The 124,956-nt window shown below is 40.0% G+C and overlaps 4 protein-coding genes across 8 annotated transcripts; 1 reads left to right on the top strand and 3 right to left on the bottom strand.

The window, feature by feature from the left end:
• Nucleotides 1–6,023: 6,023 nt before the first annotated feature.
• On the top strand, nucleotides 6,024–28,183 carry Ift46 (intraflagellar transport 46). 3 transcript variants are annotated; one of them, XM_077797741.1, is made up of 14 exons: nucleotides 6,024–6,164; nucleotides 6,814–6,910; nucleotides 7,412–7,469; nucleotides 11,054–11,133; nucleotides 13,610–13,762; nucleotides 14,440–14,576; nucleotides 16,037–16,111; nucleotides 16,284–16,377; nucleotides 16,807–16,935; nucleotides 19,856–19,977; nucleotides 20,530–20,596; nucleotides 26,961–27,021; nucleotides 27,311–27,396; nucleotides 27,845–28,183. In XM_077797741.1, the coding sequence occupies exons 4-14, from the start codon at nucleotides 11,089–11,091 to the stop codon at nucleotides 27,941–27,943; spliced, it is 1,068 nt and encodes a 355-aa protein (XP_077653867.1). In that variant the 5' UTR covers nucleotides 6,024–6,164; nucleotides 6,814–6,910; nucleotides 7,412–7,469; nucleotides 11,054–11,088; the 3' UTR covers nucleotides 27,944–28,183. The 3 variants fall into 3 exon arrangements, with proteins under 3 accessions (XP_077653867.1, XP_026252112.1, XP_026252113.1); XM_026396327.1 differs by lacking the exon at nucleotides 7,412–7,469; XM_026396328.1 differs by lacking the exons at nucleotides 7,412–7,469; nucleotides 13,610–13,762.
• A 1,653-nt stretch (nucleotides 28,184–29,836) lies between these two features.
• On the bottom strand, nucleotides 29,837–34,179 carry Tmem25 (transmembrane protein 25). 2 transcript variants are annotated; one of them, XM_026396392.2, is made up of 10 exons: nucleotides 34,164–34,179; nucleotides 33,541–33,632; nucleotides 32,979–33,290; nucleotides 32,309–32,599; nucleotides 31,968–32,099; nucleotides 31,700–31,730; nucleotides 31,442–31,542; nucleotides 31,245–31,331; nucleotides 31,045–31,125; nucleotides 29,837–30,970 (listed from the first exon to the last, which is right to left on the bottom strand). In XM_026396392.2, exons 2-9 carry the CDS (start codon nucleotides 33,608–33,610, stop codon nucleotides 31,052–31,054), a joined length of 1,098 nt encoding a protein of 365 aa, XP_026252177.1. In that variant the 5' UTR covers nucleotides 33,611–33,632; nucleotides 34,164–34,179; the 3' UTR covers nucleotides 29,837–30,970; nucleotides 31,045–31,051. The 2 variants fall into 2 exon arrangements, with proteins under 2 accessions (XP_026252177.1, XP_026252178.1); XM_026396393.2 differs by lacking the exon at nucleotides 31,968–32,099.
• Nucleotides 34,180–34,274: 95 nt separating this feature from the next.
• Ttc36 (tetratricopeptide repeat domain 36) lies at nucleotides 34,275–38,241 on the bottom strand. Its single transcript, XM_026396390.2, has 3 exons — nucleotides 38,085–38,241; nucleotides 36,964–37,152; nucleotides 34,275–34,718 (listed from the first exon to the last, which is right to left on the bottom strand). Exons 1-3 carry the CDS (start codon nucleotides 38,200–38,202, stop codon nucleotides 34,456–34,458), a joined length of 570 nt encoding a protein of 189 aa, XP_026252175.1. The 5' UTR covers nucleotides 38,203–38,241; the 3' UTR covers nucleotides 34,275–34,455.
• A 1,454-nt stretch (nucleotides 38,242–39,695) lies between these two features.
• Nucleotides 39,696–124,288, bottom strand: Kmt2a (lysine methyltransferase 2A). Of its 2 annotated transcripts, none has more exons than XM_077796933.1 (37): nucleotides 123,671–124,288; nucleotides 121,523–121,621; nucleotides 94,354–94,423; nucleotides 87,724–90,374; nucleotides 86,138–86,315; nucleotides 84,769–85,003; nucleotides 83,041–83,105; nucleotides 82,178–82,555; nucleotides 81,798–81,871; nucleotides 81,090–81,221; nucleotides 80,364–80,477; nucleotides 76,807–76,953; nucleotides 76,294–76,389; nucleotides 75,776–75,896; nucleotides 74,394–74,516; nucleotides 73,784–73,968; nucleotides 72,571–72,744; nucleotides 71,736–71,846; nucleotides 71,193–71,266; nucleotides 70,022–70,215; nucleotides 69,590–69,696; nucleotides 68,144–68,281; nucleotides 66,873–67,031; nucleotides 65,998–66,115; nucleotides 65,807–65,885; nucleotides 64,286–64,446; nucleotides 63,903–64,088; nucleotides 59,300–63,545; nucleotides 58,010–58,090; nucleotides 57,111–57,172; nucleotides 55,815–55,985; nucleotides 53,228–53,302; nucleotides 46,302–46,480; nucleotides 46,046–46,149; nucleotides 45,204–45,287; nucleotides 44,627–44,756; nucleotides 39,696–43,801 (listed from the first exon to the last, which is right to left on the bottom strand). In XM_077796933.1, exons 1-37 carry the CDS (start codon nucleotides 124,100–124,102, stop codon nucleotides 43,526–43,528), a joined length of 12,009 nt encoding a protein of 4,002 aa, XP_077653059.1. In that variant the 5' UTR covers nucleotides 124,103–124,288; the 3' UTR covers nucleotides 39,696–43,525. The 2 variants fall into 2 exon arrangements, with proteins under 2 accessions (XP_077653059.1, XP_077653061.1); XM_077796935.1 differs by having other exon boundaries at nucleotides 74,403–74,516.
• Nucleotides 124,289–124,956: the final 668 nt, after the last annotated feature.

Below are 124,956 nucleotides of genomic sequence, written 5' to 3'. Positions count from 1 at the left end.
AATGTTTAGCAGCGGGGGACTTGGTGGTACAAGTCTCTAATGCCAGCGGCTCCTGTTGGTTGAGGGAGGAGGACTGCAAATTCGAGGCCAACCTCAGCAATTTAGCGAGGTCCTAAGCAATTTAGCCAGACTCTGTCTTTAAAAAAAATAAAAAGGGCTAGGGGAGCTGCTCAGTGGTTAATACCTCTAGGTTCAAACCCAGGCACACCCCTCCGCCCTCCAAAAAAAATGCAAATCAATACATGGCGAGAGGTCCTGGAGTTGTGTGTAGTTAAGCGCTTGCCTAGCATGTATGAGGCACTGAATTTGATTATCAGCACCATATAAATTTAAAAAGTCTATCAAAATATATATATTAAAAGGTCTAACTAAAATATATATATTAAAAAATACATGGTGAACCACACCCACTAGGATGGCTATAGTAAGTTTTGGAAAAAATGCAGAAAATTTAGAACCTTCATAAGTTGCTAGTGGGAATGTAAAATAATGCAGCCACTTTTAAATTTTTTTGGTTTTGGTTTTGGTACTGGGGATTGAACTCAAAGGCACTTGACTACTGAGCTACATCTCCAGCTCTATTTTGTATTTTATTTAGAGAGGTCTGAGGCTGGTTTTGAACTCTCAATCCTCCTGTCTCAGCCTCCAGAGCCGCTGGATTATAGGCAAGCTTCACAGCATCGGGTTTGAAGCCACTTTAGAACAGTCCTGCAGTTTCTCAGAAAGTCACCACACAATCAGCAAATATATTGGTACTACATACTGAAGATAATTATAATCCAGCACAAAAACGTGTACTCTAATATTCATAGCAACATTATTCATAGTAGCCAAAAAGCAGAAACCATCCAAACAAATCCATTCATAAACAGATGGACAAAATGTAGTATGGCACTGAAATTGAATATTGTTGTTATCCATAAAAAAAGGAATAAAGGCTGGGTGCAGTGGCATATGTCTGTAATCCCAGCTAATCAGGAGGCTGAGGCAAGAGCATGGTAAGTTCAAGTGGAGCCTGAGTAACTTAGCAAAAGCCTGTCTTAAAAAAAAAAAAAAAGGAGGGCTGGGGATGTGGCTCCCCTGGCATGCATGCGGCCCGGGTTCGATCCTCAGCACCACATACAAACAAAGATGTTGTGTCCGCCGAAAACTAAAATAAATAAATATTAAAAAAAAAAAAAAAAAAGGAGGGAGGGTGGCTAGGGAAATAGCCCAGCCTTGGGTTTGTCTCTAGTGCCACAAACAAACAAAAACTATGTGCGAAAGCAGGGTAGTTATTTGTGCTTATGCCCGTTTTGCATGTGAGTAAAATGATGACAAGTGTGATTTACCCAAAGTTTCTAAACCAGAACTCAAAGCTAGTCTTCTGATTCTTTCTGAAGTTCTCTCAGGACAAATTTCAGGTTTTACAGAACATAATTGATTCAGTAGTTCTTACCTTTATCATTTTATCCCATATCCCTATGGGTTTGACCCTACAATACTCATCCATATTAAACCTACATGTCTGCAGTGAAGGATATCAGCAAATTTTGGGGGTACTTATTTTATGTCAATTCTTTATATATATTATCTATAATCCTTTACAACAATCCAGATAAAGACACTGAAGATCAAAGAAGTTAAACACTTGCCCAAATTTACACAGACAGTAAGTGGTAAAGCCAGGATTCAAATCAAGCTGTTTTATTATAACACATTGCCTCTTTTTATTTGTGTATTCCTTAATACTTATGGCACACGTAAAAGTTACCAGACATTAATTTCTTTACAGATTATCTAGGAATAAGTGAGATAATAAGAATTCTCTAAGGTAGGTACCATTATTATCTTCATTTCACCTCTGAGCAAATCAAGGTACAAAGGAAAAATTCTACCAAAGTTCTCATGGCTAGATAATTTTCAAATGATGTCAGAATCCCAACTTCAGAACCTGTACCCTTAGACACTGTATTATAGACTTCCCACTCTTATTCATTTAAATTCCATCTCCAATGGAATGATGACATATTTTAAAACTCTGCATCTCTGGAAGGATTTATGTCAACTTGTATTTTAATTTTTGTTATAAAACACACTTTTTCTTTTTTTTGGTACAAGGGATTGAATTCAGTAATGCTCAACCACTGAGCCACAGCCACAGCCCTTTTTATTTTTTTATTTTGAGACAGGGTCTTGCTAAGTTGCTGAGGCTGGCTTTGAACTTGTAATCATCCTGCCTCAGCCTCCTGAGCCACTGGGATTACAGGCATGAACCACCACACCTGGTCAAAACTTACATATTTTAAGAAAAATAAACAAATTCTTTTTTTATTTTTGAGGTGCTGGGGATTGAACCCAAGGCCTTGTGCATATGAGGCAAGCACTCTGCCAACTGAACTATATCCCCAGCCCACAAATTCTTGTCTTTAAAAAAGTAAAATCCGGGGGCTGGGATTGTGGCTCAGCAAGTAGAGTGCTTACCTAGCACATGCGAGGCCCTGGGTTCAGGGCCTCTCTCTCTCTCTCTCTCTCTCTCTCTCTATATATATATATATATATATATATATACATACATACATACATACACATACATACACATACATACATATATATTTTATTAGGGGGAATAACACATAACAAATAGAAAAAAAATTTGTAGGTGTGTGTGTGTGTGTGTGTGTGTGTGTGTGTGTGTGTGTGTTGTGTGTGGTGCTGGGACTGAACTCAGGACCTCAAACACACCAAGCAAGTGCTCTACCACTGAAATACATCCTCAATCCTGCAGTTCCATTTTATTTATTTATTTATATATCTATTTATTTATTTTTAGAGAGAGGGAGAGAGAGAGACAGAGAGAAAAATTTTAATATTTATTTTTTAGTTTTCAGCGGACACAACATCTTTGTTTGTATGTGGTGCTGAGGCATGCCAGGCAAGTGCGCTACCGCTTGAGCCACATTCCCAGCCCCCCATTTTATTTTTTTAATTAATTTTTTAAAATATATTTTTTAGTTGTCAATGGACCTTTATTTATATGTGGTGCTAAGAATTAAACCCAGTGCCTCACACATGCTAGGCAAGCACTCTTCCACTGAGCCACAACCCCAGCCCCTACAGTTCCATTTTAAACTAGAAGTCTCAGAAGAGGTGACTTTCAATAGCAAAGAAATGGAATTGGGGCTGGGGTTGTGGCTCAGTGGTAGAGCTATTGCCTAGCACATGTGAGGCACTAGGTTCAATCCTTAGTACCACATAAAAATAAATAAATAAAGGTATTGTGTCCATCTACAACAAACAAACAAATAAATAAATAAATGGAATCAACCTGTGTCCATTAACCAGTAAACGTATAAAGTAAAATGAAGTATATACGATTTTTTTCCCCGTACAGGGGATTTAACCTAGGGGCAGTTAATTACTGAGTCACGTAAAAAAGCCTTTTTTAATTTTTAAGTTTTGTTTTTGAGACTTAGAGTCTTGCTAAATTGCTGACACTGACCTTAAACTTTCGATCCTCCTACCTTATCATTCTGAATGCTGGGGTTATAGACCTGCACCAAGATGCAGGGCAAAATGTGGTACGTATATACAGAGGACTGGGGATGTAGATCAGTGGTAGAGTATTTCCCTAGCATGTGCAAGGCCTTGGGCTCAATTTCTGGTACCTCCCCCCCCCACCCCACCCCCGCAACACACTGCCATAAAAAAGATGAAATTCTGTCATTTGCTATAACATGGATGAAACCGGAGAACATTCTGTTAAGTGAAAAATCCAGGCGCAGAAAGACAAAGACCACTTAATCTCACATATATTTGGAATCTAAAAATATTGACTTCATACAAGTTGAGAGTAGAATAGTTGTTAACAGAGGCTGAGAATAATAGGAGGGAGAAAGCAAGTGGGAAATATTGGTCAATGGGTACTAAACTATACCTTGCAGAACTGAATTTTGGTAGAATCATTACAGATAACAATAATGTGCTATGTGCTGTATACTCCAAAAAAGCTAGAAGAAAGGATTTTGAATGTTTTCAAAACAAAGAAATGATAAATGAGGAGAAAGATAAATGAGGAGACCTTGATTTGAAATTACACAATGTATATATGTATGGAAACATCACCTGGTGCTCCAGAAATATGTACAATTTTTAGGCACCAATTAAAAAATTAAATGTGGTGCATGCCCGTAATCCCAGGGGTTTGTGAAGCTGAGATAGGAGGATCTCAAATTTAAGGCCAGCCTCAGCAATTTAATGAGGCCCTAAGCAAGTTAGTGAGACCCTGTTTCAAAATAAAATATAAAAATGGCTGGGGATAAGGTTCAGTGATTAAACACCCCTAGGTTGAATTCCTGCCATCCCTCCAACCCCTTGCAAAAAAATTAAGACTCTCTCTTCCCTTTCTTAGTTATTAGGGATTGAACTCACCACTGAACTACACTCTCCACCTGCCTGTATTGTTCTTTTGAGTACAGGGGTTGAACCCAGGGGTGTTTTACCACTGAGTTATATCCCTAGTCTTTTTAATTTTTTAAATTAAATTTAATTTATTTATTGTATCAGGGATTGAACTTGGGGCACATAACCACTGAGCCACATCCCCAGCCCTTTCAATTTTTTTTATTTTAGAGACAGGGTCTTACTGAGTTGCTTAGGGCCTCACTAAATTGCTGAGGCTGGCATTGAAGGTGCCATCCTTCTGCTTCAGTCCACTGGGATTACAGGTATGTGCCACCAAGCCTGGCCCAGCCCTTTTTATTTTGAGACTGGGTCTAGCTAAATTGTTGTGCCTGCCCTTGAAATTGGGATCTTTCTGCTTCAGCCTCCATAGTAGTTGAGATTGTAGATGTGTGCCACCTCACTCTATCCAAAAAGCACTTTTAAAGTTACTTATTATGCAATAATAAAGTAAAAAAAATAAATAAAAATTAACAAACACAATCAGATCCTGCCTTAAACTCATATGAATTTTTAGTAAATAAAAATATGTGGCCCCGCCCAGCGCGGTGGTAATCCCAGCGGCTCTGGAGGCTGAGGCAAGAGGATCGCGAGTTCAAAACTAGTCTCAGCAAAAGCGAGGTGCTAAGCAACTCAGTGAGACTCTGTCTCTGAATAAAATATAAAATAGGACTGGGGATGTGGCTCAGGGGTCAAGTGCTCCTGAGTTCAATCCCTGGTACCTCCAAAAACAAAACAAAACAAAACAAAAAAGGGCTGGGATGTGGCTCAGTGGTTAAGCATCCCTGAGTTCAATCCGCGGCACCAAAAACAAAACAAACAAATAAACAAACAACACCAGGATACGGTTAAGTTTGAATCTCAGATAAAGGAGGAATAATTTGTTAGTGTAAGTATGCCTCTGTAATGGGACACCGTGGAACCAAGGAGTATAAAATAACATAAAAGCCATAAAAGTACCTTAAGGGGTTGGGATTGTGGCTCAGAGGAAGAGCGCTTGCCTTGTATGTGTGAGGCACTGGGTTTGATCCTCAGCACCACATAAAAAATAAAATTAAGATATTGTATCCACCTATAACTAAAAAATAAATATTAAAAAAAAGAACCTTAAAAGTGGAGGGGCTGGGAATGTGTAGCTCAATGGTAGAGCACTTGCTTAGCACGGGTGAGGTACTGGGTTTGATCTTTAGCACCGGGGGGAAAAATGTTTGGAATAACTGGAAAGTATGTCTAAATTCTGATTAGACAGATCTAGGATAAAACGCATTCCTCAGGATCCTTGCTCTTAAACAGGGAAAAACATAATGATTTTCAATTGGAGGGCTGAAATTAATAAACCAGCTCTGCAACATATGGCCGCTAGGTGGCGCAACAGAAGCATTTGCTGAAACCATAGACAATCAGGAGAGTTGGCCGCCCAAAACGCCCAGAGAGGCTTCATTTGGGCTCTTTGATCTCCTTCCTGCGAATAGAGATCCTACGCTGGAAGAGGCGTAAGTGCGGGTGAATGGGAGAGATCTCACGATAGTAGGACCAAGTCTCGCGGTTTTTTCTTTCTTTCTTTCTTTCTTTTTTTTTTTTTTTCCATTTTACCTAGCGACTGAGAACAGGCCGGTTGCTCCTAGTAGAATCCTTGAAGTGGCCTGTTGTGAGATTGGAGTGAGACCCCAGTCCTAGGCTGGGGTTCTTTCCATATAGAGGAGACGGATTCAGAAGGGCTCCAGGTAATTCGTACTCACCCCAGCGGAAAGGAAACTACCTTCCTCCCTCCCAACAGGACGCCTCTTGCCATCTCTATGACAACTCTTCTTCCCCTTCCCCACCCCACTACCAACTGTCCTGTTTCTTTTACTCCTCACGAAACTTAAGTGGAATTTTATCTGCAAAACGAGTGAAGATGGAGGTGACGCTTTTGGATTACTCAGTGGGACCCATAGAGAGACTGGAGTTGACCCTCTCTTCGGGACACCGCCCCCACCCTCAGCCCGGTCCCAGAGGTGACCACCAGACAGAATTGTTTCTAGAACCTCTATAACCTCCCCTGAGAAAACCCAACAGCTTTTGGAAAAATGACCGAACCTGGGAAGAAAGCCGCTGTCTGCCTTTGCATGTACATCTAACAGCTTTGCGGGAGCTGCTAGAGAAGTCATTTCCCTCCAAGATTCCCTCGGTCCTCAGCCAGCCTGCTGGCAGTTCCTACACAAGGGCTACAGCAGAATGGCTGAATTGTTTGAACTGGGGCCAAGCAGTCTTAAGGAAAGTTTGGGATGGGGTCGAAGGTTTTATGTAGAATTGGTGTCTTGGGTGAGGAGGAGGAAACCATGATGGTTTGGAAGGCATTTCCTGGCAGTAATCATATCTCCTTTTGCTTAGACCAAGATTGTTGAGAATCAGGCATATGATGAACGTATAGAGGTTAACGACCCCGAAGAGGTTGCAAGTATTTGTACTCCAGCCCCAGGGCAGCAAGGTAAGAGAAGAATGAAGAGGAAAGAAGAGAAATGGTTGTTAAAACAAATAGCAGGATGGATTTCATGTTTGTCTCAAGTTCCTGATTTGTAATAGCAAATTTTGACTTTCAGAGTCAGTTACTTCATTTGCCTTTGTTTCTGTTTTCTAACTAGTTAAGGAGGGAGAAATCACAGCTTGTTAATTGCAGGATCTTCCTTAACCCAACCCTACTTCATGTTAGTACTCAGCTTATGGTCTGATCTAAAGCATTTGCTATTTGTGATGCTAGACATCAAACTCAGGCCTCCTGCATTCTAGACAAGCAGTCTACTACTGAGCTCTAGTCCCTGTTGTAGCTGTTGTTTTAACTTTTCAAAACTGTTTTTTACACTGCTTCTGCCCTTAATCAGCAACCCTAGCCAAAATATCAACAGAATAGTTTTAGATGATTTGACACCATTCATTTATTCAACAAACATTTTTCTTTTTTTAAAGATCGGAGTCTCACTATGTTTTTCAGGCTGGTGTTGAACTCCTGGGCTTAAATGGATCCTCCTGCCTCAGCCACCCAAATACAGGTGCATACCACCACATCTGGATCTGGCTCAACAAAGTTTTTTTTTTGTGCATTATAATTTTACATAATAATGGGGGCTGGGGATGTGGCTCAGCGGTAGCGCGCTCGCCTGGCATGCGTGCGGCCCGGGTTCGATCCTCAGCACCACATACCAACAAAGATGTTGTGTCCGTCAATAACTAAAAATTAAATAAATAAATATAAAAAAAGAAAAAAAAATTTTACATAATAATGGGATTAATAAACATTTTTGAATGCCTACTCTATGTCATGCCAACCTTATGCCTGGCACTGGATATACAGTGTTAAACAAAAGACACATTGTCCCTCCATCCTTCTGCTTGTACTCATGGGAGAAAGATGACAAATGAATTAATAAATAAACATGGCTACAAATGTGATAAGTGCATTGATGGAGGCAAATTGCTGTTAAGGAAAATAATGGTGAGGAAGGAGATCTTTTTTTGGTACCAGGGATTGAACCCAGGGATGCTTAACCACTGAGCCACATCCCCAGCCTTTTTGTGTTTGCTTATTTGTTTGTTTTTGTGGTGCTGGGGATTGAACCCAGGTCCTTGTGCATGGGAAACAAGCACTGTATCAACTGAGCTATATCTCCAGCCCATTCCAGCCCTTAATTTTTTTTTTTAAGTTGTGGATGGACACACTACCTTTATATATATATATGAATAATTTTTTTTTCCAAATGTGCTGAGGATTGAACCTAGTGCCCCACTTAGGCAAGTGCGCTACCACTTGGAGCTACACCCCAGCCCCCTTTTTTAAAAATTTGAGACAGCATCTCACTAACTTGTAGTCCTCCTGTCTCAGCCTCCTGAGTTGCTGGGACTCCAGATATATACAACTACACCTGTCAAGGGAATGTATTTTTGATAGGGTAGTCAGGGAAGATAAAAGGAGAAGAGTCCATTATATGGGAGAGGAAAGTGGCATATGGTTAGATTAGAGAGGTAGGCAGGAGACAAAACAAGTAAACTTTTTTTTTTTAAAACATTTTTTAGTTATAGGTAAAAACAATACCTTTATTTTATTTTTATGTAGTGCTGAGGATTGAACCCAGTTCCTCACGTATGCTAGGCAAGTGCTCTTCCTCTGAGTCACAACCCCAGCCCAAACTTTCTTTTTTTAATAAAATTTTCTTAGTTGTAGATGCTACAATGCCTTTATTTTATTTATTTATTTTTATGTGGTGCTGAGGACCAAACCCAGTGCCTCACACATGGTGCCTCTATGACTGAGCCACAATCCCAGGCCAAAACAAAACAAGCACCCTTTAGCAGCTATGTTGCTTTTTTGTTTGTTTGTTTGTTTTGGAGTTTTGTTTTTTTTTCATTTTTTGGTACCGGGTATTGAACTCATGGGCACTTAACATAGAGCCGCATCCACAGTAATTTTATATTTTATTTAGAGACAGTCTGAAGTTACTTAGGGCCTTGCTGCTGAGGCTGGCTTTGATCCTCCTGCCGCAGCCTCTCACGCCCCTGGGATTACAGGCATGGGCCACCATGGCTTATGTTACTGTTTTTAAAATTTATTTATTTTTTGGTACCAAGGATTAAAGTCAGGGGCACTCAACCAATGAGCCACATCCCCAGCCCTATTTTGTATTCTATTTAGAGAAAGGGTCTCACTGAGTTGCTTAGTGCCTCGCTCTTGCTGAGGCTGGCTTTGAATTGGTGATCCTCCTGCCTCAGCCTCCCAAGCCACTGGGTTTATAGGCGAGCGCCACTACACCCAGCCCGTTTAATCTTTTTTTTATTTTTTAGTTTTCGGTGGACACAACATCTTTGTTTGTTTGTGGTGCTGTGGATCAAACCCGGGCTGCATGCATGCCAGGCGAGCGCGCTACCGCTTGAGCCACATCCCCAGCCCCCCTTTAATCTTTTTAAGTATAAAGTTAATGGCATTAAGTGCTTTCACAATGTTGGGTAACTGTCACTACTGCCTATTTCTCCAGAACTTTTTCATCATGCCAACCTATTGAACAGTAACTCCTGATGCCTTTCTTCTGAGTCCCTGGTCCACTATTCACTTTGTTTCTACAATTTACCTATTCTGCATACTTCATAAGTGCAATCATATTGTATTTGTCCTTTCATGACTTCTTTCTTTCTTTTCGTTTTCTCTTTTTCAGTACTGGGGATTGAACCCCATCCCCAGCCCTTTTGTTTTATTTTGAGGCAGGTGTCACCATGTTGCCCAGTCTGACCTCGAGCTTACAATCTTCCTGCTTTACACTCCCAAGTAGCTGGAAGTAGAGTGTGGGCCACCATACCAGGCCTGTGGCTGACTTATTTCACGTAGTAAAATGTTTCAAGGTTCATTCATGCTGTAGTGTGTCTCAGAACTTCATTCCTTTTTATGGCTGAATCATATTCTGTTGTATGGATATGCTACACTTTGTTTATCTGTTCATCTCTTAATGGATACTAGGGTTGTTTTTACCTTTATGCTGTTGAGAATACTGCTGCTATGTACAGAGGTGTACAAGTGTCTGTTTGAGTCTCTTTTTCAGTTATACTGAATATGTATCTAGTCACCAGGTTTTTGACTTGAACATCTTTATACTCTTGCCAGCTGTGGAAATTATAACTTCCTTTCAGTTGGCTAATTTAGTAAGCCAAAAAATGGTGTTTAATTTGCATTTACTGGGCTGGGGATGTGGCTCAAGCAGTAGCGTGCTCACCTGGCATGTGTGCAGCCCGGGTTCGATCCTCGGCACCACATAACAAAGATGTTGTGTCTGCCGAAAACTAAAAAATAAATATTAAAATTCTCTCTCTCTCTCTCTCTCTCTCTTAAAAAAAATAATAATTTGCATTTACTTGATTTAGAGTCATCTAACAAGTTTTCATGCCAGTTTATACCTTATATCTGATTATACTTTAATTGTTAAGAATATTTTTATTACTGTTACAGATACTGATTCAGATTCAAATTTATAACTATCCATTATTTGCCAGGCTCTAGTTTATTTCCTTCTGTGTAAGGTTTATCACTTGATCCTTGCAACAGTCCTGGGTAAGAAATATTACTGACCATACTTAGAGATGGGAATAATGAGATTGAGAGAGATTAAGGCATTTTGTCCAAGTGAGAGAGTTTTCTATCATATCCAGTCTTCTGAATTAATCCATCACTCTTCTCACTTTCTAATCACTTACCTCATTTTGCCAATGAAAAAACTAATAATAATAATATGCTATAATATGATAGTGACCATATTATACTAATTTACTTATTTATTTTTAACCTTTATTTATTTATTTTTTATGTGGTGCTGAGGATTGAACCCAGTGCCTCACACTGAGCTCCAGCCCCAACCCTATTATACTAATTTAATAAAATTATATTGTAGAGTGGAAGATAATCATTTAGTATAACATCTAACCCAATCCTTTAAGTACAGTAATGTTTAGTAAATATAATTTGAATTGAATTGATACAGCCATTCTTAAAAATCCTGTCCATAGAATAGTTAAAGCATAAAATATTATAAACTAAAACTATTGGTTTTTAAAAATCATTTAAATAGTAACCTAAAATGGAAATTTTTCTTCTAAGGACTTCCTCATTCTGGCTGTCTTCCTAACAAGACTATGGCTGATAACAGCAGTGATGAGTACGAAGAGGAAAATAACAAGGTGCAGTATATCCCACAGCTTCTTGTAGAATTTCTGCTTTAGGTTTTTAATAGATTATTTGAAATGATATCAGCTCAATAATGAACATTTCCTGAATGCTCAATGCCAGTGATTGGGTACGTTTGTACTCATGGAGGAAATTCCAGGAGCAAAGAGCCTTGAGATTTTGACTTCAGCAGAAATAAATGCTTCTTTTTTTGGGGGGGGGAGTACTGGGGATCAAACCCAGGGGCACTTAACCACTGAGCCACATCCCCAGCCCTTCTATATATTTTATTTAGAGACAGGGTCTCACTGAGTTGCTTAGGGCCTTGCTAAATTGCTGAGGCTGGCTTTGAACTCTTAATCCTCCTGCCTCAGCCTCCCAAGCCACTGGGATTACAGGCATGCACCACCATGCCTGGCTTTTCTTTTTCTTTTTGAGGTCCTGGAAATGGAACCCAGGGCCTTGTATATGGTAGGCAAGTGCTCCAACACTGAACTACATCCCTGACCTAAGCCTATCATTACAGATGACTTTTTGGTGAAAATTTGCTATAAAGTCTGCCAGTGCTTCACAAACTTTACTTATCCTAAGAATCAACTGGTATACTTACTTTTAAAAATGTAGATTCCCAGTCCCTATTCAGAATCTCAAAAGCCAAAGCCTGAGAATTTATATTTAATAAGTAGTTCATGTAATTCTCATGTTAAATTAAGAATTATTGGTCTATGAATTTTTTCATCATCAACACTTGTGATATTGCAAATATTTTGTGAAAGAGATTTTAATTTTGAGGTCTTAAGAAACAGATGACCCTATTTTCCTATCAACCTAGGAAATCACCCTGTTTCTGAAAGAAAGTTGGAAAGATACCTCTATCTCTATCCAGGGAGAAGTTGCACGTGTAACAACCTTTTTTTTTGAATCAGGGATTGAACCCATGGACTCTTAACACTGAGTCATATCCTCAGTCCTTTTCTTATTTTTTATTTTGAGACAGGGTCTCACTAAGTTGCTTATGGCCTTGCTGAGTTGCTGAGGCTGGCTTTGAACTTAGATCTTTCTGCTTCAGCCTCCCAAGCCACTGGGATTACTGATGTGTACCTTAACACCTGGCCAATGGTCATATTTTAATTGTCCTTTAAGAAAAGGAACTATCAAAAGTCAATTAAAAAATTTAAAAAAGCTGTCATTTATTTTTAAAAAATTAAAATTTTTTTTGCTATGTTCACAAAAATCTATTTTAAAGTTTTATGAAAAGTAAATATGTATATGGTATATGTATGTCTTATTTGTGTATAGAGAGACTGGAAGTATATATATATATATACACATACATATATATCATATTTCTATTCCCATCATTTTTTAAAATACCAGTTTGGTAACTGATTTTTTTTCATGATACTTTTTTTTATTAGTTGCTCGAGACAATACAATGATCTTGGCATATCATACATTTGATTCAAATCAATTAAAAAGTTTTAAAAAAAGAAAAGGAATTATAGAAATTCAGGTGAAGAATATTTGAGGTAATATAGGAAGCTGTAAATATATAGGCTGACTTTATAAAAAGACTAAAAAGTAACATTTTAAGGTAGTCTTTCTCCATGACTAGGTACACTGTTTTAGCATCTTATATACATGATAATCTCTTAGGCATTTGATCATAAAAAAATCCTCCCCTATTATCTTAAGGATTTTGTAAAGCACAACTTTCAAGAAGCAGACAAAGAAAATAGAAAAGTTTTCTTTAATTGACCTCCAAATTTGGTATATCCGCCCTCAATTGTTCTAGTCTACATGCCTTAGTCAGTATTTAAGCCTCATTTATCTTTCCAGTTTAGTATGTACCCAGCATCAGCAAAAAAACATCTACTTTTGAGTAATCTTTTTTTGGGGAGAGGCAGGTACTACAGATTGAACCCAGGGGCTCTTTATCATTGAGCTACATTCTCAGTCCTTTTTATTTTCTATTTTGAGACAGGTCTCATTAAGTTGATCAGGCTAATCTCAAACTTGTATGCCTCTTGCCTTAGCCTGCCAACTCACTGGGATTACAGGCATGCACCATCATGCCTGGCTTGAATGATCTTTAAATCAACAATTAATACTCTTAAAAATTCCCTTTGCCAAACCTGCTTCCTCTGACCAAGGATAATTTTGGCAAATGTTATTCTAGAAGATTCTTATCAATTATATACCAATAGTCATTGAATGAATTCTGCAACTGTGTATTATTATCTGTCGTAAATATTACAGATAAGTTAGAGTATATTTTTATCTATGTATAATAAATCTGTTATTTGTAGAGGAATATGTGACTGAAAACAGTTTTTGGTGTCTTGGAATGTGCCACAGTTTTATGTGCCAACAACTGCTTTACAATAAATGAAATATTTTTAAAAACTGGAATCAGTATAAGCCATATAGCATATGGAAACCAAGCTTTCAAAATATACTTTTAAAGGGGGCCAATTGGTCATCCTTCAGGTCCTAAGGGAGGGAATGCCACAGGCTCCAGGCCACAGAGGCAAAGACATGGACCCCATCCCAACTGCCCCTGCAAGTCCCAAGCGCCACCAGACCCCTTCTCATGGACTTGAGAGGGTGGGTTGGTACATAGACAGCCAGAAGCTCAGAAAGGTAGGTTATATTGCCAAGAGCAAAAGATCCCTTATCCTGAGATGGAATATATAGTCATTGTACTTAACTTATAGGGGAAGGGAAGGGAAATATGGCTAGGTCAAATACCCCATGAAGAGAAATATCACTGAGCAAAAGTGGAAAATGCATAGTCTCTGAAATTGCTGGTCAGAATTCAGGCTCAGGGTTGATTATGAAATTTCTTTTTTTGATAGTTTCAAGCAGATTACTCTGAGCAGTCTTGCAAATTAAATGCTAGATTTCCTTGTGATCTTTGTGAGTATTAAAACCCTCTAGTGTGTCTTCCCTGTTTCATCTTCCCCCATTTTTTCCTTCAATAATTATTTAGAGTTGTCATCCTCTTCTTGGAAAGTCCCTAAATTTTAGGGTTGAAGCTCTTTGAATAAAGTTTATCAGACCTCTCAGGATCTCCTAAGTAATAAGTATAATTTGGATAGAACTTGTACCCCAGTTGTAGAAAGTGGGGACTCAGTTTGTAGCTAACCAGGAGAAATAGACTCTGATACCCCTTCTGGAAGTACCACCTTCCCTTTCTGGGGACTAGGTGCCAGGTGTTTGGGGGTGGGGGGGTATAGGCTAGAGCACTTTTAGAACTAGGCCTCTGAGTCATATTTCTCTTTATATGAACCTTTCTCTGTCTACCTGCCCTATCCCAGGAGAAAAAGAAGACCTCACAGTTGACACCTCAGCGGGGCTTTAGTGAAAATGACGATGATGATGATGATGACGACTCATCTGAAACTGATTCTGATGATGATGATGATGATGAAGAGCATGGAGCCCCTTTGGAAGGGTGAGGAAAGGCCTATCGCTAAGGACACCCATGCCAAGGAGGAAGCATCTCCTTTAAGATACTGGGCTGGGAGGACATCATTGAGAAGTGAAATTGCAGCATCTCTCTCTCTTTTTTTGGTAGTAGGGATTGAATCCAGAGACTCTTTACCACTAGGCTACATCCCAAGTCCTTTTTGTTTTTTATTTTGAGATAGATCTTGCTAAGCTACTTTGTCAATGTTCATTACATTCATTACATTTTATTTAATTACAATTAATGTTATGTGTTCTACTGTTTTTTTAATATGTATATTTTTATGTATTAATAGAAATACTTTTAAATAACTGTGCAATATTCAATTTGACATAATTAACCATCTCCCAAATGATGGATATTTTATTTGTCCCAATCTTTTGCTTAGTAGTAACACTACTAAAAATAAATAAATAAATAAAGTAACACAGCTAAAAACATTTCTGAGCTGGATACAGTGGCACATACCTGCAATTCCAGTGACTCAGGTGCTAAGGTAGGAGGATTGAAAGTTTAAGGTCAGCCTTGGCAATTCAGCAAGACCTTGTCTCAAAATAAAAATATAAAAAGGGCTGGAAACATAGCTCAGTGGTAGAGGACCCCTAGGTTCAATTCCTAGTACTGCATAAACAAAAACAAACATAAAAATACCCCTTGTTTTTTAGTGCAAACTATTTTATATGTCAGAAATTAATATTTTAGGGGGTTGGAGGTATAGCTTAGTGTTGGTATGCATGAGTCTATGTTAATCCCCAGCACCAGCAAGGAAGAAAATCTTGTTTTACCCTTCAACTTTTCTCATTATCTCTTTTTTTTTTTTTTTAAAGAGAGAGAGAGAGAGAGTGTGTGTGTGTGTGTGAGAGAGAGAGAGAGAGAGAGAGAGAGAGAGAGAGAGAGAATTTTTTTAATATTTATTTTTTTTTAGTTTTCGGCAGACACAACATCCCTGTTTGTATGTGGTGCTGAGGATCGAACCCGGGCTGCACACATGCCAGGCGAGCGTGCCACCGCTTGAGCCACATCCCCAGCCCCTCTCATTATCTCTTTCATATAAAAAAGGGAAAGTGACTAGGGATACAGTTCAGGAGGAGAGTGCTTGTCTAGCATGTGTGAGGCCCTGGGTTCAATCCCCAGTACTGCCAATAAATAAATAAATAAATTTAAAAAATAAATAAAAAGGGAAAACAATATGCTACATTTTAACATAAAAAATTATGCTTTAGATTTTCTCCAGTTTTGTCCTTCAGCATCAAAAACAATTAAGAGCTATTTATAACTGACTTTAAAGTTGCCTTGCAAGCCACCAGGAAAGGCACATGTGGGTGGGGCAGAAGCTAGGTTCAGGGTCACGTCTTTGTGGTCACAGGAACACACATGTTGACCCAGGGTTCTGCCATCTCTGCTCTTCTTGGGCATCCTAAAATGAGGTGTTTTCCTTTCCCCAGGGCCTATGATCCTGCAGATTATGAGCATTTGCCAGTTTCCGCTGAGATTAAGGAACTCTTCCAGTACATCAATAGGTGAGAATGAGAACCTTCCAATGAAGCACACTCTACTACCTTGTCCCTGAACCTTTTCATTCTCTATCCAGTCTGAAACAAGACCAGTTTCCTTGGATTTTTTTTTCAAAAGCCTGAATAGCAAGGAAACATTCTCTACCTGCCTTCACCTTCCCTTGGCAATATCTTTTAGGTACACACCTCAGTTGATTGACCTGGACCACAAACTGAAACCTTTCATTCCTGATTTTATCCCAGCTGTCGGGGATATCGATGCATTCTTAAAGGTACAGTCAGTGTGTCCTAAAAATGACTTATTAGATGTTAGTTCTGATTCCTGTCTTCTAATAATTCTGCTAATTCTTTTACTACCATAATATATGTCATTTCATTGCCATTCTTTACCTTGTTCTGTTCTCCAAGTACTTATTGTTGCTAAGTAATACTTTATCATCTCATTATATATTAAAACACTCTCCTGTATTTGCCTTCTAATTGTTCATGAATCCAGCTTTGTATTTAAGTTCTCAAAGACCATGTTTTTTTTTTCTAGACAATATTCAGTATGATATGATAAACAAGCATGCTTTTTAATACTATAAATAATAATGAATTACAAGACTACTTCCTTTTCAGCTTATTGAAAACAGAAGGTATGGTTTTCTATGGTCCTCACTTTTGTTTTCCTTCTACTTTCCTACCTTTTCCTTAACCAGGTACCACGTCCTGATGGAAAGCCTGACAACCTTGGTTTGTTGGTATTGGATGAACCTTCTACAAAGCAGTCAGATCCTACCGTCCTCTCACTCTGGTTAACAGAGAATTCCAAGCAGCACAACATCACAGTAAGAAACTGGCCTTGGGGCTGGGCTCAGTGGTAGAGTGCTTGCCTAGCATGTGTGAGGCACTGGGTTCAATCCTCAGCAGCACATAAAAATAAAAAAAATAAAGGTCCATCAACAACTGAAAAAACTGGCCTCTTAACAGGGCTCAGCTGGAGAGGGTGGGCCAAGAGTAGAAGCCTTGCCAGCATTTGTATAATTGACTTTACCACCTATTAAAAGGGATGGGTGTGACATTAATCCAGCCCCCTCCCCAACTTTTTTATGGTACTGGGAATTGAACCCAGGGTCTCAATGCTTGTAGGTAAGCCTCTACTTGAGCTACATCTCCAGCCCTTTTAAAAACCGTATTTTGAGACAAGGCTTGCTCTAAGTTGCCCAGGCTGGCCTCAAACTCGTTGTTCTCCTATCTTAGCCTCCCAAGTAGCTGGGATTACAAGTGTGTTCTACCACACCAAGCCAGCTCCATTTTGTAAAATGAGTTTTATTGAAATATAATTCCATGCCGAAAAATTCACCCTTTTAAATTATAAAATTCATTGGTTTTTAGAATATTTACAGAGTTGTACAACTTTTGTCACTTTTTTTTTTTTTAGAGCGAGAGAGAGAAAGAGAGAATTTTTTAATATTTATTTTTTAGTTTTCGGTGGACACAACATCTTTGTTTGTATGTGGTGCTGAGGATCGAACCTGGGCTGCACGCATGCCAGGCGAGCGCGCTACCACTTGAGCCACATCCCCAGCCCACTATTGTCACTTTTTATGCCTAGATAATATTCCTCTGTCTGCATATACATTTTATATATATGATTGTTTCCACTATTTTTTTTTTTTTAATTGAACTCTGGGGTACTTGACCACTGAGCCACATCCCCAGCCCTATTTGATATTTTATTTAGAGACAGGGTCTCATTGAGTTGCTTAGCACCTTGCCATTCATTGCTGAAGCTGACTTTGAACTCATAATTCTCCTGTCTCAGCCTCTAGGATTACAGGCATGTGCCACTGCAGCTGGCCTGATTGTTTCCACTTTTATTAATAATATTGCTATGAACATTTGCATACAGGTGTTTTTGATGTTGATTTTGATTTTTCTTTTTATGATCTGGGGATTGAACCCAGGGCCTTGTGTATATTAGGTAAGTAGCACTCTACCACTGAGCTACATCTACAGCCCTTTTTATTTTATTTTGAGAGAGGGGTCTCACTAAGTTGCCCAGGCTGAACCTATGATCCTCCTACCTTAACCTCCCATGTAGCTGGGATTATAGGTGTATGCCACTATGCCTGCCTTCATATACAAATGTTTGCTTGAGCATCTATTATTATTTCTCTTGAAAATATATGTGGAAATGGAATTGCACAGCCATTCCAAGTGCTGTGTCACTGAGCTATCCCCACTGAGCTATATTTAACATTTTGGGGAACCATCAAACAGTTTTCCAGAGTGGCAGCACCAGTTTACAATCCCACCAGCAATAAATGAGAGTTTCAGTTTCTCCACATCCTCACCAATATTTGCTATTGTCTGCTTTTTAAATTCTAGCTTTCTTAGTAGATGTGAAATGGCATTTACTGTGGTCAGCCCTATTGACCTGCCCCCCCCCCAATGGCTCTAGAAAATTTTTTTTTTAATATTTATTTTTTAGTTGCAGGTGGACTCAATATCTTTATTTTATTTTTATGTGGTGCTGGGGATCGAACCCAGTGCTTCATGCATGCTAGGCAAACACTCTACTACTGAGCCACACCCCAACTTGGCTTTAGAAAATTTAATTAGGGTTTTTGTTTCAGTCAGCTTTCTGTCACTGTAGATAATTTTTTATAACTATATTTTGATTTTTATATAGTGCTTAGGAACTATATGTGTGAACCCAGGGCCTCACACATGCTAGGCAAGCATTCTACCACTAAGCCACAACCCCAACCCACTATAGATAATTTATGAAGAGAAAAGATTCTGTTTGGCTCACAGTTTTGGAGGGTTCGGTCCATGATCGACCCTATTTTTTTTTTTTTTTTTAATAATTTTGTTAAGAGAGAGAGAGAGAATTTTAATATTTATTTTTTAGTTTTCGGCAGATACAACATCTTTGTTGGTATGTGGTGCTGAGGATCGAACCCGGGCCACACGCATGCCAGGCGAGCGTGCTACCACTTAAGCCACATCCCCAGCCCTGACCCTATTGTTTTTGATCTGTGGTGAAGTAGTAAATTATGGCAGAAGTGCCTGGTGGAGCAAAACTGTTCCCTTTCTTTTTTTGCGGAGAATACCAGGATTGAACTCAGGGGCACTTGATTACCAAGTCACATCCCCAGCCCTATTTTTGTATTTTATTTAGAGACAGGGTCTCACCAAGTTGCCCAGGCTGAACTTATGATCCTCCTGCCTCAGCCTCCCGAGCAGCTGGGATTATAGGCCTGTGCCACCACTCCTGGATAAAACTGTTACCCGTCTGATGGCCAGAAAGAAAAAAGAAAAAAGAAGAGACTGAGGTCCCATGATCCCCCTTGGGGCACACTCCCAATGACCTAAAGAATTCACAATTAGGCACCAACTCTTGACCTTTCCACTATCTCCCAATAGCACCATCCTGGGAGCAAGTCTTTACCACTTGGCCCTTTAGAGGACACTTAAGATCCAAACTCTGGTGGTTTCCTTACCCTGCATTTGGCTGCTGTCAGTCCTCTCTTTTCATCAGCTATCTCACATGTACAATAGCAACAGATATGAGGAGCTAGTGAAAAAAAACTTAATTTTAATTAATTTATTTATTGTAGTACTAGGGATAGAACCCAGAGCCTCACACATGCTAGGAACGTGCTCTACCACTGAGCTACATCCTAGACTAATCCAGTCTATACAAAACAAGAAAGCTACCTTAATATTTATTTTCAGTCAGCTGTCTCTTTATTTTTCTAGCAACATATGAAAGTAAAGAGCCTAGAAGATGCAGAAAAGAATCCCAAAGCCATTGACACATGGATTGAGAGCATCTCTGAGTTACACCGTTCTAAGCCCCCTGCGACTGTGCACTACACCAGGTAAGACAGCATGTTTCTCACCACAGTAACCCATAGTAACTTTCACCACCTATGAACCATTACTTGTGAGGAGAGGCTTAAAGTCTAGGGACAAATTTGATTAACCTGAGATCCTGAAAAAAAAAGTACACTTTCACTATATTTTTTAGAAATTGAGAAGTTGTCAGTTGCTGGCTCAGATTTGCAAGACAAGGGTCTTGCAAAATTGACCAGGCTTGTCTCAAATTTATGATCCTTCTTCCTCAGCCTCCTGAGTAGCTGGGATTGCAGGCATGTGCCATTATGCCTGGATTTACTATATTTTTTAAAAATTGCTAAGTTCATAATAAAGTTTATATACATAAAGGCATAAAGATTGATAGTTCTCTGTTATCATTACTTAGCCAGTTCCTCCAACCCCAAGCCCTGGGTAAATTTGGTTTGCTCAATCTAGGTTTTCTTGAAATCCTAATATGCCAGATTGAGGATCTCTCCTTTACCCTAAAATATATTGATCCAAATGCTGCTGTCATTTGCCTGTGTTTCCTTTTCATATTTAATCTGTACCTTTAGGCCCATGCCCGATATTGACACATTAATGCAGGAGTGGTCCCCAGAGTTTGAAGAACTTTTGGGCAAGGTGAGTATAAAATATCATGAGGTAAGAGAGTGTGACATTCATTCTAGGGCCCAGTGTTTTCTGTATTCCTGTACTACCATTATTATCATTGACTTTTTTCTTTTGGGTCACTGGTGATTGAACTGAGGGGCACTTGACCACTGAGCCACATGCCCAGTCCTATTTTGTATTTTGTTTAGAGACAGGGTCTTATTGAGTTGCTTAGTGCCTCACTTTTACTGAGGCTGGCTTTGAACTCGTGATCCTGCCTCAGCCTCCCGAGTTGCAGGGTTGTGCCACCATGCCCAGCTCATTGACTTTTTAATTGAAGTTTAATACGCAATCACAAGTGTACATGTATTCTAAGTGTTAATCCATTTTTAACTTGGGTAACCAGCACATTGCATTAGTGAACGAAACATTGTCATCCTCAGAGCCTCTGTGCTCCCAGTTTCTGAGGTAACCAGAGTCTTGTTTTTGACTTTCTCTGAATTTAAAAGTACTTTTTTGTGCCTTCTTTTTTTATTATAAGAGATGCATTCATATTGTTTTGTGTGGTGGTTCATTTGTTCTTGTTAACTGTAGTGTGTTCTACCATTTATCACATATATGTATATGACAGTTTATCCATTCTGTAATAGGTATTTGGGTAGTCTCTAGATATTTTGGTCATTAAATAGTGCTATTATGGGAGGAAGGATAGCATCTTCAACAAATGGTGCTGGGAAAACTGGAAATCCATTTGCATCAAAATGAAACTGAATCCCTTTCTCTCGCCATGCACAAAAGTTAACTCAAAATGGATCAAGGAGCTTGATATCAAATCAGAGACACGGCGTCTGATAGAAGAAAAAGTTGGCTATGATCTACATACCGTGGGGTCGGGCTCCAAATTCCTCAATAGGACACCCATAGCGCAAGAGTTAACAACTAGAATTAACAAATGGGACTTACTCAAACTAAAAAGTTTTTTCTCAGCAAAAGAAACAATAAGAGAGGTAAATAGGGAGCCTACATCCTGGGAACAAATCTTTTTTTTTTTTTTTTTTTTAAATTTTATTTTAAAGAGAGAGTGAGAGAGGGAAGAGAGAGAGAGAGAGAGAGAGAGAGAGAGAGAGAGAATTTTTAATATTTATTTTTTAGTTCTCGGCGGACACATCTTTGTTGGTATGTGGTGCTGAGGATCGAACCCGGGCTGCACGCATGCTAGGCGAGCGTGCTACCGCTTGAGCCACATCCCCAGCCCCCCTGGGAACAAATCTTTACTCCTCACACTTCAGATAGAGCCCTAATATCCAGAGTATACAAAGAACTCAAAAAATTAGACAAAAAGACAACAAATAACCCAATCAACAAATGGGCCAAGGACCTGAACAGACACTTCTCAGAGGAGGACATACAATCAATCAATAAGTACATGAAAAAATGCTCACCATCGCTAGCAGTCAGAGAAATGCAAATCAAAACCACCCTAAGATACCATCTCACTCCAGTAAGATTGGCAGCCATTAGGAAGTCCAATAACAACAAGTGCTGGAGAGGATGTGGGGAAAAGGGTACACTTGTTCATTGCTGGTGGGACTGCAAATTGGTGCAGCCAATGTGGAAAGCAGTATGGAGATTTCTTGGAAAGCTGGGAATGGAACCACCATTTGACCCAGCTATTCCCCTTCTCAGTCTATTCCCCAAAGACCTAATAAGAGCATGCTCCAGGGACACTGCTACATCAATGTTCATAGCAGCACAATTCACGATAGCAAGATTGTGGAACCAATCTAGATGCCCTTCAATAGATGAATGGATAAAAAAATGTGGTATTTATACACAATGGAGTATTACTCTGCATTAAGAAATGACAAAATCATAGAATTTGGAGGGAAATGGATGGCATTAGAGCAGATTATGCTAAGTGAAGCTAGCCAATCCTTAAAAAACAAATGCCAAATGACTTCTTTGATATAAGGGGAGTAACTAAGGACAGAGTAGGGACGAAGAGCAGGAGAAGAAGGTTAACATTAATAGGGATGAGAGGGGGGAGGGAAAGGGAGAGAGAAGGGAAATTGCATGGAAAGGGAAGGTGATCCTCAGGGTTATACAAAATTTCATACAAGAGGAAGTGAGGGGTAAGGGAAGAATAATACAAGTGGAAGAATGTTTTACAGTAGAGGGGGTTGAGAGAGAAGAGGGGAGGGGTGGGGAGGGGAGGGGGGATAGTAGAGGTTAGGATAGAGAGCAGAATTCATCAGACACTAGAATGGCAATATGTAAATCAATGGAAATGTAATTGATGTAACTGATGTGATTCAGCAATCTGTATACGGGGTAAAAATGGGAGTTCATAACCCTTTTGAATCAAACTGTGAAATATGATATATCAAGTTAGATGTAATGTTTTGAACTACCAACAATAAAAAAAAAAAGAAAAAAAAAGTGCTATTATGAACATTCTTATGTAACACATACTTTGGGGAACATATGTACCTCCTGCATTATTATTTTAGGTTCCACCTCCACAGGAGCGTTTATGATATTCTAAGAAGCTGTATCCTATTTAGAATTACCCAAATTTTTTTTCCCCCAAGTGCTGGAGATTGAACCCAGGGCTTTGAGTTTGCTAGGCAAGTACTTTACACTGAGCTACATCCCTAGTATTTAAAAAAATACCCAAGAATCAACTTAAGAAGAAACTGTTAAGACCTTTTTGAAAACAATAAAATTTTAATAGAGGACATAATGAGATCTGAATGATGGAGGATTCAATCTTATAGAGCTGCCAATTCACCCCAATTTCCTATATAAGCATAGTGTCAATTCTAATTCCATTAGAATTTTGTTGTTGTTTGTTTGTTTGGTACTGTGACTTGAACCCAAGGCCTCCTGCATGGTAGGCAAGTGCTATACCACTGAGCAACATTCCCAATCCTTTTAAAAATTTGAGACAAGACCAGGTGTGCTGGTGCATGCTTATAATCTCAGCAACTAGGGAGGCTGAGATAGGAGGATTGCAGTTTCAAGGCTAGTGTCAGCAACTTAGTGAGGCCCTAAGCAATTTAATAAGACCCTCTCCCAAAATAAAAATGAAAAGTGCTGGGGAATGTAGCTCTGTGGTAAAGTATCTCTGGGTTAAATCCCTCACACCAATAAAACAAAACTCTTCATTGAGATAGAGAGGCCAGCACTGTGGCACATGACTATAATCCCAGCAACTCAGAAGTCTGTATTAGGAGGATTGCAAGTTCAAGGCCAGCCTCAGCAACTTAGTGTGAAACCTTGTCTCAAAATGAAAATTTAAAAAAGGGCTGGGGATATCTCAGTGACAAAGCACGCCTGGGTTCAATCTTCAGTACAAATAAAATAAAATAAAATAAAATTTGGAGACAAGGGTCTTGCAAAATTGACCAGGCTTGTCTCAAATTTATGATCCTTCTTCCTCCGCCTCCCGAGTAGCTGGGATTGCAGGCATGTGCCATTATGCCAGGATTTACTATATTTTTAAAAAATTGCAAAGTTCATAATAAAGTTTATATACAGGAATAGGTTTTTAAGACAAATTATGAAAATTTTAGAAAAAAAAATTATGGAGAATTTGCCCTGTCAGAAACCAGAACATATTATAAAATTATAGTACATAAGAAAATCAAGGATTGGATGTTTTCTTTGATATGCAGAAGATAGGGGGGGAAAGAATATTAAAAAAACAAAGGGCTGGGGCTGTTAGCTCAGTGGTAAAGCACTTGCCTCACACATGTGAGGCACTGAGTTCGATCCTCAGCACCACATAAAAATAAATAAATAAATAAAGATATTGTGTCCATCTACAACTAAAAATATTTAAAAAAAAAAAGGTGGGGGAGATCTCATGGATACAATAGAGGATAAGGATCGAGAGGGATGGAGAAGGTGAGGGCAAGGGAAAGTCTTGGGGAATGAAACATCAAGTTATGCTGTGTCTTTGTATAACGCAATGAATCATATATGTAAGGCACTAATTAAAATAATAATAGAAAGGAGATCAATAGAGTAAGTAGGTCAGGGGAGGAAAAGGCAAAATACTGGGGAATGAGATTGATCAAATTATGTTATGTACTTGTATAAATATGACAATGTATCCCACTACTATGTGTAACTATAATGTACTAATGAAAATAAATGAATATAAAAAAATTATAGTAAATCAAATAGAAAGTTACTGGAATAGGAATAGACAGGTCAGTGGCACCTATTAATCCAGAAACAAACCCATGTATATATGGGAGTTTCATATAGAAGTTTTTGTTTGTTTTATATTTTGTAGCTCAAGGGATTTTGAACTTATGGCCTCACACATGCTAGGCAGGTGTTCTTATACTGAGCCACACCCCCAGCCCTTGATCAGGGAATTAAATAGCTAGATTGTAGTACCTCCATTCAGCGAAATACTATGCAATGGAATATTATTTGGTGTTCTTTGCTCTGATATGAATAAATAACAATGTATGTATAAGTGGGTGTGTGGGTGGTAGTGGGGATTAAACCCAGAAGCCTTCTACCATTTAGCCATTCACCTAATCCTTTTTATTTTATTTTGAAACAGGGTCTCACTAAAATTGCTGAGGCAGCCTTTGAATTTGTGGTCCTGTCTCCCAAATTGCTGGGTTTACAGGCAAGCACTACCAGGCCTGGCAACAATGATAAATTGTTAAATGAAAAAAGCAATTGCAGTTGAGCATGGTGGCATATGCTGTAATCCCAGCAGCTCAGGAGGCTGAGGCAGGAGGATCACGAGTTCAAAGCCAGCCTCAGCAAAAGTGAGGTGTTAAGCAACTCAGTGAGACCCTGTCTCTAAATAAAACACAAAATAGGGCTGGGGATGTGGCTCAGTGGTCAAGAAGTGCCCCTGAGTTCAATCCCCTATACCCTCTCCATCAAAAAAGCAAATTACAGAACTGTGTACACTCTTAATTATTTTATAAAAAAGTTTTAAGAAGCTAATGGTTTTTAAATTGATAAGCTGGGTACTGAGGCTTATGCCTATAATCCCAGAGACTTGGGAGGCTAAGGTGGGAAAATAAAAAATCTGAGGCCAGCTTCAGCAATTTAGTGAGGTCTAAGCAATTTAGCAAGACTCTATCTCAAACTAAAATATTAAAAAGAGGGCTCAGGGGCTGGGGTTGTGGCTCAGCGGTAGAGCGCTTGCCTCGAACATGTGAGGCCCTGGGTTCAATCCTCAGCACCACATAAAAATAAATAAAATAAGGTATTGTGTTCAACTACAACTAAAAAAAAAAAAAAAAAAAAAAAGGGCTCAAGATGTAGTGCAGCTGGTAGAGCCTCCCTGGATTCAATCCCCAATACCAAAAAAAAAAAAAAATTTTTTTTAAGTAAACTTACAACTTATTTAAATCAAAGCCTATCACCTGAGTGAAATGATATTTCCATTTTCTCTGTTCCCATGATGTCCCAGGACCTTTAGGCATTACAATACCAAGTCATTAAGTACTTGGGTCATAAACCTGGGACCAGTTTCTTCTTGAATCCAAAATATATTTTTGTGGGCAGTATATTTTGCCCACAAAATCTTTTGGCCCTTCTTGTTTTCTTTTCTTTCTTTCTTTTTTTTTTTTAATATTTTTTAGCTGGACACAATACCTTTATTTTATTTATTTCATTTTATGTCGTACTGAGGATCAAACCCAGGGCCTCGCATGTGCTAGGCCAGCGCTCTCCCGCTGAGCCACAACCCCAGCCCCCTTCTTGTTTTTTTAATATTTATTTTTTAGTTGCAGTTGGACACAATACCTTTATTTATTTATTTTTATGTAGTGCTGAGGATCGAACCCAGGGTCTCGAATGTGCGAGGTGAAGCCCCTAGGCCCTTCTTTGGTAGTAAATTCCATTCCGATGATTGGGGGTGGGAGTGGGGGAGATGTTGTTTTAGTTTGCTAGGGCTACTGAACAAAGCACCATAGAGTGGGTGGCTTAAGCAACAGAAATTTATTTTCTCTCAGTTCTGGAGGCTGGATGTCCAAGGTCAAATCAGCAGCACTGATTTCTTCTAGAGCCTCTCTCCTGGATCATCTACTCTTTGTGGCTTCACATAGTCTTCCCTCTGCCAGAGTCAGTGTCAGTGTCCTGATCTCTTCTTGTAAGGACACTAGTCTTACTGCATTAATGACCTCATTTTTACTCAGTAAAGATTGCATCTCCAAACAGTTACATTCTGAGATGCAGAATGAGGGTTTGTTACATTCTGTGGATTAGGACCTCAACATAGGAATTTGGGGGAACCCAAATTGAGCTATAATTCATGTTTTATGCTAGGAGCTCTTTTCCTTCAGAGAGTGGCTCTTTTGGGCCCACTTACACTTTAGCTTTTTTATTGTGGTCTGTCCCACACCTCTTCCAGGTGAGCTTGCCCACGGCAGAGATCGACTGTAGCCTGGCTGAGTACATTGACATGATCTGCGGTAAGGTTCTCTCTCCTTTCCCAGCCCCTCCTCTGGGTAGCTACATCCTAGGCCTTCTTCAGAAGGGCTTGCTGACTCTGGGAAGATGGCATCTTGACTTACAGCCTTCACTTGTGCAGAGTGGCAGCTTCTAGGGGTGTTCAGGCCTATGAGACTACTTGTTGGGTATTTAATCCACAATCATAGTAATATATCCCATGTGGGAAGGGGTTGGCTATCCTAAACAGAAATGCCCCCTAAGTCCCAGAGTTTGTTTGGTTCTGTTCCTGGGAGTTCTTCTTTGTTTCAGCCATCCTAGACATCCCTGTCTATAAGAGTCGGATTCAGTCCCTCCACCTACTCTTCTCTCTCTACTCGGAATTCAAGAACTCACAGGTGAGATGAGGATCGGGGACTGGACTCAAGCTGTAGTGTGGGGTCTCTGCCAGCCTGGCCTGCTGCAGTTGTTTCCTGTGGCAGTGGGGGAGTTATTATCTTCATGAGTAAGAGCTGCAGAGAAGGCAGAGGATGGGGAAGTATCAGAGATGGGAATCTCCATGGAACTTGGTGTGGATCTGTGGAGGATATCCGTGCTTCAGGAGAACCAGTGGCCCAATGAATAGAAGCAGGAAAGAAGTTAAAAAAGGGTGTGGGGGGGTCACTTTTGAAGGAAGTGGGCAAATTTCTAGCTATTTTTCAAAGATAGCACAAGGTATCTGTTTGTAAGCAGAACTGGAAGAAGATTAGAAGCTTAAAGGGTTCTAAAAGAGGTTAGTTCTTGTGAGAAAATATAGCAACTAGCGTATTCCAAATACTTAACATTCTCTCTCCCCTTTCTTCATAGCATTTTAAAGCTCTTGCTGAAGGCAAGAAAGCATTTACTCCTCCGTCCAACTGCATCTCCCAAGCTGGAGATGTAGCAGAGACACTAACCTTCAACTAAGGAGAGAGGCCTGTCAGCCACCTGCTCTGCCAGAGAGCACTTCACACATTTGCTCTGTCTCAAATTGCCTTCCCAGGAGAGTTACCACTGTGGGGATTTGAGTTAGAAAATTGAATTTCTGAGATTTCCCCAAAATAAAAGCTGGGAATAAAGATTAAAAGGTGTTCTTTTGGGGCTAGGGATGAAATTCTTTCTTTTATTCTTAAAGGTAGTTGGCAATGATTTTACAAATAAAATGCTCTGTCGGTTTTGATATAATTCATATTTTTGTTTTTTATCCATGGTTCCTGTTTCATTTCTTCTGTTGCCCTTATTATTTCCTAAGTGACTAGAATAATGTTGAGGGCTTTAGCCCTCAAGTCTCTCCTCTCTGATCCTCCTTTAACCTGTTCCTTTTTCTTCCCAAGGCAGGCCACAGAAACTGAATTTCTCTTACCTAAGGCAGATTATGGAAATGTAGTCTTAAAAGCTTTGACCTACCTTGGCTGATGGTAGATGTTAAAACATCCATTTCCGAAGATTCTGCCACTTACAAGGAAGGAAGGAATACTAAAGAATCTGAAGACAAGCCCTGCTAGGTTTTCCCACCCAGTTTGTTTGCACTGGGTGGCCACCCAATTTTTTTTTTTTTTTTTAATGAACCAGGAATTGAATCTATGGGCACTCAATCACTCAGCCACATCCCCATCCCCATCCCCTTTATTTTCTGTTTTTTTTTTTTTAAAGAGAGAGGGGGGGGGGGCACAGAGAGAGAGAGAGAGAGAATTTTAACATTTTATTTTATTTTTTCTTAGTTCTCGGCGGACACAACATCTTTGTTGGTATGTGGTGCTGCTGAGGATCGAACCCGGGCCGCACGCATGCTAGGCGAGCGCGCTACCGCTTGAGCCACATCCTCAGCCCCTTTATTTTCTGTTTTGAGACAGGGTCTCGCTAAGTTGCTTAGGGCCTCACTTAATTGTTGAGGCTGGTGTCAAATCTGTGATCCTCCTGCTTCAGCCTCCAGAGTCATTGGGATTACAGGTGTGTGCCACAGCACCTGCATGATCCTACCCTTTTTGTCTAAATCACTTCCAGCACAATTGTCTATGTTTCACGCATGCCAATGCAATGAAGTCTCCATAAAAACCCAAAAGGACAGGGTTGAGAAAGCTTCCAAATATTGGAACAAATGGAAATTCCTGGAAGGTAGCATGCCTGGAGAGGGCATGGAAGCTCTGCATCCCTTCCCTCACCCTTCACCCTACACCTCTCTTCGTCTATATCCTTTGATATGAACTCAAATGCTCCATTAGGGTGGGTTTTTTTTTTAATCTATCTATATTTATTTATTTATTTTTATGTGGTGCTGAGAATCAAACCCAGTGCCTCACGCATGCCAGGTGAGCGCGCTACCACTTGAGCCACATCCCCAGCCTTTCCATTAGGTTTTTAAGGAATAACCAGATGTCCCTGTTAGAGCTGAGACTCAGCACTCATAAATTCAGTCATTTCTCTTACTCATGATTTTTATGTTCTATAATGTCACTGCAAACACTGAATTAGCAGATTCCGATCCATTGTTCCTGATACATACAAAGGTGCATGCTGTATTTTCTCTACTGTGTGACTTAAAGACTTCATTTAAGGGCTAGGGGAAAGGCTAGGTGGTAGAGCACTTGCTTGGCATGCACAAAGCCCTGAGTTCCATCCCCAGCACTACAAAAAAAGTTGTTTTTCTTTTTTTTTTTTTTTTTTTCTATTTAAAAACATGTTTGACGAGCTGGAAATGTAGCTGAGGAGTGGAGTACTTTCCTAGCATGTGCAAAAGTTCTGGGTTCCATCCCCAATGCCACCAAAGTAGGGAAAAAAAAAGTCAAATGAAATAAATAGAGACATTCATTCAGTCAAGTTTATTGAATTTTACTGTGTGCCAAGCACAGTCCTAGGCAGTAACATGAGAAAAATCACAAAACAAGATAGTAACAAGGGAAAAATATATTCTGCATCTTGGTAATTTCTGGTTATTTCCATGTTGCTTTTCAAAGCTTTCTTGGAATATTTGGGGATATGTGGTCTACCCCTAAAGCTTCTGTGCCCACTGTGACCATCTCCTAAACAACAGAGGTTGGGCGGGATCAGTGAATTCCTTCTGATGGAGCAGCCAGGGGTTGGTCACAGCTGGGATCCCACTGGTGGGGGAGGTTTACGCTGAGAGAAAACTGTCAATCCTGAGGGCTCAGGACACTCACAGTGAATAACAGGAAGGCCAACTTTTGGGAAGCCAAGAGGGCTTTGGGGCCCTCTCTTGCCCCCTCCCCGAGGGGTGTTCTTAAAGTGCTAACACTGTAAAAAATGATGCATAGCTTCTTGCTATTCTGGGCACCACCACATTTGCTATCCTGGGGACCACTCTCTTCCTTCCCGACTTGTGCTAATACCTGGCACTACACCACTGGAAGCCAGGCCAATGGGGAAGTCTAATGCCCATTGAAGAGGGTCCAGTGTATAACCTGTGATGCCCAAGAGGAGGTGGGGCAAAGGAACAGAGAAGGGCAGAGATGTATGCAGCAAAAGGGACTAATTTGTCCTTGGCCAGGGCCCCTGGGCCAGGGGTTGGCTCTTGTGCAAAGGGCAGTTTGGTTCTAAGCAGCAGGCAGGGTACGAGATGTTCCTGAGGGAACAGAGCTGCATAGCACAGAAAGGACATCCAGGACATGCAGGGCCTCCCCCATGCCTACTGTACAAGGTGCTAAGGAGTACTGATACGGGGCATGTAGCCACGCTTGGATTCTGGGTGATACCTGAACACACACGGCCGGAGCGCCACTTGCTAAGGCCCAGTCATCACGTGTAGGCACTCAACCTGAGTTGACACAGGGGCTTAGTTCTGGCTGGCAGTCTTGCCAATGATACCTGTGCTCCATGGGTCAGATCCCAGTGAAGCATATCATGTGCATGAACAACAGGGGACCCCAGGGAGGAGACCCAGCAAGTGGCAGCTGCATGGCCTCTTCATGCTAGCAGTATAGCCAGGTAGAGGATGACCTGGAAGAGGAGCAGGGGGTTAGGGTGCTCAGGGTGTCCAGAAGCTGGGGTGGGGTGGGGCACTCCCATCTCACCCTTAGCTCAGAGCCAGATTTCATCACTGCTCACGCTGGACACTCTATAGATGTAGCTCAGCATTGGGAGGCGGATGAAGCCTGTGGGGTCAAAGATGCCCAGAGGACTCAGTTCTGGATGGCCCTTGGCACTCAGTGGTCATTGGCATAGTATAGGGCTTGACTAAAGAAGAGGAAAATAGCAGGCCCTTCCCCAGTACCTCTGCTGGTGAGGAGGCCACCAGGCTCAGGGTCCAGAAGCTCTGGCCGGCTGCTGTTGCGAGCGATTGGCTGATCTGCTTGTTTCCCTGTTTAAGAACAAAGGGGGTCGTGCCCAGGATGAGGGGTATGCTTCATGGAACCTAACCCCTCTTTCAAAGCACTTCTGAAGATAAAGCAGGGTCACTCCTGGATGTACCTCTGGAATCTGTAGTGAGGTCATTGAGCTGAAGGTTGGATGGGAGGGACATGTTCTCCCGTGGCAGGCGCACATTGTTGAGTTTCAAGTTGTTGGAATCACTACAGGATGTACAAAGGCTGAGACATGTGCTGTTGTCAGCAGCCACTGGCTCCTGCTTTGAGGCCCATTCCAGGCCTCCTAAGAACTCCAGGTCCCCACCAGTCCCCAGCCTATATTTAGGTTCAGCCCATTCAATCCAGTCCCATGAAGAGTTACCTAGAAATCAGAGATGGGCGCCGGGAGGGGCCTGTGGAGAAAGAAACTTCACTGATTCTCAGTGTACTCACCCTTGTTGGGTTCTGCCCTTTCACCTCTAATCCTCAGAAAAGTGATTTCAATGCCTAACTTTGGCCCCGAGACCAGAGTGCTCTGCCACTTGCCAGAGATGATCTGTTCTGCCCAGCTCCACCTGCTGGCTGTCCCTGGTGCTCACCCCCCAACCTCCTGCCATTCCTCCAGCCACCCTCTGCCCCACTGCTCCTACCTTTGGTCTTCTTCTCTTTCCTGCAGACAAGGCAGGCCACCAAGGTGCTAAATCCTACTAGGGTGCCCAGGGCAAGCCCTCCAGCCACAACGATGCCCAGCAGTGGCACTTCCACCCGGGTGGCCAGGAGTCCTGCAGGTTGTCCATTGGTTAGATTCCAAATGGGTAGCACCCCCAACCTTGAGACACCATAAACTGAACTATTCTGTCTTCCTTACCCAAGATGGCTGGGACAATTCATTCATAGCACCCACCCAAAGGGCAATAAGTCCTCCCATTTCTGAACCATGATCCCCGTGCCCACCTGAAGCTTTGCTGGGTCAGTTGTTAGCAAAGCTCACCTGGGGCCGGAAGCGAGGCACTGGTGACACCCACATCATTGGTGGCCACCACTGAGAGGTTATGTGCCAGGCTGCGGAGTTGCAGCTGAACAGTATGGTTGGTGAGCCAGGGATAGTTCTGAGCATCCAGCACCAAGAAGTCAGAGGTGTTGACAGTTATTGGCCCATCCTGGTCGATCCAGGTGACATTGGCAGGTGGGTTGGCACGCACCAGGGCAAAGAGGACAACCAGGAGGCCTGGACCTTGAGCTTCCTGGTACTTGGCTCCAACCTGGGCAATCTCCGGTTTAACTAGTGCAAAGCAGAGAACAGTACGCTCTCACCACAGCCCTTCATATTCTGGCCCTTTGTTCTTGAATCCAGATAGGAGCCAGAGGCCTGAACCTCTCTTTAGCCAAGGCACTGAGAAACAGGATGGCCAGGCCTATGCTTGAATCCTGGCCCTGCCTCTTACAACTTTTATAACTGTGGGCAAACTGCTTAACCACTTTGTGCTTCAGTTTTCCCATTTGTAAAATGGTAATACAAATCCCTATAGGATTGCTGTGAGGATAAAGTGAGTTGATATTTGCAAAATGACAAGTGTTTGTTAAAAGTCCTGTGGAACAGCTTCCCCATGGCTGTTGGGGGACCAGAAACCTTTCTTCTTGCCCACCCCAGGGACACTCACATTGCACATTGAGGATGACAGAGGCGTTGGCTGACCGGCCACTGCCTGGGTCCTGTAGGGAGCAATTCAGCTCATGCTGGGCCCGCTGAGCAGTGACAGTAAAGGTGCTAGTGCCTCCAGAGAAGGCCTCCCCGCCCACACTCAGCAGTCTTGAGGTGCTGGCTTCCTGAAGCTGTCCATCCAGGTACCAAGCCAACTGGGGAGTGCCAAGTCCCCCTGACACCCGGCAGGTGAAGGCATGGCGTTCATTCTCCCGAAGTGCCCGTTCAGCCCAGGTCTGACCATCAATTTGTGGCGCCAACTCCCCCCAACCTGGAACACAGCAGGCAGCCTCTGGTTTTGTGCTGTGACTAGGATGAGGTTCCCTAGCTGAGGGGCAACAGGCCAAAAAAACAGGGCACCTCGTTTCTCTCATTAGGGACTGGCTGGACCTAGGATGGGTCAGTGGGAGGGGGGCACCTGGCTCTGGAGTGGGTACCCAAATGTTAGATGCAGGCAAGGAGGGGAGGGATGGGGCTCTGATTTCCGGAAGTGCTTGGCCAAGGAATAAACAGGGATGTACCTGAGCTCAGAAGGGTTGGCAGGAGCAGCAGTGTGTGCGGGAGGGTAGCTGGGCCCTGAGGCAGCCTCATGGTGGCCGGGCCTGGGCCCAGGCTGCTGAGAGAAGGGGGCAGGCCTGGTGTCAGCCAGGTAAAAGCAGACAGGCCTAGCAATTCTTTCAGGAATTTACTCTCCCAAACCAAAAAGGCCCATGCACGCAAACATGAATGTAGACTGGTTCTCGGTGGCCAAGGCGCGGCACCTTCAGCAAAGCCCAAAGGCACATACCTGGATACCCTGCGAGCGCAGAATCCAGCACTGAACTGCCAGAGACAAACAGCATACATCCGCAAATACAGAGAAGCAAAAATCAAGCGTGCAGCCGCACCATACGTATATGCGCGCGCAACACACACACACACACACACACACACACACACACACACACACACACACTCTGAGTCTACATATGCCCCTCCCCCAAAGGGATCGCCCTTCTCCCGACCCAGTCCTCTCCTGCCGCGTTCCTCCTCCCATCTCTCGTCCTATACCCCTTTCCCCATTCCGATTGATTGCTCAGGTGGACTCGGATCCCGGAGGCCGAGATCGCTGAAGCATCCTTCCCCCGCCTCTCAGGCAGCTCACCTGGTTCCCTCCCGAGTGCAGCCAGAGCAACTGCTCAGGTCTGCAGAGCACCGCTGTCTGCTGAGAGGGCGGGGCCTGCGCCAGGCAGAGCCAATCAATGCCCGACCTCGGGCAGGTGGGCGGCCGTCCTTTCAATGCTCGGCACGCGCTCAGGGCCAGTGAGGGGTCCATCTCAGTGCCGGCTCCCCTTACGTGGGTGCGTGGGTAGGACGCAGAAGCAGAAGCAGGTGCAGTGGGTGAGGCTCCGCAGCTTTATTGATTCAGGCCCCCTCCCGTCCCCGGACTGACGAGTTCAGCGCCCGTTGCGGGGACTGCGCAGCTGCCCCATCATGTCGGCCAGCATGCGGTTGCACAGCGCGGCGTACGGGTTGAGCAGCACAAGCTGGCGCCGCGCGAAGGGACTGCCCAGCCGTGCCGCCTGCTCGAAGTCCCTACGGGCGTCGTCGTCTCGGCCCTGCAGCCGCGCCAGGAGCCCTCGCTGCACGAAGCCTTGGCGGGCGGCGCGACCCCGGCCGCCACTCAGCGCCAGGACGCGGTCCAGGTCCGCCTGGGCACCTGCGGTTGGGTGAGCAGGGGTTATTGGCGCGGCCTGGCAGCTGGCGCGCGAGCCCCCGCCCACCTGCTGTAGCGCGGTTGGGAGAAAAAAACCGGGGATCAACACTGAGGTTGGGCAAATGTCTGAGCTGATTGGAGGGGATTGTTGTTCCTATTACGCAGATGAAGCCTGGAAGGACTGAGAAGACTTGTCCTGGACTGTACCACCACTTAGGGGAAGAGCTGGTACGAAGTTCATGTTTTGCTTTATAATTATTATTTTCCACCATAGTTACACCGAAACATGAGTAGAGGTCTTTGCTCACCATATTAGTGAATCTGTCCTATTGACTCCGCAAATAGTGGGTCGTTCATTTCACATATAAGTTACAAAACATTTACTGCGTGTGTCACTGACTCTAAATCCCAGAGTTTAAAAAACGTCATTAGCTGCACAACTGTTTCTTAGGCTTTTCCTTTTGTTGGCTTTTTTTTCTTCTCTTTTCCATTGCACACTTCAGAACAGCTGCTCCCAGGGTTGGGGATGTAGCTCAGTGGTAGAGTACTTTTCCTAGCATGTTCAAAGCTTTGGTTCTAGCCCCAGTACCACAAAACTATTACAACAAAACAATCAGTTTCTTGCTTCTTTATTTCCATGTTTTGATTATCTCTATGATCTTCATTTTTGTACTTAATTTATTTGGAAGGAAGTCATGGAGCCAGAGCTATCCTGCAGTGTTTTTGTTAATATTCACATAAAATACTTGGATTGAACACTAAAAGGGGGGCTATTGGGGAATTCTCCATTGTTCCCAGAATGTAGTCCAAATTCTCAAACCTGGTATTCCTGACCCTAGGAACTCCTCCACCACCACTAGTCCTAAGAATCACTAAGCTCCTTGCTAGGCTTCTGTGGTTTCCACCTTTGCATCAGCCTGACTTCTGGTCCCTAACATGACCCCTTCTGTCCCATTGTTCCCACTCTGGCTGGAGTGACTGAAAGCAGCTGATTTGATCTAGTCGCCACCAACAATCCTACAGTGAAACCCATGTTTTCAAGACTCAGTCCTATGAGGGCTGGTCAGACACTCCCAACCCACTTCCTGCTCCAGACAGCCTGGAGATTTGAAATTCCCCAGAGGGAACCTATGCATGCCTTCAGGGCCCCTACAGACAGTAACCTTTTCTGAAGCCTTCCCACTTGCCCAGGTAACTCCCACAACTCCCACTCATTCTTCAAAACTTTGGTTGGAGAACAGGTCCCATGCTGACCCTTCTTGAATTTGCCGTGCCAGTAACCTGATTACACATCTGCTGTGCCTGCTGGAGTGAGCTCCTGAGGAGCAGTATCATGCAGGGTTAAGAACCCACCAATGGCACAGTGGTACATATCTGTAATCCCAGTGTCTTGGGAGGCAGAGGCAGGAGAATCGTGAGTTCAAAGCCAGCCTCAGCAAAAGCTGGGCACTAAGCAATTCAGTGAGACCCTGTCTCTAAGTAAAATACAAAATAGGGCTGGGGATGTGGCTCAGTGGTTGAGTGCCCCTGAGATCAATCCCTGGTACCCCCCCACACACACACAAAAAGTACCTATCACCTGGATTAAGTCCCAGCTCTGCCACTTCCTGGCTAGGGAATACTGGGCGAGTTAATCTCTGCATGCTTTAGTTTCATTTTGAAAATGGGGATAATAGTACATATCTTACTATAACCTATGTGTGAAGTGTTTAATGCCTAGCTGTAGTAACTACTCTATAAATGTTAGCTCTTAATAGCACATCTTTTTCTTCTTTTTATAGTACTGGAAATTGAACTGAGGGTCTTCCATATGCTAGGCAAGCACTCTACAACTGAATAATATCCTCAGACGTTTTAAATTTTAATTTTGACACGGGGCTCTCTAAATTGCAGAGTCTGACCTCAGACTTGTGATCCTCTTACCTCTGCCTACTGAGTAGCTGGGATTACAGGTATACAGCGATGCACAGACCCAAATAGTGCATCTTTATGTTCTCAACACAGCCTAGGGTCACACAGTAGGCTCTCATTAAATGTTCCTTAAATTAATGAATGGAATGCAATCTCTTCTTTCACAATGGCCTTGAGATTATAGGGCCCATACCACATCTCTGGCTTTTTAGGTAAGAACACAAGCTCCAGAAGGATTTGGTGACTCCTGGTCCTTGTTCCCCCATCAACAACCAATTCATTTGTCTGTGCTCTTCAGGGGCCCCTTCTGCAGAGGCTCCTGGGCATTACCCCTCACCTGCCGTATCTCCCTGGAGCCTCCGGGCCTGGGCACGATTGTTGTAGGCTGAGGCTCTCTCAGGCAGCAGGCAGATGGCTTGGCCAAACCTTTCCAGGGCTGTGCTGAGGTCCCCAGCCTCTGCTGCTATCACTCCCTGAAGCTCTAGGGCCTTCGATTGCTCCAGCTGTGCTCCAGGGAAAACTCCATCTGTGCCAGGGAAGAAGCCAGGTGGGGATACAGGATCGATGTGCAGTTGAGAACAACAACAAAAAGCCTCTCAGAATTCGGAATCTGGAGACCTGAGCCAGAAATGATTGGGTGTGTGTCACAGCAGGAGTAATTTCAGTGTTTGTGGCAGGTGGAGCTGAGGTCACCAAGTCTGGAGTAAGCAATAAGTTTCAGAGGGATCTGGGAAAGGGACCTCAGATGGCTACCCATGGCCAAGAGAATGATGACCAAACTCCTTTACCTGTAGGTCAGTAACTAGTCATAGTCCCTGAGTTGCAGAGCTTGAATTTGAACCCTGGTTCTTCTGGCTCTTCAGTCTGTCCTCAGCTCTGCTTTACTGCCTCCTACTCAAAGCCTGTCAGGACATTACCAGATGGTGAAAATACTCTAATTTTTACCATGAAGTTTCAGTAAGGCTTAGGCTTCTTTCTCTAGAAATAAGACCAGTTCTCCACTAGGGACCAGTGAGGATGCACTCCCTCAGCAGAAGAGTTAGCTAGTAAGAACATTTAACAAGTGCTTGTTGGAATCATGAAACTCAACCCCTACCCACAGCCCTACTTCTGCCCTCCATTCCATGGAGGATGACATTGTTATAGCAAAGATTTGAGAGTTTAATATCACTCAAGACTATTAAGCCTGGATATGGAAAGAAGTAAGTGGTAAGTTCAGGGGTGTGAGGGGTAATGGACTTGAGAAACCTTGGCCTTCTTCTCTTGACAGAGTTTCTGTTGCCAACCCTACTTCTTGGGACACTAAGGATCAGTCAGCTTCTGATTTGAATCTCAAACCATAATCCAAGGAGTGGAACAAGCAGCCCCACATCATCACTTCCCTCTCTCATCATGGGAAGGGGGGTGGGGGCAGTGGGCCAGCTTATGTGAAGTGTCACACACCAAGGTCAAACTCACCTTCATCTGCTTCTTCCTTGTCTGCTTCCTCTCCCAGGTCAAACCCAAAAACATCTCCAAATGGGGTATCAGGGTTGAAGATGGCCTGCAACACAGCCTGATCATTTGGAGTCCCCATGGTGCTCAATGCCTAAGTTCTAAAAGGTGACTCAGGATAAGAGGGAAGAAGGAATGAGGGCTGAGCCTCTAGCAGGCAGTTTATATAAAAGGGGAGGCTCTGCCTGGGGACCACCCCCATGAGGAATGTCTCTCATTCCTTAGCTTTGATGTGTCAGCTCACCCCCCTTGGCCTGGGGTTATCGACCCCTGGCATGGCAGAATGTGTATAATTATTTCTCAACTGAACCTAGCCTCCAACACAGAATAAACAAATCTAGTTCCAGCCTTAAGGTGGAATGGAGCAAAGAGAAAGTGCTGAAATGTTTTTATTTTATTATATTCACAGTATCTTAGAAGTCTTGTTTGACCTCCCCTGGATAAAAGAGGGGGGATATGTAGAAAGTAAAGAACTATTCCCTTGTCCTCTTGACTCCTTGCTCATATCCAGAATGTTAAATTAGGTCCTGAACATACATCATTGCTAAGGGAATAAAATCCTGCAGTTAGAGAACCAGTGTGTGTGGGACCTGAAGGTGGCTATGGGGAACAATTCAGTGATTCCATCTTAAAACATAGCCCTGTGGAAGGTACTCTGTGATCAGGTCACAGTCCACACCTCTCCCCCTTTCTCCACCCATCAAGGCCAAAAGGAAGTTCAACTATGTGCAGCAATAAACTTGACATGTTTATTAATTAAACTATCACTTAAATAAAAAAAAGTGCATAGAAAATAAACATGTTTAAAAACTCCTTTTTTTTTTACAACTATGTACACTTTTTTACTTTTACATTCAGTCTTTCGTAGAGAGCTTTCAGCATTATTATTTTTTGAACTATTAAAGTATTTTCCTTCATCCCTGTCACAGGGAGTTAACACTGATGGACTTTAGACACATTTTCCTTTTTTTTTTTTTTTTTTCTATTTTTCTCTAACCAGAAGCTTGGAAGAACACAAGGAAAAAAAAAAAAAGAAACAAAACAAAAGATCTGTTATACATGATAAAGTTGTCAAGAAATGTCTTATTTCTAGAAAAGAAGCTTGTCATCTGTTGAGCTCTTGAAACAATTATTCAACTACCTGTATTTACTAAAGAGACTGTTAAAAGTTCAATAAAAGAAACACCACAAGTCTATTTTCTTGGTTGAAAGACAGAACTAGAGTACCTCGGAACAAGATACCAGGAAAGCACAGAACACAATTTTCCCCTAAATGCAGGTGGTAACCCCAACATTCATAACCAAAAATAGAGAAACAAGGAGCACAGGTGCTGACTGGCAACGTTCATGGGCAGGAAAATCCAGGTGACACCATTTCTGCATCGCTCTGATCCTAGGAATGGCCTGTTTTATCGTCCCTTTGTGGTTTGGGGTTCCCCATTAGAGAATCAGAGGAACGCTGGCCTGATGTTTTCCTGCCACTACTAGCAACTGCAACACAATCCTTATCTATAGTGTTAAGAGAATTAAAAGCCATGGACTGAACTAGGCTTTGTTACATGGTGCATTACTATATTAGTTCCTATATATATCATATTTATATTTATTTGAAAACCAAAACAAACAAAAAGGTTGCAAGTTTTTCAGAGTGTGAGACTTGACTGGTATTCATGATTCGGCACAAAACCATCTGCTCAATAACCTTGTATTGCTTTAAATGAAGGAAATGAAACAAAATTACACCCAGCCCTTTGCAATGACCCGCTTTTCCTTAAAAACAAAAGCAACTTAGTTTATATGAAAAAGAATCCCAAATCAAACTTAAAGTTAACATCTGACAAGGTTTTCACCTTTAGTATTTTCAGATATTTGATTGAACAAGTCAGTCCTTTAGAAAGATACATTCATTAAAAGTGTGTGTGTGTATGTGTGTGTGTTGTATTTTTTTTTCTTTTTTTTTTTTTTAAACTCAAGATGGCTGCATGGCGCTCACTGCATTGGCCGGGGGACGGGGGAGACGGGGGCGTTGACAAAGGAAAGCAGGGTGGTGGGCTGGGTCCTGGCAAAAGGAGTCTGGATGAAAACATATAGTGCCAGGGCTTCCCCTTAATTCTTGTTACTGGTCTAAAAACAGAAAGAGGGGTTGTGTTGGACATGGTGGGTATCAACAGAGGGAGCCAAGGGACCAGGTTCCGGCCAAAGGGTCAGTGCCATGCAGCTATTCTGGTTACACAGTTGTTACTGGCCACCAGGAAATGCAGCCACAACAGGTTCTAGCAGCAAAGCGTTGAGTGAGCTGGCTCTCACTGAGAACTGACCAGGTTTGCAGCTGTTATTCCTTAGGGATCTGAGGTGCCCCTTGGGGGATTCTTGGGAATGACCCACCACAATTCCTCAATCTGCATTTCTGTGCGAAAATTCCCTTGGTCACTTTCTAAACAAACTCACGACATGTTTTGGAGATAGAAATGCCGTTTTGCCTCATTCCCTCCCACAGGGAAACCTTAGCTTATCCTCCAAGTTGCTGGCAGGTATGCTGACATTTTGGCAATGGACTCAAGGCTGAGCTGTTAAGAGGGATTTCTCATTTCTGTGGTTGACGGTTGGGGGTGGAAAAGCAAGGCAAACCATCTGCAGCTGGCAGGAGAAGGAAAGGTGTAGGTTCCTCCCCTGACCTCAGGGTTTGGGATTATAGAAAGAGGAGGAGGAGGGGGCTCACAGTACAGCATGGCCTAGCAGGGCAGTAACTAGGTCTATTTAGCTGAGTTTCCCCCACCCTCAGACTGGCCTTTGGGTCTTTCTCAAGGTGAATTCATGACCCATCAGTGCATTATTCATTTCAGTAACAAATGCAGCTTAAGGTTTTTTTTTTTTTTTCTTAAAAACAAAACTAGGAATACAAGGATTTACAAAAAAACCTCACACAGTGCAATAATAAAGGAAACCAGACACTAGTGGAACCCCTCGGGCCACTGCATCTTGTTCATGGGCAAAAGGAGGAAGGGAGGTGAGGTCTGGGTAGAGTGCTTTTCCCCAGTCCCCTGCTGGCACTTCTCCACGATGACAAGAAATTCTGCCATCCTGGCCACAGTGCTGGGCTCCCCTGCATGACAGTGGAATAGTGACAATGTTCCAGCAAAGCCACCAGACAAAGTTCTTAAGGTCACAGAAGGAAAGGGAGCCCAGGATGGAAGGCACAGCAGAGCCATGAGTCCTGGGGCAGAGAGTGCTGGGCTGAGTCGTATTGCTTTGCTAGACTTAACAGAGGAATGGGCTTCTTGTGGCAAGAAAAGGGTGCCCCAGCCTCAACTTGGACTGCACTACTCTGAAACCTTGTGGCAGGGGCAGAGAAAAATCTGCTTTATCGTGAGTGGTCAGACTGTGCTTCAGTTTCAACGGGCTGCCCCAAAAGAGGGCACAAGGGAATCAATGGGTTCTTTGCAGATATGAGGACTTGGTGGGCAGAGGGAAAGGAAAGGAGGTGATCTATGAGGCAGATGGTGATTAAGAATGTCAAGGTGCATTCAACTTGTTAGTTGCTAACTCTGAAGTAGTAAAGATGAGGGAAACGCAAAAGAGCACTGCCTTTCACTACTCTGGGGCCAGTGCCAGAGACAGAGGGACAGTGTGGGAAAGAAGAGAAGAAACTGGTGTGTTAACATATTACAGTAGCCTTTTGAGGAGCTTCAGTATGGAAGGAGGGGAGTGGCTTAATGGAGCTGGGTGACCTTCCTTCTCCATTATGTCAAAGAGCAGACCCAGGGAACATTACGTCAACAGGGCACAAACAAGCTACACATGAAACAACAAAAAGTACACCTTCCAGGGGGAAGTTGGGCAGGAAAAAAACCAGACTTTGTGTACAGCTGAATATTTTCTCTAACTTCATCCTATGAAAATAAAAAATTATTAAAAACCGATCTTCTTTTAAATTAGGATAATACCGCAGTTTAAAAAATAGCCTTGTCATAAGTGCTTCTCCCTATGAAGTGCTTCTCATAGAAAAATATACAAAATATATTTACATTTATAAAACCTTAAATAGTAAACTGTAAACAGAACAGAGTAAAATCCAATGACTTAATTTAACAGGTTCAGGACTGTCTTGGGGGAAGAAAGAGGAGAAACATTTGATGCTATTTTGATGACATCCTAAGGAGTAATCAGGGCAGTAGTGTCATTTAATTTACTTCATCCATGGATTGCGCACAGGTGGCAGAGGTCCCTCAACACAAGGTGGTCTAGTCCCCAAGTTTTGGGCCTGGAAATCTGATTAGTGTTCTGCCGTCAACTGGTCGCTGACCATTTAGAAATTAAGTCTTCCTATGTCTTAACAAGGGGAAAACAAAGTAACCACGCCCTAGGAATGGGGCCCAGGGGTTGTCCTGGTTGTGACACTCTGGTTGTTGCATGATCAAATCCTATTTAAATAACCTTTATCCTCTTCTAAAAAATCATGCTACATATATTTCTTTAAAACTCTCAGAGGAGCTTTATGAAAACTTCTCCAAATTCTGTCTGGTTATGGCCAATGGCTCCTGTCCACTTCCCCACCTGGAGTGCTTACAGGCTCAGGGAACTTTTTGTAGGCACATCCTACGCCCAACAGGGAGTGTCCTTGAGCAGGGAGTCAATCTCCCCTACCACCCAGAAAGAAATGGAAAGCAGTGGGATGAAGGACAGGGAAAGGGAAGAAAGTAGAGTGAAGAGAGGGAATGGAAGAGGGAAGCCGCTCCTACTGTCAAGAAAGGTAATTGGCTGAGATAAGGCTCACTGGGGTAACACTCCCACTCAAAGCCCACAGGCTCAATGTTTGGTAATTAATTGGCACAACCTCAAGACAGCCTTTTGACACCAGAGGTGCTAGGAATCTTGTCTCCCAACTGGAAGTGAACTCTTAAGTGGGAAGATAGTAGGGAAAAATCACCAGACCTTCTCTATTTGTTCAACAGACGGCCACACTTGGGGCCTGATGAGCAAACTATTAGGTATCCAACCAGCCCTGCATCTGGGGTCTTGCCTGACCCCTCACTTATAGTGCTTGGGAAAGGGCCAAGACAGGGATGACAACTTGTTCTCTGAGATGCTCAGGCCTCATCTACCATATAACTAACCCTCTATAGGCTCCTTCCAGATAAATCTCCTAGGGAACCTGTTTCCCACTTTTAATAGCAAACAGGGGGCCCTAGGAAAAAGCCAATCAAGGATCTTCAAGACCTCCTCTCTTCCCCAGGACTACGATCACATAATGATGTGAATATGGGACATAAGGGTGTGAAGCCATCATGGAGGCCCCTCAATTGTGCCGGCTCAATCCTGGAGCTCCTAGATGCTGGAAAAGGCCTTAGCATTGCTTTGGATGGCCCTGGGTCCTAAGACTCCAGCACAGGGGGAGGAGAGCAGCTTTAATTTAGGAACTTCCGGCACTTCTTGGCGCCACAGTTGCAGGGCAGCTTGTTGCTCGCATCCTCAATGGGGAACTTATAGTCATAAGTGAGTTCCTCTCCACGGTAGATTTTACGCATGGCAAAGATGACAATGTGCTTCTGCCCATCAATGTTGATGACCCGAGAGTAGCAGTTAGGCTCACATGAGTGGTTGATGAAGCGTGCAGCATTTCCATGCATGGTGGCATCTACCACCTCTGAGTCATCAATTCGGAACATGTAGCAACCAATGCCCTATACACACAGGAGAAAGAAGAATTTGTTATTTATTTTTGGTGCTAGGATTGAACTCAAAGCTTTGCATATGTTAGGCAAGCACTCTTCCTACTGAGCTACATTCCCCGTCCTTTTCTTTATTTTTGCAGTATTGTGAATTGAACCCAGGGGTGCTCTATTACTGAGCAACACCCCCACCCCGCCTTTTAATTTTATTTTGAGACACAGTCTAAGTTGCTGATGCTGGCCTGGAACTTGCAATCCTCCTGCCTTAGCCACAGCCACTGATGAGCAGGTTTTTTACTAACTTATCCAGATTTCTCTCTGTTCATACCCTTCAATACTTCTAGGAGGGGTTCCCAGACTACAGGCACTAGACTAGAGGTTTCTTAATGTCTTCACAGGAAAGATAAACCTAAACTTATGTAGCTATGTACTCTCCCACCCCCAGTACAGGAGATTGAACCCAGGAGCTACTGAGCTACATCCTTGGGACTTTTTATTTTGGGAAGGTCTTGTTAAATTGCCCTAGCTGCCCTCAAACTTGCACTCCTCCTGCTCAGCTTCCTAATTTGCTGAGATTACAGGGGTATGCACTGTGTCACCCTACCTATGTGCTTTTAATCCTGGGATACACTCAGACAAATCTTCAGAGAGAATCTCTGTGTACTAATCCTTAAAGTGGATTCTGAACTTTTATAGGGCCCATTATAAGTTTCAGAGATTTAAAATGCTTTTTAAAAAAGTTTTTGAACTGATAGAATACAGAATTCCTTATGGGACAGTTGATAGTCCCTTCCTACAATAAAAGAAAGAACTAAGAGAGTACTCTGGGAGCCTCACCTTGCTATCATAATACTTCTCCCGCTTGTCAGTCTGGATGGAGCGGATGACGTTGCCAGCATACTCAATGACCATCTCTCCAGCATCTATGTTTCTCTTGCAGAAAAGCCCCCGGCCATGGATGGGAGACCTAGGACAGAAGGTGAAACAAAGAGCAGGCACAGAGCTTCAAGTAAGGTTAAGTGAATGAACAAACCATTGGGAACTCTAGACCTATTAGTTCTGCAGGAAAGACAGACACCTGAGAGAGAGAGAGAGAGAGAGAGAGAGAGAGAGAGAGAGAGAGAGAGAGAGAAAGAAAGATTTGGATCCCACCTGATTTACGTATTAGCTATACCAATGGATGGGCAAAGATTAAAAATTTCTCCATTCTGTATCCCACTAGAAGTAGTAGCAGTCTAATTATGTCAAGTTCCTTGTTCAACACAAGGAGTGCCAGGTCCCAGGATATCAGGTTTAGTTAAAAATATCTATAAAAACCTTGCTGAGTGAAGAAGGTAAGTCCAGCATTTGATCCTCTTTATTTTAGAAAACTTTTATTAGTTTTCTGTAATTATTTCTAGGATTTTAGCCATACCTGTAGACACCAACTGCTTCCTTAGATGTCTTTTTTAAGTGCCGGAAACGCATAGGCATTGGCAGGTCCATGCTAGTTGCCCTCCTATAAAAGACAAGGCATAATTCTAATGAATTCTCTTCAGGAAATGTTTTTTGTCTTGAATCAAAGTATCCTAGAGAATATGAATATACTGGTTGATCAATGCCAAGCATAATAAACTCCTAATAAAATGTACTCCTCCCCTTTCAGTACTAGGGATCAAACCCAGGGGTGCTTTACCACTGAGTCACATCCCCAACCCTTTCTATTTCTTGTTTTGAGGCAGGGTCTCACCAAATTGCTGAGGCTGGCCTGGAACTTGCAATCTTCCTGCCTCAGCCTCCTGAGACACTAGGATTACATGCCTGGCTGAGGCACATTTTTAATATATACAACAGTATTTTCTGACCATGATGACTATGGTGAGACATCTAAAACTGATATCATAGACTATAAAGTAAATATGCTTCTTACAAAAAAAAAAAAAAGAGGGCTGGGATTGTGGCTCAGCAGTAGAGCACTCGCCTAGCATGTGCAAGGCCCTGGGTTCGATCCTCAGCACCACATAAAAATAAATAAATAAAATAAAGATATTGTGTCCAACTAAAAAATAAATATTTTTAAAAATAAAAAAAGAAAGAAAATATGCACCTTATAATTATTAAGTTTCTTCTAACTTATATTCCTCTCTTTACTAGCTTGTTACTATTACTGCTTCAGTCTTCTTCAATGTAGCCAGGAAACTTGTGATTCATGAAAAACAGTGCCCTGAAACACTTAGGTAAAAGGAAAGAAGGGTACCCTCTCCATGTAAGACTTACCGAGCTGACTTTAGCTGTACCTCTTCCTCTTCCTCATCGTTTGGGTTGTATTCAGGTGGCTGTCGATGTTTAGAAGCCAGGAAGTTAAACATGTCAAATGCTGACTTCCTGGAGTCAAAAGATCCAAACATATTTAGAGAAATGCTTTAATAAAGTAGTATGTAAGACAGTGGTATCATCACTGGAAATCTCAGAGTGCATGGGGAAATAATTGTATCATTAGATAACTCCAAACTGTTTCCACAAAAAAAGAAACTTGCCTCAGGTGGACTTCAGCCCTGGCTGAGCCATGAGGGTTTAAGGGGGGTTCATTGGCCTCCTCAGGTTTGTGGAAACGGAATTTATAATTCCGACAGTGCTTGGCACCAGATAGCTGTTCAATCAGGAATACAACTGCATCGTGGAGAATCCCCAGCATCCTCAAACCGTTAACACCTGTAGAACAAAAGGCACCTAGATGGTGAGGCATGCAGCCAACAGGAAACTGCATAGAACTAATGAAATGCCCTGTGTAGAGAGAAACTCTGCCAGAGTATGCTCGAGAAATCAGCATTAGATAGCTGTTAAAATAATGCTGGTACAGATCTATCAATACTGAAAACATTCATGATAGATGGCTAAGGGAAAAAGTATGCCACCAAACTGAACTGTTTTCTATATGCTCTATACACAGAAATGCGACATGCATTATACTGTTTCATGCTCATAATAGCCACCCAAGTCAGGAGTTACTAGCTGCTGCTGCTGCTATTTTCTGATACTAGGGATTGAACCCAGGGCATTGTGCATAACGGACAAGTACTCTACCATTGAGCTATACCCCCAGCTCATTACTAACTTTATGTTAAGGGGAGTAGACCTAGTCTCAGAATTTAATACACCCAAGATCAAAGAGCTAGTGTGTGAAGATTTAAACCTTAGATTGTATAACTCCAAATACAATTCCATTTTTATTTATAAGCAATGGAGTACATAGGTTCTGTAAGCTGATATGTACACAGGTATCTCAATAATTTTTTTAATATTTTTTAATTTATTTTTTAGTTTTCGGCAGACACAACATCTTTGTTTGTATGTGGCGCTGAGGATTGAACCCGGGCCGCAGGCGTGCCAGGCGAGCGTGCTACCACTTGAGCCACATCCCCAGCCCTCTCAATAATTTTTGAAAGGAACATTAGCCACATCCCGAACAGCACAGAGCTTTTCTGTGATGTATAGTGAATGCAGGGAGTAACACACTTAATAGCTTCTTTGTTTTTTGCTCAGTTTCAGATATGTGCACAAACCACACAAGGTGAAAAATGTAAAGCTTTAGTAGAAAGTATTGTGGAAACTCTTAGAGGGAACAGTCTATAGTCAAATACCACATAACAATGCTTCAGTCAACAACAGACAAAATTTATTTTGTAGTTGTACATGGACAGAATGCCTTTATTTTATTTGTTTATTTTTATGTAGTGCTGACGATCAAACCCAAAGCCTCACACGAGTTAGGCAAGTGCTCTGCCACTGCACCCCAGCCCTCAAAACAACACATTTGATGGCAAATATGATGGTGGTCTCCTGACATTACATTGGAGCTGAAACATTTCTACCCCCCAATGACAAAGCAGCTAACATAACAACCATCATAGTGCCATGTTCCATGTCTGTGGTGATGCAAATCTCCACAAACCTACTGCACTGCTTGTCACATAAAAGTATAGCATATACAATTAAGTACAGTACAGAATACTTGATAATGATAATAAATGACGATTACTGGTCTATGCATTTACTCTCCTATACTTTTTAGTGTTATTTTGGACTGGATTCCTTCTTATAAAGAAAAAAAAAAGTTAATTTTAAAACAGCCTCGGGCAGCCCCCTCAGAAGGCATTCCAGAAGGTCTTGCTCTCATAAAAAAAGGATAGCTTCATGTGTTACTGCCCTTAAGTATTTCCAGTAGGACAAGATGTGAAAGTGGAAAACAGCCTGCGGTGATGTGTTTATATAGTTTTTTTTTTGGTGGTGCTGGGTGGGGATTGAACCCAGGGCCTTGTGTATGCGAGGCAAGCACTCTACCAACTAAGCTATATCCCCAGGCCCTAGTCTTTTTTTTTTTTTTTTAATATTTGTTTTTCAATTGTAGTTGGACACAATACTTTTATTTTATTTATTTCTATGAGGTACTGAGGATCGAACCCAGGGCCTCGCACATGCTAGGCGAGTGCTCCACCCCTGTGCCACAACCCCACCCTATATAGTTTTTTTAACACAAAACCTTTTAAAATAGAAAAAAATTAAAGAATAAGGATATGGAGAAAAATATTTTTAATACAGCTGTATAACATGTATTAAGCTCTAAAAGTTAAAGTTAAAAAAGTTACAGCAATATGGGGGAGATGACAAGAAAAAAATTACAGTTAAGATAAGGTTATTTATTATAGAAGATAAATACTTTTTATCTCCATTTTTTAATGTTGGGGATTGAACTCAAGGCCTCACACATGTTAAGTATAATGTATTCTATAAGTGTAATTAAGCTTCACCCCTTGCTCAAGAAAAAATAATTAAAAATATTATTCAATGGGGATGTGGCTCAAGCGGTAGCACGCTCGCCTGCCATGCATGCGGCCCAGGTTCGATCCTCAGCACCACATACAAACAAAGATGTTGTGTCCGCCGAAAACTAAAAAATAAATATTAAAAAATTTTCTCTCTCTCATTCTCTCTCCCTTTTTTTTTTTAAAAAAAGGTTTTAAAAATAAATAAATTTAGTATAGACTAAGTTACAGATTTTATAAAGTCTACAATTATATCGTAAGCTTTTACATGCACTCACTACTCAAACTATTGTATCAATCAATCCTGATGCTTTGGACTTTTTGTAATGCAAGATGATAATGGTCAAAAAAGGACAAAGAGGTGACTCTGAGCAGAAACTTGAAGGATTAATAGGAGTTTGTCAAGCACAAAAGAGAAATTGGGGAAGACAAGAGATGAAGGAGAGCAGGCCATTCCTGGTGGGGGAACTGCATGATGCGCTAATGTGAAAACATGTAATGTACATAGTAATAATTATTAGGGTACACAGGTTAAAAATTCAGCTTTCTCAGCCGTGAGCCCTGAGATTCTGATCCACATTTTCAGACCACACATTAAGACACACTGATGGATCAAAACAGAGGACCCTGAATGGTGAGGAAAGTGGTAAGAGCTTAGGCCGAACAGATGGTGCAGGCTGAGCAGGATCTTATCATGCGAGGATTCAAACTGGAAACCTCAGGAGAGCAGGGCCAATCTACTTCTACACAGAATTATATCCTTAGTGCTCACCATGGTGCTGGGCACATCAGATATTCAATACCTATTTATTAACAACAAATACTTAAGAGATGAAGATTTTGGGGCTGAGGTTGTGGCTCAGTGGTAGAGCACTTGCTTCAGATGTGTAAAGCACTGAGCGCGATTCTTAGCACCACATATAAACAAATGAATAAAATAAAGGTCCATCAACAACTAAGAGACAGAGAGAGAGAGAGAGAGAGAGAGAGATGAAAATTTTGTTCTACAACCAGTATATTTGTAAACAGTAAGAGGATTTTGAGATTCCTCTGATGACAACAAATACTATACAGAAGGAGAAAAGGGAGTCTGAGGCACTAGTTATAAGGTATCTTAACATTACAGGTGAGAAAATATTGGGGAAGAAAAAACAGATGGGAATGATGAAGAAAATAAGGATGTCAGAATTGAATGGAGTTGTCTGAGCTGAGCTCTGGGGAATGGTGGAACAGCAGAAGGATTGAATCACAGATACAATGTGAGAACATGGGAACTGCTGAAAAAGCCCAGGGAATATGCAGAGTGAGAAGAAGCAGCCGGGCACCCAGGAAAATCCTAACTTTTTCTTAACTCTTTGCCATCTGTTTTTTAAAAAAATTAAATGTAATTGAGCTAGTTTTTAAAAAATTTATAAGTAAGGGCTGGGGATTTAGCTCAGTTGGTAGAGTGCTTGCCTTGCATGCACAAGGCCCTGGGTTCAATCCCCAGCAAAACAAACACGCGCGCGCACGCGCACACACACACACACACACACACACACACACACACACAATAATATTGGAGGGCTGTGGTTGTAGCTCAGTTGTAGAGCACCTGCATAGCATATTTGAGGCACTGGGTTCGATCCTCAGCACCACATAAAAATAAATAAATAAAAACAAAGGTACTCTGTCCATATACAACTAAAAAATATATTTATAAAAAATAATCATGGAAATAAAGTGAAACAGTACAAAGAAGTAGAGTTGCCTATTCTAATTCTCCAGGTCTCACTTCTCAGAGGCAACCATTGTTACATATATAATTTAAAAGTCTGTATCAGATTTAAAAGACTATGACCATATGAGATACACACTGTTATCAACATGCCTTTTTAATCAGATTACTTTAGACTTGTTTCTAAATTCCCGTATTGAGGAGTATTTGAGTTGCTTCCAGTTTGGCTCATTGTGGTTTTTATTTTACCTCCTTTTTAAAGCTGAAATAGTTTCTCATTAATACTAGGCTTCAAATGATGTAACCTAAAATTTTTTAGTACTTTTGTTTGAAGTGAACATGAAGGATTTTAATTAATCTAACACAGAAACCATCCATTGACTTTTTTTTTTTTTCCCCAATATTTATCTCTATCCCTCCTATCTTCTTTCAAATTGGTCCTGGGAAGGTAGGTGAAAAGGTATTTAAAAGAATTTTTTTGCTGGGTATGGTAGCACACACCTATGATCCCAACTACTCCAGAGGCTGAGGCAATGAGGAATTCAAATCCAAGACTAGCCTAGACAACTTAGTGAGATCCTATCTCAGAATAAAAATGGATTGGGGGTGTAGCTTTGTAGTAGAACACTTCTGGGTTCAATCCCAGTATCACACACACAAAAATCTTTAAAAAAGAAGTATTACCTATGATACTTTAGTTTTTTCTTTTAACAAGGAAGAGAGGGTAAGTATTTCAAATACATATTACAAAATATTAATATTTGTTAATTTTAGATGGCAGGTACTATTATTACACAGCCTGTGTATTTTCTTGTTTTAATCTTTGTGTGTGTTTTTTTTTTTTTTTCCTTTCCTTTTGCAGTGCCAGGGATCAAATCCAGTATTGCTTTGCACATACTTGGCAAATGCTCTACCACTGAGCTAATCTTCAGTCTTCAGGATTTTTTAAAAGTCAAAGACCAGGGGCAGTGGCACATGCACGTATTTCCAGCAACTCAGGAGGCTGAGACAGAAGGATTACAAGTCTGAGGTCAGCCTCAGCAAGGTAGTGAAACTCTGTCTCAAAATTTTTAAAAAATAATAATAATAAAAAGGGGATATAAGTCAGTGGTAAAGTGCTCTTAGATTCACTCCTCAGTACCAAAAAAAGAAAAAAGAATCTAATAGGTGACTTATCTCCCACAAAATACAAATGGCCAATAACATGAGAAGATAATCTCACTTAATTTTTAAATGCATATTAAAATATGATTCCATCTTGATTAACAAAGATTCAGAATTTGGAAATAGTATAGATAAGAACGGAGAAGGTAGGGCTAAGTGAGGTGGCACACGCCTGTAATCCCAGCTGCTGGGGAGACAGAGGCAGGAGGATCCCGAGTTTAAAGCCAGCCCCAGCAAAGATGACGGTGCTAAGCAACTCAGTGAGACCCTGTCTCTAAACAGAATAAAAAATAAGACTGGGGATATGGCTCAGTGGTCGAGCGCCACTGAGTTCAATCCCCTGTTCAAAAAAAAAAAAAAAAAAATCCACAATGAGTTGGGGATGTAGTTTACTGGTAGAGAACTTGTCTAGCATGCTTAAAGCTCTGGGTTCAATCCCTAGCACCCCCGCCACACACATACACACACATCATGAGGTACTATTTTAAATTAACTAGAATATCTAAAATATAAAAAACAGACAATATCAAGTTTTGACAAGGATATGGAGAAACTGGAACCTTTGTATACTGCTGGGAACATGAAATGGTGTAGCTACTTTGGGAAAAAAGAATTCTGCAGTCCTTTAAAAAGTTAAGGAGAGTTGTCATATAAACCAGCAATGCCATTTCTAGGTACAGACCCAAGAGAAATAAAAACAGATTTGTACAAAAACTTGTATGTCAATAATCATTAGCAAGAATAAGAAAGTAAAACAACAAACAACCCCAAATATCCATCAACTGATGAATGGATAAGCAAAGTATATTCACACAATGGAATATTATTTGGTAATAAAAGGAGTGGATTACAACCAGAGTAATGAAAAATTGTGCTCCATATGTGTACTATGCTTGAAATGCATTCAGGCTGGAGTTGTGGCTCAGCAGCCGAACGCTCATCTAGCACATGTGAGGCCCTGGGTTCAATCCTTAGCACCACATAAAAATAAATAAAATAAAGGTATTGTGTCCAACTACAACTAAAAAAAAAAAAAAAAAAAATTAAAAAAAGAAAAAAATTTTTAAAAGGTGGTGGTGAAATGAGCTGAGGATATAGATCTATTGGTAGAGTGTTTGTCTTACAGGCACAAGGCCCTGGGTTCAATCCCCAGCACCACACTTAAAAAAAAGAAAGAAAGAAATAGGAGTGGAATATGAATGCAATGCTACAGCAGGCAGGAATATCTCTCTCTCTCTCTCTATATATATATATATATCTCTATCTCTCTCTCTCTCTCTCTTTCGGCGTTTTTTTTTTTTTGTGATAGGGGTCAAACCCAGGCCTTCACAAATGCTAATCCCATGCTCTACACTGAGTTATACTCCCAGCTCAAGAAGGAGCCTTGAAAGCATTATGTGAAGTGAAAAGCCAGTCACAAATATATGATTTCCATTTATATGAAAAGGTCTAGAACATGGTGTCAGGGGAAAGAGATGGGGAATTGACTAATAATGAGCAGGGGTTCCTTTCAGTGACTATGAAAATATTCTGGAGTTATAAGGCAATGATGGTTGAGCAATTCTGTGAATACATAAAAACCACCAAATTATATATTTTAAATGGATGATATGTGAATTATATCTCAAAGCTGTGAAAAATACTTTTTTAAAAAAAGTGTTTTTTTTTTTATTAATAGAATCAATTCTATGGCTGAGACTAATAAGTTGACAGAATATTCTGAGGGAGGAGTAAAATAATTGCTCTAGTCATTACCTGCAAATGAGAGCTGCTTCAGGCGGGCATTTGATCGAGCTTCCTGGACTTTATCTGTCAGTGATTTCCAGGCATCTAAAAGAAATTAAAAGAAAACTGTAGGCTACAAGATATTCATGTCAACATCTCTTAATACTAACAGTATGCACAGGCATTATACTTAGAATCCCTACAGTTGGAGCACATACCCTGTTCATACCCTGTGTTTTGTTGTTTTCTTATGGTTTTAATCAATTGGGTGCATGGGGAAGTAGCTGGGAAGTTACAATAGCCATCTGTGTTCCCTTCTTAGGTCACAGAAGCAGTCAGGAGATTTCTGCCCTGAGTCCCTAAAGCATTCGCATTCCCTGGTGGAAGATTGGGTGCTACACCTAAACATTTGAAATTAATTGTATTCTGTGACCCTAACCCAAATAGTGAAAAGATGCAACCAGGAATGTGGGTAGTTCATAACCTTAGTTCCTTAAAATTAAGGTCTGGGACTAGAAAACCTTTATAATTACTTTGATTTCTTTTTATTTATTTATTTGTTTGTTAATTCCTTCAACTTTTAACTTAAGATTCTATAACCTTTTGGCTAGGCAAGTGCTCTACCACTGAGCTACAACCCCAGCACTGTACTTCTATAGACCTGCCATTCTACAATTATTTCTCATGTAGAACTCATACTTTTGGCTGGGCATGATGGCACATGCTGTAATCCCAGAAGTTTGGGAGGATGAGGCAGGAGAATTGAGAGATTAAAGCCAGGCTCAGTAATACAGTGAGGCCCTAAGCAACTCAGTGAGACACTTGCTCTAAATATAACATTAAAAAAAGGGCTGGGGAGCTGGGGATGTGGCTCAAGCGGTAATACGCTCGCTTGGCATGCGCGGGGTGCTGGGTTTGATCCTCAGCACCACATAAAAATTAAAATAAAGATGTTGTGTCCACCAAAAACTGAAAAATAAATATTAAAAATTTCTCTCTCTCTTAAAAAAAAAAAGGGCTGGGGATGTGTCTCAGTGGTTAAGGCCCCTCTACATTAAAAGTACTAGAGAATTTCAAAGGAAAGATCACTGTTGAGTAACTTAGGGTTATCCAAAAACCCATTGAGATTAATAGGAGACTAAGTTTAAGTAATAGAAATTAGGTTAGGCAAATAAGAATGGGGAGTAGTTTAATCCCCCATACACTCCCAAAAAAGAAGAGCTCACACTTTCTCATACTTTCAAACTAGCTTTTTTTTTTTTCTCCTTACCTTATTATTATTTGTACTTGGGATTAAACCCAAGGGTACTTTACCACTGGGCACATTTCCCATTCCTTTTTATTTATTTTTTAGAATTTTGAGACAGGGTCTTGCTAAGTTGCTGAAGCTGGCCTTTAATTTGTGATTCTCCTGCCTCAGTCTCCCCAATCACTAGGATTACAGGCATGTGCCATCACACCTGCTCAGAAGAAACATCTTTTGGGGGAGGTAAGGGGTACCAGGGATTGAACTCAGGGGCACTCAACCACTGAGCCACATCCCCAGCCCTGTTTTGTATTTTATTTAGAGACAGGGTCTCACTGAGTTGCTAGTACTTCGCTTTTACTGAACCTGGCTTTGAACTTGTGATTCTTCCTGCCTCAGCCTCCGGAGCCACTGGGATTACAGGTGAGTGCCAATGAGCCCGGCTTAGAAAAGTCATCTTTGGCTTTGTCCTCTCTACTCCTTATTATCTAAGCAGTCACAAAATGTGTCCATTCTTTCTTTTCCTACATGGGTTTTATTACTTGGCATTTCTATTGTAGTAATACTCTCATGAATGACTTCTTGCCTCCCAATGTCTCCAGTTCAATCTATCTTGTATGGAGCTACACATTAAACTTTTTGAAACTCTGCCTTTATTTTACTCCCCCAAAACTGCAAAGGTCTCAGGGCTTGGCAGTGCAGGTCCTCCAAAACTTGTGACAAATTCACCTTCTCAATTTTTCTTTCACTATTACCTGACATGAATTTCAATGTCAACTTCTCATCTGATACCACTCTAAACTATCATGTGTGATTACATCTATCTTTGTTTACATCCCTTCTTCAAAAGCCCTCCTCCCCATTCCTGTTTGCCTAACCCAATTTCTATTATCTTCTTAAACTCAATCTCCTATTAATCTCCATGGGTTCTTGGATAACCCTAAGTTACTCAGAGTGATCTTTCTTTCCTTTGAGATTCTCTAGTACTTATAACCTAGAGAACATTCCCTACTCTTTCACCTATATACCAGGGATGCCAATATGAATAAGAAAGTAAAATCCTTTATGTTAATTAAATCATAAAAATGAAAACTTTTACAAAGTAAGGCTTAAGCTAAGAGAGAGGAACATATAAAATTTAAAATGAGCAAGTGGTAATGATATGTATTCTGTATCATTAACTTCTCACATGAATTACGGATATTTCTCTTAAGACAAATTTCTAAAGGACAAAGAAAATATATAATGCTTCTTAGTTTCCTTCATAAAATCTGGCACAATCTGGCACACCTCAATGACATAATACACATAAGAACAGAGATAGCTGAAACAGGGCCTCTGTTGCTGGGTCTACCTAATTTAACTACTCACCTTCAATACTTTCTGCACAGATTTGAAAGCCATCATCACTTGAAATTTCAAAAACTAGTCCTTTCTTGGGCTTTTTCTCAGCTATGCTTTCCTTCCGCTTTTGTTCTTGCTGGAGCCAAAGCATCAGTGGAGAGCTGAAATTACTTTCTTCTTCTTCTACTGCTTTAGGTTCTATGAGGAGGCAAATGGGAACCAAAGTGGTTGCAATGACAAATGCTTACTGAACACTGATTCTGCAGAGCACAAGCACTATCTCTAAGCTAACAACATGTCATTGTTGGTATTACTACTCCCATTCACAGATAAAAAACAGAGGCTCAAAGAGCTTGCCCTCCATCATAGCTAGAAAGTGATTACAACTGTTTTATTGTTTTGTTTTCAACGTAAAGTCTTGTAGTTTCTACAGTAGTTTCTGGTTTGACAGACAATCTGTTTTCCCATAAGTAATTGTTCTCGGTAGAGTCAAGGCTAAAAAAATAAAATAATGGTTAATATGTGAAGTACTTACTATGTCTCAGATTCTCTTTCAAAAACTTCACAGATGAACTCACATAAACCTTATAACAACCCAGCAAAGTAAGTGTTATTATAATCTCCAATTTAAAGGTAAGAAAACTGAGGCAGAGAAAGGAGAATAACAAGCTAATAAGTTCACAGAGCTACTGGGTGGCCAAGCAGGGATTCTAACTCATTTGGCTCCAAAGTCCTCATTCTCAGTCCCCACCCTCCCTTGCCCTCCTCCATCAATAGATGTGTCAGCCCCCTTGCAACATCAGCAAATTATAAGGATGTGACAATAAATCTCATGCCTGGGCCCGTTCTCCACCTTGTTCTCTTCTGAAGACAAGAACCCTCTATCCAGAAGAGAGCTCTCTATGGAACAGGGAAAGGCCTTATATTCATGGCTTCTGATCTTGAATGCAGGGCCCAGTTGTTTCCTGACCGAAATTTGTTATAAAAGATGAAAAGTGCTAGGATATGTACCTGGTGGTGGAACCAAAATCCATCTAATAAAATGGTTCTTGGTTTCCTATAGCAACACCTAAGGGATAAAGTCAGATTATCTCTAGCTATTTAAATTTCATTGTTAAAGCCAGTAGAGCAGAAGAGATTTTACAGGCAATGTTTTGTGTCCCTTAGCTGACAGATGATCACAGATTATGTAGTGGAAGAATGCTAGAAGACAGGTGCTGACTTTCTGTCTAACTTCAACCAATCACTTAACTGCTTGAAGCTTAGTAGGTAATTTTAATACTCCTAGCTTAAAATTGTGATTCTAACCAATTAGTCACATACCTGTACTTTCTTGCTCATTTGCTGGATTTTGGGTTACTGGAATCTCTGGAATAGCTGCTTGTCTAAATGAAAATAAAACCAGATGTAAGATACAACACCAGCTAGGAATACATACTGCCCTTGTTCTTGAACATCATTCAGTTGTTAGTTATACAAAACTTGCTAAATGACCACCACCACCACCACCATACTACTGAATGGCCCACAAAATAAAACTGTCTTTGATGAGATTCCTTTCCAAATACTGACATTAGGTATTTGCTTTTGAAGTTGTGAAATGTGCTCTTAAAATTCTTCTCATATGGTTAGTTTTAGGAAAAAATGAAAGGACACTTGTCAGAAGCTATTCTACAGTTACTCAAATAAGCTAGCTGGTTTAACTAAAAGTAAGCTGCATGAACTAGTAAACCATCAATTTTCACTTTGTAAAATTAATAGATCTTTAAACAATCCAAATGTGTATCAATATATATTAAATAAAGAAGTTAAATACATCATTATAGATCCACAAAATAGTACTGAAGGCAGCCACTAAAAAAGTGACTTTTACTAGCACAGAAAGATATATAGAAAACAATCCCGTAAATTAAAAAACAAAACAAGTAAAAGATAGTAGCTATGCTGTTATTCCTTTTATATATAAAAAAATACATATTCACATAAAACTAAACCATATATTATTACCAACAGCTACCTTTAGGGAATAGATTGAGAAGGGGTGGGCAGAACAAATAGCAAACTATTATCCAAATGATTCTATGCCCTGATTTTTATAAGCTTTTATTAATTCCATTAAGCAAAAATGACAACAAAACCAAAGCCTATGAAAATAGGGAGGAACTATTTTTTAAATGACAAAGTTGAGGTATTAATTTTAGAGAATTAATTTTTAAGCTTACCCTGCAGGCTGCCCACATTCCTTTTGTGAAGACTGTTCCACATTAGCTGTATCCTGCTGCTCAGCCTCTGTTCCTGGAGTCCTGGAGTAGAGAAGAAAAGTATTTGTATTTTTGCATGAAACTATAGGTACATATGTTTCAAATTAAATGTGGAGGCCAGTCTAAAGAAATAACTCTATCAAGAGCTGATAAAATTTGTGAGCCAACAATAAATACTTATGGTTGTAAAGGTTAGAATAATGGTTATCTGGAAGGGTACTGACCAAGAGATGGCACAAGGGGCCTTCTGGGGCACTAAAAGTGTTCTATATCTTGATCTGAGTGGTGGTGACATAAGTGTATACATATGTAAAAATTCACTTGTAGGCCAGATGCAGTGGTGCATGCCTGCAATCCCAGTGGCTTGGGAGGCTGATGTAGAAGGATCCTGAGTTCAAAGCCAGCCTCAGCAAATTAGCAAGTCCCTATGTAACTTAGTGAGATTCTATCTCAAAATAAAATATCAAAAAGGGGCTGAGTATGTAGCTCAGTGGCTTGAATGGCCCTGGTTCAATCCGTGGTACCAAAAAATAAAATAAAAATCGCTTGTTGGGGTAAGGTTGTAGCTCAGTGGTAGAGTGCTTGCCTAGCCCATGTGAGGACCTCGGTCCAATCCTCAGCACCATATAAAGATAAATAAATAAAGGTATTGTATCCATCTATAACTAAAATATATACATATATATATATTAAAAAATCACTTGTATATTTTTAAAAAATTTTTAAAATATTTATTTTTAAAAAGTTTTTTGGTGGACACATCTTTATTTTATTTTTATGTGGTGCTGAGGATCGAACCTAGCGCCCTGGGCATGCCAGGCAAACACGCTACCACTTGAGCCACATCCCCAGCCCCACTTGTATATTTTATATCAGGACATTTTAAAAAAGGACTCTGAGGGTACATCAGGCGCCTTTGCCCACCAGTTAGGAATAAGCATTTTCTAGTATCTGTAAAAACTCGGCAAAAAAGAAACAGGAGCAAACAGCAACACCGTTTGAAATCAGAACAAAGTATATTTACAGATAGAGTTCTGTCCAAGAGTCAAACTGTTCACTTGTGGAGCTAAATTTTGCTCTATTAATCACCACAGGTAATTAAAAAAAAAAAAAATCAAAGTTAATACCTAGAAAACCCAACTAATGCAACTTACTTCCAAAAGTCCCTCCCCAAAGACTACTACTTCAACAGCCCCTAATCCAGAGCATAAAATCCTGCAGACACAACAGAGACAATACTGCATGGCTCACCCTATGACTGAGGTCAGGGATGCTGTGTTGGCTTCTTGGTCTGGAATGTGTGCTTCAGAAGAACTGGTCCTCAAATGGGAAACTTTGTGCTTCTTGCCATTCCCTTTATCCAGGGGCAGCTGAATCCGTTTGATTTTTGGTTTGGGTTTAGTGGGGGCCGGCACTGAGGGGCTCCCTGACTGCTGTCCAGAGGATGGAGAGCCCCCTGGAGAGGCTGAGCTGGCTTGCATGGCTGAGGGTAAAGCCTTGTTCTGCTCTAGCCCCACATTATTAGGAGCATCTACTGTCTGGGTGAAGTTGGATACCTGGGTCCCAGAAGCAGAATCAAGGTCACGCTGGGAAGAAAGGATCCCGGCTTTGCTGGCCAGGAGCTGGTTCACGTGCTGAAGCTGATAATGTTCTTCTGCCTCGCCAGCTGGTGATGGAGCTGTCAAGCCCGCAGTCTGAGAAGAGGGGAGCACACAGATGCTAGATGCTGCAGTCATTGCAGCAGTAGAGGGAGTCTGTGATGTCGCCATTTGTGGAAACATTCCTGAACTTGGTGGTAGAGCCACAGGCTGTTCCTGAATGCCCAGGCTCTGCTGGCTGGCTTTGATTAGAAGATTGCTTATTGAGCCAATATCTGGAGTACCAAGCAACCTCGGGTTAGTTAAGGTGACATGTCCTGGAACTGATGCACTACTTGTAGGAGTTGTTGTAGTTTGCATGGATACCACATTCAAGACGGAGGAACTGGATGCCAAGCCAGACACAGGCCCTGATGTGAGGTGGCTAGTGTCTTGGCTTATTGTTGATGTGCCCACTGCTGTGGCAGCAGTTCCTCCCACACTCTGTGGTGGTAACAGGGGTGCCTGTTCAAAATACATGATGCCAGATTTAGATCTTTTTATGATGTTGGGGACAGTTCGATGAGATGAAGTATTAAGTGACCCCAAATCTAATAGATTGGGATGATTTGAAAGCTGGGAGGGTGTGAAGTTAATCAATGTCATATTAGAAACCACATCAGAGGGGGCAATGTTTGAAGGGGTACTAGAGGGAGCAAGTTTTTTCTTTCGGGTATGTAGACGAGATATGGGTCTTTTCTTGAGTCCAGAGGAAGGAGTGGCTACTGTGGTATTGAGGTCTGTCCTCTGGCTGGCTTCTGAAACCAAAAGCTGGGGATCTGGAGGAGGCTGAACCCCAATAAGTAGACCTGAAGGAGGACTGCTGATGTTGGGTGGGAAACTACTTTGAGTAGCTGCAGGGAAGGAATGTAAGTGCTGGTGATGAGGCATGGGGAGCAATCCTTTGCTAGCAGGAGGGAACAGAGGTTGAGAAGTTGGCAAGCTTGGATTTAGTCCTGTGGTTAGGGTGAGGCCACCTCCCATGGGTCCCAATACTGAAGTATTTGTCTCCATCACACTGGGTGTAGAACTAACAGAAGAGGTCAACTGGATTTTTTGGGTCACTCCATTTGGAAGAGTTTGGAGAACATAAAGTGGCTGCATGTTCTGGTTAACAACAATGAGTTTCTCAGTGGCTGGTTTCAGGTGGGGTGGAGTGGTCTGGACAGCTGCATTAGAAATCTGAGATGGGCCGGGACTATCAGTAGAATTGGGCACATACTTCTGGTTCTGGATGGGAACAGTAGGGGAAACAGGTACCTGAAGGCCAGGGGTGCTACTATTTCGAGTTAAATCTTGACTGTTGCCGTGACCTTGCTCCACTGAACCACAAGGAGGGCTGGAGATGTGGTCTGCATCCATGTGTCCTTGGATAAAGTGATCAGGAGTCATGTGGCCTTCAGGAGTAGGATCTACTCCTGGACTCAGCAGTGCTGAGTCACCTTCAGTGGGGGCTACAGATTTCTCTGTGATGGTTACTCGCTTCTCTCCTGAGTCTGAGATGACAGCCAGTCTACCGGGATTCTGGCTAGGGACCGTAGGACTTCGGGTGGTCAGGACAGAGAGATCAGATGGCAGCTCTAGAGGCAACTCAAACTGCTCCTCTGCTGAGATAGAGGAAGAGACACTACTGTCCACAGGCTCTGTTGTGGGCAGCTGCTGAGAAAATACCTCAAAAAGACCCATGTCCTTTTCCCGGTTACTATCAAGACCCAAACCTTCACCAAGATTCAGGAGTTCTGAGGAAGATGACTCTGGGCTTTCACCCAAAGCCTGCATGGATGGAGTGTTCTTCAGTACAAAGTCCATAATGTCTGAAGGCAGGATATTCCCACAGTCATCACTGTTGTTATTGTCTGAATCTGATTTCAGAAGCTCAGTATTGTAGGTGTCCAGTAAATTTTTGTCTGAGGGGGTACTTGTGTGGACCCTGCGGCTTGACTCCAATGAGCTGAGCTGAGCTTCTAAGGAATCCTGTCCCTGTGTTTTAACTCTGCTTACTGAATGACAGTTATCCATCTTTGGCTCATTTTTGTGGCCAACAGAACTCTTAATGACATGTTCTTTTTCTCCAGCATCTTCAGGTCGATCAATCTTTAAGTTTTCTGTTCCATTTTCTTTACTACTTCTTTTTGGAATCTGGCTGCTCTTCCTTGTTGTTGCTGTGACACTGGTATCACTCTCTGTCCCATCATCAACACCATCCAACTGTGAAATTTTTGGAAGATCGCATTGCTCCTCTTCCCGAAATAAATTATGGGATGCCAGCCGTTCTTCTCCACCTGAAGAAATGACTGTTCTTGTGAAGTTGTAGTAATACAAGTCGTCCTCATCTGAAGTGCTCAAGTCATCGGCCCCATCCACTTGCCCTTCAGCTGATCTCTTGCCTCGCTTCTTCCCGGTGGAGCTGCTGTAGAATGGAATATCTTCTTCGCCATAGGATCTGACTCCATAGAGTGGGGTTAGCCCAAAGAACATGTTAGAACGTGCACGGGCGCTGCGACGGGGATATCTCCTCTTAAAAGAGCCGTCCTCCTGAGCTTTGGGGCCATCTGGAAGCATTAAGTTTCTGTCCTGTACCGGAAGATTCTGATAGTTGTTACTTTGAGAATCTTGGGATGAGACATTATTGGGGCTTGGTTGAGCCACTGGCCCATCTCCTGAACTTTCGGAAACTGAAACTGGTTCTGTTGGTGATGCTGACTCTATTTGCAAAGGGGAGGCAGGACCACTTTCTTTCAGTGCATTTTTGGACTGATTTTCACTTTCCATTTTTAAAGGTGTCAATGTCACTTTGACTGTGCGTTTCCGGGGTGCTTGTAATTCCTTGGCAGGTCCTTCTACTTGCATGGATGGAACTTTGGGGACTCCTGAAACAGAAAGGACTTTATCTCCAATCTTATCAGAAGAAACATTATTACATGGCCGTTGCCCCAGAAATTCAGAAGTTAAAACCTCATCCACATATTCTGGCTTTAGGTTTCCTTCCTCACCAGTTGTCACCTGTCCAGGTTCCAAAAAAGATTTACTGGCATGCTTTTCTTTGAAAGTTTCTTTACAAGACTTTTTCCCCTTTTGTCTCCTGTCTCTGGAACTAGATGCCACATGTTCACTGATAATGGATGATCTGTTGCTCACTCCAGAAAGCTTTAAGGTTTTGATTTCAGTATCTTCATCTGGAGAAGGATTAGTCAGTTGGGTAGAATCTGTGTGTTGGTCTCGATCATTCCTTTGTCCTCTCAAATGGAGTTGGGGGAAGGAGAGGGCCTCTTTAGAAGAAAATGGCACTGAAGAAGGTTCAGCAAAATTGCTGATTTTACTAGCATTTAATTCTCCAGAAGCTGTGTTATGAACCTGTGGAGCTAATTTAGGAATTCCAGGGTAAGCCAGGTTATGTGCAGATCCCTCTGAACTCTTGGAACTCAGCATTTTGATTTTTTCTCCCTTTAAAGAGGAGCCCTTGGATGTCACATCTGAAGCACCAGAATGCTTCATTTCTGAAGATGAAGATCCATCCAAGTGACTGGTTTTAGAGCCTACAGTGACTACTGTCCTTTGCAAACTTGAAGATGTGGGAGTGCTGTGCCCTACGGTAGCACTTGAATTCAGTGGCCCTAAGTTATGATCAACTGCTTTGGCACTTGACTCAGGATCTGTAGGGGTCCCGATGGTGGAGGCTGAGGAAACACTATTCCTGGAGTAACTATTCCCAGTTCTCATTGGAGACATTATCCGGAGCTTAGACCGCTGGGGTGACAAGGAAGAAGTACTGTGTCGCCTGGAGCCAATGCTTCGCAGTCCAGAGGAGAGTAAAGGATCGCCTACTGTGACTATTTCATGAGTAGTTGGGGTAGGACTTCCTGAACAAAAGAGAAAAAGTAAGAAATTCTATTACAGACAGAACAAATATGTGGAAGTCACTGGTTTTAATGACTTGGCTACATCTAACTATAGGTAATTGAAAATCTCTTTTTAGGGGCTGAGGCTGTAGTTCAGTGGTAAAGTGCTTGCCTCGCATGTGTGAGGCACTGGGTTCAATCCTTAGCACCACATAAAAATAAATAAGGATACTGTGTGTTCATCTACAACTAAATAAATATTTTTTTTAAAAAAATCTCTTTTCTGTAGCAAAAGTCACCAAGATAAGGTTGCCTAAAAGAATTACAAATTCGTCTTTGGGCTGACCCTGGGTCAAGTAGGTCATTAAAATTCTTTACCTGCAGAAGGCAATGGCCGACAGCCAGGGGATCTCTGTGTAGGAGAGTAACTGGGTGTTCGAATCCTAGGGACCTTTGAGATGACATGATAATAACAGGAGCTAGAGGTTTGTGAATGAGGAGGTCGGTCTGGTGATGGAGGACTTAGAATTTCAGCTGTACTTTGACTCTCTTTAGATGAACTTTCTGTGGTAGAAAATAAAAACTCTTAAATGAAAAAGATTAAAATAAAATATCAAACAAATGAGACAATAAAAAGCAAGCTATTTGGTAAATGTCAAGCTAGAAACAAAGGAGACCTCCCATATAAATGGCTTTTCTTTCATCTTTCAGTCTCAGTACATACTCCCCAAACTCAAGTCCTGTTTCAACTAAAAACTAACCTGAAATTGATGATGGACTGTGGGCAATGGTCCGATTTTCATCGTGTTCAACAGTGCTGTTGATATCTGGCTCTACAACTGGAGGACGGCATTCCACTATCTTGCACGTGTACACACAGCGCTTGCGAGCATCTGTGGTGCTCCAGTACACCCGGGAACACCTGGCAAACAGATAGGGAAAAATCACAAATGAGAGAACAGAAACAGAAACTGACATTGTCAAACCTCTCCTCATCCTGGGTTCCCTGTCTTGATTTAGAGAATTTACCTTTATTTCATGGGTTCTTGGTATAGATTCCACTGATAATGGATGATCTATTGCTCACTCCAGAAAGCTTTAAGGTTTTGACAAGTTTTTGAAGTTCTTACTATTTCTTAGCCTCTCAGGAAATAGCACAAGATCTTTTTTAAATTAAATTGTAAGCAGGCACATAAAATAGTAAAATATCCTAAACTCAGAAAAAGGAAAATAGCACTACTACTAAAAATAGTTATTAACCTCCACAATGTATACAAAGTGAGGTCCTAAAGTAAAGAACAAACCAGAGATGTTTCCTTTTGGAGAAACACAAGACAAAGGAAATATAATTGCTTCAAATCTGCTGAATGTCTGTACAATGAGCTGCCAACTACATGTCAAGTATAGTTTGTGTTATCAGAATTAAAACGCAGAATAAATTGAAGTATATACTGCAAAATGAGACTCCAATAAGGGAGAGGTAGAAGGGTAATTCTGAATTTATACTGTCAGCTTGTAGGATACTTAAACTACCTATTTCATATAACAGATATAAGTTCTGTCTGGAGAATTCGATGATTATAATGGGGACTTAAATTTTAGAAAGATCTATAAAATATAAAACCAGGGAGGCTGCAATTCAGTGGAAGAATATTCATCTAGTATGTGCAGGCCCTGTGCTGAATCGCTGAACCCGCAGCACTGTAAAAGAAAGCGGGGGTTGGGGGTGGGGGGGATTGGGACAGGATATGAGGTGCTTGATCTGTGAAAAGATCTGGATTTTTGAATCCAAGACTGGGATTTAGAGGAATCTTGAAGAGACTGACCTGTGTTTTCTATTTAGGTTTTATTTGGAAATTATTCTAAAATTATATCAATAACACTTTGCTTCTTACAGGATTTACCTGACTTGAAGGGTTAGTCCTAATCTACAAGCTAATGAACTAGGGAACTAGGAAAAAAAGTAAATTTTTTTTTTTTATTGGTTGTTCACAACATTACACAGCTCTTGACATATCATATTTCATACATTAGATTCAAGTGGGTTATGAACTCCAAATTTTTACCCCAAATGCAGATTGCAGAATCACGTCGGTTACACATCTACAATTTTACATGATGCCCTATTAGTAACTGTTGTATTCTGCTACCTTTCCTATAAAAAGTAAATTTTTTACAGCAATTAAAACTAGCTAACAAGCAATGCCTCTACATTTAATGATCTGTATGTACATAGCTTCAGAGTGCTCAAGTTGTAAGGGTTGCTTCCTCTCTTTACTCACTGATATCCAATAGGAAAGAGCTTGTCTTCACAGTCAGAAAGATCATTCAGAATTCCTAAGCAGTCAATCGTCATTGAGCCTGACCAAGAAAAGAACTGATTAGAAGTCATAATGGGAGGGATCATTTTATAACTGAGGACTAGAAAGTGCCCCAATGACAACACAGTCCTCCCAATAACCCAGGTCCATACCAATCATCATGTGGATATTTTCTGGTTCTAAACCATTGAGGAACTTCCTTCTCAAGCTGATTCCTTCAAAGTCCACAAATACTCTTCTAAAAACTTCAAATCCATTCTCAGGAACCACCTTAAATAAAAACCCAAGATTGCTGTTAATAGATCGTCTCTTTACACATTATATTCATGGTACTGGCTCTCTCTGAGCATCTCAAAATCACCTTTCAATCTTACTAGAAGCACCTCTTTATTTTTCATAAATAGGTGACCCTTGGAATGCCTAGTAGGAAAGCAAAACTGAATTTGCCATTTTGCTAATTTTTTTTTAGTATTTTTTCCTAAATTCCTGAAGAATCCAAAAAGCTACTAAATAAGCCATAAAAAGATGTGGAAGAAACTTAAAGGTATATTGTGAATTGGAATAAACTGGTCTGAAAAAACTACATACTATAGCATTCCAACTATATAGGAAGCTCTGGAAATGGCAAATTCATGGAGATAGTAAAAAGATCAGTGGTTGCCAAGGGTTGGGGGTATTGACAGGCAGAACACATTCTAGGGCAGTAAAAACATTTGCTTGATATTATAGTGGTGAATACCTGTTATCATACATTTGCCTAAACCCATAGAATGTACACTACCAAGAGTGAACCCAAGTATAAAGTACAGTCGCTGAGTGGTAATGATGTATTGATAGAGGTTCATCAATTGCAACAAATAGACAACTCTGGAGGGGGACACAATTAATGAGGGAGGCTGCATATTGTGTAGAGGCAGGGAGTATATAGGAAATCTCTGTACCTTCTGCTTAATTTTGCAGTGAACCTAACACTGCTTTAAATAAATAAAGTCAAACATATACATAAAAGCAACTAAAGCTATCTCACCTCGCCTTTGATCAAATCCCGATGTCGTTGGCAATACACTTTTTTATCATCCAGGAAGACACAGTTCTTGGCTCGGGAACACATGAAATGATAGTTGCTGGTGCAGGATGTAAGACAGCAACCCACAGTGGCTCCTGGCTTTTGGCAGAATTCACATCGCTTAAAAAAAAAAAAAAAAACAGAAAAAACAGAGCCCTATTCAGACTTTCAGATGTTTTAAATGTTTGTCATCTTCTCTATAGAATCATCCCATTCTCGCTTTCCTAAAACTAATTTTGTTGAAGGGTAATCCGTTGAACTCCAGAAAAATCCTGAGGATCAGACTAGCTTCCTCAAATCCTCGCTCTATGACTATCCATACCATACAGCCTTTTAGCTATACATTTAAACACTACAACTGGATTTAGGATTAGATCTAAAACATAGTTTTTCTAGGATTAATTACTGATTTACAAGACATGAAACTCTTAAAAATCAATCCTGAAAACATCTCAAAGCAACTCTGTTTTAAAAAGGTTTTACTAGTCAGAAACATAATGGTTCTTCAGTTACTAGACTGACATAACAAACTTATCAAATGACTCCAAGGTTTTCTTCAACTGGCCCTGTATGTTACCACCTTATTTTATTATTCAATCTGGACTCCTCCAGGAAGGACTTTCTGTTTATACTCACCACACAATTTACTACTGCTTCTTTGCAAGTGCTATTGTTTGTTGGACAGCTTGTTTTATAATCCTTCATTTTCTCCCCTCCTTCAAAACAGAGCTTTTAAATTTTTCTCCTGCTATTTCTGATTACTCTCAACTGCAACTGATCACTTCCCATATCTCTTCTTCATGTATTTATATGAATTTATTCTGTGGAACCTCAGAATATTGACTCAACTGAGGCCTCAGAGATCTCATTCAGTCTAAATCCCCTAACACATTGATACTTTTCTCACATATTTGAATTGTCTCCCAAATTAGGTAATACTTTGTTTTGTATTGCTTTTGTATCCCTCTTCCAAAGATCAGAATAGCAATCTGTCTATAATGTATGTCAATACTTGTTGGCTAACTACTCTGAGGACAGAGTAGTTAGCCAACAAGTTATTTTTCTATAGATTGGAAATTTTTATAAATCTAGAGAATATAAAAATGAGCAATGTGGTAAGTTTATATAGATATGCATTGACTTCTTTAAAACCATATTTATTTACCCACAGAAAGAACACCTAGAAATTGAAAGGACATCTCTTTCATAAAATTTACACATTAAGTTCTTACCAGCTGCTTGCCTCTGATCACAGCCATATGCACATTCTTTAGTGACCCATCATCATCTTCAAACACTTCCGCTGACCACAAAGCACAATTTACATGTGTCCATTCATTTTGGCCAATGTATAGCAAACGGCCAGCATCCTATGAAATAAAGAAATCTTTTTTTCTTAATGAATAAATTGTTGGGCTGAGGTTGTGGCTCAGTGGTACAGTGCTTGCCTCACACATGTGAGGCACTAGGTTCGATTCTCAGCACCACATATAAATAAATGAATAGAATACAGGTCCACAAACATCTAAAAAAAATTCTAAAAAAAATAAAGGTCCATCAACAACTAAAATATAATATTAAAAAAAAAGAATAAATTGTCAAAGGAGGCTTTCCTTGATATTAGCTTTACTTCAGAGAAAATTAACTCAAGAAAACAAATTTAATTCTGTAACTTAGGAATGTACACAAAAATCACAATTCAGCTTTCAATGTTTCTGTTTTCTACTTCCCTCTTTCCTAGCTTAGTTTTTCTATAGATTGGAAATTTTTATAAATCTAGAGAATATAAAAATGAGCAATGTGGTAAGTTTATACAAATATGCATTGACTTCTTTAAAACCATATTTCAAAATCAATTCTCTCAGACTGTATTAAATAAATACTTTTTGAAAAAAATGAAAGCTTAGCCAGGTGCAGTGGCACACGCCTGTAATCCCAGGGGCCTGGGAGGCTGAGACAAAAGGATCACAAGTTAAAGTCCACCGCCCGCCCCCCCGCCCCCAAATACAAGGACTAAGGATGTAGCTCAGTGGGTAAATTGTCTCTGGGTTAAATCCCTTGCCCTGCTTGCCCAAATTGAAAGCTTACTATGTGCCAAGCATTAAATGAAGGCTTTGCATACATTATTTCATTTGATCCTTACAACCACCCTGAGATAAGCATTATCATCTGCATTTTAAAGCTGTAACTAAGGGTCAGAAATTACACCACTGGCTAAGGTCAAAGGGTAGGTGGTAAAGCACAGAAGAGAACCTAGGCTGCCGTCACAGATGGAGCTCTTAACCACTCTGCTGGCTTACATTAAACTAAACAAGCTATATAAAATGTAACTTATATTTTATTGACTTTCGTGAAATTTTTGAGAAACTTCTAATAGAAAATACTGGACATCAGGGCTAGGGATGGAGTTCAGGGGTAGAACGCTTGCTACCATGTGTGAGGCCCTAGGTTCCATCCCAATACCACAAAAAATGAAATAAAATTACTTGACATACTAATTTAAGGCAAATCAATTAATTTAGCTTTGAATCAACTAAATCAATTGTTTAAAATAATTTAAGAGCCACTTTTAAGGAAACATTCATTAAACAGTACTCAGTCAACAAGTGTTGACACAAAGGATAAATCATCCATGTGAAGTGCTTGTTAACTAGGATCTCTGGTCCCAAAATACTTACATTAGCACTGTCATCACCGTACATTAAACATAATGCACACTGTCTATTATCTTCTATGCCTGGGGGTGGGTTCAGCTCTGGACTGTCTTCTCGGCTCCTGTCAGTACCTTGGAACCCAGAAGACATTCAGTTAAAATTAGCAGTACTATTTCTGATTTCCAGTTAAAATAGTGTATAAAAAAATACTTTGGGGAAAAGTATTCAAAGTTATGCTATTTCAGCATCTACATAATACTCAAGTATTTTTACTTTAAGGTCTTGTTAACATCTCAAGTAAGCAAAAACAATGATGCTATTACATTTAAGGATGACCTGAAAATTTCTTTTTGATATCCAAGCATATTAAAATTTTTTTTCAAGTATGTTAAATTTAGATTCACAATGTCAATTATTTGCATCTAGCAAAAAATGGATAACTCTTTGGTGCCTTACTCAAAATTGGTGGAGTAGGAGGATGTAGAGGAGTTGGTGAGTCTGGTTCTCCAGGCCCTTTGGGTTTGGGAGCTGGAATGATTTTCTTCATTAAAGGAGGCTGCTCAGTGTGGCTGTTTTCCTCTCGCTCCTGCCACTGAGCATAATTATGGTCAAGTGAAGGTGGAAGCACTGCGTTTGGTAACATCCCACTGCTGAAAATAATTGATTCAACAAGTATTTATTGAACTCCTACAATATACCTAAAACCATACAAAATCAAATTCTTGATATCATCAGGTCTTGGACCCATGTTTGAGCTATTTACAAAATGTAAGAATAAGTCACAGAATTGGAAAACTGCCAAAATACACAGAACTTTAATTTTAATATCATAATCTCAATATATGACTCTTGCCTAAACTTCTAGAAATAATTGATAACCCTTTCAAATATCAAAAGCAGGCTGGAGTTTTGGAGCTGTAGCTCGGTGGCAGAGCACTTGCCTAGCATGTGTGAGGCACTGGGTTTGATTCTCAGCACCACACTAAATAAATAAATAAATAAATAAAGGCATGCTATTTGTTTACAACTACAAAAGAAAAAAAAAAAGCAGGCTGGTGACGTAGCTCAGTGGTAGATTGCTTGCCTAACGTGCGAGTCCTTGGGTTTCATCCCCAGTACTGTCCTCCCCAAATCAAAAGAATTTACTGGAATAAAATTAAAGGTTAAATATGAAGAATCAAGAGTAGTACACAGCATCGTTTAAACTAAGTAAAACAGAACCCAATTATAACAACTATGCAGCTGTATCACATATGTTTTGTCCCTATGCCACAAATTAAACAAAATTCCCTAAAACCTAACAAATATGGAAGTGAAAAAAGAGGCAATAGCCTACAATGAACTAAAATGCTGGCTCCAAAACCAGCACTAAAAAGGCATCTCAACAGATTCATTTTTTTTAAATTTTATTTTTTTAGTTGTAGATACACACAATACCTTTGTTTTATTTTTATTTATTTTTATGTGACGCTGAGAATGGAACCCAGTGCCTCACACAAGCCAGACAAGCAAGTGCTCTACTGCTGAGCCACAACCCTAGCCCTTCAACGGATTCATTTTTAATATTAAAACTTCCTAGAACTCTGATTTCTAGTTGACAAGAAAGTACAGTACTTAATTAACTTACTTGCTTGACACTTTATTTGGCTCCCAAAACCTTGACTTTTTGACGCTGAACCATGGAAAAACTCGTTCCATTTGCTAAAAGAAAAACAATGTAAATATGTTACCATTCATTTGGAAACCACAAAAAAACTGACAATTTCACACCAACATCACTGTTAACATTGAAAATAATTTCAGGGGGCTGGGGATGTGGCTCAAGCGGTAGCACGCTCGCCTGGCATGCGTGCGGCCCGGGTTCGATCCTCAGCACCACATACCAACAAAGATGTTGTGTCCGCCGAGAACTAAAAAATAAATATTAAAAATTCTCTCTCTCTCTCTTCTCTCACTCTCTCTTTAAAAAAAAAAGAAAATAATTTCAGGCTACCAAGGCAAAGAACTATCCACTCAGGCAACTTCCTCCCAAAGAAGCAGAGGAACAAATAAAATTAAAAGGTGTTTTGTACATGTGGCAAAGCAAACAGTAAAGAGAATAGGTCCATTATATTCATGGAGCAATTAGTCATAGGTAAGCAATAAAAACAGAACTATTAATATCATTTACCCGAATAAAGAAGGACTTGACCATGCTGTTGGCTTTTTTAATCTCTGGCTGCCCTCCATCTGAATTAATGGCTGCTTGAATGATCTTCACAATATCATCACTGAACTCCAACTGTATACAAAAATAAAACATTAATTATTCATAAAACAGCAAACTCTCAAAATCACTTCCTCTTCCAGCACAGAGATCCAACAGAAAACTCACACCCTATTTTAATAATATAGTGTCACTCCTCTTTGACTGAGGCCTGTGGGATTCACTTCACAACTAACTTAAAGCAATCAAGAGATGCAAGGCTAATAAGGCAAGAATGTAAACAAATTAGCTCTATCATGGTAAGTTACCTAGACAGGCTCACAATTTTTTATTTGGAACAAAATGAGTATAGAATTGAAGAGCAAATACAGACCATGAGATAACAAATGATAAATTCCTATACATTCTTAAAATCATAAAATTAAGATAATCTATCTACACTTGAATATCATAAAGACACATTATTCAGATTTGAGCTCAAAAGAGAACACATTAACCTCACATTAGCATTTTTCACATAAATAGTTCTTAGCACTTCCTCTCATAAAAATAATTTTCAGAGAACTCAGTTGAAAGCCAAATAAAAAATAACATTTTAAGATATCACCATATAATAACCCTTCTTTTGAATCACACGGCTAAAATAGCTCATATACTTTTAGGTTATTTAAAGCCAGATGACATTTCTAAATATAATACAAATAATTTTTAAAATTTATTTATACAAGCATCATTCCACAAAGATCTAAGAAAACTAAATTGGCACTTGAAACACTGGTGGTTTGCTGTGGAGACATACCACAGATGTGTAGCTCCCCTGGTCCATTTTCCTCTTGACTCCCTCTAGATCTAAAGGCTGTTGATCATCCTGCTTGCTGACCTCAGTAAGAACTGGGGGATCAGGTCCTTCTGGAGAGCTGCGAGAAGGTATACTCTCCTCTGTCTCAGGGTTTAAGTCTGGAGGCTTCGCAGCCTGTTGCCAGAAAACAGATGTTTCTTTAACCTAACTCTTAAAATGAGGCATCCATGCACATTCTATTAAAGTTAATAAAGATGGTAATGAATAATTCATATTACAAAAAGAGAACACAAAAAGAACCAAAGATTTCTCAAAAGTGAAAATGATTTCTGAGAAGTTAAAATAAGCCTATTACCTAATAGCTTAGTTAGGCTAGCTTAGGAGTTTTCCTTGATAATTTTCAAACCTAGTATAAAAAATTGAAACTGTGGGCTGGGGTTGTAGCTCAGTGGCTGCAACTTGCCTAGCATATGTGAAGCACTGGGTTCGATCCTTAGCCCCACATTAAAAAAAAAAAAAAAATTAAATAAAGGCATGCTGTCCATCTACAACTATAAACAATTTTGAAATTGAAACTATGTCTATAATTCCTTTGGAATATGACATGGATAATTCATTTTCTTACTCAAAAACAACAAAAAAGGAGCTTTATGGTGAAACATCAGCCTCACTTTGAGTTAAAGTTATTCTTTCAAAATTATACCTTTTCCAATGACTGACTACTTTATAGATACATAGTTCACAACTTGGACAAAAAGCAGAAATTTTCAAGTGGATTACTATGACTGCCTCCCAATATTGCTCTTGCCTCTAGGCTTAAACCTCTCTTAATCCTTCTTCTCTACTCCAGTGGAGAATTTTTTTTTTCCCCTCTAAAAAACAACTTTACTCTTGGGTAAAGTTCTTCACTGGCTCCCCATTATTAACAGAGTAAAAAATTTAAATTTCTTATTATAGTAGCAACGCCTTTGAAGATACAGTCCCTTTCTACTTCCTATTATACAGAAGAACTTATCCTAAAACTTTTCCCTAATGGTTATCACCAAAACAAGTAACTATAAAACTAAACGAAGAACAAAGCAAAACAAGAAAAAAAATCCTTTCTATTGTTAGGTAATATAAATATAATACAAATAATTTTAAAAATTTATTTATTTAGGTAAAAACCATGTAAGAACAAGCTTTCAGAAAACAAAATGCAACTTCAGTCTACCTGCCGGTAGCGTAGCAAATGGCTGGTAGTCCGTGAATTCAACAAGGCTGTCAGAACTTGCTTCAGAGAAATCTGTAGCTCTTTTTCAAGAGCCAGTCGCCACTCAGCAGGATGCCGCTCAGTACAGTTGACACAAGTGTAGGCCACACTTTCCGGCAAATTAGATAGAATCTCATACATCTCATCTAGGAAAACAAAAAACTACAATAAGGAGGTCCTCTGAAGAGCAAGAGAGGGAGAGAAGGTAAACTATGCCACTGACCTTACTATAAAGCTGTATGTTAGAAACCCACCTAAGAGGCTACAATACTGTAGGACATTGTACACATTGATCTCCCAAAGGGACATTATTAATTAATACTAATCCAGGATTTGGTTATTCGAGAACCAATAGGTTATGGTACCCACAAAGGACAACAAAGAAGTAAAGGGATGTGTTCAGAAGAAGTGAGCACAAACAATACAATGCTACTTATTCTAAAGACTAAACAATAACTTCTTTTTAAAGAACTTTAAATAGCACTACCACAATTTTAGGTTTATAGTGCTCTGGGGGCTATAAATGTAGCAGTACCAAGGGAGAAAGAAACTGTAATAAAAAGACTCCAACCTTCTGTACCTGAAAGATTCTCACATTTGGAATGGACCCAGCGATCACACTTCCCACACTGCATCATCTTACTCTCATAGTCATCATCATCATAACACTTGTCACAGAGAGGGCAGAAGTTTCCTGAAAGCAGAGTAAAGATTGCTGTAGTGCTTTAGGCTCACATACCAATACTTTTAAGGCCCTCAACCTAATCTAAAATCTGTATTCTTCCAGATTAGCATTCACTTCTGAACTGTAGCATGGATCTGCTATGAACTTTGACACATCTACTAAATGTTAAGATTATTCTGGGCTTCTAGAATACTCCTAGGAAAGATTTGTATGTGCCATTATTTCTCTTCTTTAGACCCTTTTATAACTGTCATGAGAATATCTTAAACATTTGAAAAAATGTTTAAATTTTCAAAAAGGATGGCAATATAGGAGTACACAACAATTAATTTAACTTTTCTCTATTTCCAGTGTTTCTACTAGAAAAGAGCTCTGAGCAGCGTTTTCTAAAATCCAGTATTATATACAGCCTTCATATATTTGCTTTATCTGTGTATCCCCTCTTTTATTTATTACTTAATAGAACTCTTTAGGGGCTGGAGTTGTGGCTCAGTGGTAGAGTGCTCGCCTAGCACATGTGAGGCATGGGGTTTGCTCCTCAGCACTATATAAAAATAAAAGAAAGGTATTGTGTCCGCCTACAACTAAAAATAAATATATATAAATTAGAACTCTTTAAATTGATCTGCTTATTTTATTTAAAATAATTCTAGTAGTGACTTTATATCATTATTAGTCTAGGTTGATAAAATAATAGCTCTAAGGTATTGGTTACCTTTTTTTTTTTTTCTTCCTAGCCTAACTATTAAAATGCTTGCTGGGCACAGTGGCATGCTTGTATAATCTCAGAAGGCTGAGGCGGGAGGATTAAGTTCAAGACCAGCCTCAGTAATTAGGCAAGACCCTAAGCAACATAGTGAGACCCGATCTCTAAATAAAAAATAAAAAGGCTGGGGGTTTTGCTTTGTAGTAATGCACCCTTGGGTTCAGTCCCCAGGGCCAAAAAAATTTTAATAAAATTACAAAATAAAATGCTTGAGTACCACTTAGAGCCATTTTTGAAACAATCAAATGTATATAAATCACACTTTGGCTCTATTGGCTTAGAGCATTCATTTGCAGTTAGCTACGATAAAAACTTCCCATGGAAGTTAACAAAATATTCCAGTTTCTAAGTATTCTCTGCAAAGGAAAGAGCAGCAGTGGGAACACGGAATGTGTCTAACTGGCATCCTTGACACAACAAGTAAGATTCTGTACTTCATTCCCCAAAAAGGCCAATTCGCTTTCAAAACACAATACACGGGCAAAATTGGATTTTTGGGTACCTTTAGCAAAGAGTTTGGCACAATCATGGCACAGTGAAAAATCATGAGACCACTGTGCATCCCACCCTTTGCCTGGAGTTGTGGATCCACAGCTCTTGCAGCGAACACACTTGGTACATATCTGGAAAAGAAGAAAAGAAATTCAACAGGAATTTTAGTTTAATTTAGTTTAATTAGGGGCTGGGGTTGTGGCTCAGCGTTAGAGTGCCTGCCTAGCACATGCAAGGCCCTGGGTTTGATCCTCAGCACAACATAAAAATAAATTAAATAAAGGTATTGTGTTCAACACAATACCTTTATTTAATTTTTAAAAAAATATTTTTTTAAAAAATTAAAAATAAAAAGATCACAATGCTACTCATTTCTAGATTTTACTTCTTTATTGAGATGACTTTTCCTAATGAGGCAAAAAAATTATTACACTGAGATACTCAAGCAAGGATATACCTATTAAAAGTTATATAAGCCTAACCAATCCATGACAATTCTTTCTGAAACAGCATAATGTGCGTACTCACCCAAACTTTCTTTTTCTTTGTGGGTTTGGTGGGATAGTTTGGTCCCAGGCACTCAGGGTGATAGCTGTTTCGGCACTTATTACACTCCAGCAGTTGCTGTAGGAGAATACAATGGCAAAAAAAGTGGGCATCACATCACCTTCACTAAATACCTCTACTTAGCACCCATTTCATACATATCTTTAAGTGAGTATAGCACACAATTTGAACAACTTAAAATTTTCTCATATACCACTTAACTCAATTAAAATAGAGATTTATTTCCTATGAAAAGCACTCAGTAGGTAAATTATCAGATAGATTTTTACTTATTTTTGGAATTTTTTCCAGTATCATTTTCTCTGCTAAATTTCCAAAATTCATTTTCCACAGAATCAGGCAATTGATTACACCCAATTAAATAGTCAAAACAGATTAAGTCAGAGGAGAAAAGAATATAGACATAAAACCTCAAAACAGAAGGCAGATATGGAGAGAGGAATCCTCTACTAGTTCTATTACTATGTTTTGTACCTTTGTAGCCTGATGCTGCCTTCCACAAACATGACAGAACTTGCATCGACGACAACACCAATTTTCCAGCTGGTCCTCCAGAGGGCGCTCGTTCTCCTCTAAACAAAACTTGTGGAAAGGCTCACAACACACTTGGCAATACACAAACTAAAGATGGGAACACAGAAGCATGTCAAAAAACGGTGCAGGAAAAAAATATCAACCATATCCCACTTAAATACTTTGAATTTTAGGAATCCACTGGTGTTATACAGGTTGAGCATCCATAACTCCAAAATTTGAAATTCAAAATGTGCCAAAATCTAAAACATTTTGAATGCTGATATGAGAAAATCCCATACCTGATTTCAATGGCTCAATGTACCCAAACTTTATTTCATGTACGAAATTATTATAAATAATTTATAAAGTTACCTTCAGGCTATGTGTATAAGGTATATGTGAAACAAATGAATTTCATGTTTAGAACTGTGTCTCACCTCCACCATATCTCATTATGTATATGTAAATATTTCAAAACCCCCAAAATAGCCAAAATCCAAAACACTTCTGATCTCAAGTATTTCAGATAAGAGACACTCAACCTGTATTTAGCTAATCCCAGTGAATTAAATAGTCAATAGGCAATGCAGGAAATTCAGGGAACTAAAGTAGTAATGACAATAGAATTACAAAGTAATGAAATAAATATGACCTAAGATTTAACAGAAAATGCAAATACCATAGACAACATAAAAACCATGGGAATATAAGGGTGTCGGTTAGGAGGGCCTTAAAAGCTCATTACAATATGCTATACACTCTGTTTTATCCTTTCTATCTGTAATTTTTAAAATAAGTAACTTTCAGTTGCTACAGTGGTGCACATCTGTAATCCCAACACTTGTAAGACTGAGATAGGAGGATTTAAAGTTCAAAGCCAGCCTCAGCAACTGAGAAGGCCCTAAGCAACTTAGTGAAACCCTATCTTAAAATAAAAAATAAAAAGGGCTGGGATGTAGCTCTGGAATAAAGTGCCCATAGGTTCAATCCCCTCCCCCAAAAAAGGTTATTTCCAAGTTCATAAAGCACTGTCAAAAATACTGAGGAGAACCCCCAAATTTTTGCTTTACTGGGACAATTGATCAAACCTAAATAACTTCCTAATTTTGATAATTAATTACACTGTGGTTACAGAAGAAAATATTCCATGATTTTAGGAAATACAAACTAAGACAATTATTGGCAAAAGGGCCATGTCTACAACTTACTCTCAAATTTTTAGGGAAAAAAAATTGTCTATATATATTACAAAAATGTGAACATATTTCATTTCTAATTTTTTAAAATATATACATACAAAGAGAAACAGAGGAAAAAATTCACTTTTTAGGAATTCTGTAAAACTGTTGTGCACATCTATATATAATTTCTTTTTTTTAAATATTTGTTTTTCCGTTTTCAGCAGACACAACATTTTGTTTGTATGTGGTGCTGAGGATCGAACCCGGGCCGCACACATGCCAGGCGGGCATGCTACCACTTGAGCCACATCCCCAGCCCCTATATATAATTTCAATTAGAACAATACCACCCTAAAAAAAATATCAATTTAATCATAGAAGCTATAGGACTGGTACTACAAAAAGTTAAGTTATTCCTGTGGGTAGTGTATGTATGAATGCAAAGCATTAGTCTACAGAGGAAAAAAGAGATACTGTGGACCCCTGACACTTATAAACCCACTATTCTTAGTCTCAGCAACATTTGAAGCAACCCCACCACTTAGTACAATGTTCCTATGAAACACAAACAAAGGATCTCCTTAATGAACCGAAGACCAGTCAACAACTTGTAATTTTGCTAATGCATAACTACAATAGCAAGTGAGCAGAACTGAGTCTATGCTAGTTCTGAGTATCACTGACTATTCAACATCCAGATTTTAACCAGGCCTTAGATTTTGTTTGTAATTACTGAATACATATGTGATGAATAAAAGTTAACTAGGTATTCAGGAACTTGAGAATTGTATAGGTCTTAAAATTTATCCCTTATCAATGACAAAATACTGCTTCTTATTTAAAATTGTGCTATTCTCTTTCTTTCTCATCCTACTGCAGAGACCTCAAGAAGATAAAAACAGAAAACAAAGGCCACCCACAATCCAACTACATTTTAAATATTATGATATGTCATTCTCCATTTTTCTCCTCCCTCCCTCCCTCCCTCCCTCCCTCCCTTCCTTCCTTCCTTCCTGTGCTTTACTACTGAGCCTCATCCTCAATCCTTTTTCATTTTGAAACAGGATCTTGCTAAATTGCTAAGGTTGGCTGTGAACTTATGATCCTCCTGCCTCAGCTTCCCAAGTCACTGGAATTATAGGTATGAGCCACTGTGCCCAGCTCTATGTATATAGTTTAAAAACATTTATTCAAACCCAAATGAGATCATGTATTATGTATACTTTGTAACCTTCTCTTTTCACTCGGTGACCTGTCATGAACATCTATGTTAATATCAGACCATACTATCATATTTTCCCATTATATACATGTCCTATCATTATTTTAACCCAGGCTCCCTATGATGGACTTTCAAGTTGTTTCTATTATTTATATCAACATGAAAAATATGAAATAAAGTCATATATACATAGATAGAGAGAGACAAAGAGGGAGAGATAATTTGTCAACTTTTCTAAGTATTTCTTTAAGACAAACATGTAAGCCAGGCATGGTGAGACACACCTGTAATCCTAGCTACTTGGGAGACTAAAGCAGCAGGATAATCAAGTTCAAGGCCAGCTTGGGCAACTTAGTGAGACCCTGTCTCAAAATGAAAAGGGCTGGGGATATAGCTCAGTAGTAGAGCACTTGCCTACCATGTGTGAGGTACTGGGTTCAATCCTCAGCACCACATAAAAATAAATTAATAAAATAAAGGTATTGTGTCCATCTAAACTAAAAAAAAAAAAAAAAAAAAAAAAAAAAAGTTCCCACTTTTGCACGATTCTTTTTACCATGCTTTAATTTCCAGTTTTTGGTTACTGGAAGAATTAAAAATCCTCCCCTACAATGCCACGTTTGTTTCTCATTTTGTGAATTATCCATTTCTGTCCTTTGCCCACTTTTCACTAGACTTTATTCCTGTCAAAAAGAGCTTTTTTATAAATAAGCGGGTTTTTGTAGTCAATGTGAAACAACCACCAATATTATGTTGTATGTACGTATAAATATGTAACACTGAATCCCACCATTACATATAATTATATCAATAAAAAGAGAAAAAGAAGACAAAAAATTAAATAACCATTAACATTCCTTAAGGGACACTATCATTTTCCTCATGTTTAAACATCTAATAGAAAAACCAGAACTCTAATAAAGATTGAATTAAAAAGACTATTACTCTAAAAAGCATATTTCTTTCTGAAATCTCCAAAAAACTTTAAAATATTTCATTAGCTGATTCAAACAAGGATAGTCCTGCTAAATACCAACAAAAGGAATAGTTTCTTTTATCACAGCAAAATAATCTGTTACAATTTCTAGGGTGCAAAGAAGCAGGATACTTACTTCTACATGCCCACTACTGGCACAGAGAAAGCAAACCACCCTGGGTGTTATAGGAACAGAGGTCAAGATTCCTAAGCCTCCCATCTCCCACACGTTTTCTGCTTCACAATCCTCCTGTAAGCAGAGAGAAAGATCACTTATACAAGTTTTACAAGAGCCTGGGGGTGTAGCTCATCAGTAAAGCACTTGCCTAGCATGTATGAGGCCCTGGGTTTAATATCTAGCAGTGCAAAAAAGCAGAAAAGAAAGTTTTATAATGACAAAATGAAGGTAAAAAACATTAATCAAAAGTGATATCAAGAGTTATTTCATTTCAGTGAGTCCAAACATAACTGCTGTTTTTAAATTTTTAAATTTCAGATACAAACTATCACCTCTTGGTTCAATTCTTAAATATACAGCCAAAATATATTTCGACTGAAATTTCCTTAGTTTTGATAACTGAAGCAATCATCATAGTTTGAGCATTCCTATGTGAAAGAGTTACTCCCTCAGATACTGCTTAAGATGAACAGGTTTTTCAATGGCTATGTTCTTCAGGAAATTTAGAAACAGTGACCTCACAAGAGTGACTAAAGCTCTTACACATCTGAGCCCATATGCTAACCTGTAGTTATTATACATTCTTCAAGTTGGTACTGATTTCCTCTCTTTCAGCACTTTTCATCACCATTTTCTTTTATTTAAAGGCCATGAATAAATTGCATCATTACTAAATAGCTTTACCTTAAAGTCCACTCTGATCCTGTGGACTCCATCTGCAGGGATTTTTTGCTTAGAACTATTGCCATTTGAGAGAGTGCTGAGTATGTTCAAAGTGCCTGTATTCTCCTGCTTATTGACTGGAGGAGGTTTTTCCTAAGGAGACAAAAGATGGTTATAGAACAAAACCACACCCTACTTGCCTTCACATTTTCAATTAATAAATCTGGAACATATGTTTACAACATAAGTATCCTATAAACAGAGAAGCAATCTTCAAAAAATTCTTAACTTGGCTGGGATTATAGCTCAGTGGCACAGCACTTGCCTCACATGCAGGAAGCCCTGGGTTTGATCCCCAGCGTCACAAAAAACAAAAACACTTAAATCCTCTGTTTCTGTCCATAATAAATAAAAATAGTACTTTTTTTCCAAAGGTAAAGGTAATTTTTACAGACAAATCTTGATAAAGTATAGTATATGTTGAGGACAGAAAGTGACCTGCAGAATAAACATATTCTTAGGCTACAACATGTGAGGTTCACAAAGAAGCAAAAAGAAAAACACACCCCCGGCCCCCCCAAAAAAGACATAGGCTAAAGCCTGGGCCTGAAGTTGGTTAATTTTAAGAAATTCCACCACTATTTACATAATTTTCGGTTAATCATGAAAATGTCAAGGACAAGGTTTTTCCCTGCATAACAGAACACAGAAAAACAAATCTCTCCTCACCTTTTCTTTTGGTTTTTGTTTTACAGGAATACTCGGGCGGGGAGCCACTTTTTTCGGTTTGCTTTGCTCTGGACCTAAAGAATTGAAAATATATTTCTATGAATGCTGGCAATGAATACTTTAGGTTCAACTGCTGTGAAGAAAGAGGCATTAGAAAAAAACAAAGAACTCCAAGAGTCACACTGGAAATTAAGATAATATCTCTCTCTCTCTCTCTTTTTTTGCTTTTCTTTGTTATTACATAACAATTAAAAAGAAAGTTAATTTTCTAGAACTGAATACCTCAAACATTTTAGGTTTCCAAATGTTGTTCCAGAGACCAGTAGAACCACACTGTATAGCACTGTGGTTCACCATTCTTTCCTGCCTTCCTTGCTTACCTGACTCTGGTGGTATAGGCTGCTTTTTCTTAGGCTCACTCGGAGTCATCTTGGGAATCTCTTTCCTTGGTGGTGCTGTGCTAGGTGGCTGAGGGGGGATGACTGGTGCTGTCTGGGAGACCTGCTTGCTGGACTTCCTAGAAGCAGAAGTGGTGACTTGTTTGGGCTCAGGCCCGGGTGCAGGGGCATTCCCTTCTTCAATCTTTTCCTCCACTGGCTTTCGAGGTGGAGGCTCATTGCTGCTCTTCTTTGGGGCAGGATCCTCACGTGCTGATGGGGGAGGTTTCTGACTAGAGTCCACCAAGCTTTTCACAATAGTGCTCTCTTTGCTTTCTTTCTTTTCAGTGGTCTTAGACTTTTTCTCTTTCTTTTTCACAGCTAGGGGAACAACACAATAAGATAATCTATAAATATGAGAAAAATTTTTGTTAAAATAGAACAGAAATGTAACATCATCTTGTTCTCAGTTTCCTGCAGCTAAAGTTGGCACTGAAAGACTCAAGAAACAATGCCAAGTTGATCAGCTGAAGTAGCTACATTTTTATTGCTCTAGGAAGTGGGATAAACTACAATTTTTATGAATTTATTTATTCATTTATTTTTTTTTTTTTGGTACTATGGATTGTCAAACATACCCCCAAATATAGGAAGAGTCAAATAGTCAAATGAACCCCCACATACCTATCATCTAGCTTCAACAACCATCAACTCCCCGGGAAAGAGTAGAACTTTAAAAGAAAAAAACAAAACAAACAACAACAACAATAACAACAAAAAACCCCTAGTATTCTCTTTATGCTGAAGGTATACAACAATGACATAAAAGCAGGGAGATCTGGGGGAAGGCCTTTTTACAACACTACCTTTAGCTTGCTTCTGAAGGTAGGCTTTGGAAGGCATCCATTGTAGATTCTGACATTTTCGCATCCTAGGAAACAAGGGATAAGCCATAAAATAAATTGCATTTAAAAGAGAAGCAACTGAAACAAGTGATGATTTATCTGCAAAAATCAGTGAATCTTTATTCAAGTTCATCCTGACAGCTGAAATAAGGATTAATTATTACCCAAGTTAAATCTGAGCCTTTAAAATCCTTGGATCAGCATTTTTTGCCTACCTTTAGGATCTTAAAAACAGCAAATTATTTTGGAAATAGGCCTCAAATTTATTGTAATTCAATAGTGACTATTACCACACACAAAATGATCAATTAAAAAATTTTTTAATATTTATTTTTTAGTTATAGGTGGACACAATATCTTAATTTTATTTTTATGTGGTGCTGGGAATCGAACCCAGGGCCTCACACATGCTAGGCAAGCGCACTACCACTGGGCCACAACCCCAGCCCCATAAAATTTCTTTTTTTTTTTTTTAAGATTTTTTGTTGTTGTTGTAGATGGACACAATACATCCATCTATCTATCTATCTGACTATCTATGCATGCCGAGGATCAAAATCAGTGCCTCACACATGCTAGGGGAATGCTCTACTACTGAGCCACAACTCTAGCCCCCAATTAATATTTCTTGTAATCATATGAGTACTGCTTCCTTTATGAGATTTAATATTCATATTCACATAAAACTGACTAAAATCACCCAGGTTCTGTCTGCCACTGTAATGCTATAGGTATATTTATCTCATGGCTTTGATAACTGTCACCCTTTGATTTAAATTTAATAAAACTTAAACTTAATATGAAGCTAAAATTGTACAGTCTATTCCAACCCCTAAATTCTGTGCGGTTGTGTCCTATTATCATGTACCTTTTTGTAATAACTCACTTTTTACCATTAAAGGACCTAAGACAAAATTCTTGCTTAAGGACAAACCAAAGCACAGAAACTGTCTGCCCTGGTACAGTATTTCCTCCAACTATGCTTTAAAATAATCACTTTCATGTCATTCATTCATTCAGCAAATATCTACTTGTATCAGGCAACTTATGAGACGTTCAATTACCAAAATTTCTAACTATGTGACTCTCCTGGTTCATTTTAAACAAATAAAATCACAGATGGCAAAAGTTTGACTAAAACGGGCGAAAAAATAGTATTCTGAGTCAGAGAGCCCAGAAATTCAGGTAAGATGTCTCTAAAGTTTCCTAACTGTCATGAAGATAAAAGTTGTTTCAATTGGTTCAATAAATATTCTGCTTAAACTTGTCAACTTTTAAGCAGAACCCCTCCAGAACTGCACTAATATGGTAGTCACTACTCACATGTGGTTATTTAGATTTAAATTAACTTAAAAGAAATGAAATAAAAATGTAGTTCCTCAGTTAACCTAGCCACAAGCCAAATGCTCAATAGCCACATGTGGCTAATGAGTACCATATTGAACTGAGCACATACAGAACATTTCTACCACTCTATTCTATTAGACAGCACTGCCCCAGAGCATTCCTTATTTAATGATAGCCCAAATCTAAACACTTCACAAAATCCAACTCTGCAACTAATCTTGCAGCTCAAGGAGATTCAATACAATCACTTTCAGTTTCCTAATGTATCTTTGCAACAATCCAGGGATAAATAAGAAACCTTCATGATTGAGAGGCCAACACCTCAGAGTAAGACCCACTTACTTGCAGCACTGCTTCTTTATATTGCGGCCACCAAACTTGGGCTTGTCTAAGCAATTAGTGCAAACTCCACAGTCCTCAGGCACCTGGCAGCCAGGACACTGCCCACAGCGCCTTGATCTTCGTCCTTTCTTTACTGGAGGTTCCTGAGGGGCCTTGTTTCTGGTGACAGGCTTAATTGGTTTGATGGGTGGAGCAAGAGGTTCAGCATCTTCTGAGCCAGCAATTGATGACTTGTCTGTTAAAGAAATGTGCCATTAATTCCAAAGGAATATCCATTCCTTTTTGGAAGTAGAGGGCAAAACCCTTAAAATCCCTTTGAATCATTAGATACATTCAAACTTCATTTTAATTGGTAATCAAAAAATGAAAATACATTTTTTGGAGGGTACTGGGGATTGAACCCAGTGACGCTCAACTTTTAAGTTACAGTCCAAGGCCTCCCCTCCTTTTTTATTTTTTAATTTTTTCTATTATTTTTAAAAATTTTGAGACTTGCTAGGTTGCCTAGACTCATGACCTCCTGCCTCAGCCTCCAAGTTTCTGGGATTACAAGTATGTACCACCACGCAAAAATATTCATATGTAGAACTCAGATTTTTTTCTAAGTAATTATTTAAATGTTTAAAAAGAACTGTACCTTGCAGCTTAATGAAAGCAAAAATCCAAATACTGAAAACAAGACAGTCTAACCTAGAATCAAGAACATGAATTGAATGCTTCTAAGGATTCTCTAAATCTCTAAATTTGTTAAAGCTGCAACCCAACATTTCAGAACTATATGGCAATTATGAGAATGTGTCTCACAGACCTCCAATTCCAGGGAGCATAACTGACCAAGGGCCCCTCTGAAATCCAATGATAAAGAGGCTACATGGTTGCTCCCCAGCAGTAAGTTACCAAGGTAGGCTTGTTTCTGAGACACACAAGTCTCCTCTGACAGCCAGCTTTGTTGGAGGACTCCCTGACAGCCTTGCCAAACCTAATACTGCATGGCAATCTAAGAAGGTTCTGCCCAACCTTCCTTCCCTCTCTTCTTGCACTGGAGTCTGACAGCTCTCCCAGTTTTCCCTGGCTACTTGTCCCTCAGGCATTTCCTGTAATAAAATCCTTACACATTTAACACTCTCTAGTTATCTGTTTTTTGAAAGACCCAAACTATGAACGGCCTACTGGTTATCTTTTTTTTTTTTTAATATTTATTGTTTTAGGTGTAGATGGACACAACACAATGCCTTTATTTTTATGTGGTGCTGAAGATTGAACGCTCTACGGCTGAGCCACAATTCCAGCCCTGCTACTGGGTATCTTGGAAAGACTGGTGAACAAGTCAAAAGACTGTTTATATCCCAACACTAACCCTCTGACCTACCATCATTTCCCATGGAAGACAAAATCTTTTCTCGTTCTTCCCATGGTAAGGCACTCAGGGTGGGCATGTCATCAGGAAACACAGCTCGTTTTCGGCCAAGGGCAACAGCAGCTCTTCTACAGACATGTTTAATTCGAGGTCCTCGCACAGAGGTCTCTGATGAATCACTTTCTTGACCCTAAACACAAGAAAGGACAAAAATGATGATGATCATGCATGCTGCAAATATAATTAAATGAAGCCAAGGTATACTTGAGCACTTCATTAGATCCATTATCAAAACATGCAACTAATTACTCCCAGCTGATAAGCCCTATCAATACACATTAATCAACTACTTCTGTATTCTGAAAATGGCAGCAAAAAGGCCTCTCATCAAAAACAGAAATCTTCCATTTCCAATTATACTAATTCTTTACAATTTCCCTCAAAATTCAAGCTGTCAATCTATATTACAAAAAGGTTCAGTCTGGTTTTCTAACTATAGATTGTTTCCTATATTTCCTTATCAACAGAGAAGTGGGTGAAATAGTCTATAAATGAAAATATAAAAGACCATGGCTCCAAACATAAGTATCTCACATACTGAAAAGCCATTGGTCTTATCATCAAAAGGCAAACCAAAACCATCCAACATAGTGTCAGAAATAAGTCTTGTTACACTGCTACTAGAACTCTCAATTGGTAGAATCATTAAATGTAAATATGGCTCAAAGGAGAATTACAACATAAAATCTAAGTTTTTGGCCATTTTAACCTAACTTGGTATGTTGAAATAAATAAATATACATCTACAACAGAACAAAAATTGCTGACCCTGGTAAAACTTGGTTTGGTATGGTGTCATCTTTTTTGAGGGGGTGGGCAGTGGGGTACTGGGGTATTGAACTCAGGGCACTCCACCACTGAGCCACATCCCCAGCCCTATTTTGTATTTTATTTAGAGACAGGGTTTCACTAAGTTTCTTAGCGCCTCATTTTTGCTGAGGCTGGCTTTGAACTCACAATCCTCCTGCCTTAGCCTCCCAAGTTGCTGGGATTACAGGTGTGCACCACCGGGCCCGGCTTGTTTGGTGTCATCTTAATGAACTGAATTCTACATTTTTTCTGCTCCACAAATTAAGGATAAGCTTCCCATTTGTATGTCACAAACATCTATTATCTATTGCTCTAATCACTCACTACACAGAGGAAGAGAATGTTCTCGTTTTCTCTTCTTTGATAAATATTAAAACGTAACTATAAAAATGTACTTTCAAAATTTAAGCCCCAGATTATACCTCAAACAACTCAGCAGTCTGTAATATCGTTCCAACCTATCTTTTAGCTACTTAGTTCACACTTTCTCATATACGTTTTATACTTTTACATCTCTATCCACACTGTTCCCTCTACTTAGAATGTTAATGCCTTCCCATTTTCTAATTAACAAAATCCTACCAGTCTTTGAAAAACCATTGCATACACCACCCCCTACCATACTTTTTACACAACTGGATGTAACTGAGATATTTAGCTTAATTAAATCTAGCCTGTAGAAGGGGTGCAGTAAACTGATAGTTTTAAAGGCAAGGTCAAAGGAGTACCTGTGCTTTGGGCTGGTCAGTTTGTTTAAGACTCTTACTCTTCTCAATCTTGCAGAGCTGGGCTTTGGCCTTTTTTAGGAGGCTGGCAACCCTCTTGTCAGTCATTGGAAGCTTGTCTGCCTGAGCCAACATGGAGCCTATGGAGGAAGTGGAATGTTTAACAGTGCTAGATGAAGGAGTGGAAAGGCAGAGGGTTTTCTCCTTCTCCAGGGATGGGGCAGTTGGGCCGAGGTCCAAGTTGTTTTTTTCCAGATTTCCTCTCCCTTTCTTTATAAGTATTTTGGTTTTGACAGCTGTTGTATCCCCAAGAGTCACAGAAGCAATATCAGTCCCAGAATCAAGTGATGAAGACTTCTTCCGCCCAGTTGCTTTTTTGGCAGAAGATGAAGTGGCAACATCTTCACCAACCACCTTCTCTTTGGAAACCCTACCCATAGGATACAAAGCAGAACTACTCTGAATTTCTGATCCCTTTTTCCTTTTCTCTTTCTTTGACTCCCGCTTATTCTCTTTTTCTCTCTCCCGATCTCTCTCTCTACTCTTGTCCTTCTCCACGCTCTTCTCAGCATCTCGATCTTTGGACAGCTCCTCAGGGGCCTTGTCTTTATTTCTCCCCCTCTCAGTCTGAGAGCCTGGGGTAAACCAAGGAAAGAGAGGAGTAGGACTACTTGATGAAAATGGCTCTGCTGGAGCACTAGTCGGCTTCCTTGGTCTCTGATTTTTCTCTGGAGATTCCCCAGACTGAGTCAGGGAATGAGAAGGAAAAGTAAAAGTTGGGTTTAAGGCACTAGTGGCAAGAGGACTAACAGAAATGCTTAACGAGGAAGAGACAGAAGACGGGGGGGTGAGAGGTGACAGCTCAGAAGTACTTAGCCTTCCGCTTCTTGTCCTCATAGAGTGAGAAGGAGATCTTGGTTCAGATCGAATAGGACTAAACACTTTTCTTTTCCTTTTTCTATTAGATACTCCTGAAGAGGATGTTCCAGCAGAAGTTCGATTACTAGGCAAGGTTACAGACTCAAATATTCTAGAGTGTGCCTCACTTGGAGTAAATCTTGGAGCTCTCAGAAGAGGGCTCCTTTTGTGCATATCAAACCTTGTTCCAGAATGGAGTGGTGAAAACAACCTGGCTGAAGCAGCAGAACCAGATGTAGAAAAACCAGACGCGAAGCCAACATCCTCAGGAGTTAGTGGAGGGGGTCGGAAATTATCAAATATTGGTTTGCGAATCAGACCTTCTTTGGCATACTTTGCTGAGGAAAAGTATTGTGGCTCTGACCTAGAATGCTTTAAAGAAGTCCACCTAAATGTCGGCTCTCGCAAAATAGATTTTCGCTTCCCTTGCATGGGAGCAGCAGAAGCAGGCAAAAACGGTGATGCTAAGGGGATTGTTGGAGGCATAAGCCAGGGTGTGTGGTCAGAGATACTGGAGGCTGGCTGCAGTGGAGGAGGGGGAGTAAGCAGAGGTGGAGGTGGAGAGGAGGAGGTCTGCTGCTGGGGGGCACTCTGCAGAGTTGGTAATTTTTTAGTTGTTCTAGATCCAAAACTTCTCTCTGACACTGAATACCTTCTGCTTCTCCGATCATTACTCTCATTTTCTGGGGACTGGGAAATAGGCAGTGGAGTATGAACTTCAGGGGTGTCACTCCGCTCTTCAGGAAGTACCTGAATCTCCTCAGAGGCCTGAGAATCTGTGGAAGTAACACTGGGGCTGCTAGATCGGGAGGAGTCTGAAGACATTTGAGAGGAGTGCTGAGAAGCTGCACTTGATTTTTCAGAAGATCCACAGGATGTGGCACTGAATCTACTATTTGGTGTAGACTCCAGCCGGGCAATTTTAATGGGAGGGTCATAATCCTCATCCTCTATAAACCGCCGAGGGGTTTTAATGATCCGTGAGGAGATAGCACTGACAACAGGCATGATGAACTGTCGGATGTTTTTGACCTGTGTCTTCACCTTTCTTCCTTGCAGCTGTGCTGCTTCTTTCTCAATTTTCTTTTGAGCCCCCTTTTTTGCCCTCTGCAAAAGTTGCTTAGCAATTGTTGCATCTGTCCTTTTAGAAGAAGGAATAATCCTGACCGGCTTAATCCTTCGAGGGCTTTGTCTGACAACTGTCTTATCTTCTTTCGTGGGTGGAGGTGTTCCTTCCTTGTCTTTCCGAACCTTCTGGGACTTTTCCAGTTCAGAATTAATGAGGAGATCCGAAGGGGTCTTTATCCGTTCTGTTGATGGAGGCCTTCCTCGCCGTCTTACAATCTGCACCCCTTTCCTTCCTATTTGAAGCTTCCCTGTCTTAAACTTAGACTTGAGAGGAGAGAGTTTACCTGCTCTTAATTTTTTAATCTTTGTGGCTTGTTGAAATGTAGCAGAAGGTGTCCGTTTAATTTTTTTCAGGCTATCTTCTTTGTTTCCCTTTGGTAACTCTGAAATGTCCTTTCCATGTGTTATTTTGATTTTTACTCCAGGGAATGTGGGAGGTCTTCCTCTTTTCTTTTCTATACTTTTAGAATCTTTCTTCTTGATCTTATCTCCAGATTTGGTCTCTGATTTATTTAGAGGGGAAAACACAGATGGGTCTGAGAGGATAGCTGAATTTCGGTCAGAGCCACTTCTAGGTCTCCCGCGAGGTTTTCGAGGACTAGTTTTAACTGTGTATAGAAATTAAACAATGAAGAGCATATATTTAGCTATGTAGTTCAGGGCTTAACTAAGCTGATTATAATTTAGCACAGGCCATTTTGTACTGAACTCAACTTGGGTCTATTAAGTCAACAGAACATCTTAATTGTGCTTAATTTCTTTTCACCAAAATTTTGTCTCAAAAAAAAAAAAAAAGTAAATAACATTCCTCCTGAAAGAACATTTAATTATTTTTGACACAGAAATCAAGATAATAAGAGGTTCTCCATTGAAAACTAATTTTTCTACAATTTTCAGATGAGCAAGTTCTTTTCTGAAGTAAAATTTTTTCTTTTTCAAAATTATACTACCTTATTCTAGCCACTAACAATAACATTTAGAAATCTGCTTCTAGTAAATAATATCACTTTTATTTGGGGGGGGGATGTTTACTGGGGGTTGAACTCAGGGGCACGCAAGCACTGAGCCATAACCCCAGCTCTATTTTGTATTTTATTTAGAAACAGGGTCTCATTGAGTTGCTTGGTGCCTCGCTATTGCTGAGGCTGGCTTTGAACTTGAGATCCTCCTGTCTCAGCCTCCCGAGCTGCTGAGATTACAGGCATGCACCCCAGCAATCATCCTACCTTTTTACTTCAACATTTTGACTTTGAATAAATTTGAACAAGGTGCTCTTCAACCAACAACATACTAACTTTCATAGGAAAAGTCTCCTGGACAGCTCAGCATCCTACATATTCAATCTGTTTTACCCAAGTTTTGCTTTGTTTTGGTTTTGGTGGTGGCTGGGGATTGAATCCAGGGCCTTGTATATGTATGGCAAGCAATCTACCAACTGAGCTATATCCCCAGCCCATGTTTTACCAAAGTAAACTAAGAAAGTTTTATTAAATAGGAAAATAATCATTCATAAGATCTCAGAATAAGGTCACTGAACCCAGTGGTATGTGAAGTGACATAATGTGTCCACTAATCTACTTTCCTATCAAGTGACTCTTGAACTACTTAGTCCCAAGTAACAAAAAGATTTAACCTTAACTGATATCAAGAACAAATCAGCAATATATTAAATCAAATTACTTCTATTCTAATAAAGGAAATTTGCCCATTTACAAACTAGCTCAATTTGCTACTTATCAACAGATTTAAGAAAACAGGACTCTCAAATACTTACATAAACCTGAATTTTAAAATGTATTAAAATTTGCCTATGATATCACATTTTCTCTCTTGACTTTTAGTGTTTTATAAGTTTTGTTTCGTTTTATTTTTATGGTACTGGGGATGGTGGAACCCTGTGCCTCGTGCATGCTAAGTCCTCTACCACTGAGCTACATTTCCAACTCTCAGTGTTTTACAGGAGAACATTCTTCTGAAACTAAAACTTCCCTGAACAGGGATTGAAAGAGATTTAGGCCAGTATGAACATTTTTACGATGGAGCCACTTTCTAACAAAATAGAAATCTACAAAAGTCTTATTGTTGAGCTTTTAAAATATAAATTCATTTCTTACCAATTAACTTACGAGACTTCCCTTAATAAAGATTCGCAAATCCATTCTCAATATATACTAATATAACAAATGTAACAGACAAGAAGACAGCAGAGAAACTATTTTTCATTTTATAAATAATGAAGGATATCCATATGGCCAAAAAAAAAGTACATGATTCAAAGTAAACTGACAGCCAAGAAAAAAAAAACTTTAGAAGAAATGATCCTAAGAGTTGTAAGTTAAAAATTCATGCCCAAGGCTGGGACTGTAGCTCAGCAGTAGAGTGCTTGCCTCACACATGTGAGGCACTGGGTTAGATTCTCAGGACCACATATAAATAAATAAACAAAATAAAGTTCCATCAACAACTAGTGTGTGTGTGTGTGTGTGTGTGTGTGTGTGTGTGTAAACTCATGCTGTAAAGTACATGAAGAGATTCCTGATTTTGGTAGACTTGAACATGGTTATTCAGAGGGCTTAATCAATCCAAAAAACCTCTTCCACCCTACTTTTTCAAAAAGTGTTGGTAGATAAGTAGAATAAAGCAGAACAGACAGGGTTCCAGCTCTGCAAACTTCCTTAATCCACAACATATCCAAAGAACTCACACGTTGGTTATAAATAAATGTTCATCATATATTTTCTTGGCCTCATTTTGTCCTCTGTAAATGAAGGGTTGGACCAGATGATCCCTAAAATTCCTTTCCAATATGAAGTTTTAAGGATTCAACACATCTTCAAGAAACCACTGCCACAGTCTAAATAGCACAGATACTCAGGTAGTATTGGCAAACTTCTCCCAACTAGAATGGCAATATCAACACCATTTGGATAAAGAATAATTGTGAACTTGGGTATTAGAATTAGATTGCTATGTAACATATCATGAGACCCAAATGCCAGCAAACATCACAAACTAAGTTAAAGAACAAAACCAGCTAACTATATCATATTTACCATATTTAAATACATTGTCTATTCACATAAAATCCAAGACAATCATATAATAAATTGGAATGTCAGCAGGATGGGAGAATGTATGTTCCATCAAAAAATCTTTAGCCCTAGCTGGGTGCAGTGGCGCGTGCCTATAATCCCAGCAGCTCAGGAGGCTGACACAGGAGGACTATGCATTCAAAGCCAGCTTCAGCAATAGCAAGGCACTAAGCAACTCAGTGAGACCCTGTCTCTAAACAGAATACAAAATAGGGCTGGGGAATGTGGCTCAGTGGCTGAGTGCCCTTTAGTTCAATTCCTCCTACACCCCCGGGCAAAATAAAATCTTTAAGCCCTGTTCTATACAAAATTGAATTATGCAAGTCAAAAAATGTTATTTACATTGAGGATCTTCTCTTAGGAAACTGCTTGTAAGTCTAGAATGTCAAGCTATTCTAGATATTTTGTTAGTGAGAACAATGACATATATTGCTAAATAAATGGAAACACATCATATAACTTTTATTTTCTGTTATGATTTGGTGTGGATGTCCTCCAAAAGCTCATGTGGGAGACAAATGCAAGAAGGTTCAGAGGACAAGAGATTGGGTTATGAGAACCTTAACCCAATCAGTGAATTAATTCCAATGGGATTAATTGAGTGGTAATTGAAGGCGGGTAGGGTGTGGCTGGATGTGGTAAGTAATTGGAGGCATGCCTTTGAGGTACATATTTTGTATCTGGTGAGTGGAGTCTCTCTCTGCTTCTTGATCATTATGTAAACTTCTTCCCTCTGCCTCACTCTTCCACCATGATATTCTGCCTCACCTTGAGCCCCAAGGAATGGACCCAGCTATCCATAAACTGAGATCTCTAAACCGTGAGCCGCCCAAATAAACCTTTCCTTCTCTACAATTGTTCTTTTTTTTTTTTAATATTTATTTTTTAGTTTTCGGCGGACACAACATCTTTATTTGTATGTGGTGCTAGGATCGAACCCGGGCTGCACGCATGCCAGGAAAGCGCGCTACCACTTGAGCCACATCCCCAGCCCCTCTACAATTGTTCTTGTTAGGTCTTTTAGGCCTAGCAGCGCAAGAGCTAACCACAATGTTTTCTTTTTTTAATATACCTTTCAAGAACCAGATAAAATTGTTTAATATCGTCTAATTTTGTGTTTAGTTCTTTGACAATAGACCAAATTTCATCTGTGAAAAATAATAGCCAAATTATTTCCAAAGGCGGTATATAGTAATACATAATACAAAAATGTGTAACTGAGGAAGAACTTAGTAGGGTATCTTCAAACATATCAGGTTTCCCAATCATTCTGTGGAAACCCATTCCCATTCCACAAGTATCTCCCAGAGAGAAACATTCTGAAGAATGAACCAAATGTGACCTGACAGAGCAGCATCCCCCAAAAGTCTAGCTCATAAGCCATTTCCTGTGCCCCGGATTATAGATTATTCTCTATATACACAGAAGACAAAAAAGAAACCTCAATACCCTAACAAACAAAATTTCAAGACATTGTGAGCTTAAATGGCCATACCTGAAGGAGACCTTGTGGGACTTCGAACTCTGACTTCTTCATCTGAGCCAAAACCTAAGAACTGCTCATCCTACAACAAAGGAAAATTATTTTAAAATCAGAAGCAAAAACACGAACATGAACATATCCCAAAGAAATGCCCAGACTCCTCTGAATGAATTTGGGAAAATTATCCTCTCATATTAAACAACATCCAAAAGGAAGCTATAAAATAACTATTATTGAAATAGATGGGCCCAGCCATACAGCTTCATTACAGACAAATAGGAGCTGTGTAGTAAATGAACAAAGCATTAAAATTTCATCTTTGATGTATAGTACACAGGGGATAATCCTAAAATTTCAAACTACAGATTTAGCCCAAACCAATTAAAGGACAACTTTAATAGAATTCAGGTAAGCAAATTAGCACAATGGTAAAAATATATAGCCCCAATGAAACAAACAAATGCTTTTCAACAAATATTTAAGTCTACAGACAGATAAGGAATAACATAAATAACACAATAATTTCCTGCCTACTAACTATTAATAGAGACTGAAAGTGCCATAATTGTCAGTTCCTTAACTCAGGAATTGACATTTAGATGTGATTTCTGTACATCTGAGATACAGAGATTCTCAACATGCATTTTATGGCATCATTTTTAAATGCCCTGTGATAAGAGACTTAATGGTGGGCAGCAGCATTGGTGAAAGAGATCATAAATTGACCACATATAGGTGAAATCCTTTTGCTAAAACTTAGGGAAACATCTTATTTTCAGAGCTACTTAAAACTTCTCCTTACCTCCAACTTATAACATGCCTTTAAAAAAACACTAAGGATTCATTCAACTTATTTGGAACAAGTTCTCTATTGAAACAAATTGATTAATAGAAAGTCACCAATTCAAAGTAAGTTCTTTCCAGAGAGAAAAGCAGATAAAGAATTTCAGATTCCAAAGACAAAAATCCACATAAAACAAGATCAAAATAAACAATGAAAAACAGACTTATTTAAATTTCCAATTAATTTTGGTAAATCCCTAAGTTTCATCAATTAAAGCCCCCCAGTTTTCCTCTTAGGAGCTAAGCTCCCATGTATGTGGACAACACTGGTGGATTTTCTGTTTAAGAGTTAGTTCTTTCCCGGTTACTTTAAAGCTGAAGTCAGGTGTTAATCTGTTTAAGTACTTTTCAACCAGGAATATATTAAAAAGTAAATGCAACCTTTTAGATAAATTAGCAAGTTCAACTCTTAAATTTAAATATTTTTGAGGAACAAAATAATTCTGCCCACTGTCCAGCTGACATGCAATTTGTTTTTGTTTTGCTTTGTTTATACAGTACTAGGGATTGAACCCAGGAGTGCTCTACCACTGAGTTACATCCCCACCCCATTTTTATTTTGAGGCAAGGTCTTCTTAAGTTGCCTAGGCTGACCTTGAACTTGCAATGCTTTCCTCAGTCTCCTGAGTAGCTGGACCTCATTGCCTGGCTGAGACATAGTTCTTATTAAACTCTAAAAAAGTTTTTGCTCTGAAATTACTAATATTAGAGTATTTAAGAAACAGCTAAAATTCTCTTAAAAGAGATTTTAAAACTCATCATAGGGCTGGGGATGTGGCTCAGCAGTACAGCGCTCATCTAACATGCTTGAGGTACTGGTTTGATCCTCAGGACCACATAAAAAATAAATAAATAAAACAAAGGGATTGTGTCCTTCTACAACTAAAAAATAATAATAAAAATATACTAAACCTAAATTTAAGAAATACATACTACGGCTGGGGTTATAGCTCAGCAGTAGAGCATTTGCCTAGCACTTGTGAGGCCCTGGGTTTGATCCTCAACACCCCATAAAGATAAATAAATAAAATAAAGGCTAAAAAAAGAGAAAGAAATACATACTAGAGGACATATCCGCATAATTTCTTCCTTTATCAAGAAGTTAAAAGTAGACACTGGGGTTCTGGCTCAGTGGCAGAGCACTTGCCTCATACATGAGGCCCTGGGTTTGAACCTCAGCACCACATGTAAGTAAACAAATAAAATAAAGATATTGTGTCCATCTACAACTAAAAATATTAAAAGAAGTTAAAAGTAAAATTATTAAATATTTTTACTTCAAAAAAATGTAAAGTGAACTCATTGTGAATATCATTTGTGAATAAGAAAAATCTTATCTCTTCATTTAAAACAACTTCAGACCTAGGAAACGCGAGAACTAACCCCAAATAAATTTCTGCAATGATTTTTCCAGGGTTTATACTTGTAGGCTATGATATTACCAAAAAAGAAGACAAAACTCAGAAAAGCCTAATTAGTCCAAAAATCTTATCTGGATAAATAAATCCTTCCTGTTGCACACACTGCACTATATCATAAGCAACAGGCTTCTTAACTGGCTCCATCACTTTAAACCTGTGGGCTCCCTAGAGAATGTAAACAAGGTAACAGTCCAAAGGATTCAGACTTGCCTCTTAGCCAAAGGACTAAGGTAATAACTATACAAAGAGAGAGAAAGAGAGCACAAGAGAGCGCGCTACAATTAAGTCCATGTTTGCCACTATGTCATCATAAGCCTGGATAGCCTTGAGGTCAGGAGAGGGCACAGGAGACATATGCTACACTTGACCAAGGAATCTAGGACCTGGGCCTAGACAGTAATTCATCATACCTATTTTTCCTCTTGACAGGGCTTTCTCTGATGGGCACAGCATTCCAAGAAACAGTATAGGCAAGAGCCCTGAAACCTATTCCTTCTGCACAATGATGTTCTTGGAGACCAGACTGCCAACACTGTAACATTTTCTTACTTCCAAAGATAGAAAAGACAGAAAAACACCCTTGCTGAGTTGAGCATAATGAATTGCTCACATTTAGCTTCCAGTGATTATGACAAATTAAGCTATCTAATGTTAACTTCCTAAGTGAAATCTAACTGTGAATTAATACACATAAAATTTATTACTCCTACCCATAACTCTGGGATAACCAGTTATCTAAGAACTTCCATGCATACATTTACTAGTAAATATCATTTTACTTATAAATATCTTAACATTTGGGATTTTTGTTTTGCTGGCAGAATTTTAATTCTTTAGTTGTTGGTTATATTTGTGATGAAGCAATAGAACCATTTCTTCCACAAAAGCACTTTAACTGGATTGGGGTTGTGGCTCAGTGGAAGAGTGCTGGCCTAGCACATGTGAAGACCTCGGTTTGATCCTCAGCATCACATAAAAATAAATAGATAAAATAAAGGTTTGGTGTCCATCTACAATTAAACTAAATAAATAAATAAACACACACACATATACATACATACACATATATATTAAAAGTACACAACTGAACTCAAAATAAGTGTTACAAATAATTATGTTTGCACATGAAATATATTGAAAGCTTTTTTGAAAAATACATTAAATTCTGCATTCCAAGGAATTATGTACTACTGGATAGTTTTTCTTTTTTTTTTTTTTTTTTTTTTTTTTAAAGAGAGAGTGAGAGAGGAGAGAAAGAGAGAGATAATTTTTAATATTTATTTTTTAGTTCTCGGCGGACACAACATCTTTGTTGGTATGTGGTGCTGAGGATCGAACCCGGGCTGCACGCATGCCAGGCGAGCGCGCTACCGCTTGAGCCACATCCCCAGCCCTACTGGATAGTTTTTCAAACAAAATAATATTTCATTTACTTGTTCTTTCAAAGAACATTTACATCCTTGTCCCAGGGCTATCTGTTCCAGATGCAAAGTTGAGAAAGACATGATTCTTGCTCCAGTACTATCTAAAATAAAGAGGCATGTACTATTTCAGTCTTTCTTTTAAAAAAACAAATTCATTATTTTGTCACTAATGAGTCATGCACAGTGGTACATGTCTGTAATTTTGGCAAGGTGAGAGGCTGAGGCAGGGAAATGTCAAGTTTGAGGCCAGCCCAGGTGAGATCCTGTCACAAAATAAAAAACAAAAAGGGTTGGAGGTCATAGTTGCATGGTAGTGTCCCTGGGCTCAATCCCCAATACTGCTCAAAAAGTCACTACGGGGGTTATGGCTCAGAGGTAGAGCACCAGCCTACCATGCGTGAAGCACTGGGTTCAATTCTCAGCACCACATAAAAATACAATGAAGATATTGTATCTACCTATAACTAAAAAATAAATATATTTAAAAAGTCACTACAGAGGGCTGGGGATGTGGCTCAAGTGGTAGCGCGCTCGCCTGGTATGCGTGCGACCCGGGTTCGATCCTCAGCACCACATACCAACAAAGATGTTGTGTCCGCTGAGAACTGAAAAATAAATATTAAAAATTCTCTCTCTCTCTCCCTCTCTCTCCCCTCTCTCTCTCTCTCTTAAAAAAAAAAAAAGTCACTACAGAACAAAATACCATATAATTCATATTCCAGAATAAAAAATTTGCTTACATCTAAGAATAATTAATTTTTCTCTTACATGTTTGGTTCATGAAGAAAAACTCAACAAGTTTCAAAATTCTTTGAAAGGATGACAATGTATATTGCTATTCCTCACCATTGTATCTAGCACCACTCCAGGGCTAGCAATTGGCGACCTAAATCATCTGCATTGATTAGACCTGGCACAATTCCTAGTGATACTAGTGATCTGATAAAAATTCAACAATGGGCCAGGCACGGTGGTGCACACGTGTAATCCCAGTGGCTCAGGAGGCTGAGACAGGAAGACTGCGAGTTCAAAGACTGCCTCAGGAACAGCAAGGCACTAAGCAACTAAGTGAGACCCTGTCTCTAAATAAATTACAGTAGGGCTGGGCATGGGACTCAAGGGTCGAGTGTCCCTTAGTTCAATCCCTGGTACCACCCCCCCTCAAAAAAAAAAAGAAAAACAAATTCAACAGATGGATCTCAATGCTCTTTCCTCTCTATCCCAGCTAAAATACAGTTTTCAGTTCCCCCCTTAAGTACTTCCCAATTTACCAGAGTCAAAGAGGAATAAACCATCCACTTCAAGTTCTTCACTTCCTGGGCTAGGTGGAGTTTCCGAAGATACTCTGAAAATTCTATTCAACAATCTTGGCCAACCTTGGCCTCCACAACAAGGCCTGCTATGACCCTGTTCACATCTTTCTTCTTTATCTTCTCTCAAGAGGCTCCTTTGTGATGACACTTCATTAAATGGTAGGTAACTCAAACATGCCCTTTAGCAACTGTATCTTAGCATTTTTCTGTCTCCAAAATCTTTAGTCTCAAGAGCCTAAAAACTCAAATTCCTTCAATTACAAAATTAACTTCAATGAATCAATTGAAAATAACAACAATAACCCGAGACAGATCAAAATTGCTCCTAAATCACACATTTTTTAAAACTTCTTTTTGAAGAGCTCTAATTATTGGTATCATCAAATATGGTTCAATCAGATGAGCAGGCCACAGGAGAACTAAGAGAATGACTAAGAGCAGCTAAAGTTGAAGAAACATCCAGGAGGCAAACTGCATGTCTTGACAGCTATAATAAGAGTAACACCTCCTCTGTGGGAATTGATTCCAGTTAGCTATCACTTCTGCTGGCACAGTTGCCTTTTGTCTCCTGCTACATGCTCCAAAATACCCTTCTTGATGTTGCATTTCAGAGACACATGCACATAATTACTAGTTTAATGAGTGGAAGGGATTTTAAAAATGCACTCACATGTTTGTCTCCTTCTCAAAGTGTGCACTCTTTGAGGACAGGGACAGTTTCCCTACTCATTTTTGTACTCCTGGTATCTGACATAAATCTGGCACCCAATACATGTTTGTACAATGAAAATAAAGGAAACTGCAATATACTATTTAAAAAATATTAAAATACCTACAATGGTAATAGAACTGTAGTAGACTTCAAAGAATTACACAATATGATTCTCACTTTTAAGAATGTGTAGGGAGGCTGGGTTGTAGCTCAGTGATAAAGCACTTGCCTAGCATGCGTGAAGCACTGGGGTCCATCCTCAGCACCACATAAAAATAAATAAATAAAGTTATTGTGTCCATTTACAACTAAAAAACATAAATATTAAAAAAAAAAGAGTGCGTAGGGACCAGGGGCTTAGCACTGTGACAGACCATGTGCTTATACTATATTAGCTGAGTTCAATACCCAGCACCAAAAACACACACACAAAAAAGACACAGGGACCAAATTAAAACCACAATGATATCACCTTAGAATGGCTATTATCAAAAAGACAAATGATAGCAAGTATTGGTAAGGATGCAGAGAACAGGGAAACTTTGTGCACCATTGGTAGGAATGCAAATTAATACAGTCATTTTTAAAAGTAGTATGGAGATTCCTCAAAAAAAAAAAAAAGACAAAAATAGAATTACCATATAATCCAGCAATCCTTCTTCTGGGTAAATACCCAAAGATACTAAAATTGGCATGTTGAAGAGAGATCTATACTACCAAGTTCATTCCAGCACTATTCACAATAGCCAAGATATGGGGGCAATCTAAGTACCTATTAATGGATGACTGAATAAGGAAAACATGGTCCATATATATACACTGGAATACTTTAAAAATAAAGAAATTCTGACAACATGGATGGAAATGAATAAATTACACAAAGCGAAATGAGTCAGACACAGGAAGATAAATAGGGTGTAATCTCATATGTGGAATCTAAAACAGTTGATCTCATATAAACAGAAGTAGAAAAGTAGTTACAAGAGGCTAGGGGAGAGGAGTGAGGAAAGAAGGAGAGATATTGCTCAGAGGACACAAAGTTTCAATTAAGACTAAAGGAATTAATTTTAGTGTTAGATCTCAGTTAATAATTTAATAATACGAGTTAATATTAAATAATGAATAAATTGCTGAAAAAGTGGAACTTTACATTTTCATCACAAAAAAGTAAGTTGGTGAGGTAATGAATATGTTCATTACCTTGACTGAATCTTTCTAGATCAAACCTTAACTCTGGATTGGGTATGGTGGCACATGTCTGTAATCCCAGCAGCTCGGAAGGCTGAGACAGGAGAATCACAAGTACAAAAGCAAGCCTCAGCAATAGCAAGGCACTAAGCAACTCAGTGAGACCCTGTCTCTTAATTAAAAATAAGACTGGGGATGTGGCTCAATTGTTGAGTGTCCCTGAGTTCAATCCCCCATACCAAAAGAAAAAAAAGAAAAAAAAAAGCATAAGAAGCATTCTCTTAGGTTGGGAGACAAATGAAGCCAATCCATTCAATCACTCATATATGAAAATATATGAGTTCATTACTGAGTAAAGGACAAAGATAAGAAAAGCTTCTGGCCTGGAACAATGGCACATGCCTATAATCCCAGTGACTCAGGAGGCAGAGGCAGGAGGATTACAAATTCAAAGCCAGACTCAGCAACTTAGCAAAACTCTGTCTCAAAATAAAAAATAAAAAGGGCTGGGGACGTAGCTCATTGGTAGAGTGCCCCTGGGTTCAAGTTCCCAAACAAACAACAACAACAAAAAAGAAAACCCCTTCTGCTTTCAAACCTTCTGCAGATGAGTTAATTGATGGAACAGTGTGTTGCCTACTATGTAGAAGAAGACACCTGCTGGAGAAATGCATGTGGGAGCAAAACGGAAAGACAACTAACCCAGGTAAGGAGAAAGGGCCAGGAAAGCCATTGCAGACAGGGTGAAAAGTTTATCAAGCTTTTGAAGGCTGATAAAATGGTGGGGGGTGAGCGTGGTGAAGACTGAGAGGGGGGGCTGGGGATGTGGCTCAGGCGGTGGCACGCTTGCCTGGCATGCGTGCAGCCCGGGTTCGATCCTCAGCACCACATACCAACAAAGATGTTGTGTCCACCAACTAAAAAATAAATATTAAAAATTCTCTCTCTCTCTCTCCTCTCACTCTCTCTTTAAAAAAAAAAAAAAGACTGAGAGGGGCACAGGGGCAGAAAAGAACACAGCATTAGCAAATTATAAACAGTTCTGAATGGCTAGGGTTCTAGCTCAGCTCACATAGAAAAGAGGCAGAAAATACTGGGGAGTGAGGGCAAGAGGCAGATGATAAAAAGGGCCTATATGCCCTCATGAGGTTGAAGTTTATCTTTGAGCAAGTGTGGACTATATCCTGAAGTACCTATGGAGTCACCAACTCTCCATGAACTAAGAGAAGCATGATTAGGATGTTCAAAAGATCATTTTGACACAGTGGAAAAGTAGAGATTGACTTTAAAGCCAGAAGCAGGAATAAAACTGCCTTTAAAGTCAAAGGTAGTTATAAAATTACTACAATGGCTACACGAATTGAGAAAGGACACATTCCGAGGATCTTTAAGGGGCAAAACGGGTAAAGTTTTGATATAAAGAGTTAAGGGAATGGAAAGAATCAATAAAGAAATGCATGTGTCTGGCTTAGGCTGAACAGGTTTCTGGTGCTATTTATGATGACTGGAGATCCAGAAAGAGGTTTATAGAAGGAAGAAAAGAGATAACTTTAGATATTTGAGTTAGAAATGTCTAAGTTGTCTATAGGAAACAATGATATGGAGAAAATACTTCAAACTTGATGAAGTTGATGAGCCTTTATTTTATTCATTTATTTATATGCAGTGCATTTGAATGCCATCACCCAAGGAGATAATACTGAGAATGAAGAAAGAGCACCGAGGAGCAGTTACAGCTGAACAATACCCAAGAGAAGGGGGAGCCAAGGAAGCAATCTACATGGAATGTTCACAGAAGATCATGAACCAAGGGATAAATACGTATCAAGGGAAGGTTCAAGCGGGGTAAGAACTGAAATGAAAAGTAGCATATCAAAATTGGGAGGTTACCTGTGACATTACCAAAGCCAATTTCAATACAATGTTAGAAGCAAGAGGAGGCATACTGTAGTGGTTGAGGTAAATTAAAATGAATATAAATTGCTCTTGAAAAACTCAGTAATATGAGGAAGAAAAGCTATGGCATAAGGTAGGGAAAGACCAAAGATTATTTTGGAGTTGATTATGTTTTTATGCTAAAAGGGGACATAGCAGGAAAGAAGGAACTGAAAATCCTGAAAACCAAATGGTAATAAATAGAAAACTGGAGTTGATGATGAAGACAGCAGTAGGAAAGAATGAATACGCAGCACAACGGAGGGCAGTGCTCTTGAGAAAGAGGAAAGAGGACTAAGCATGGATTTAGTTGCAGAAAAGCTTACAGGCAGGGGTAAGATTATAAACTCTGAAATTACAGGCAAGTTTAAATATGTATGCATATCTTTCAGGTGAGACAACAGATTTCTTTAGAATATCAAGAAGGTTCACAACCAGCATTTTTTTAAGAATATAGTTCAGAAGAAAATAAATCATAATGGTGGTAATAGGCAATAACAGATTAAGAAATGGGGAGAAGCTAGGCATGGTGGTGCATGCCTATTATCCTAGCAACTAGCGATGCTGAGGCAGAAGAATAGCAAATTGCCTGGCTCAGTAGCACAAGCCTGTAATCCCAGGGAGGCTTGGGAGGCTGAGTCAGGAAGATCTCAAGTTCAAAGCCAGCCTCAGCAATGGCAAGATGCTAAGCAACTCAGTAAGACCCTGTCTCTAAATAAAATACAAAATAGGGCTGGGGATGTGCCTCAGCGGTTGAGTGCCCCTGAGTTTAATACCTGGTACCAAAAAAAAAAAAAAAAAAAAAAGAATAGCAAATTGCGCAAGCCTGGGCAATTTGGTGAGACAAAGTCTCCAAAAAAAAAAAAAAGGAATGGCCTAGGGTTGTAGCCCAGTGGTACAGCATAGCATGTGTGAGGCACTGGGTTTGATTCGCAGCATTGCATATAAATAACTAAAATAAAGGTCCATTAACAACTAAAAAATATTTTTAAAAAGTAAAAAAAAGAGAGGACTGGGGCTGATAGCGCACTTGCCTGGCATGTGTGAGGCACTAAGTTTGATTCTCAGCACCATATATAAATAAATAAAAGTCTATCAACAACTAAAAAAAAAATATTTAAAATAAAAAGGGCTGGGGATAGAGCTCAGTAGTAAAGCACCCCTGGTTCAATCCCCAGTACCGAATTAGTAGTAATAGTAATACTACTACTACTATTATTAAGATGATCAGATGCAAGGATTAGTAAAAACTTACTGGCTTGGACAGGGGAAGCCTCAGCAGGGACAAAACGAAAGACAAATCAAGCACTAAAACCTTGTTAATTCCAGGACCGTCTGGTCAGAGCAGGGGCTACCACTGGTTCTTCTTCTTCTTTTTTTTTTTTAATACTTTTTACGCGTTGATGAGCCTTTATTTTATTCATTTATTTATATGCAGTGCTGAGAATCAAACCCAATGCCTCACACATGCTAGGCAAATGCTCTACACTGAGTCCACTACTGGTTCTTAAATGTAGAAAAGGTCTAACTATATTGAAGCCTATTCCAGAAATGGATATAATGACCTAGAATAGGAAAAAGATTTTTAAAAGGGAGAGAGCAGTCTACAACCATAATTCAAATGTGACTGGCATTTAATCATTCAGCAAGTATTTACTGAGTTGTTGCCAGTTACCATTCTAGATTCTTAAAGATATGCCGACAAAATCCCTCCTTAATGCTACAACCTGGAGAAAATAAACACTTAATAAATGACACTAGGGCAATAAGGATAGACAGGGGTTAGCTGTGGGATGGTATTTACAAGAATGGTCCAGAACTATTCACTCTAGGGTAAGTTTACCAAAACTAGGTAAACTAAGCACCACAGACCTTGGCTAGATTTGTCTAGCCTGTTTTTTTTTTTTGGTCCATGAATTAAGGTTAAAATAGGTTTTATTATTTTTAAATGTTTGAAAGAAATAAAGGGGATATTTTATTCACACGAAAATTATATGAACTTCAAATTTTAGTGTCCATAAAATTTGAATGCACTCATTCATTTATGTATATTGTTCATGGTTAATTCTGCACTAGAACAACAGAGACCATCTGTCTGGCACTTTGCAGAAAATCACTTGCCAAATCTGGTTATACCTAAATGAAGGGGGGAAAACAGTTTGTAAAGACATTGATGGAATAGTATTTTAGTCCAATGGCAAGTATACTAAAGCCCAGAGACTGCAATAAGCACAGCACACATGACAGAAAAGGTCAGCATGGCAGCAGAATGAATAAGATATGGTGATGAAAAACAAGCTTGATCAAAGGCCAGCTCACATACATGTTTGCTGGCCATAGTAAGGAACCTGGATTTTTTTTCTAGCAGTACAGAAGACACTGCCAGGTTTAATGTGAATAAATATTATGATGTAATACTGGAATTCATAGTTGCTGTGTGAAGAACAAACTCTGGTAAGGAAAGAACAAAAGCAAGGAGAGGAGAGAAAGTAGTCCAGCCAAAAGATTATAATGGATAAGTCTAGAGTTTTGGTGGCTGAGTTGCTGAGAGGAAGCTGAGAGCTGGGGTATATCTGGTGCATTGCAAACAGAATTTGCTGATGGCTCAGGTTTGGGATGTGAATAAAACAGAGAAATCAAGGATAACTCTTGTAAAACTTTGGGCTTCAGCAACTGGATATATTAGAGTCATTCCAAAACAAAAGATTAAAACTGGTAAAGGCTTGAGAGAGGGAGGGGAAAAAAATTATATATATTTGGTGGTTGTGCTGAGGATGAAACCCAGTGCTTCAAGAATTCTAGGCAAGTACTCAACCACTGAGCTATATACCCTGTTTTTTGAGGGAAAAAATCAAAACATTTTGGACATGGTAAGTGCAAGGTATTTATCAGATATGCAAGTGGTTCCAGCCATACTCGTCTTCTTATGTGTAAACTGAGAATAATAGTGGCACCTCACAGGGTGGTCATGAAGATTAGGTGAGATACATGTGAAATGTTCAGAGTACAATCTGGACCACAATAAACACTCAGTTAATGTTAGCTATGCCTATTGTTATGCAAATGGAAATATCTAATAGGCAGGTGGTTGCACAGGTCTAGAATTCCACCAAATAGTATCAGAGACAAAGATTTTGTTGGTAGTCATATAGATGAAGGCTGGATGAGATCACCAGGAAGAATGTGTAGACAGAGAAGGCACACAAAAATGGACTCTTGAGTACTTTCAACATTTGGCAGATGAGGGGAATTACACAGAATCCTGAAAATTAATAACTGATGAGTTAAGTAGATAAACAGTAAGTATAGTGTTATAGAATCCAAATAAAAAGGGTATGTTTTTATTTTTTTAAATATTTTTTATTTTATAGTTGGACACAATACCTTTATTTCACTCATTTATTTTTTACATGGTGCTGAGGATTGAACCCAGGGTCCTGCGTGTGCAATACAAGTGCTCTACTGCTGAGCCACAACCCCAGCCCAAAAAACAGGATATTTGAAGAGAGTTATCAGCTGGTTCAAATGATGCCAGGATGAAAACTAAGAAATATCTATTTAACCTAGAAAAATGGAGGTCCTTGAGAATCATGATAAAGAGTTATTTCAGTGGAGTCCTGCGAATAAAAGCCCAATAGGAAAGGTTGAGGAGAGAATGAGAGGTGAGAAAGTAGAGACAGCAATTACACATAGCACTTTGAAAAAGTTCTGTCAAAAGGAGCAAAGAATCAGGTAGTAGCTGGAAGAGGACATAGGGTCAAGGGGTTTGAGGGTGGTTTTTGTTTGTTTTTTGTACCAGGCACTGAATCCAGGGGTATTTAAGCATTGAGCCACATCAACAGTCCTTTTTATATTTTTTAGTTGTAGTTGGACACAGTATCTTTATTTATATTCTTATGTGGTGCCGAGTAGCAAACCAAGTGGCTCAAACGTGCTAGGTGAGCATTCTACCACTAAGCCACAACCCCAGCCCCTATTTTTTTTGAGATAGGATCTTGCTAAGTTGCCAAGGCTGGCTTTGAGCCTGCAACCCTCCTGCCTCAGTCTCCAAAGCCAATGGGATTATAGGCATGTGTCACCGCACCTGGCCTTTTCAAGAATTTTAAAAAATAATTATATTCAGACAGCTTTATATTGTGATGGCACCAATCCAGTTGTGAGAGAAAAACTGCAGATGCAGGAATAGGTACAATCCCGAATGGATGAGAAGTGATGGAATCCAGAGCTTGAAAGTAGACTCTGGTCTTCAACAGAAGGGGGGCACTTTGTAGAATGTGGCAAATAAGGTAGTAGAATTAAAGTTCCCTTTAAACAGGAAGAGAAAAGCTGCTAAATATTTCCTATATTTTTAAAAATGTCTTCATTCAGGGGCTGGGGCTGGGGCTGGGGCTGAGTGGTAGAGCACTTGCCTAGCAAGTGCAAGGCCCTGGGTTTGATCCTCAGTACCACATAAAAATAAATGAATAAAATAAAGGTATTGTGTCCAACTACAACTAAAAAATATTGGGCTGGGGATGTGGCTCAAATGGTAACACGCTCGCCTGGCACGCACAGAGCACTGGGTTCCATCCTCAGTACCACATAAAAATAAAATAAAGATGTTGTGTCCACCAAAAACTAAAAAATAAATATTAAAAAAATTCTCTCTCTTTAAAAAAATATATATATTTTAAAAAATCTTCATTCATTCTTATATTTCATATAATACAACTGCCTCTCAAGAGTCAGTAGTACATCAGTAAATGAAGACTAGTAGCTAAATTACTCCTAAGGATAATTCTGTTAATATTAATTTTGAAAAGTTTCAATTTTCAAATAATCAATTTTCAGAATATCTTGCAAAGTACTACAGTTTTAGTACTTATGCTCATATTCACACTATTCCTTAAGCTGAACTTATTAAAAAGAAAAGTAGAGCCAGGCATCATGGCACATGCTTGTAATCCTAGCAGTTTAGGAGGCTGAGGCAGGAGGATCACTAGTTCAAAGCCAGCCTCAGCAACAGCAAGGTACTAAGCAACTCAGTGATACCCTGTCTCTAAATAAAATACAAAATAAGGCTGGGGATGTGGCTCAGTGGTTGAGTGCCCCTGAGTACCAAAAAAAAGGTAGATAGTAAGCTCCCTGAGAGAAGAGCTTGTTCAATACTAAAGTCCCAGCACTTAATAATGTGCCTAGAACATAAGATGATCTTTCAAAAGTTAATTCCATTCTCTAATCTCTGTCCTTTTCTTACTTTATAGAGTATAATATTTATGACTGCCATTTAGGAAGATGAGCCTCTTTGCAGGTACTTTTTCATGATTTTTAATATAAGTAAATGTAGTGATACCTGTAAAACATTTCTAAAATATAAAAATAATGATGTGGGATCAATAAGAGAAAAATATATTCAAGCATGGTCAAATATGCAGACATCCAGAGACAAATTTTTTAAGCCAACAAGGTTACTGAAAGTAGTCAAGAAATGTAACATGGGGCTGGTGTGGTGGCTCAGCGGTAGAGCATTCACCTAGCACATGCAAGGCACTGGGTTCGATCCTCAGCACCACATAAAAAGATAAATAAATAAAATAAAGGTACTGTGTCCAACTAAAACTAAAAAATAAACATTAAAAAAGAAATGGGGGCTGGGGTTGTGGCTCAGCGGTAGAGCACTTGCCTAGAACATGGGAGGCCTGGGTTCGATCCTCAGCACCACGTAAAAATCAATAAATAAAATAAAGGTATTGTGTCCAACTACAACTAAAAACTAAAAAAAAAAAAAAAAAAGAAAGAAATGAGGGCTGGGGATGTGGCTCAAGCGGTAGCGCGCTCGCCTGGCATGTGTGCGGCCCAGGTTCGATCCTCAGTACCACATACAAACAAAGATGTTGTGTCTGCCGAAAACTAAAAAATAAATATTAAAAATCTCTCTTTCTCTCTTTAAAAAAATTAATAAAATAAAAAATTTAAAAAAAGAAATGAAATGTAACAGTTATTGAACAGATATCCTAGTATCTTGTGAACAGATAGGCAGGGGCAAGGGCTGATTCTGTGGGGTCATTGGTACCTCAAAGAGAAGAATGGTTTTCTGAATGCATTAACAGAGAGGAAGAGATTTAAACTGCTTTAAATATAATCTCTGCCTGATGTTGAGAATAGTAACACAAAAAGATCACCTAGGATTATAGAGTACAAAGACAATAATACACTTTCTTAAATTACAACAGAAGGTAAAATTTTCATCCATATAAGAATGAAGTCCAATATTCAGATATTTAATTCAATTCTACCTAGCAACTATCACTCAAGAAACACAAATGCTGCCTATTTTGTAATCAGAGGAAGAAGCAGTTCTCCTCATGCCTACTCCTACTCTACATTAACAAGATCAAGAAGCAAAGATGTCCAGTAGCTTGGGAGGCTGACACAGGAGGATGGCAAGTTCAAAGCCAGTTTCAGTAACTTAGACCCTAAGCAATTCAGCAAGAACTTGTCTCTAAATAAAAGATTAAAAAAGGGCCAGTAGGTGCTGGGATTGTGGCTCAGTGGTGGAGCACTTGCCTAGCATGTGTGAGGCCCTGGGTTCAATTCTCCGCACCACATATAAATAAATGAATAAAATAAAGGCCCATCAACATCTAAAATGTTTAAAAACAAAAGGCGCGGGGGGGGGGGGGGGGGGGGGGAGGCTGGGGATTTGGCTCAGTGGTTAAATGGCCCTGAGTTCAATCCCCAGTACAAAAACAAAAACAAAGAAACAAAAAAAAAGCTGAGCAAAGATGCTCAAAACAGCCATCAAATGAGACAGGTAAACTTTACCCATCCTGCTTCAGATTACATTTTTGTAATCCCAGCAACTCGGGAGGCTGAAACAGGAGGATCCTAAACTGGACAACTTAGTGAGACCCTATCTTAAAATAAAAAGAGCTGGGGATGTAGCTCAGTGATAAAGCCAAAAGAAGGAAAGAAGGAAAAGTAGTCATAAAATAGCTTGTCTTTAAAAGCAAAACAGAAACAGAAACATGAATGTCTTCAGATATTAAGCTATTCAGATTCTTGGCAATGTCCCTAATTACTTTTCAGAGTCATTAAAAAAAAAATAATAAGGTATATTTCCTCAGTTTCTAAGTCTAAACTGACTTATCTATTAGCAGAAGCAAAAGAAATAAACCCATCTGGCAAACTGTAAAAAATTAAACTAATCATCATAATCACAAGGTTTATACTCCAACAGGAAAAGTACCACAAAATGACCAGATTTATTTGTATAGGGTGAAAAAATTAATCAAACACCAACTTTGTTTTCAGAGATGGTTCTTTTTATTACAAGAGGACTTGGTCTCTCATATGCCAACTTTAAGTAGTTAACTTCAGTTTGAGCCAAATCCTCATTCAACTACAAGTTTCAGTTCTTCTCTTTCAGCTTGTTGTTCTCATCCTGATGCAAAAGTCAAGCTGCATCTTTCCTTCTGGGAAGATGGGCTGTTGGATGACCAACAGCAACTGGGGTAACACCGAAGAAGCCACAACTTCCTTCCCACTCTCAAGGTAAATAGGGTCATCTCTTCTTTTTTCTTTTTGGTGCTGGGGATTAAACCCAGGGCCTTGTGAATGCAAAGCAAGCACTCTACCAACTGAGCTATATCCCCAGCCCCAGTCAAAATGATTTTGATCTAATATTTTTTAGGAATTAATGTTCAAATATAGAAGGTGGGAAATTTTGTGTTCTTAATTTTCTGAAAAGCTAATTGGTATCTTCAGATTACCACATCATATTTGGAAGTTTGCCATCACATTCTGAGAAGACCACATTAGGTGGCATTAACCTATTAAAAAAAAAAAAAAAGTCCCTGGTATTTTTTATTATTCTAATAGTAGAGACTCTCAGGAAGAATAAAGAAATCCTAATTACTCTTTGTTTTTTTATTTTCTTGCTTTCTGAATTTATACGTCTATGACTAGCAACTAAAAGTTACAGGAATAGTATGAATCTGTTCTATTTCCAATTCCCAGAGTTTCTCAGAAGATGGCCAGTTTTACAATCAGGGAGTCAAACTGCCCTTCATTTTGTCATCACTTGCAGATTTCCTGAAACAATCCAGCTTCACCTATGAACTCCAGTCATTTTGAGAAAGACTGGTTAAAAGTGTACCCCATTTATTAAAAGAATTTAGAAAATATTTGAAATATATAATTAACCTTAAATAAACCCAGTATCCATTCACCTAAAAGAAAAAAATTCATGCACAGTGCCAGTACTAAATTCAAAAGTCCTAAAGCTTCAATAACCCAACCAAGGTTTTGGAGCTAAATGTTGGTAGGAAAACTGGCTGGTGTTAATATCAACTCTGCCCAGAGTTTTGGTGATCTATATGAATAATCCCAATTCAGAGTTTTCATTCTGACTGTACAGGAAATGCTTTCTGCAACCCAACACATCTAAAAAGGTTTCATTCTGAGTGATGCAAGCCCTCCACACAGCCTCAAAAGCCAAGGGTCAGAGGCTTTTTATAAAACTAATTCACATGAAGCAAGATTGGAAATGACTTGCAAGCACTTGTGATAATGCATCCACAGGCAGTGATAATCCTAAGAAGGGATATTTTGCAGTGTTACTCTTTAATGTAAAACTAAAAATGCGCATAAAAGCTACAAATGCTTGTTTTCTACTTTAAGTCCACATCACTGTTTTTCCTGATGTTAAGATTTCTCTCTTAGCTCCACTTAATAAAATTTTTATTCTCCTATAAAACCACTACAAAAATCATTATTTCATATAGGCATTTCTCTGGAAACTTACTACTAAAAATTAATTATTTTGCCACAAATTGACAGTTCAAATCAAATACTTTTAGGGAACCAATGAGGTCCTAGGGCCCTTGGGGAATTAAAAAGTATAAAACATGATCTATGTCCTCAAGGAGAGGAGTAAGAATACATTTATTGATTCTCAGAAGGGGAAGGTCATAAAAATTCATCTCCAGAGAAGATTATTTTGGTAACTTTTTTACCAACATTGTAATGAAAATGATCATTAGCAAGGTTTACCTACTACTCCTTACTTTATTTTAAGCCTATTTTTTTTTTATTCTAATATCAGTGGAACTAGAAAACAGCTGGTTACCATTCCTAATAATGGATCCATTCATGTTTTCTGAAGTTATAAGTTGCCTCTTAACCTTTCTTTTTTTCAACCTTTCCTCATAGGACTGACTTCCAATCACATAATCATCTTTTGAGTCTCCTCAGAACCGTCTCCAAGGTCTCCTCATCCCTTTTAAGTTGAGGAACCTAGAAATGGAAACAACACTCAAGTAAGGGGATGATCAGTGCTAAGTATTATCTACATAAAAGATAATGCCATCCCATCAGGATACCTCAACATCACTTCCACAACCTTATAGGACTTTGTAAACCTTTACAAAGTCCTACAATGGCTCTTAGGCTTTCCTCTGCCATACTTAAATGAGTTTAGTATTTTTTAAAAATTAGTCAAAATTATCCTATCATGTGCAAGTTCTTCTAGCTTATGTAGTATGTCCTTGCAAAAATGTTCTTTTTGGGGAGGCAGTGGCTCCAGGGATTGAACTCAACCACTGAGCCCCATCCCCAGTCCTATTTTGCATCTTATTTAGAGACAGGGTCTTACTGAGTTACTTAGCACCTCACTTTTGCTGAGGCTGGCTTTAAACTCTAGATCCTCCTGCCTCAGCCTCCCAAGCTGCTGGGTGGGATTACAGGCATGCACCACCACACCCGGCTACAAAATGTTCTTAAAACTTGTATGTACATTTAATTTTCAATTTAACAAAGTCACTAATCACCTTCTATACAAAAAGTACAAATGTAAAACATAAGTAAAAAAAAAAAAATGATGACCTAGAAATGGTCTCTGCCTTAATGGAATCACAAACTAATGGGGGAAAGATAGACACATTCAAAAACTGTTCATAACAAAAGAAAGCCTGGATATTCTTTGAGGACAGTTATAAAGTACAATAAGAAGAGGAAATAAGAAGTAGAGTTTCCACTAGCATTAGCACCTATGAAAGCTTCATGGGAGAGCTAGGATGTGAGGATCTGAGTTGAGTCATAGAAGATGAATAAGCTACAGGCAGGTCAAGAGGGAAAGACTTTAAGGCAAAGGGAAGGCTTTAAAATGTAGAAAGGCAGGACTACAAAGACTCAGGAGAACATCTATTAGCTTGGCATTCCAATGTAGGTACAGCTGAAAAGAGAGTATGGATGTTGAGGAGATAAGGTTCAAGATGTAGAAATGAAGGCCAGCTAGACTATGAAGGGCTGAGAATTTTAAATTGTATATTAGTTAAAAGTCAGAGTTTTAGGAAAATAGTGACATAATCAGATTATATTTAAGAAAACTACTGACAACCCTGTAAAGGGTGAAAAGGGAAGGCAGAGAGACCAGATGTAGGAGATTATCCCAACAATCCATGCAAAGGTAATGAATTTCTATTGGGACTGCAGAAACTGAAAAGTAGGGACAGATTAAGGAAATGCTACCACAGTCTAATGGATGTGACTCAGAAATCCACTAGATGGGGGCAGGAACAAGAAGGACTTGAATAAAGAGCAAGAATGAACTGTCAAGTAGATGTAGGTTAAGATTTTAATCACAGTTTGGCCACATACTAACCAAATTACTTAAACTACTTGTCTGTGTGTGCCTCAATTTCTTAATCTGTAAAAGATGGTGTTCTGAGTATATTCACAAACTTTTTTTTTTTTTTGTAATATTGGGGATTGAATACACAGCCAGGTGCATGCTAGGCAAGTGGTCTACCACTAAGTTACATCCTCTGCTCCCTTTTAATTTTATTTTGAAAAAGGGTCTCACCAAATTGTCCAGGCTGACCTGGAACTTGCAATCTTCCTGCTTCAGCCTCCTGAGTAACTAGGAGGCTGTTCACCACCACAACCTGTCAATTTTCTTTTTTTGTGATATGTACAGCAGAACTATATTTTGCCTTCTACAGCATACAGTCCTCTACTAGCTATTCTTAAACTTTAACTTGCTTTGACTATTTGAGGGTTTGGGGTTTTCTGCAGTACAAAGAATTGAAGCCAGAAGAGTTCTGTCTCAGAGCTACCTCCCCATCTCCTCCCTGACAATTATGCAACTCATGGGGGCATTATTTCTTGGTATCCTACCTGCCTATTTACTTATTCTCCTCCTCCTCTCTTTTTGCCTTGTCCCTAATTATGTTTTGGTTGAACATCAATATTACCAAGATGAGTGGCTGACCTTCAGTTTGGTTCCACTGAACTTACAGAAGAACTCAACACGTGCTAGGACAGACACTTGGGGAGGCTGAGGCAGGAAGAGTGCAAGTTCAAAGCAGCTTCAGCATTAGCAAGGCCTTAAGCAATTTATCGAGATTTTAAAATAAAGAAAAAGGCTGGGGATTAAGTGATTAAGAGCCCCTGGGTGCAATTCCCATACAAAAAAAAAAAAAAAAAAGCTTGACACCCAAAGCAAAATTAAGAACATCTTGAAGTCAAGATGTGTGTAGCATTCATGTTGGCAAATGGAGCTTACAGTACTCAATGGGCACACATATAAAGGTATACCTCAAAATAATAAAAACCAATTATTTTGGTAGGAAATAAAAAAAGATTACAGTAGTTATGTCCTTTCAGTTTCTTTATTCTAATAATAATGAGGGCTTCCCATGTGCCAGGCAAAGTGCTAAGTGCTTTGCATGCTGGTCTCAATTGAGCTTCACAATAACTTAGAACCTAGATTACCCCTAATTTACGAATAAAAAAAAAACTGAGAAGTCAAGAAACTTTCCAATACCTCCAGCTAATAAATGGCTAAAATGAGATTCCAGAGCCCATAGTTTTAATAGCTCTTAAGTACTGTGCTATACTATCTCACAGTATTCCAGATTAGATTATAAAATTCTGCCTCGGGGCTGGGGATGTGGCTCAATCGAGCGTGCGGCCCGGGTTCGATCCTCAGCACCACATACAAACAAAGATGTTGTGTCCACCGAAAACTAAAAAATAAATATTAAAAAAAAAAAGATTCTGCCTCTCCTTTGTAAAGGTGTTTATATATGCATGAATAAAAAATCCTAACCAGAGATTACCAATGGATTTCCTCATTAACTAATCTTAAGAGATATGTTATCCCAAGATTCTAAGGCTTTTAATTAAAGGCAATAATCCAGGGACAATGTTGTGTTTGATCTAAAAATTGTCAATATTCACAGATGGACAAAAATTGATACTGGCATGTATAAATATTTGTTCTAGGAGTAAGATGATGACTAACTTTTCCCTAGTTTTTAGAACTGAGATAGTTAAAGGAGAGCCTAATGAAAAAAAGTCTTCAAAAACACTCCTCATGGGTTGGGGTTGTAATTCAGTGACAGAGCGCATGTGTAAGGCACCGAGTTTGAATCTCAGCATGGCATATAAATTTTTTAAAAAGTCCATCAACAACTAAAAAAAAAAAAATTAAAAAACCCCACTCCACAAGGGTCTTATATTCTCCTAATTCAAGACAGAAAACCATAATTACTTTGACACTATAAAATGAGCATGAAACGATGCTTCAGCAAAGCACCGACAAGGGACAGATCTCTCAAATAGTTCCAATAATAGAAGGGTTCACAATTCTCACTGCTGATAACAAAACATCTCCACCCATGGGCTGGGGCTATAGCTCAGCAGCAGAACACTTGGCTGTGTGAGGCACTGGGTTCGATCCTCAGCACCACATAAAAATAAATAAATAAAATAAATGTCTAACAAAAACTAAAAAACCTCCACCCAAACATTCCAACCAAACACAAAAATCCAAGAAATAGGTAAAATATATGCCAGAAACTCCAAGTCCTGAAATAAATGCCAGTGGAATAGATCCTATTCACTGGTGCCTAATAAGGTATTGCTGTAGCAATAATTAAAGGTAATATATCTGGGGAAACCCCTTCAGACTATTTGTCAAATAGAAAAACAACTACTCATTTCAATGAAAGGGGAATTTTCATACACTGTATATAAAACTGCCAACTAACTCTTATATTTACATCTTTGTTAACTGTTTCCTTAAAACTAAAATTCACCAAGGTGGTATATGCAACATCTAAAAAAGTTAAGCCAAACTTGGCTTCTTAAGAAGTTTTGTACTAACCCTACAAGGAGACTTTCATCACCTACAACTACTACAAATCACACAACAAAATTCCCTTTCAAATACCTTAGTCTTTAAAAGTAAATGTTCCACAGTGGCTCTAGCCTCATGGTTGGCTTCCCCTGTTGTGTAACCTGACAAGGTAAAAAGCTCATTGAAATATTTAACAGTGGTGGTATGGATTTCTTTGGATAGGTCAAGAAAAGCAGATCATCCTTTTTAAAAATATAAAGAACCATTTTATGGGAAGTCATTTTCTCAGTCCAAGTGTCTGTGCATTTCCTCAGGGCTTTCTCAGAGACCTTATTGAAGGGGGAAATGAAAAGGCTGACAAAAGGACCCCTTCTCCCTCCCTATTCCCAGCATAATCTACCTCAGCCACAGAGCCAGTAGCATCCACACAGTCATAAATGCCAGCAATTAGAGAATAAAGCCATAAAACCACCCACTCAGGTATAAGAGTGCAGGCCTCCAGCTTTATTTAATGCATGCCATAAATGATCCTGTACTTCCTTCTTTCAGGTCTTCTTCATGACCAATGAAATGACAATAACAACAACAACAAAATAGTCCTTTGTCTGCCTACCTCATACTGATATGATCAATGAAACCATCTGGGCCCAGGTGAAGGACGTAAGAATCCTTTTCTTAATAAAAGACTCCCTGTTTCCTCTAGCATGCCACATACAGATATATGAAGGGAGCATATTTTGAGCACTTATAGAACTAAAGTCAAATTACTTTTTCCAGTGGGGGAAAAAAGACTTATTCTGAAACTATTCTAGAAGCCAGCCAATTTCTCACTTCTCAAGCAATATTAGCACTACAAGAATATTCTTTTATTAGTTCAACAATTTCTAGAGCCTCCTAAAGTCTGTTCTAATCTAAAAAGTCAATTTGAATCTCAAAGCTAACTTTCAGTATGTTTCAAAAAATCTGACATAATTTAGGAGCAACCAATATTTTCATTTGATTGTCTTCACAACCTGCTGGTACACAAATATCACAAGTCTGTGATTTACTCCATGACAAGATTTCATTCATCAAGCTTCATAAACCAGTCTAGATGAGATCCAAACAAGTGCTTTATATCAGTGAACACATGAGCACCTTCTTTTCTACTAGTGCCTACAGGGTTAAGAATCTGATTAAAATAGGTGTATCATGCCAGACTCATTAGTAATTTAACCTTTCTTAATCCCTGAAAATAACATGCAAACAAAGGAAGGTCCCACCCCAACAATCCTTAAATAAGTTCCTCCCAAAGTAGTGATGGTCACAAAGCTTCCCCCTTTCTCAAAGGTCCAAGGCACTAGGCTCCACCTTGGCAGAAGAAGAATGAAGAGACAAGATATTCACAAAAGGTTCAATTGAAGGCCTTCAGTTAAGTGCTAGAAGGAAGCTGTGCCAACACTAGTGGAATGTGGGCCGGCTCAAAGAGATCTTAATTAGGAGACCTACAATTAAAACACATCAAGTCTCCAAAAGAGAAGCACTGCAGTCTGTTATGCCTCTGAGCAAAAAAAGCATGGTTGCCACCCCCTCTAGCCACAAGGCAAGGGAGGCAACAGATATAGAATCTGCACAGTTGTTCTCTGGAAGGACAGCTTCAAGGTGAGCAAAGAGATGAGAATTAAGTCAAAATAAGAATATTTTTTCTTAGCTTCCAGTCAGAAGGTAAATCACTATTTTGTAAATGATTTCAGCAAGGACCATGTGCTTTAATATAATTCAATGGAAGATAAAGTCACGGACATTTCATAAGGTTTTTAGTGAGAGATGACTAAAAAAGACTGAATTTCTAATGCTCAGTAAAAAACAAAGAAGTTCATTTTGAACATAAAGTAGGTATTTGGACTAATAAATACACTGATCTACTGAACTTTTCATTTAAAATCTTAAGGAATATACTACTTAGACTGAAAATAATGTACAACAATGAAAACAAGAGCCAAACAAGAAATTTAGCCAAAGAAGAGGGCTTCTCTACACACCAGATAATGTCTGGGGTTCCTACAGGTTCTCAGAACTTTGTTAAAAACTATCTTCAAGCCAGGCAGTTGTGTACGTCTGTAGTCCTAGCTGAGGCAAGAGGATTGTTTGAGCTAAGAGTTCAAGGCCAGCTTAGACAACATAGTGAGACCCCACTTCTTAAACACTTTTTCATTTTTCTTTATTGGTTTTGTTTGTCTTATGTGGTGCTAGAGATCAAACCCAGGGCCTCACAATGCTAGGCCACTGCTCTACCACTGAGCTACATCCCCAGACCTTATGTGTTTCTTATAAATGAAATTGGCTAACTTCAGTTATATTTTTTTCCACAAAATCAAAACTTCCCACCAACTTGGAATTTCTCCTAATAATGATGCCAGTTAAGTGGGCAAATGTACAAACTGATATTAAAAATCACAGTGGCTCATGCCTGTAATCCCAGCAGTTTGGGAGACTAAGGCCCTAAGCAATTTAGAATTAAAAATAAAAAGGGGTGGGGATGTGGCTCAGTGGTTAAACATCCCTGGGTTCAATCCCTGGTATCAAAACCAAAAGCAAAAACAAAAACAAAAACAAATCATCAGGGCTGGGGATGTGGCTCAAGCGGTAGCGCGCTCGTCTGGCATGCGTGCGGCCCGGGTTCGATCCTCAGCACCACATACCAACAAGATGTTGTGTCCGCCGAGAACTAAATAAAATAAATATTTAAAAAAAAAACAAAAAACAAATCATCAAACAGGAGCACTGATTCTCATTCTTGAAATACACACAAAAGAAGAAATTCTGACCTGATCAAAAATTAATATAAGTCAAGATAACAGGGAAAAAAAGGATTCATGAGCTATTTTGTGCAAACTTTTCATTTTACGTATCAGAAATTTAAGGTTAAAAATAAATTGTTGGGGGCTGGGGATGTGGCTCAAGCGGTAGCGCGCTCGCCTGGCATGCGTGCGGCCCGGGTTCGATCCTCAGCACCACATACCAACAAAGATGTTGTGTCCGCCAAATACTAAAAAATAAATATTAAAAAAAATTCTAAAATAAATAAATAAATTAATTAATTAATTAATTTTTGGTCTGGAGTTGTAGCTCAGTGGTAGAGCACTTACCTAGCACATGTAAAGCACTGGATTTTATCCTCAGCACCACATAAAAGTAAATAAAATAGAGGTATTGTATCTATCTACAACTAACATACATATATACATATTCTTTTTTTTTTCATCAACACAATGACCTGTCAATGGGCACAGTGGTGCATAACTTTAATCACAGTGGCTTGGGAGGCTGAGACAGGAGGATCACAAGCTTGAGGAGCCTCAGCAATTTAGCAAGGCTCTGAGCAATTTAATGAGAGCTGTCTCACAATAAAAAATAAAAAGGACTGGGATGTAGTTCAATAGTAAAAGGCCCTTAAATTCAATCATCAGTACAAAAAGAAAAGTAAATTGTCCAAGGTCTCCTAACTACCCAGTGACAGAGAAAGGAAGAGAAAAGGCTAAAAATGAACCTCTGATTTCTTAAAGTTCACAATAAAATAAATTCTACTCCTATTATACAGAAAGCCCACATAGGAGATCAGCAACACCTATGTACTTTGAAAAATAATCCCTTCCAGCCAAGAATAGTGGCACAAGCCTGTAATCCCAGCAGCTCGGAAGTTGCAGGATTGCTAGTTCAAAGCCAGCCTCAGCAACTTAGTGAGGCCCTAAGCAACTCAATGAGACTCTGTCTCTAAATAAAATACAAAAAAAGGACTGGAGATGTGGCTCAGTGATTAAGCACCCAAAAATTCAATCCATGGTACAAAAAAAAAAAAAAAATCCCGTTTTAACAGAATTTGGTCATGAGGAATTCTTTTTTTTTAAAATTTTATATATATATATATTTTTAGTTGCTGATAGACTTATATTTTTAGTTGTTGATATAGACTTTTATTTTTTTCATTTATTTATATGCGGTGCTGAGAATCGAACCCAGTGCCTCACACATGCTAGGCAAGTGCTCTACCACTGAGCCACAACCCCAGCTCATGAGGAATTCTTAAATACAGTTGTTACCAGAGAGTTATTCAATAGGAACAAAGTTATCAATGATAGTAAAAGATAAGTCTCCTCTGGTAACAGAGTCCCAACAGGGAAGTGATATGGAAGTTCTGTCACCTACTTTTATTAGTATTAACTTAAAGGTTTTGTTATGGGCAACTTCTAGTCATTATTCAATTACAGAAACCACAATTTACTATTTAAAGAGGTCAGGATCATTTGGGGTTATATAACCATTTCTTTTTCATGAATCTAGACAAGACTTGATATGGAGCTGTGAGCAAGTTCTGAGAAGCAATCTTTAGAATTCTATATCAACCCAGGTGAGCCCTTTTGGAACTTTATCATTGATTTGCAAGATTATATAAGACTAATGCTTAGTTCTTACACTGAAAACTACCAGATCAAAGGAGATAATCACTCTGGTTTAGCACTAACAACACATCAACCTATACCAGATTGCTTCAAACTACCACATAAAAAGATTACCAAGAGCTCATTCAAGCCTAATCAGAAAAAATTCTGAAGTTTAATGTAAGGAGTCAACAACTCTTCTCATAGTTAAGTAGCAAGTACTGTTCAGGCAACAGTTTAAAAAAAAAAAAAAAAACCTTATTAATATCATCTTATTTAAATTAACTGCAACTCTTGAGAAGCTTTACATTATACACTAATGTGAATCAAAATAAAACACCAATTTACAATCATTTCATAACACCAGTAAATAAGAAAATATATAGCACCTGATTAAAACTTTTAAGGTGATTTTTCAATGACCAACAGAAAATATTCTGGTGCCCAGACATTAGGTCCCTGAATCCAGGTCTCTCTCTTTCTGACCAGTCTCTTGAAAAGCTGTGATTGGAAGTTGTCAGCATAAAACTTTGCTTTAGAATATGTGATAATATTTGGGAGGTAAAATTTGGTCCTTCATTACAAAGTATATAAGCATGTTAAACAAGAAGAAAATGCTTCTAAGGATCCCTTAAAACAGACTAACTTCTCTAAGACAGACTTTCTTATTATACTCAAATATACATGGGGCTAAAATTCTATATATAACCAGGCAAGTCTCAAGTTTCTAAAATAAGCAGGTAAATGAATTTTTATTTTTATTTTTTTGCTGCTGTATCTTTTAAAAAAACAAAATCAACTCACATTTAAGCACCAACTCCATGCAAGTAACCTGAACGGTTCAGTCTTTTTGTCATGTATGAGGCCTTTGGTTCTCCAACTACATGGGATCTGTGTTGTTAGCTTAAAAAATACAGAATTGGCCTTTCAAAAAAAAATAATAATCTACAGCAACCAATAAATAGTCTCAAACAACCCTGCTGATTGCAGCTGCCTTCTGAAGGCTGGGAAAAGGAGGTGGAGATAGAGCAGAGAGAGGCAGGGAGAGGGGACGCTGCTGCTAGCTACATAGCAAGGAACACGCCCCCATCATGTCCTCCTTGCTGTCAGAGGCGGTTGTTGTCAGTCTCCTGATCAGACTGCCTTAGAAACATTTTTTAAAAGGAGGCACTAAAAAATGTCAGCTCCTTGAGAGAAGGGGCCGAAGTCCCTGGAATCTCCTCCCTCCCCATCTTCCCAGGATCTTTCGGTAAATCTAAAGGGGTGTGGGGCACAAAAGGCAAAAAGGGGTTTGCCCAGGATATTTTGTGTGCACCAACGGCAGAGCACGCAGGAAACGGCTGGTTGTTATCTTTCCCTTTCTGTTTCAATCAAGAGCACTCCAGAGCAGTAACCCCCTACACCCCTTCTCCTCAGCCCCTAGCAGCTGCTCTTCCTCCTCCTAGCATCCCCCATCCCGTTATTCCCCCCCTCCCCTGTGTTTCAAACTCCCCCTTCTGCATCCAATGGAAAACAAATGCGCAACGCCACTGGCTGAACCTGAACTCAACTTCCCTTCCCAGGGCAACTTTCCATTTTACTGAAGAAGGGTGCATAATGACTATCAAAAGCATCCCCATTCTACCCCTTTACTAATGGGGAAGGGGCAAAGTCTGGCCCTTCATTCAAACTGGGTTCTCTTATAAGAATCAGAGATAAACCTAACGCCTCCCTCTAAGGAATAACTTTGCTTCATAATTCTCCTCTTTCTCCCAAACCAAAGCAAACACGAGCAAAGTAGAACTGTCCCTTACCTACTCTCCTCACCCCAACCCGGCTTCCCCCATCCCTTGCAAGCCCCAGGATTGGCCTAGGAAAAGGTAGATCAATACTGAAATGTCGAGAAAAAGAAGGGTGGGAGGGAGCTAGGGCTGGAGACTGCGTGCTCTCAGGCTCAGTGGGTGGGGTAGGAGAGCAGCTGCTTCCCATGGGAGGATGCTGCCCAAGTACCCCTACAAACACCTCCCATCACAGGACCCCCTTCCCCAGAGCTGGAGGAAAGCCTGTTCCTCTCCAAGAGTGCTGGAAAGCTGCTCTTCTCAAAGGCTAGGGGACGCTGGACTATTTCCCCTCAAAGATGCCACTGATCCTTCATTCTGAAGGAGGGACTGGGTGGAGTGTTAAGTAGAGTAATTAATTCCCTGCTACCAGTAGACTAGAAACGGTGGCTCCGAAAGATGGGGGAAGAGACCACTGCAGGAGGAGAGCACCGTTATGTTATCTTCGAAGGGAAGGAGGTGAGGGCTGGCAAGGTGGAGAGGAAAGGAGATTTCCCCGTGGGGTAGGGCGGGACGCGGGAGGATCTGTCTGCTGGGGGTGGGGTGGGGGTGGAGGTGAAGGAAGGGGGAGTGGCCGGCAAGGTAAGGACCTGGCGGGGATTAGGCGGGGGCTCGTCAGGTTTTCGGAAGCAAGGTGTTGGGAAGGGACACCAATCCCCAGGGGCTAGAAGAACGGGGCCCTGGACGAGGATACCATCCCAGAGATGCCCGAGAGGAAAACTGCCCTAGGAGTAACACATCTGCCCAGAGAGGGAGGCGGGGATGTGGCGGGATCAGGTCTCTAGAAGGGAGGGAGGAATCTTGCTCGGATGAGGTAATCTGTGAAAGGGAGGAGGGGTTCAGGCCCGGGATGGGAAACCCCGGCGAGGGGGTCTGTGCCAAGGGATTTGGGGAAGGGTCCGGGGAAGGAAGGCGAGGGACAAACGCCTTGGCCAGAAGGGTCCAAACCCCGGGGTGGGGGCGTCTGGGGTCTGTAGCCCTGTATGGGGATCCCAACATGGGAGGGCTCTTTGCCCCGGGTCAGGGACCCCAGGATGGTTCCAGAATTGGGATGCTCCTCAAACAAGGATGGGGGAGGGGAAGGGGCTCCTCAGAGGGTCGGGACCCCGGACCTGGGGGTTCCTCGCCCCCTTACCTCTCCGCTGCCGCCTCCCCCGCCGCTCTCCCCAAACACTGCCCGGAACCGGCGCAGGTTGGTGCCGATGGCGGCCGAGACCTGCAGCGCCGCGTCGAAGCCCGGGCCCACCCGCAGCAGGGCTGGCCCAGAGGAGGCTGAGGACGATGACGAAGACGAAGACGAGGCGGACGACGAAGAAGCTGCTGAGGCGGCGGCCGCTCCCCCTGGAACCCCAGCCCCGCTGCTTCCCGCCGCCGCCGCCGCGGCCGCCACAGCCGGGGGGGAGGGGGGCGCCCCGGGGCCGCCACCGCCGGCCGGGGGCCCGGGGGGAAGCAGCAGGGCCGGGACGCGTTGCCGCGGGGCGCCCCCTAGGCCCCGGCGCCCCCCGCCGCCGCCGCCCCCGGTGGTCCCGGGTCGGGCGGGGAAGCGCCACCGACAGCTGTGCGCCATGTTCGCCCCGTGAAGTGAAGCAGGAGAGGGAGAGGCGACAACACAGGGGGGCGGGGAGGCGAGGGGGGGTGCTGAGGGCCCCGGAACCTGCCTAACCCGCTCGGCGCCGCCCGGCTGCGCACACCCGGCCTGCCGCTATGCAGAGCGCCGGGCCGCGCCTGCCCGCCCCGCAATCTGTATACAGGACTCGTGCCTCCGCCTCTGACGCCGGGCCTCTGCTACTCCATGCCGAGGCCCGGGCGGCCTCCTCCAGCCCGCCCGCCCGCCCCGCAACCTGGATAACTGTATGCCCCGCCCTCCGGGAGCGGCATTGCTAGGGAAAAGGAGGGGGGAAGGAAGCCCAGGAGCCCGGAGCGGCGCGCGGGTTCCGGGGAGAGGGGGAGGGGGCGAGGGCTACAGGGAGGATGGAGGCGGAGGGATCCCAGCCGCCTGCAAGCTCGGGAGCCGAGAGGCAGATTACACACGTTCCCGGGACGCGCTGGGAATCGAACCGCCCAGGAGAGCAGCTTCCAGTATAGCGCGGGTGCTGGGTCCAGGAGGAGCGAACCTTCTCCTCCGCCTCGGGGCACGGATACGAGCAGGATTACCCCGAATCGAACGCCACTGGAATAAAAGAGCTCTTATTGTACTACATGCAAAACAGAAGCGTTGCCCAGTTTACTATATGCAAAATAGACAGGCCCTCAGTGAACGCGCCTTAAAAATAAAAAAGGAACCCCTCCCATCTTCATGCTGGAACTCTCTCTAAAATGCACACACCAAGTGGCAGGTCTCCCGCCACCTCCTGGCCCTACTGTGCACACGGGGCAGAGGAGCTTCTGGCTTTCGTGCCCTTCTGCGGAGTTGGGTTATGT

Source organism: Urocitellus parryii, chromosome 4 (genome assembly GCF_045843805.1).
Source record: "Urocitellus parryii isolate mUroPar1 chromosome 4, mUroPar1.hap1, whole genome shotgun sequence".
Classification (NCBI taxonomy): domain Eukaryota; kingdom Metazoa; phylum Chordata; class Mammalia; order Rodentia; family Sciuridae; genus Urocitellus; species Urocitellus parryii.
Note: the sequence above shows the minus strand (reverse complement) of the source record. Positions and strands in the feature narration are given on the sequence as shown.

Excerpts from the sequence above, each read along its gene's own strand:
- Kmt2a (XM_077796933.1), bottom strand. The coding sequence starts at position 124,102 with ATGGCGCACAGCTGTCGGTGGCGCTTCCCCGCCCGACCCGGGACCACC. Across the intron at positions 55,986-57,110 it reads AAATGAGCAAGAAAGTACAG|AACCTAAAGCAGTAGAAGAA; the intron begins GTATGTGACTAA and ends GCCTCCTCATAG. Across the intron at positions 46,150-46,301 it reads CTGAAGTCCACCTGAGGCAA|TCAGCATTTGACATGTTTAA; the intron begins GTTTCTTTTTTT and ends GACTCCAGGAAG.
- Ift46 (XM_026396327.1), top strand. The coding sequence starts at position 11,089 with ATGGCTGATAACAGCAGTGATGAGTACGAAGAGGAAAATAACAAG. Across the intron at positions 13,763-14,439 it reads ACAGCCAGAAGCTCAGAAAG|GAGAAAAAGAAGACCTCACA; the intron begins GTAGGTTATATT and ends GCCCTATCCCAG. Across the intron at positions 27,022-27,310 it reads GTACATTGACATGATCTGCG|CCATCCTAGACATCCCTGTC; the intron begins GTAAGGTTCTCT and ends TCTTTGTTTCAG.
- Ttc36 (XM_026396390.2), bottom strand. The coding sequence starts at position 38,202 with ATGGGGACTCCAAATGATCAGGCTGTGTTGCAGGCCATCTTCAACCCT. Across the intron at positions 37,153-38,084 it reads CAAGGAAGAAGCAGATGAAG|ATGGAGTTTTCCCTGGAGCA; the intron begins GTGAGTTTGACC and ends TCCCTGGCACAG. Across the intron at positions 34,719-36,963 it reads GCTCCAGGGAGATACGGCAG|GTGCCCAGGCGGACCTGGAC; the intron begins GTGAGGGGTAAT and ends ACCCAACCGCAG.
- Tmem25 (XM_026396392.2), bottom strand. The coding sequence starts at position 33,610 with ATGAGGCTGCCTCAGGGCCCAGCTACCCTCCCGCACACACTGCTGCTC. Across the intron at positions 32,600-32,978 it reads TGTCATCCTCAATGTGCAAT|TTAAACCGGAGATTGCCCAG; the intron begins GTGAGTGTCCCT and ends GCTTTGCACTAG. Across the intron at positions 31,332-31,441 it reads CCTCACTACAGATTCCAGAG|GGAAACAAGCAGATCAGCCA; the intron begins GTACATCCAGGA and ends GTTCTTAAACAG.